This window comes from Salvia splendens, chromosome 4 (assembly GCF_004379255.2).
Source record: "Salvia splendens isolate huo1 chromosome 4, SspV2, whole genome shotgun sequence".
NCBI lineage: Eukaryota > Viridiplantae > Streptophyta > Magnoliopsida > Lamiales > Lamiaceae > Salvia > Salvia splendens.
This window is the reverse complement of record NC_056035.1, coordinates 19,346,923-19,462,530: the sequence shown is the minus strand read 5'-3', so window position 1 is coordinate 19,462,530 and position 115,608 is coordinate 19,346,923. Positions and strand designations below refer to the sequence as shown.

The following is a 115,608-nucleotide window of genomic DNA, read 5'->3' as shown; positions in this document are numbered from 1 at the left end:
TCATCTTCCTCAATAATATGTAGCCGACTACACAACCCTTGCCCGAGAAATTGAAGATTATCCGACGGATTGGCTGTTGATGTTTGTGGTGCTGGTGTGTGATCCTGATAAACACAGATTTTGCATGTTTTTAAGGTCTTGATTTTCTCGTTTAAAATATCAATCATGCATACTATGTTCATTATTGCATATATTTCTACATTTTGGTATTTTGACGTGTTTGTTGAGAGATTACATAAAATAACTTTTAAAAGGAGCAAAAAGACCAATGTGCAGCAGCCTCAGTTTGAGCCGAGTTTTCCGACAGTGTTAGAGTCCAATCAGTGATTAATTTATACCATTCTCTTCGTCTTCGAAAGAGCTTCTCGTGGATACCTTGCACGTCTCAATCGGAGTGTTGTAGAGAAAGTTATGACTATTCTACGAACATTGTGAGTGTAGTGAAAACTGGCAGATATTAGGCAGAAATTCAAGGAAGAAAATAAATTGTTGCCCAAATCTCTCCCATTTCTTATATGGCAAGGAAATTATAAAAAATAAACCTTTATCATGCCTATAAATACCCAACCCTAATCCAATTCTTCTTCATCTCAGAGCCTTCAATCCTTGTCCACCTCCAATCCTTCTCCATCTCTATACCTTCTTCCATCCCTCGATCTCAGAGCCTCCAATCCTTCTCCACCTCCAATCATTCTCCATCTCTACACCTTCTTCCATCCCTCGATCTTGGAGCCTCCAATCCTTCTGATACGCTCAATTTTTGCACTGTTTTAAGGCCACTATTTGGTCCGTTTTGAATGTTAAAGTTGCACTACATGTTCATTATTTGCATATTTTGTCTGTTTTGGTATTTTGACATATTTTGTGAGAAATGTGCATATTTGAGCCTAAAAAGGGAGTCAAAATGCGAAGTTGGAAATTTGGAGTTGTTCTGCATGTCCAGGGGTCCACTGCAACATAGCCGACGACCGCTGGCGCCCAACGACCGCTAAGTCAGTAGCGGCCCGCTCCGAGAAAGTTGTGCATGGAAGAAAGGACACGCCCAACGACCGCTGGAGAATGCGTGGTGACCGCTACAAAGAGTCCAGAGAGTTACGGGATAATTGCCAGTGACTGCTGGCCAAGAGACAGAAGCCTCGGACCAACCCACAGCAACCGCTGGCCAAGGTGCAGCGGCCCCCTGGGAAAAAGCGGCGAGCAGATTTGCCCTACGTTATTCTCTTTGCCAAATATTTGCAGAGCTTAAAAGTTAGAGTACTTCATTGTGCAAGGGGTTGGAGAAGGATTCAAGAGTTCATCAAGGCTATAAGGATTCTACCTTTGAGTTTTATTTGCTTTAGTCCTTATGATTTCATTGTCTTCCCTACAATCTATGTTTTTAGTTTATTTTATCATGTGTAACTAAACTCATAGGATTCTAGGGATGTGTTAGTAACGACTTTGGTTATACAATTCCGTTTTCTATTTAATATCCGTTTTGTTCTTACTTTGTTTCTTCCCTGAGTAATTGGATAATGCTTCACGTTTGAGTGAATATAACTTGCTACATAATTGTGAGAGGAGGTTGGCGAGTTAGATCCACTTAGTAGACACTACAATTAGTTTCCTTTAAAACGACACTGTTAATTGAGAGTGAAGACTTTTCAATGGCCTTAGGAGCTTTTAGGAGTTATGTATTTATGATTGACAACCCTAATGTTTGTAATCAAAGTTTGCATTGCATGAGCATAAGCTAGGTGACTTGTTCTATCAAAGTAAGAACTGTGCTAGGGTGTTGTAGTTGGAATTTGTATAACCATAACTGTAAACGCACATCCCTGGAATTCCATCATCTCTATACTTTTGTCTCCGTGATTATTTGCAATTAGTTCTTTACTTGCTTTCAATTGTTCTTTGTTTTCAAAAATCTTCAAATCTTTCGGTTTTCCAAATAGTAATTGAGTTTTAGTAGAGGATAGTCAGTCTGTGTTTGTTTTCCCCGTGATCGATATTCGGTACTAACATTTAGCTATACTATTCCTACTCTGTATACTTGCAGGTATTTATAGTGCTAACTCTCTATACATCATTCCATCTTATCTTCCACACTTAAATTCCTCTATCTTCCATTGGAGCGGAGCTCTGCAGATCCAGGCAAGAGAAGACTGAAGATTGAAGATTCAACCTTGGGTTTTATCAATTTCTTTTATGTCTCGTACTTTTATTGATTTTACTACTTGTCTATAAGTAGTTAAACATCATTTGTAGATTTTTGGGTGAAAATTATTATGAACGTTTTTTGATTTATTGAATTGAACATTTTCCTAGCTCTTGTGATTGTTTTGCTTGTTCTTGTACTTTTATTGTTATTTTGTCTGACCAACTTTAGAATTATGTCCGTTTAACTAGATTAATCGAGAGATAGCTAGTTTTACGTGGTAAAAGGAACGAGTACAACACATAGGTTTATCTGCACTCGAGAGAGGGGATCCTTTGTGAGGGCTTGAGTCTTTGGAACTCAAGGAGTTAGAATCTAATCTATTGGATGGAGACTTTGATAGTTAGAGTCTAATCTACTGGGTATGTGCACTCGAGAGAGGGCTTATCCTAGAATCGCGACTTTCCTAATAATCCTAGAGACACATAGGTAAAGGTTCTGTGAGATTAATCATCACTAGGTCGTAGTAGTTGGATCCTAAAACTCTACATTCTTTAGTCTGCTTTGTATTATTTTATTTTTATACTTTCTTTTATTTGTTTATATTTTTCTTTTGTTTAATCAATCAAACCCAAAACTCCGTGTCTCTAAATAGTATTCCCTCTGTCCCCAAAGAATATGCACTTTGGGCTCGGTATGGGTTTTAATGCAAAATTAGGAAAGTAAGAGAGAGGTAGAGAGAAAAAGTAATTAAAGTATTGTTAGTAGAGAATGAGCCCCACCTCATTAGAGTGAAAAGAGTTTTCAAAATTGGAAAGTGCATATTCTTGTGGGACGGACTAAAAAGGAAAGAATGCATATTCTTGTGGGACGGAGGGAGTATATGATAGCCGTTGCATCTTATTCCCTGTGTTCGATATCTCGGTAGTGATCTTTAGCTATACTAGATTTACTCTGTAAACTTGCAGGTATTTTTAGTGCTAATAAATAGTGCATCAAGTTTTTGGCGTCGTTGCCGGGGAATATTATTGCTTTAAGATGATATTGTAAAACGGTTGATAATACTAATTTAGAGTGTAATATTTTTTATAGTTTATTTTAATTATTTTTCTTTTGTTTTGCAAGGTTGCTATTTAAGGAGATTACGAATCACAACAATGGATTACTCTACGCTCCGGTACAAGATACAATCATCTACTACAACACTTGATATACTCCGTAGAGCGTGGGTGAGATATAAAGTTCAATGATGATAGCCCTCTTGGCTTTTGTTTTTGTTTTTTTAGTTTCTAGTGTAGTTTTTTTTCCTTCTCCGTAGAGCTGAAGCTAATAATCGCCTTAATTCTTTTTTTTCTTTGTTTTAATCTTTGTTTTTTTATTTTAAATTTGTTTTTATACAAAAAAAATAGTTTTTATTATTATTATTTTTTAAATTGTAAAAAAACCCCCTTCCCCTGTTTGTATTTTATTTTCTCCACATAAGTCACACTCACTCTTCTAATTCACATTACTTAATCAAACTCATATCCAAACTACCAATACATATCAACAACAAAGTCATTAAACGAAAGAATTCAAGTTCAAAGCTCAGAAATTACAAGAACATACCTTGTGTTTGACAGTTGAGCACAATAATGAGTCATTTATATCTTCTACCAGTTGACTCGCACGATAATCACCATACACAAACTTCAAACAAGTCAACATGTGTTTCATCTTTTGCCGAGGATCCAAGATTGCAACAATGTAAATGATCTTGTTCATGTTCGGGTTCAATTCAGTTTCCTCTAGCCAATATTTTCTAAGTTTCTCCTTTATCTTCTTTGCTATGTTTTTTTAAATCATTATCTTCTTAACTCTCTAACCAACAGATGATTGTGAAGAGATCACACATTTCAATAAAAAAGATGTGTGTCGTGACATATTTGCTGCCAAATACTTCAACAGTGAGATCATAGAACTTCTCAAGGTAGCCGCACATCTTCTTCACTTCAATCCAATCTTCTTCTTTGGTCATACCAAGAGGTTGTTTGTTGTGCTTCTCGGCTTCAAATCACGATAAAAATCTGAGTTAACTAACTCAAATCCCTTCATCACTTGTTTATACGATATTGTCGCCTCTAGCATTAAGTATATGGAGTTCCATCTAGTCGGCACATCCAAATATAGAAACTTGGATGTATTCACCTTAAGCGACAATGTGTTATCCTTAAATGAATCAGATCGAGCAGGTAAACCATTTATCCATCTTACAACTTCTCTTAGTCATCTGATAGAAATTCCTCTATCAGTCAATCCTTCATACACGACTAGGTTAATGATGTGTGCAACACATCTCATGTGGAGATATTCTTCACCTGCTGAAATCATATCCTTATCAAGAAGCTTTTACTTCAAATGCCTAATCGCTACATCGTTTGAAGTTGCATTGTCCAAGGTGCAACACATAAGTTTTTGTAACTCCCATATCTCCAAGATCCTTCCCTTTATGACTATAGACTTTAGAGAAGTTGATTAACATCTTGTGCAATTCCTAATCTTTGTCGACGCAATGCACCATAACACAAATAAAGTTTGTGTTATTGATTGACGTCCAACAATCTGTAGTAATTGACACTCTCCCGATTTCTCTAGAGCTGAAAAAGACCATGACATGTTCCTTTTTCTCCACAAACATCTTCACACAGTCTGCACGAATAGTATATCTACTTGGGATCTTGAACCGTGGACAAACTTCTATTATAAATTTCTTGAAATCGTCTCGCTCAACTTACCTGAAAGGAAGTTTGTAAAGGATAATCATCTTGCATAGTGGAATCCTAAAAGCTTCCTGGTTGAATCTCCAATTTGTCAGTGACGCTGACACTTCTTGGTTGAGCATTCTCTTCCCTTGTGTAGCTCAGGGGGGGTCAGGAAATTGTGCAAGAGGGGGCAAAAATGTAAATATATACCTATAAATGAATAAACATAAACTTATGAAGATAATAAAATATACTCTATCCGTCAACGAAAAATAGAGCACATTTGCCTTTTTTGGTTGTCCACGAAAAACAGAACACATTTAAAAAATGAAAGTTTTCAACAACTTTTCTCTTACTTTTTCCCCTTCTCTCTTACTAATAATATGGACCGCACATTTCACTAACACTACTTTTCTCTTACTTTTTTTATTCTCTTTTACTTTACAAATTTTTTTTAATAAAAACGCCATTTGTGGACGGGGTTTAGGTAGACCCCCAACCTTTAAATACGATCAAAATGTAATGTTCCAAAAACATGATCTTAGCCCAAAAGTGACTAAGATCTAAACAAGAACATGAAGATGCAAAGTAGAGGTCCCACAAGTCGGGATCCTCCATTCTATCAAGTGGAAAAAAGATGACTAAATACACTAAGGGGAGAAACCAGAAAGGACCAAAATCAACCACCAGAAGAGCTAGATCAACCCACATCTCTACGTCGGAAACGGAAGTTAGGATATCCCAGCTGGTCCATCCTAACTAGCGCCTTCAGGTACCGAGGCGCAGAGATTGGATCAAAATATGTAAGGGCAGTGGTCTGGACCCCCCTTCCTGTCAGAAAATCAGAAGCCACATTAAACCCCGTGCCATTCACAATGTGTCCTATTTTTCGTGGACGGGGGAAGTATTAAACATGAACAAATGAACTAAACAATTACAATTGTTTCCGACGGGGTCTCATAACTTGAAAACTATTCAAAATCCTTTCAGCATCGATCTTGCAAAATATATCTTTCTGAATACAAGTAACCAAACAATCATTCATCGAAGAGTCTCTCATCTTACTACGAAGATGGCTTTTCACGATGTTCATAACTGAAAATATCTCTCAACTGATGTGGTCGCAACTGGTAGGAACAACGCCAACTTCACAAGCAAATAATCCAACGGATAGACAATATGTTTTCCCGTAGCAACTAACCTTTGAGAAAGATCTCCCATACTTTCAAGATTTGAGAACTCTTCATGTGATCTTATGTCGTAGATGTAAGTCTCGAGTTCTTTGTCAAGCAACCGAAAATCAACTTCAGAGAACTCCAAAGGATGTTGAGCATGTTCAATCAATTTGGATTAGTTGAAAGCAGCAAAGGAACTCTTTGGGTTTAAGGAAGACACGCATAGAAACAAATTTGTATTAGCCTCATTGAAGCCATTGTTGAGTTCTTGAAGTTGCCAATCGATCACACCATTAAAAATGTCAAACCTGAAATAATTCAAGTTTGTCAAAACATCACCTTTCCTTCGAGGTTGACCAGAAGTCTTAGACATGTCTTCATATCTAAGATTTCAATATCATTTTTCTCAGAAAATATAGATACTTCATTGATCAGAGGCTCCCATCCTTCCTCCTGCATATCTTGTAGATGTTGTTTTGCTACTTCAACTAAGGCTATGGCATTCACAATATCTTGATCTTTCCTTTGCAATGCCAAAGATAATTGATTCGTGATTCCCAAAATTGTCTTCATCAAGTGCAAAATGAATGCAAACTCAAAAGTTGGCACAACACCTAATAAAAAAATGATTCACCTCTTTGTCGTGTAGTACCACAATCAATTTCTCATATCTGTTGCGTTTTCCTTTCCGAACCTTTATAACAGTATTCCCCACCTCAACGAAGACTTTTGTGAAAACATCCCATATATCCGACCATGGTGAAACTTTTTGCTTCTTTGCCTCTTTTGCAGTAACTTTTTTCATTTCTTGTATTTCAATGTTTTCAAGCATTTCAAGATCAATGCGGCTTCATGAAGACTGAATTTTTGCACAATTGAATGACTGACTGGCTATCAAAGTAAACAACATGAACAACTTTATGAAAATTGAGTTAAGAGCAAACTCCCTTCAACCAGATAGACTCCTTCATAACCTCTGTAATGGTTATATACTCTGATTTAGTAGTGGATAATGCAACATGTTGCAACCGAGATTTCCAACTGATTTGCATACATTGGACACATAAGTAGATGCTCATCGCTGGATGAAAATGCTTTCTCAGTCGGACCATGGAATTGATCATAGGCATTACCTGAAATCTCTCAAGAAATTGAGAACCTCACGTATCTCCCAACACTTAATAAAATCATACACCAACACATTTCTATATAGCATTTCCGAGGCTCTTCATAACACCAACATGAGTGTGACTGTCCAACATATTCAAACTAGAAGCTAATGATACGTTGAAGATAACCAAGGATGAGCTCCGAGTGTGCAACCTCATGTTACACGTAGTACTCTTTAAGATCTAAAAGCATGATTAGTAGGTAAATTTTATTTTCTATTAAGTCATAATTTTTTAATTTCTATTATGTGATTTCATACTATATATTGGCTATTCATTTTTTAATTTTACAATTAAAATAATGATTAATGCACATTAGTAGATACATGAAAAGGAGAATGATGAGATGACAACGAATTGTGATATGGCGAAAAAACATCCTTTGTGGATACTCTTGACAGCTAATTATGGCGTGGCGAGAGAGCATCTTTCATGGATACTCTTGGAGTCCTACTATTTTTTTTTCTATTTCAAATTTTATACCTGCATTTGCAGACAGATGATGATTCAATTTTCCCAAATAGTTGACGGTGAGTAAATATCTATAGAACCGAAGTGAAAAGTAAAGTAGAGTGACCGAAAAGCAATAACTGCACTGCAAGGAACGCAACTCAATTACAGCCTGATAACATTAATAATTTTAATACTCTATTTTGATTTTCCAAAAAAAAGTAAAAAAAAAAATTCTCACTGCAATATTTCATCTTTCTATCTCACACACTTAATAGGGTTTCTCTCTCTAGTTTCATTTCACACCCACAGAAAACAAACTCCAGATAATAATCCTCTTCTATGCATGCAACTGAATTATCCAGCTCGCGCAGATCCATAATCAGAATTGAGTCTTCTCCCTCTGCTGCTGCAGTTTTCGCTATTGGTGAATCATCAGATTCTGAGGATTTGAGGATAGAGGCGGATTAACGGCAATGAAGCCGGAATCGGGTTCGGATATTTGAGCATCCGAGTGAGTTCATTAAGCCGGAACCAGGAACCGGTTCAGGAGATCCGAACCGACCCGAATCGAACCGTTCTAGTTGTATGGATCACTGCTATGTTCCTAGAGTGAGGCCGAGTGAGGCGAACGGTTTCGCGGTTTATACGAGGAATAAGAGGTTGAAGAGTAGGAGTATGGATAGAGCGGCTAAAATTGAGGGAGATCCTGCAGTGTCAGTTAAAATTGAGGATGGTGCGCGTTTGAAAGATGAATTCGCAGTTAATGGTGGTGATGGATTGAATGTGGTTGAAATTGGGGGTAATTTGGGAGGGTATAGTGAGGGGGAGATGATGGAGATTGAAGTGAAAGAGGAATCTATTCCTTTAGCGGGGAGACGGAGGTTTACGCGCTCTTTACTTGCTGACTCTGAAATGGAGAATGGGGATTTAGGTAATCTGAGGGACGCGGTGATTTTGGAGGCAGATGGATTGGTGAGTGAAGAATTGGCGCTGTTGGGAAATACGAAGACTAGGAAAATGGAGATGAAGATGTCCAAGAAAATACTTATAAAAGGGCGGCCAACAACGGTTAGGGAGCTCTTTGAGACTGGGCTGCTAGAAGGATACCCAGTCTTCTACAATGGCGGAAAGAGGGTATTTAGATCAGTCATAATGTCTTTTCTTAGTATTACTTCTTTTGCTGTGATTATACTATGTGTGCTGTTACTGCTACTATTGCTGCTGTCACGACTAATTATGATATTAGATGGCTCCTTTTCAATTGCTGTTTTTAGTGTTGGTTTAGCTATTTCTTTTTATTGTTTTTTGTTCTGCTATTTTTGTTTCTGGATGTCTATAAACATGTCCTTTTTACTATTTGTAAGCATCATTTCATTCTCCGCATCGCTTATTTATTTAGGAATGTCAAGACACATAAAATTGTCTGTGTTATTTAAGTTCCCTAATCACTCAATGATTGTTGACATTAGGTATGTCAGGATGGAATTCTATATAGCTTTTATGATCTGCTCTAGCAAATTTGATACTCCTGATGCAAGAAAAGAGTGATATGGGTGGTTTGTGCCTGTGGGTGGGAAGGGATCAGAAAGAGAGAGAGAGAGAGAGAGAGAGAGAGAGAGAGATGTAGGGACTAGGAAGAGGATGTCAGCGATCCTTTGTTCAAGTGTCTTCTTTCTGCCCATCACAAAAGAAGGAATCTGACCTCTATTTCCCAAGAGAAGTAATTGATATGTTAAAAGCATCTTCGTTTTTGTTTTTGTTGTTGTTGCTATTATTATTATTATTATTATTATTATTATTATTATTATTATTATTATTATTATTATTATTATTATTTCCTTTTGAAAAATATCAGTATCGTTGTTACATTTTTGTGTAAATCAGTTGAGCAGCAATTTATATTCCTTCTGCATATAAATATCATTTCAAATTTCAGATGTTACGGAACTCTCCAAGGTTTCTTACTTGGATCTTGCATGTGGTTTGTTACTTGAATCAGCTCTCAATTTCAATTTGGGCCGATTGCGTATGCTATGTGCTTCGTTTTCAACTAAAAAATCCTATGGCAGCAATTTTCTGAGGAGTAGATTGCAATGTTGATGATTGGGGATAAGATGGATTGGCTGAGCTAATCATTAGATGCTTGTTACAGCATACTCTGTATCTTCACAAGCAATAGCATGTCATTTAGGATTGTAGTTGTTAAAGGAGCAAAAGGTGACTTGTTTATATCATCTGTTGTGATTAGTGACTTGGGTTAATGACTTGATTTAGCTACAGTCATAATGCCATATCATGCATTTCAAACCACTTTTTTAGTGTATATAAAACGGCAAAGGTCCTTGTGGCTTTGTAGTCTAATTTAGGAATGTTGATATGGTGTTAAAGCCCCTTGAAGATTCCTCTTAGTTTCCCAAAAGTCAACATTTATGTGAAGAAAATACATAAATAACGTTCAGATCAACATATTACATGAGTCAGACATCCTTGACACTGGGTGTAACCAGTCATTATTTGCGTTAACTTGTTTATGGTCATATTGAAGGATTAGGGATAATCTCTCTTCACATTTCCAATATTTCTATTGTTTTGACACTGTTAGAATGCTAGTAAAGATATTAATCTAGCAGCCCATGTGATTGTTTCTTATGAAGTTGAGCACCGTCAATATGTAAAGCTTTCTTCAGGATACTCAACTGATTATAGCATCTTCCCAGGGATTCCCACTACGTGGTACGATAAAAGATGCTGGGATCCTGTGTTCTTGTAGTTTCTGCAAGGGAGCACAGGTGGGTAGTAATCTTGAGGTCCTCTTTTGTAGTCAATGCAGTGAATCCAAAATTTTCACCTTTTGCATACTGTACATATCACCTGAAGCCAGAATGATTCTCTCAATTGTCCAGGTAGTTCCGCCCTGCCAGTTTGAGATACATGCCTGCAAATCATATAGACGTGCATCACAATATATCTGCTTAGAGAATGGGATGAGCCTCCTGGATGTGGTCAAAGAATGCCGAAAATCATCTGTTAAAACTTTAGAAGAAACAATACAAAACTTCATAGGCCCTATTCCCGTGAAGGAATCTGTCATCTGCAGGAATTGTTCTGGTAAGCAATATGGTTTCTTAATTCTTTTATATTATTTTTTCATATTCAAATGTGTACATACATAATGATAGTTGTTATGCTTAATTTCTAGTACCTACTGATTTAATCTCTTCTAAATAACATCTTTAATTTTCTTTTTTACAGGGTCATTTCTTGCGACCTCTGCTGCAAAGGTGGAACTCCTCTGTGATTCTTGCATGGTTATTCTGAATTCAGATTTTGATGCAGAAAGTGTAAAGTCAAGGTGCTATATCCTTACGAGTAATTATTGCTTATACATTTCTCCCTCGAAAATTCAATGTTGACTCTGTGAAATATACTCATCGCTATTCTTAATAAACTGTTGAAAACTCTGGAGTGATTGTTGAGTTTTGCTGGCTCAAAAGTTGCTCATGATCTTGTTATAAAATTTTCCTCTTGATGAACTTTTTTTTGTTCCCGTTCAGGCCTATGGAGCCATTATTAGGCGTATCACTTTCTGAAAATGGTGAAGTACATCCCACTCCCCTAAAAAGAGGTCGTCCAGGAAGAAAAATGACAAAGTCTGCATCTTTTTCACTTCTACTGCTTAAGATTGTCTTTCCCCGTATGACTTTCTGAAAAGATAAGAAATGAAGGATATGACATTTGTCCGCTCATTTGCAGGCATTCAGAGCTCAAGGCCTGTGCAAAATCATCAGGAAAATCCTCATTGCGTGGTGCAACAAAAAAGAAAGGCCAAGTAAAGATGACTAAGATGTGTGGCTCTTAGGCTTTTCTTGTTCTCTCTATCATGGGAAAATTTTGTGCTCATTAATTGTTATGTTCTAGAAAAAGTTTCCTATAAGTATTTCCTTGTGTTGTTTGGCACACTCAGGCTGTCACTATCAGCTTCTTCGTTAAAGTCTCCTGGAAGTGCTATCATGACATATTCCAAATCATTATCTGATCCAACTTCAAACGGCAGTACTTCCTCTCGTGGCTTACTGAGGAACAAGACTACGAGAAAGATACTAAAGAAGTTGGTGCATATAGCTATTAGTTGATGTATTTGATATGAAATTTAGTAAATGGTGTTAATTTAGTTTTTTTTTGGTCTTGCAGGTTGTCAAGTACTGCATCACTGTCCTCAAAAATTGCATCTCCTCCCCTTTCTGGGAACTCAAAAAGTTCCTCAAAGAAGATAACTAAAAAGTCGTACAGTTAGCTTTGATTTTCACTTGTGCACTTTTACTGTTTTCCTTTGCACATGCTAAACAACTTTGATACAATTTACCAGGGATCAGAGGATGCACAAGCTGGTCTTTGAGAATGATGGATTGCTGGATGGAACTGAAGTTGCTTATTATTCTAATGGAAAGGTGGTTCACATAAATGTTAACTTTAACGTCTTATTGTGCTATTTCTGCATTTTAACATTCTGGTGCATTTGTAGAAGTTGCGAGATGGCTATAAAATGGGATCAGGAATAATATGCCGCTGCTGTAGCACTTTGGTATGATATTGATCTAGCTTCTGAAGTACTTAATTGTTTCAGGAGACATTGATTTATCTTTTTCTCAATGAACAGGTTAGCCCATCTCAGTTTGAAGCTCATGCTGGTTGGGCTTCCCGCCGGAAACCGTCAGTCTTACATTTTTCTTTGGATCATCAGTGTATCTTGATCACACTTTTCTGCTTATATAACTCCTCCTGACTAGGTCACATATTTCTGCAGCTATATGTATATCTACACATCTAATGGTGTGTCTCTCCATGAGTTTGCCGTCTCTCTATTAAAAGGGCGCAAGTGTTCTTCAAAAGACAATGATGACTTGTGCATCATCTGCGCAGATGGTGGGAAACTTGTGCTATGTGATGGCTGTCCGAGAGCCTTTCACAAAGGTGGTTATCTGTATAAGCATGTTAAGCTGGACAGTTTTTGCTTTGGTTTATTGTTAAGTACCTCCATACGCTGGCTTGATTTCTAAATACATGTCATCCATCCAAAGTTTTTTCTTTTATTCCTTTTAATACTTATTCTGTTCTGCTCTTACTTTTATGTATATTCCTGTACTTTCTTTTGGTTTTTGTTTTTTTATTTACTTATACTTGTTTCTTGAACTATTTTGGGAATTTTATTTCTCATTCCCTTATGAAATAACATCATCTTAATCTGTTATGTGCTAATGCAGAATGTGCATCTCTTTCGAGCATACCTCGTGGTAAATGGTATTGCACCTATTGCCAAAACATGTTTCTTCGAGAAAAATTTGTTGAGTGGAATGCCAATGCTGTTGCAGCTGGGAGAGTGTCAGGTATTGATCCAATTGAGCAAATAACAAATCGCTGCATTCGAACTGTCAAGAATCCAGAAGCAGCAGAAGTTATAGCATGCATAATCTGCAGGTAGGAGCCATATAAAACACATAGAATGAAGGAACCAAGAAACTAAAATTGCACATATTATATTTGTTGATATTTTGAATTTGTCATTTTCAGAGGCTATGATTTCAGTAAGTCTGGCTTTGGTCCCCGTACAGTTATATTGTGTGATCAGGTAATCTTCATGACTTCTCCTCTAGGTCTTTATGTGGAATTTTATATTCTAAATAAGGCTTTCTTATTTTCCAGTGTGAAAAGGAATATCATGTCGGCTGTTTGAAAAAATACAAGTTGGCTGATTTGAAGGTTAGCACTTCAGGAGAAGGATCCTACTTTGCTGTAAATAGTTTTGCTTGTTTAAAATCCTTATACAACTGTTACAGGAACTTCCAAAAGGAAAGTGGTTCTGCTCTGGGAACTGCAAATGGATATATTCTGCTCTGCAGAATGTACTGAATGCAGGTTCAGAAAGGCTCCCTGATTCCACCTTGGACATTATGAGAGAGAAGTTAACAGATAAGAATTCAGATTTCGACACTGATCTTGACGTGAGATGGAGACTTCTAAGTGGGAAAATTGCATCTCGGGAAACCAGAGTGTTGCTATCGCAGGCTGTAGCTATATTTCATGTAAGAGTTTGCACTTTAAGTTGGTGCTCTTTGCTTTGACGAATATCACAGCTCTGTGAGTAGTTACGTATTTTGTAGGAGTATATATTATCCACCTTCTGAGCTGTCATAATCTATATTTTCTTTATGGTAGTCAAGTTGTTATCCCAACTTATGGAACTATGGCAGATATTGATATATATCCAGAGTTAAGTTGGAATCCAGGTTAATAGATTAGAATTGTTGATGGACTCGTAAAGAAAATCACTCCTGTTAAATGGTATGAGAAATGAATGTTATCATACCACCATAATTTCTTTGAGGAAAAATTTTAATCTCTTGATTAAATGTATGGCTGTTCCTGATCTGTAGTACTTCTTCTCAAGTATTCTTAACTTTCGAGTGTCAAGTTTTGATTTTTGCAGCTGTTTATTTAATTGTGTTTCAGGAATGTTTTGACCCTATAGTTGATTCAGAAACTGGACGTGATTTCATTCCATCTTTGGTTTATGGGTATGCATTGCTTATTTGCCTTCAAGGCATAATTTCGGTCTTGCTTAGAGTTGTTATCAGTATGCTCTTAGCCATTTGCTTCTACCAGCCTTTTTATGCGCCACTTCTTAATTTATCTGTCAGGAGGAATATAAGGGGCCAAGACTTCAGTGGGATATACTGTGCTATTTTGACTGTGAAGTAAGAACTATATCTACACTTTTATATTATCGCAGGAATAGTTAACATATTTTTTATGATCAAAAAATTATTTCTATCTTTCAGCTCAACTGTTGTATCAGCTGGTATCCTTCGGTTTTTTGGAGAAGAATTTGCTGAACTTCCTTTGGCTGCAACACGCATTGGTCATCAGGGAAAAGTAAGTTATATCACTCAAATGTTGGTTTCTATAGTTTATGTCTCCTGTGCCTAACAGACTGACCTGTATACTACACATCCCTCGTTGGAAGTGGATCTATATTTTCTGTCCATATTCAGTATAACATGCGTCATTCCATCTCTTAGTCTATTTTATTTAATCATGGTAGTCTAATCAACTTTTCTTTGAGACACTTGAACTATCGACTCCATGATGCGGTTTAGGAAGATCTTCTGCTGTGTTTTTTGTGTGGAGAACTTGCTATTGTACTTGTACTGATGGAATTAAATGTCTTCGCAGGGATACTTTCAACTACTTTATTCATGCATCGAGAAATTGCTTGCGTTTCTGAATGTTAATAGATTTGTTCTTCCGGCAACAGACGAGGCAAAATCAATTTGGACAGAAAAGTTTGGATTTAACAAGATACCGGAAGAGCAGGTATGCAAGCGGCCGAATACAATTACTGCCAACCTATTTTGACAGGTTATCGTTAGTTGATCCTCCGTATTTTGCAGCTTTTGAATTACAGAAAAATCTGTTGGCAAATGATTGGTTTCAAGGGGACATCCATGTTAGAGAAACCAGTGCCTAAATGTAGACTCATCAATCAAGATGAAGCAGAAGCAGAAGCAGAAGCAGATGCAGATGCAGATGATGTTCCGTTGCAGTGATTAAGGAAGCAGAGCCATTTAAGCCATTTTCCTTAGCGGCTTTATGGGGTGGTGTAAATTGGTATGTTATTTATATTCTTATGGAGTATAGAGAGAATTTAATATGACAATTTTCCTGACTGAAGCGGAAGTTGGTTGTAACGAGTAGATGAGAAGAGAAATGGTTGAATTGTATAAAAAATGTTTACCTGTAGTTTATTAGACTGGAGGGCGATTGATGTCTTATTCTTTATTTTCCCCTTTCCCTGTAAATAAATTGCTATTGGCCGGTGTAACAAGTGATGCTCTGTAATAGAAGAGCAGCAGGGTGTTTATCGTTAGTTAATGTAGTTTTGTCTCTTGTTTAGACATGATAATTAATGTGATTGTATAAAATGTTGTAGCATTTCTTCTCGGGATAATTGGCTCAATTATTAGTCTCTTCATTCCGAATTCATGTGATAGGTTTTGATATTTCATGTTAAAATGTTTCATTCTAACGGAAAAGGTATGCATCTGTTTGCTTACTTCAGTTTCTTTTGATTGGGTATATAATTTACTTGCATTATTATTTGAATGAAAATAATTGCAAGTCATATAATCTAATATTTGTAAATACAAAGAGGTAATGAAAGAGATGCATTAAAATCTAGCCTTAATTTATTCAATAAGCGAAGTGAGTCCTAAACAAGAAGAACCTCCTTGCCATTTTGGCCTTGTCCCTGAGCTCTCCTACGCTTGTTCTCATTTCTGCACCTTCCTCCATCAACACCACCAAGACTCTCTTGATAGCATCCTCTGCCACGAACACCCCAGCCTTCTCCTCCTCCTCTCCCCACATAACACCAACTTTATTTCGCACACACTCCAATTCCAAGTATTTCCACTACCAAATTCTCATTTGTAAACTAATCCCCCACGAATGGCCATGTTGCAAACGGCACCCGCAAGCGTCGAGTTCCATCCACACTGCAGGGTGTGATAGGATCACCATTGGGAACTGTGGGGAACCAAGCATATATATGGGCTACTCCAACTCTATTAGTATGAGGCCTTTTGGGAAGTACCCAAGAGCAAAATCGTGAGAGCTTTTCCCAAAGCGGACAATATCATACTAATGTGGAGTTTGTGTGTGCACCGCCGAACCATAACAATGGTATCAGAGCCATGTTTCAGGGGCGGGGCTTGTGTGGCTCGGGGTTCGGTGGATTGCGCTTGCAAGTTCTCCAATGTCTCTGTGTGAGCTCGACCGGTATCATAACCCTGGTTCAGGGGCGGGCCTGTGTGGCTCGGGGTTCGGTGGATTGCACTTGCAAGTTTTCCGATGACTCTGTGTGAGCTCGACCAAGGTCTGGGGTGACCTGTGACCTGTTTGTGATCTTGGTCTTGGTCTGGTGGTCTTGATTTGAGCGAAGGATTGTGGGAGAGCAAACCATATCTCACATATGAGAGTGAACGAGAATTGTAAACATATATATGGGTACCTCAAGAGCAAAACTGTATGGCTTTGCCTAAAACGAACAATATCATACTAATGTGGAGTTCGGGTGTGCGCTGGCAAACCCTAATAGTAGTTCACTTTAAATAATTTTATTCCCTACACTTCAATTTCTCTTTCTTCCTTTTTCTCTTTGTACTTTTGCATTTATGTCCTGGATATTAAATGGGGCTTTTTGTAATAAATTTGGACAATATATGTATAAGATAATTTCTCATTTCGTAAGTACATGCTACACTTGTGAGTTGCAATTGTAATAAATTTGGACAATATATGTATAAGATAATTTCTCATTTCGTAAGTACATGCTATACTTGTGAGTTGCAATTGTTTCGAAATGATACTCTCCGTTCCCATAAAAATAGTTTTTTTTTCTATTTTTGGATGTCCTACAAAATTAATTCAATTATATTTTTGGCAAGTTTTTTTTATCTTTTTTGTGGTGGAACCTATTCTCCACAAATAATACTTCAGTCGTTTTTTCTTTCTATCTCTCTCATACTTTACTAATTTCGCATTAAATTCGTGTTGTTTCTAAGTCCTATTTTTATAGAACAGAGGGGGTATATATATGGGTGTGTAAAAATATAGAAAAAACGGTATATCGCTCGTATCGTACCAAAAAAATACCGAATTTCATATACCGTAATTTTTTGTATGGTACGATACCGTATCGTAAGATTTCGATATGGTAACGATATGAATTTTCCTATACCGCGGTATACCGTTGTGTATCGAATATACGATATATATCGATATTATCGGTATACCGAAATATATTGAAAATCAATACGTGTTGAATTATCGGTATATACCGTATATACCGAAATATATTTAAAAACAAGCGAAATTATGGAAACTCTTTAAAATCAATACGTATTGAAATTATATTTTTTTGATATACAAGTATTTGAAACGGTACGAGTTACGGAAATATTGATACGATAATAATATTGATATTATCCATACAAAAGTTCGGTATAATATACTACTATATTACAATATTTTCGATACGGTATACCGTATTGATCCGGCCGTATGTTTATATAGTGTCTGCATGATTTTTTTTTCGAGAAACAGACGGCCGAGAACTATTGATGAATATGTTTGGGGTAAATCCCATTGAATATAATATTGCGAATGACAAATGAATGACCAATGATCATATTGTAGATGAATGGGGTGGCACAATTATTAAAGTTAGTCCAAGGACGTTTAGATTTTAGAGATTTCCAATAAATTATTTCATGAACTAATTTCATGGATTTATATATAGAGCTGTGAGGTGGTACTAGGCTACTAGCTCATAAGAATGTCAATACAAAACAATTCATCAATGTCTTATAATGGTCGCTTGGATTTATTAATGATTTGTTTCTTTAGTTTATTTCTTATCCCAACAATCGTACGTTCCTCTTCCCTTATCATTTGCATACATCCCCTTGTTGGCCGCATGATAGTCCTACTTGCCGTTGGTTGCGTCGTATTTGGCCATACATGCATGAGTATATTCGTTGGTCCTTGGGTGAGGGGAAGATCAGCTTCTGGGATGATGTCTGGCTTGGGGCTAGCCCCATCCGGAATCTCTGCGTCCCGGGAAATGATCCTCCTCAATCCCAGGCCGTTGCATCATATTGGCATGAGCATGCATGGGATGAGGATATGCTGCACAGTTTGTCTTTCAGGTTTGGCGTACCTCCAGATGTGATAGACCAGATCAGAGCCACGCCGATCGAGTTGAGGGCGAAGGATGTGAGGTGGTGGAGTCTGACTAGTCATGGCGAGTTCTCCGTGACCTCAGCCTGGGAGAGCATCCGGACTAGATTGCCAAAGAGGGAGGTTTTTGGTCTTATTTGGAATCAAGGGTTGACCCCTACCATCTCGGTGTTCATTTGGAGGTTACTGTTTGGTATGCTGCCGGTGGATGAGAAGTTGCAGAGGAGGGGGATTGAGTTAGCGTCTAGGTGTCAGTGTTGTCGGTCTCCTTCGGTCGAGTCTCTCAATCATGTCTTCTTTTCGAGTCAGTCTGCGATTTCTGCATAGGAGTATTTCGATGCCTGGTTTCCTTCCTCGCACACAGCGATTCACACGAGCACTGATATTGCACTTAGACTAGGTCACTGGCGGAGGTCTTCTTTCCTGAAGGCTCCCGCCATGCATATTAGTTTTCTTGTTCCTTGTTTGATTGCTTAGTTTCTTTGTACGGAGAGGAACGACTGCAAGCATAGCGGTCATCCATTTCGTCATTCACATGTTATTTGGCAGGTCACTCATCACCTGCATGTGCTTATTCTGGCCGGCAGGATCACCCCGACTCATTGGAGGGGATGCTCGCCGTCGGTTGATTTCATGCCTTTCTCCCCCAGACAGCGTATTTTGCGGTCGCTCATGGTCCTATGGCATCCCCCTGATGCACCTTGGGTGAAGCTGAACACTGATGGTGCCTTCTCTACTTCGACACTCGAAGCGGGGGGAGGGGGAGGATTGGTTCGTGGTTCTGATGGAGGCCTTCTGCGCACCTTCTGTGCTCCGGTAGCTGCATCATCGAGCTTTGATGCGGAGCTTCTGGCTCTGATTCGGGGTTTGGAGATGGCTATGGAGCTTTCTACTCACATTTGGATAGAGCTGGACTCAGCGGTTCTGGTTAGTTTGCTGTCATCTGGACATCATGGCTCTGCAGATTTTAGACATCATATGGCTTTGATCTGGAGTATGACAGCCCAACGGTATGTTCAATTCTCACACATCTACAGAGAAGGGAACCGGGCTGCTGACTTTCTGGCAGGTAGGGGGTCCAGACCCCTGCCCTTACATACTTCGATCCAACTCTGCGCCTCGGTACCTGAAGGCGCTAGTTAAGATGGACCAGCTGGGATATCCTAACTTCCGTTTCCGACGTGGAGATGTGGATTGACCTCGCTCTCATGATGGTTAGAATTTTTGTATTTTCGTCTCTTCCTTTTGTTTATTTAGTCCTTCTTTTTCCTCTTGATAGCTGGGGGATCCCGGCCTGTGGGACATCTGGTTTTGCATGTTCATGTTCTTGTTTTTGGATCCTAGTCACTTTTGGGCTAAGATCATGTTTAGGAACATTATATTTGGAGCTTATTCACGGGTAGGGGGTCTGACTAAACCCCCTCCCACAAAGGGCGTTTTTTATTTAAAAAAAATTTCTCATTTGAACTTCAAATAGAATTATTTTATTTTATTTTATTGCAATATCTTTTATTTTATTTTTATAACGCAAATCAAGTAATTCGAATTTTTGAATGTGGAGTAATTATTTTGTGGATAGAGCGTAAATGTTATGTAACACAAATGTAGACCACATCTAGACTTCTTGAGAGATAAGCTTTGATCAGCAGTAGGAAGCTCCCATCCAAATTCTCTTCCTCCGTGATTTTGACATCAAACCAATGAAGACAGTAACAGCAGGTATCTAGCTGCATCAACTTTTCTCTGCATCTGCATCTGCATCTGCATCTCTTTCTAGCTAATGTTGATCCACATCGTTCACAACCGGTGTGTGGTGCATATAGAGTAAATGGACTATTTCTCTTAATAAGCTAGTCTTTTGGGTTGAGTTCTTATGTTTAGTCGGTATCTGATACCACAAATCCCATAGTAATCCTGGAATTTGCTAATGTATGCTCTTACATCATCACACACCCTTCCAAATTAGAACCTTCCAACCCTCCATTATTTATCCCCCCTCTCCCACATTACAAACCACACACTATCTCCATAATGGAACCGCCTCATTTCGTGATGTTCCCCTTCATGGCGCAAGGCCACCTGATCCCCGCCGTCGACATCGCCAAGATGCTCGCAAAGCGCGGCGTCACGGTGTCAATCCTCGTGACCCCGAAGAACGGGTGCAGGGTCAAGAAAGTGGTGGACCGTGCCATTGCCTCCGGGCTGAGCATCCGCGTGGTCCACCTCAGGCTGCCCTGCGCGGAGGCCGGGCTGCCCGATGGCTGCGAGCATTTCGACACGCTCCCGTCCAAGCACCTCGTGATGAACTTCTTCAAGGCCGCCGCCATGCTGCGAGGCCAGGTCGAGGCCTTTCTCGTCCGAGTTAATCCCACTTGCCTGATAGCCGACATGTGCTTCCCCTGGGCCACCAATATGGCCGCGCAGCTCGGAATCCCTCGCCTTGTCTTCCACGGCACCAGCTGCTTCTCCCTCACCTGCGTTAACGTGTTGCAAAACTCTTCGTTTTTAGAAGATATAGCTTCGGATAGAGAGTATTTTGTAGTGCCAGGATTGCCACACCGGATAGAGATCACGAAAATCCAGGCCAGGGGGTCTGTCGAGGATCTCGATCCGGAATGGGTCGAGATCCAGAAGCAGGTGTTCAACTCCGAGGAAGGCGCGGCCGGGACAGTGGCCAACACTTTCCAGGAGCTGGAGAGTGAATACGCCAACGAATACAGAAAACTCAGATCCAAAAAGGTGTGGTGCGTTGGACCGGTTTCGCTCTGCAACGTGGAGGAGTCCGACAAGGCAGAGCGAGGAAACACGGCCGCAATCGAAGGCCACGACTGCTTGAAATGGCTGGACTCCCACGCGCCGGGATCCGTCATCTACACCTGCCTCGGGAGCATATCGCGCGTGGGCGATTCACAGCTCGTGGAGATGGGACTAGGCCTGGAGGCCTCCAACCGCCCGTTCGTGTGGGTGATAAGGAACGCCTCGGGATCGTTCGAGGCGTGGCTGTCGGAGGAGAAATTCGAGGAGCGCGTGAAAGGGAGGGGGCTCTTGATCCGGGGGTGGGCCCCGCAGGTGCTGATACTGTCGCACAGGGCGACTGGGGGGTTTCTGACGCACTGTGGGTGGAACTCGACGCTGGAGGGGGTGAGCGCGGGGGTGGGGATGGTCACGTGGCCCGTGTTTGCGGAGCAGTTCTGCAACGAGAAGTTCATCGTGGGGGTGATCAAGACGGGGGTGAGAGTCGGGGTGGAGGAGCCGGTGCTGCTGGGGATGGACGAGGGCGGCGAGGCACAGGTGAAGAGGGAGGATGTGAGGAGGGCAATTGAGGAGTTGATGGATGGGGGAGTGGAGGGGGCGGAGAGGAAGGAGAGGGCGCGGAGGCTCGGGGAGGCGGCGAAGAGGGCGGTGGAGGAAGGAGGGTCGTCTCAGGTTAGCATGACGGAGCTTATACAGGATATGGTGCGGCTCAAGGCTAGCTATGCTGATAAATCTCCGGATGCTGCTAAAGTAGATGAAATTTCTTCACTGATTTGTACACCAGTCAACTAGAACAAACTCGATCTTCTGATGATGGAAATTGTGTTGCTCATTCAAATTTCTTTTTTCTTTTGGGAATTCCCTTGAGAGAGTAGTTTGTTTTTTTTACGTGTTGCAATAATATCACTGTCGTTTTATCTGCTCCACACAAAAATAACACTGCATGCTTATTGGCCTATGACTATGATGAGTCTCTCAAATAGCTTTTAGTTTCGTTAGGGTTCAAACTATCTCATCTCATTCGATCTTCTATGGAATTTGTTTTGATTATTCCAATTCTTTTTTTCTTTCGAATTTCCTTAACAATGTAATTTGTGTTTTACAAAAGCTATGCAATTTTGGATTTTACATCATGCCATCAACAGCTCTCCTCAAATTTTATCCCTTCCTTTTAATTATTCATAGATTTTACGTTACTTTTTAATCCCTCGGTCCAAAAAATATAATATTATTTGTGGATGACACGAGTTTTAATAAAAATTAGTAAAGTAAGAGAGAGGGTGAGAAAAAATGGAAAAAGTACCAGATCGAAACTTTCTATTTTTAGAAATTAGACTATTTTTTGTGGACATCCCAAAATGACAAAATGAAACTTATTTTTGTGGACGGAAGGAGTATTATATTTCTTAATCAACAAATAACAATCACAATCCACCATACGCTCCCTTTACTATTTATTGGTCTCATTACTTTATTTTTTTAAATTAAAAATGCAATTAAGGCATCGACGAGCCTTTTGGATTTTAAGAGTTGGATAATCCAAAGAAGACACGTCTGAAAGGTTGAGATTAATATAAAACTAATCTCAGTTTTCTTCGCTGGACATTTTTGTACAAGTGAGAATCAATTGGACATTTTTGTACAAGTGAGAATGAATTGCGTGAGAGTTTTTTTGTGTGAAAAAAAGTATGTAATGAATAGAGTCATTACTAGAAAATTGGCTTATTATAACACTCGAAAATGCCACTAGAAATATGTTGTCATGGAAATTTATCTATAATGGCACCTTAAGCAAGTGCTGTGACAGTGTGTCCCTTCCCTTCGCCGTGCGAGTCTCGCTAGGAGGAGACGCCCGCAACAAGTCCCCCTCCAACGGGCACAGCCAATCCCGCTGAGAAAAGACAAGTCCAATTTTTTAACCCGCGTTGTGGATGCCCTAAGCAAATCCAGAGTGGACACGTGTCAATTATTTATTAGGCACTTAAAAGATGAGGCCATATATTTCAAGTCGAGAATCCAATGATTAAAAATCCAAGCAAATAGGAGTAGTAAAAGAAGCAAAGACATGATACTGCCGGTTTCCTTCTCCGATCAATCACTTCTTTAATGAGATAGTATAATCGGTGATCTTCTTCTCTAAGACAACTGCTTCGATTCCTAATGAGTTTCTGAGCAAGATCTGACCTGACAATTAGATCTGCTGGTGATCGGGGGGTTCTTGAGCGTTTCGGAAGTGGTTCTGTTCTGAGTTGGCCACGGTGCGCGGTAGTCGGTGAGATTTGGGGTTGACCGGTCTCTGATGGTTATGTCCGTTCAGTGGTTCTCCTTTGTGACAATTGGTTGAGATTTGGGGGAGGTCCTTGGCCCGGTGCAGTCACTATTGTGACCTGAGCCATATTCCAGAATCTCTTATTTCTATTGTTTTTTTTTTGTCTCAGATCCGTTTGGATCTTTTACTTGTGATACTAACGTGTTTACTTAGTGCGCAGCTGATACACGGTGTTAACTGGTGGTTCAGCTCCGGTGGAGAAACTGAACTGAACATAGCTAGGGTTTCGATTGATTGTATCTTGCTACTTAGCATTCTTGTATCTTTGATTCTTCTTTTGTACTTGGTCTGTTACTCCAGAGACGGACCATCTGTGTGACAAGGTGTAAACAAAAAAAAAGTGCCGGTAATTAGTGAATTTATGATGATCTGATCCTTACCACTATAAAAATAATTCTTGGACTTCACCATTTGCATGTATACACACTCTGAATTTTAAAAATATCACTTGTAGTTTCTAGAGTTTGATGTTTGCACATTTTAGTCATTTTACAATTTTTTCAATATTTTTTAGACTTAAATGTCCCAAACAATAGAAGACATTTGTATATATTTGTTTACACACTCACAGCCTCCTAGTATACTCTAATAAATGTTGTGATTTAGGCTTTAGACGAGTGAAGATAAGGTCGTAATAGGATAAATACTAATTTACTTGAGAGGGAGTGTTAATACTCCACTAACTAGTGTATAAAAAGAAATAACAATGTTCATTTTTTTTCCACTCGCGAAACAAAGCTCTACTTTGTGGTAAAATGTGTGTCGAACTAATTATGGTATGCAAACTTATGGTGCAACTTAATCTAAGTTTGTTGTCATTACGATGCAACTTAAACTAAGTTTTTATTATACTTAACGGATAAGAGAATCAATCTTTTTTTGCTTCCAAAATAAAATAGAATTCATCTTTAATATATTTCGGTTCTTGTGAATAATACTAGATTGATACTTCCTCTGTCCCACAAAATTTATCTCATTTCACTTTTTACCATTTTTTTTTGTAGTGGACCACATATTGCACTAACTCATTTCTACTTACATTTTATTATAAAACTAATTAATATATAAAAGTATGACTCACATTCCACTAACTTTTTCAACTCATTTTTCATTATATTTTTTAAAACTCGTGCCCGATCAAAATGAGACAATCTTTGTGGGACAGAAGGAGTATTAGTTTTCACTCTTCCACAATTATTTAATTAGAGTAGACTGAACAATACCAATAATTCAATTGCTGCAGTTTCAATTTATTTAACTAGTAGTAATAAAAATCAGTTTTATATTTTCTTTCATTGCAATTGAACTATGAGCTATAAATTTATATTTGTGAAGTACATATCTGCAGCTACAAATTTTTGGAAAATAGAATGACTCGAGAATGCACTAATATAAGCGTATCCACAATCCAAGGAGAAGCTATATATTTTCACAGGAACATTTGAAATATACCCCGCTATTATGGTGGAATCACACACACCTATTACATATAAACAAAAATACTTGATACCACAACTCTCTCTTTTTTTTTATCTATTCACAATGTCGATAGCTACCTTACAATCAATTTTGTCATCAACCATAATACTCCTATTTTTTATGGTTGCAGCTGCCCACGAGCACCCTGCCGAGAGCAACCAGCCACAAGCTACACACAAAAACACTCATAGAAATCTTCTTCCCGCGCATCAGGCAGAAGGACCTGGCCCATGGAAGGATGCTCATGCAACCTTCTATGGCCCACCCGAGGGCACCCTAGGTTGGAATTTTTTTTTTTTTTGAGGTGATGCATTAAAAGATGGATGGTATGGTATGTGTAGGAGGAGCATGCGGGTACGAGGATTGTGACAAGAAAACATACGGTCCACACACTACTGCGTTGAGTGAAGCACTGTTCAAGGGTGGGACGACATGCGGAGCTTGCTACGAGATCAAATGTGGCAAAGGGAGCCAATGGTGCAAACCAGGTCAGCCAACGGTGCATGTTACCACCACGGACCTTTGCCCTGGCGGGGGCGAGGGGTGGTGCAATGTGCCTAAGGAGCACTTTGATATGTCCCAACCCGCGTTCCTCAAGATAGCGGAATACAAGGGTGGTATCGTCCCAGTCAAATATCGCAGGTAAGGGAAAGGGTTATGTTAATTATATAACATTATGATTTTGTTGGTATTTTGTGTAAAATGAAGTGTAAGCCCCTATCAAAACAGCAAGACATAGGAAAATTATTATTTCATACAAAATTTAGAATACCATCCCTTACTACAACAATTTTCTGCATCCGATAGCATTGCATTGCATTGAGTTTAATTAATTGTGTTTGGGTTATAGAGTTGCATGCAAGAGAGAAGGCGGCATTCGGTTCAAAATAACGGGGAATCCATATTTCAACATGGTCGGGATAACAAACATGGGTGGCGCGGGTGATATAACAAAGGTAGAGGTGAAAGTGGGAATGCAATGGACGGCATTGAAACACGACTACGGCGACAGGTGGGATACCAATGCAGCCCTTGTTGGAAAGAAGCTAACCTTTAGAATCACGACGAGCAACGGAAAAACTATCATCACAGAGCAAGCTGCCCCACGAAACTGGCATTTTGGCCAGACTTTTCAAGGCAATCGCCTCGTGACATGAACAAAACCTAGCCTAGTTGGAGTACAAAATATGAAAGCTATCTTTGTTGATTTATTATTCTAATGATTATCTTTAGTTTTGTTATTTTATTTAAGGTAAGTTAGGATTTGATTTCCTGTTTCATTTGGTTAGATTTAAGATTTAGTTGAGTATTGATTATTTTATTTGTTTTAGAATTGTATTGAAATGCTAGAACTCTAATATATTCGTCTATATATATTGAGGGGACGATCGAGAGGTACAAGTATCCAAAACAGCAAAATATGACTCTTATTGAGGGACGGAGGGAGTAAAATTTTGTTCTTGCATAAACTCTTGTATTCTACGAATTTCTTTAGTAAATAAACACTTTAATTTGATGCAATTTCAAATGTGGATTGCAGCAGAATTAGGAATTCATTAACAATTGAGCACCTTGAAGAAATTCAATATTAAGATGGTAGAATACAACTTCATTTTCAGTAAGGCTAATAGACACCTAACAAAGCCATAAGATCTTGCATTTATACAGCATGGACCATATCTACCCTCACTGATGGTTTCTTACAAAAATGCTTCAAAGATTAAGGGCAAGTCGTCAAACTGCAATCACAATCGTAGCAGAATACCAAGCCTTCGTCTGTCATATAAACAAAACAACCTTATACCAGAAGATTGTTTGCCATATAACATTACACAGAATGTATTGCAGATATGAAGGTTCAACCCATGTTAGGTGGAGGGGGTTGGTACATCCCATGACCCTGCATTTGCTGCTCCAAGAAACCCTGAGGTGGTGGCATAGGTGGCCTTCCCATTTGTGCACCGGGGGTAAAATTTGACATAGGACCACTGCCAGCAGGAGGAGGAGGTGGGGCAGGCAGATTTCCACCAGGTGGCATAGGTCTTGGTCCATTGGCTAAAGGAAAAGGCATCGAAGTTGGAGGCCTAGGAGGATTGCCAGTTGGAGGTGCTGGAGGCAGTCCTTGTGGAGGAGGAGGAGGTGGTGGCATAGGCCTAGGTGGGGCACCAGGAACTGCAGTCCCATTAGCTGCAGGAGCAGGTTGAGGTTTATTCGCCTCTGGTGGTTTTGTCTTAAAGTACAACTGCAACTGTGCATTCAAGCATCCCACAAAGAAAACGTGAGTAAGGTATAAGATCCTGAAATGTAAAGATAGCAGTGATGTGCGATCATCTTGGAGCGAGCTAGAACTGTAGTATCGCTAGTACCATGATACATAATGTGGAAGGAAGTGGCGCATACCGTGAACATCTTCGAGTCTGGATCCCAGTGGGAGAAGAATTTGGGAGTTGACTTATCAATCTCTATACTTGGAACCTAAAAGATAAAGATCGAGGGATGAGCTTACTGGTCCAAGTAAGTGCAATGCATATATGATGCATTCAGACTGGGAATGGATTATTACCTTGAAAGCTATAATTTCATATGGTTCAGCAGCAAATAACAGGTATTGATATCTTTTATCAAACGGTTGAACTTTCTGCAAATTGCATCGAGAGCAACGTGAGTATATATAGAAGTGCATTGCTAAAAATATGTGGGAAGCAAGAGAATCAGTAAGTAATTGTATTCAATATTTTATGCATAAAGCTAGCTGCAGTGTCGGAAGGTACCTGCTCAAAGGATGACATAAACCGATGCCTTGGCTTTGTATTTTCTTCAATCTCGGGATATTCTATCTGAAATGACCAATTCATCAAAATTCTTAGGAAAGTAAATTACTTAATTTCTGGCTATTAACGTGAAACAGTAAGAAGCTGAAATTGCTTTCAATTATAAAATAATATGGGTTTTTATGGCATCCAATGCCCCATGCTAAGGCCAGAAAAATCAGTAACAGAACTAATTGCATACAAGAATGAGCTCATGGTGATAACTGATAAATCCCAATTAGAAGATCAAGCATTACTATTTCGATTTTCATGATAAAACATACAAGAAGCAAAAACGCCCACCTGGAAAAGCAGTGATCTCTGTTTGGTCTCCCCGTCAAATTGCTTGGTCACGCGATATCCAGGCCGACCAATTTTAACTGACACAACAGGAACATATCTTAACTACATAGTACAATATATGCAGCTACGACGGTTCACTATCTTTGCAACAAATTCTCTAAATTATTTTACATATTCTACAATGAGTGTAAATTATTTTATATCACGGTAACTCATTTTAGTACACTGTTTAATGAAAAAGGTTTCCTTAATATAAAATTGCAAATTAAATGGATTATTGCTTCCATATATTCACAAATTCACGATGCAATTTAACCAGTCAGAAAACAACTTTTTACAAACATTAGATTATGTGATAAGGAAAAAAAAGGAAAAAATAAATAAAAATTTGGCTAGGCGAAATGAGAAACAGCAATTCATCGACAAAGTAAAATGGTAAAAATAAAGCAACTGGATTGATCGATTACCAACTTTCTTCAGATTAACTTTGCGCTTATGGGGTTGCGGTTGAGCTGGAGCTTCTTTTGCTTCACGAGCCGCTCGCTTAGCCAAGTTGGTCTGGTGACGCTTCCCCTGTGTATGCGCTAAGTAATTCCCCTCGTTGTTGTGCAGGGTCAAGCAGAGCTTGCACTCGTAGCTGCAACACTATCACGTCAAAGAAGTCGAAGTAAAGAAGAAAGCGCCTATGCCCCAAATTCTAGGGTTTTACCTTCCAAGGTGATTGCGCATGAAATATGGATCTTTGGCCAAATCAATCGTTTCTAGGGCAAGCCGGCGGAGCCGCTCCCGCCGGTCGATGGCCTCATTCTGGGCGGTGGCGGCCCCACCGCTTCCCGGCTTAGAACCCCACTCCCTGTCCATTGCTGTAAATCTGAGTAGAAATGAGGATGGGAGAAATCAGAAATGAAATTACTTAATTTAATTTTGAATAATGTTATAGAATGGGCCCAATTACTGCTCATTTTATGGGCCTAACAAAGATGCCCAAATAGATCTAGTGGGAGAGTAATACGGCGTCGTTTCGCATTTCGTAAATGTAAATGTGTAAAATCTCTTCAGTAAATGCAAAACCCATTCCAAAACCCTCTTTGAGGCTTCCGTTTTCCCCCTCCGGAATCCACAGCAGTTGGCGAAAGAGATAGAGATGGTGGTGCGATTGAGGCTGTCGAGATTTGGATGTCGGAACAAACCGTTCTATAGATTGATGGCAGCTGATAGCCGATCCCCGAGAGATGGCAAGCATTTGGAAGTCTTGGGATACTATAACCCCCTACCTGGTAACCCTAGAATTCCATAGTTATTGATTACGCAAGGATGCGCAGTACTTGAATTTTATGTTTAATCGATTGGATCTCCGAACTTGAAATACATTTGTTTGTGAATTCGGCAAAGATTATTTGTAATTTTCGTCCTCAGATTCGTTTCACGCGCCATATGATAAGCTGATTTCAGCTGCTGTTCAATTTAGGAAATGTTAATAAATTTTGATTTGCAAATTATGCAGGTCAGGATGGAGGTAAAAGAATGGGAGTTAACTTTGATAGAGTGAAGTAAGTGAGTTTATAGTAGTTAATTTGATATTTTATTGTTATTCATCTCAACTGTCTCATCTACTCTGTCCAAGTGTTATGAAGAACAATTGATATCGTAAGGATGTTGCGTAATGCATTGCGAACTTATTATTGCGGATCTCTTTTGATTTGCGTCATTTGATTTGCATCACTGTATAACTATAGGAGTATCTCAAACTGCCCAAAATATAGTATTTTGACAAAAAATGATGTCAACATTTGAATTTCGGGTAGCTAGTTGAGGAGATGCGAAACTATTGAGTTCCATCCATGTACTCTTAGCTGCTCCACAGCAAGCCAATTGCGTTTAAAAGGGTTTTATTGCATTCTGAAAGGTAGTCTACAAATCTTGCAAAACAATGTTACTTATAACATTTAGTATTGGCATTCACATCATAACATCTTAGGTTTGTTCCAGATGCTGCGGATAAAGCAGTATATATGTTTACTCACGTTCTCGTTTATCCTGATGTCTCCGATCACCATACAGGTATTGGCTTTCAGTTGGTGCACAACCCTCTGATCCTGTTCAGCGCCTTCTCTTTCGAGCAGGCCTGTTGCCTCCCCCACCCATGCTGGCAATGGGACGGAAAGGAGGTCCACGAGAAATGCGCCCAGTTGATCCACTGAGTGGGCGTGTTATGACAGAGGCCAAGAAAGATAGTGTTGTAAAACAGAAAGCTGGTGAGGATGAGAGCGGGAGTGAGAGTTCTTGATATGTCAGGCCTGCGATATAAGTTCGTAGATTGGTGACTTTTTCTCCGAGTCTTTTGTTACATTAATAATGAAAATATTATGACATTAGTGCCACACTGTCTTCTATTTAGTTCTGTCATTTGTGGAATTAGATCATAATCAGCGTTAGCTTATAATAGCTGGTTTTGTGATTGTGACTATCTGTATGCTGTGTATATCTGCTTGTAAAGCAGGAGAGACCAATCTTTCCTGTGTAGTGGAGGATTCTTGAAAGGCCATTTTTGTTCATCATTTTGTTGGGATTTTTATTAATCTTCCTGTTTGGGTCATGATAGGTGTTTAGTGATCATTGAGATCGTCCGATATGCTAATTTTCCGTGATTGTTGTGCTCTTCCGAAGCTATTCTTGTTCAAGATCTACATTGAATTTTATTTAGGCCTATTGAAACAGAAAATGGGGTTGCAGATAGTGACATTGCATATGTTTAGGGTGCTCCCTTTGCTGCCAAGAAAGAGATGTATGCACCATAATTAATTCTACACTTCACTGATGCAACAGCAATTTCTTAGAGACGGCTTCTGGTTCTTTTTTTTTTTTTGAAAAAAACTGGACAATTACCATGTTTTATTTGGGCCCAGATTAGAGTCCACGGAAATATTAATTAGACATATTTGAATTTATTATCTTAGCTTTTAAGATCTCTTTTGTTGTGGACCTTGAGGCAAAAAAAACATTATACAGCCTTCTACATTAGAATTAGAATAATAATAATAATAATAATAATAATAATAATAATAATAATAATAATAATAATAATAATAATAATAATAATAATAATAATAATAATAATAATAATAACAATAATAATAATAATAATACGATTGCAAAATAGAATAGAAACAAATTATTCAACCGATATGGCACGATTTTGATAGACTATCCGAGTTACCAAATTCGACACTGAAAAACCATCGACATTATACTGAAAATAAATTTGGATCAACAATGCATATTTGGATAAAAAAAAGGAAGGTGGTGGAATATGAATTCTTGATCTTCTGCTGTGAATCAATTGACATTTATAATAAAAATACGACGACCAGTAACGATGGGAAATTGTATTATTCAATTATAATAAGAGCATCCGCAATGGCAGACGTCCACGCGAAATTCCCACCGGTGTGCGGGAATTTTGTGGCGGACGTCCGCCATTGCGCGTCCCAGGCACGGATACGGAATTCCGCGAAGGAATTCGCAGTTCCGCGGTGTTACGATCACAAAACTTACAATCACAAAGAACCTGAAGCAGAAATGAGAGGGAAGGAAAGTTGAGGGGTCTAGATGCAAATGAGAGAGAAGGGAAACAGATGGAGTATAAATACAGACTCTCATCTGATAGCAGTGATGAAAAATTGTGTGAATGTGTGCTTGAGCACCTTGGGCAGAGGATCGTGGATCCGAAGCATTTTATCTTAGCTTAGTTTCGTATTTCCTTATCGTTCAATTCCTTACATATGGTTCTTATTTGATCATCTGAATCTATCAAGTCATCTGTATTACATTCTGCAATTGGTGTTATTAGTTGATTAGTTGAGTTCTCTGTTTTTGTGTGTGAATTGTGGTGTTGATCTTGTTGATTTGGCGTTGCGGAGTGTAATTGTGGAGTTGAGCTTGCAATATTCAGCTGGATAGAGCTGAATCGTAACAAATGGTATCTAGAGCCAACGTTCCTCGGAAAATGACGTCGGCGACGCGATTGACGGAGGCGGAGAAGATAGAGTTGGAATGGGAGAGTGTATGGGAGAGGATTAAGGACAGGATGGAGGCATCTTTCTGCAAAATCCAGCGAGAACAAGAGGTGAAATTAGATAAGATACTGAGGTCGCTTCAAGACCTGCGCTCCACGATGGAGGCAAGGGATGCGAGTTCCGGCAGCTGCAAATTACAATTGGAGCTTCCTAAATTCTCCGATAATCTGGATTTTCAGAAATCAATTGATGTTGATCGAGCAATTGCTGATGAGGATCTAATGGAGCAACATAGCAGTGGAAGATATGAAGAAATGGATACAGAGTTGGAGATAGGAGTGGAGGATTGTGCAGGAGTGTCGATGGAAATTGAGGATGTGGAGTTTTTGGAGGTAACGGTGACTCCATTGCAGAAAACAAAGGAAATGGAGATATTCATGCCTCTGCCCAATGGGAAATCAACGAAGGTGAAGAAGGGGAGGGAATTGGAGCAGGATAACCTTGAGGGGACTGAACGTCTATCACATGCTCAACAAAATGCGCCAGTGAATGAGCTGACTGTGGGTTTACCTATCTTAAACTGTTACAGTTTGTCATTGTCGTGGCTGCTCAATTGGTTTCCGAGACCTATGGTGAAGCTGAAGTTCGTGGCCCAACGTGATGATGAGCTCTACGAGGGGTTTGATGATCGTAGTAAGGGTTTTGTTGTGTATGGGGAATGTAGCATCTTCGATGCTAGAGGGCGTTCGAAAATTTGGTGGAAAAATGGGTTTACAGTGGTGGAAAATCAACCTGATCAGATGAGTGGTGCTTTGTGGCATTTACCTGGCCTATTCGACGGAGTGTCGATGAGGTCTTTAGTTGGTAATTTTCTTATGCAAAAATTGTTGGAAGTGTGCAATGGAGGGCAGAAAAGGCAAGTATTGCTAAGGGTGGTTAAGGAACCAGGGAAACTCATTAGTATGTCTCTGAACACACATGGCACTCGGATGGTTCAGCGGTGCTTGCAATGCTTCATTACAAAGGCTAGTAAGTTCATTTTTGTTGCTGCTATAAAGTACTATCTGGATATGGCAATGCATCAGTATGGGTGTTGTGTTGTACAACAGTTTATCACTCGTTCCATAGGAGAATCTCATGAAAACTTGGCTACTACAAATTTGGTTGCTGATAAAGCAGCAAATGGACTACTGCTTGCTCTAGAGGCGTTTGGATTGTTTCATGACCTTCATGTGGCCCGTGGACATTTGGGGAAGCAATTGGATATGGATAAGGCAAAGTTGCAGGGGGTAATGAGATGGCTCGGTGCAGACGAATGTGATGGTGTTTTCAAGATTGCAAACGAAGCTGTGGTTCAAACGTTATGTGGTCTTAGTGAGCCCAAGAAGAAGGAGATGAACATATCGTTGTCTTCAACATCCATGATTCAATTTGTACAGATGCATCTTGCTGCATCTAACCCTTTTGAAAATGTTGAAGACATTGCCAAAAGTTTTGATAATCCGCTTGAAGGCGTTGAAAGAGTTGGGTGGTTTTTAGCATCCTCATATGCGAGCCCAAGAAACTATCGTTCATTAAAGCGATTGTCAGTTCGATTTCCTAGGCCCATGGTGAAGATGAAATCTATGAAGTATGTTGGCAAAGCTAGGCCAAAGAGTTGGAGATGGGTGAATTCTACATTGAGGCTGACATACATATGCTTGCTGATAATAGCATTTGATATAGTGGTGAGAGTGTTAAGGTGGATACAAGGGAGATCAGTGGCTCATTCGTTGGAGGCTCGGGTTCTTTCCTTCCTTGAGGACAAGGAAGCTTTAGGGGGGAGTAATTGTTGCATGATAAAAATGAAGAGAATTGAACGTGGGCTGCAAAGGAGAGTAGTTGCTTAAGCGGAGGAAGAAGAAGGTCAGTAGGCTTATCTCTGTGATTCCTTGAGGACAAGGAATCTTAAGGGGAATGGATTGTTACGATCACAAAACTTACAATCACAAAAAAACTGAAGCAGAAATGAGAGGGAAGGAAAGTTGAGGGGTCTAAATGCAAATGAGAGAGAAGGGAAACAGATGGAGTATAAATACAGACTCTCATCTGATAGCAGTGACGAAAAATTGTGTGAATGTGTGCTTGAGCACCTTGGGCAGAGGATCGTGGATCCGAAGCATTTTATCTTAGCTTAGTTTCGTATTTCCTTATCGTTCAATTCCTTACATATGGTTCTTACTTGATCATCTGAATCTATCAAGTCATCTGTATTGCATTCTGCAATTGGTGTTATTAGTTGATTAGTTGAGTTCTCTGTTTTTGTGTGTGAATTGTGGTGTTGATCTTGTTGATTCGGCGTTGCGGAGTGTAATTGTGGAGTAGAGCTTGCAATATTCAGCTGGATAGAGCTGAATCGCAACACGCGGCATTCCATGGAATTCCGTGCGGACGTCCGCCATTGCGTTGACGCTCGCGGAATTCCCGTTTAATGCATTAAATAAATTTTTTTTTTCGGTTCCTATATATATATCCCGTTGAACTTTATTTCATTCGCACCACTTGTATTAACAAGTTTCTCTCTCTCTAAAAATACATTTCTTGTGAATCAACAATGGAGCACCACGACAGCGATTCACCCGCCTCGAGCGAGTCACCGGCGCCCCATTTTCCCATCGGCGGGAGTACGCCGATGTCCGCTACGATGCCTCAAATGCTGGGGATGATGCCCCAGTCTCAAATGCCACCGGGAATGATGCCCGGGTACTACAACATGTACCCGATGTGGTTGCATTTTCTCCGTATTCGCGTCGAAATTTTAATTCCGTAAATTGTTTACTTCCGAAAATTGTCTAATTTTTTAATTTGTAATTTTTTTTTAATTGTGGGAATTCCGCAGGAAATTTCGCCACTGTACAGTGAGAATTCCTTATGACGTGGCAGGAAGTGTTTTTGGGAATTCCGCACAACTGTGGATGCTCTAAAACCTTAATATGGGCCCTCTAAAAACTTATAAGCAATACGATAGTCCAACCAAAAATAAACAGATGGAGCCCAGTCTATGTCTATAATACCTCCCAACTCTTAAAATATTACCCCCAGCTTTATGGTTTAATTACAAGGTTGCCATTTCTCTGCTGCAAAAACGGGAATCGAATCTAAGCCGCGAGCTAAGAGCATCTCCAATGGCGGACGTCCGGTCGGACGTCCGCGACGGGCGACCGGGACGTCCGCCATTGGAGCGTCGAAGGTCGGATACGGATGTCCCGTGAGGACGTCGGGTGTCCTCGGACGTGTGGGCGACGGGCGGGCGGACGTCCGCCATTGTGGAGTGGGTCGGACGTCCGGTAAATATTTTTTTTTAAAACTCTATATATACGGCTCGTTGAACTTCATTTCATTCGCACCACTTGTGTTAACAAGTTTCTCTCTCTACATCTCTAATTTCAAGTCTATCTAGAATGTCTAGTGACAGTGATAGTGAGAATGAATTGGAGGTCGCTGTGGAAGGTGCGATAGATAGGCTGCTACAGCAGAGGGCGCAGCGGCGGCAGCAGGCTGCGGTACCTCGGCCGATCCATCGTCGAACTACAGTACCCCGTGACCACATTGCTGCACATATTCGGTTGTATGCAGACTACTTCGCTCCTCAACCGCGTTTTGGGGAAGCCTTATTCCGACGACGCTTTAGGATACATCGTCCGCTGTTTCTGCACATCGTGGGTGCTTTAGAGAGAAGATACCTGTATTTTAGGATCAGGGAGGATGCAGCTGGCAAACCCGGACTCACGCCCTTGCAGAAGTGCACTGTCGCAATCAGACAACTGGCGTACGGAGGCGCGGCCGACATGTTCGACGAGTACCTCCACATTGGCGAGTCGACTACCGTCGAGTGTCTGCAGAATTTTTGCGCGGGTGTGAGAGCGATATTCGGTGAGCGGTATCTTCAGAGTCTGAGCCCCGAAGACTGCCAGAGTCTGATAGATATGCATGGGTCGGTGCACGGGTTCCCTGGGATGTTGGGCAGCATAGATTGTATGCATTGGGAGTGGAAGAACTGCCCGCCGCCTGGAAGGGAATATACACTACCGGCTTCAAAGCCAAGCATTCCACGATGATCCTTGAAGCTGTAGCTGACTACCGGCTGTGGATATGACATGCTTATTTCGGAGTCGCCGGGTCGAACAACGACATCAACGTTCTCCAGTCGTCGCCCCTGTTCAATGCTCAGTGCAATGACGTTGGTCCCGCCATCAGTTTCGTCGCCAACGACAACCAGCACAATATGGGATACTATTTGGCGGATGGGATATACCCAAACTGGCCCGTCTTTGTGAAGACAATCAAGCATCCGCTCGGGCAAAAGAAGTCATACTTTGCGAGCCGTCAGGAAGCAGCGCGCAAGGATGTGGAGCGGGCATTTGGTGTGCTCCAGAGTCGATGGGCGGTAGTCAAGGGTCCTGCATGGCAGTGGTATATTCCCAACATCGGCGATGTCATGTACGCATGTATCATAATGCACAACATGATTGTCGAAAATGAAGGTGCGGAACTGACTCAGTGGACCAATGAAGATGATACGGGTGCAGGTCCAAGTCACGGCGTGGCCACCGCGAATGTGAATATGGGGGTACCTCATGGAGATGTCGAGCGGATGCGTGCATTTGCCGACATGCGGCAAGCAGATGCCCATGTTCGACTTCAGAATGATATTATCGATGAGGTTTGGACGCGGAGGGGTTGACGTTGATGTTATTACTTTTTTTTTTGTTTTATTACTATGTAATTTTTTTTTTCAAATCATGTATGTTTTTTTAATGAAGTTGATAATTTTTCCCGTTCGTATTCGTGTTGAAATTTTATTTCCGTAAACGTAAATTGTTTTATTTGTGAATTTGTGATTTTTTTTTTATTGCGGGAAGTCCTAGTGAGAAGGGCGATGGGAAGGGCGGATTGTGCAGGGGATGTCCTAGTGACGTGGCAGTGGGATGGGAAGTCCTAGTAACGTGGCAGGAGGTGTTTTCGGGATGTCCTAGTGGATGTCCGAGTGGGACATCCGCCCACTGGAGATGCTTAAGCTTACACTACTACGATTGATAAAAACCAAAACAAAAATAAAAAAATCATGCCCCCGTACTGTATCGATCACATTGCCATCTTTTTTTAAAGAGAGACAGTTAAGACTAGTGATGGCATATCAGCCTTCCGTCTCCATCTCTCTCTCTCCAACTGATTGCGCATTGTGACTGCTGTGGTTGTTGAGCGGCTATACGGTCGATAGCTACTGTCACAGAGATTTCCTGTTATATTTATCTGCTTTTTCGTCTACTTATTTAGAGAGAGAAAGAAACTTTCTAGAGAGAGAAAGTCAGGTGCTCTGATGGTGAGCTCGGGGCAGGGGCAAAGCAACTACGATCTCTCGTTTAAGATCCTGCTGATCGGAGATTCCACCGTCGGCAAGAGCAGCCTGCTCGTCAGCTTCTGTAAACTTCTGGTGAATAATTGTGTGGGTGTTTTCTTATGTTTTGAACGAAGGAGAAGAGAGAGTTTTGAAAAGGGAATTTTATTGAGAATGAATGAGTTAACTGACTAACAAAAACGCATACAACAGCTACTTAAAACTAATACAAAAACTGACGGTCAAAAGAATCGACGGCTGCGACTTAATCTGATTTATCTCGCTTCATCCGACGGTCACTGAAACATCCCAGCTCAAACTTCACTTAAACTTCATACTTCATTATCATACTCGCAGCTGATTCATCAATCAATCCACAAACTCCACCTTGATGATTCAACTGCGATTTATCTGAATTTCTTCAGCTTCATCAAGTCCATACACAACTCCAGTTTTGCTCTTGGTAAAGGCTTGGTTAACATGTCCGCCGGATTCTCAGTTGTCCCAACCTTGAACACCTTGACCTCCCATTCTTCTATCCTTTCTCTGATGAAATGTAGTCTCACATCAATATGCTTGCTACGTTCATGGTATACCTGATGTTTTGCCAAACACAAAGCACTGTTATTGTCACATCCTATACTCACAGATTCTTGGAGTATACCAAAGTCTCTCAACATCCCTCTAAGCCACGAACTCTCCTTGACAGCAGAGGTTAATGCCAAGAACTCAGCCTCAGTGGTTGATAATGCCACTACCGATTGTAGACTGCTCTTCCAGCTAATGATTGAACCATATAAAGTGAATAGATATCCTGATTGTGATCTTCTAGTATCTAAATTCCCAGCAAAATCAGAATCACTCCATCCCATCAGAGCATCTCCCTCGAATTTATCATCACCACCATACAAAATTCCAAAATCAGAAGCCCCTTTCAAATATCTCATTAGCCATTTCAAGGCTGACCAATGTTCCTTCCCATAATTGGACATGTACCTGCTAGTCACTGAGATTGCTTGTGCTAGATCAGGCCGAGTGCATATCATTGCATACATGATGCTACCAATGACATTTGCATATGGTATCTTCTGCATTTCCCTTACTTCAGCTTCTGTTTTTGGACTCTGATCTGTGGACAATTTATAGTGTTGTCCCATCGGTACAGCCACTCCTCTAATGCTATCCATCTTGAACCTTTTTAGTAATCTGGAAACATAGTCAGTCTGAGAAAGCCATATCTGTTTGGTTTCCCTTTTTCTGACAATGGACATCCCTAGGATCCTTCTAGCTGGTCCTAAGTCTTTCATTTCGAATGCATCACTGAGATCTCTCTTTACTTGCAGCACTTCACTCACATTAACTCCAGCCAACAACATATCATCTACGTACAGTAGCAAGTAAGCCACATCAGCTCCACCTACCTTCTTGATGTATACACATTCATCATATGATGACCTCAGAAAACCTTTCTTGAGCATGTGCTCATTGAATCTCATGTGCCATTGACGACTAGCCTGCTTCAACCCATAGATGCTCTTTTTCAAAAGACACACCTTGCCTTCATCCCCGGCCTTCACAAAACCTCTAGGTTGAGCCATGTAGATAGTCTCTTTGAGTTCACCATGTAGAAATGATGTTTTAACGTCTAACTGCTCTAACTCCCAGTCATTTCTTGCCACTATGGCTAGCAGAATTCGTATAGAAGTGTGTTTGACTACGGGGGAAAACACCTCATCATAATCAATGCCAAATTCTTGTGTAAAACCCCTCGCAACCAACCTAGCCTTGTATCTCAGCTTCTCACCATCTGCACCCTCAATTTTTCTCTTGAATATCCACTTACAACTGACTATCCTCCTTCCATATGGTTTCTCCAACAGCACCCATGTCCCATTCTTCAACAACAAATCAATCTCGTCTATCATGGCTTTCATCCATTTCTCCCAATCCCTACTGTTCACAGCCTCCTCATAGGTATTGGGTTCAGAGTACTCTATTTCTTCTGCAGCCATCAAACAAAGGAATAAGTACTCAGCATCTGAATACTTACTTGATGGCCTGATATTTCTTCTCACTCTGTCTCGAGCCAATCTCCAATTTTCTAATTCTGGTTCTTGAGGCTGTGGAGAATTAGTATCTGCACCATTCTCACTATCTTTCTCAGAAGGTGTAGCTCCTGGATGCTCCACCTCAACTTCTATAATCTCAGGAGCACTCTTCCTCAAAATATTTCTAGACACATCAGTATTAGTTTTCTGTTTGAATGGCATATCAGCCTCCCAGAAGATGACATCTCTGGACACAATGATCTTTCCATTCCCAGGTTCAATGCACCATAGTCTATACCCCTTCACACCTGGCTGATATCCCACCATAATACACCTTATAGCTCTAGCCTCCAGCTTCCCTTGACTGATGTGTGCAAAAGCCATGCAGCCAAAAGTTCTGAGATTGTCATAATTGCATTGTCTTCCATACCATTTGGTATCTGGTATGTCCCCATCCAAGCTTGATGTGGGGCATTTGTTCAATAGTACCACAGCTGTTGTTGCTGCTTCTGCCCAGAAACGCTTCTCCAAACCTGCAGCAATCAACATACATCTAGTTCTCTCCAAGATGGTGCGGTTGGCTCTCTCAGCCACACCATTTTGTTGTGGGTGCATTGGTACTGTCCTGTGTCTCCTGATGCCTTTGAACTTGCAAAATTCATCAAATTGATTTGACAAATACTCTAAACCGTTATCTGTCCTCAAGCAACCCAAGCTAACCCCCTTTTCTACCTCCACCCTTACACACCATTCTTTAAACCTTGAGAAAGCCTCTGATTTCTCTTTTAGGATGAATATCCAGATCTTCCTTGAAAAATCATCAATAATACTCATGTAGTATCTCCCTCCTCCAATAGATTTAACCTGAGAGGGACCCCACAAATCACTATGAGCATAATCAAGTGGTTTTGTGGATGAATGGATGGCCTTCGGATAGCTCAGCCTTTTTGCCTTTCCCAAAATGCATTCTTCACACTTTGTTGTATCATCATCATCATCAGTACCTTCACATTTTACAAATCCTCTTTTGACAAGCTCTCTCACTGTCCCCATGGCTGGATGACCCAATCTAGAGTGCCAAACTTTCAGATCCTGAGCAACTAGAACATGTGACTCCTTTGATAATTTTCTTTCAACAGTGGCAGTCATGTAATATAGGCTTCCCCTTCTTTCTGCTCTCATTAATAGTCTTCCTGACCTACTGACAGTCATGACTCCAGATTCAGAAACAAATTTACAACCTCTTCTCTCAAGAGATCCCAACGAAATCAAGTTTCTTTTTATCTCCGGGATGTATCTGACTGAATTTAGCAATATGCTACCACCATTCTCAACTTTCAGCCTGATATTACCAATCCCTTGTATAGAACATACCTGATCATTTCCTAGAATAACCGAGCCTGATGTTTCTTTCAAATCTTCAAACCAAGACAAGTTGTGACTCATATGGAAGCTACAACCAGAGTCCATAATCCATGAACCCTTCTCCCTTCTGTCTGTCACATTGAGAGCCACTGGAAGTTCACCTTCATCGACCTCCTCGATTGAATTCACAACCTTCCCTCCAGTTTCTTGTTGCTTTCTTTTCCACGCATAACAGTCTTTCTTAAGATGGCCCGGTTTCTTGCACCAATGGCAAGATCCAGTCTCCTTTTGTTCAGGTGTGGAGACTTTGGAGGCATCACTATATTTCTTGTATGGTTTTTTGCCCTTGAACTTCCTCACATTCAGGCTTTCATGGACCGAGCTTCCTGACTTCATTTCCACACCTTGCAGCTCCTTTGATCTCAAGGCAGCCTGCACCTCAAGAAACCCCACAGTCCTTTCCCTACCATACAATATAGCATCACGAAGCTGATCGTAACTTGATGGGAGCGCATTCAATAACAGAATCGCTTTATCCTCATCACCAATTAACACATCTATGTTTTCCAGATCGTCAATTGCCTTGTTAAAATCCTCCAATTGCTCCAACACTCCCTTTCCTTCCAAGAACTTATATGAATACAAACGTTGCTTCATAATCAACCTATTCGCAAGCGACTTTGTAAGATATAAATCCTCAAGTTTAGCCATTATACCTGCGGCCGTTTTCTCTCTGGCAATTTCCCGCAGAACCTTGTCCCCGAGGCAAAGAACAATCGTGCTATAAGCCTTCGCTTCAATCTCCGCACGTTGTTGTATCTCCTTCTCATCAAGATTTTTATCCTCTGCATCCTTTTCTTTCTCGGTTAGAGCCGATACAAGCCCTTGTTGAGTAAGCATTGCTCGCATCTTCATTTTCCAAAGTGTGAAATCGTTCTTGCCGGTAAACTTCTCCGCCTCAAACCTCGACGCCATTTCAATCGCAGATTCGATTCCCTCCACAAGATTCAAGTCGATCCTCTAATCGGAATTCCCACAGAAGGCGCCAATTGTAAACTTCTGGTGAATAATTGTGTGGGTGTTTTCTTGTGTTTTAAACGAAGGAGAAGAGAGAGTTTTGAAAAGGGAATTTTATTGAGAATGAATGAGTTAACTGACTAACAAAAACGCATACAACAGCTACTTAAAACTAATACAAAAACTGACGGTCGAAAGAATCGACGGCTGCGACTTAATCTGATTTATCTCGCTTCATCCGACGGTCACTGAAACATCCCAGCTCAAACTTCACTTAAACTTCATACTTCATTATCATACTCGCAGCTGATTCATCAATCAATCCACAGCTTCATTTCCAACGTAGTCGACGATCTTTCCCCTACCGTAGGTATTTCTCCGCTATGAATTATAAAATTCATCCACTCTAATCATGTTGCGATCACACTTCCAGTTTGTTAGCTGATAGATTTCTGATTTATGCAATATAGAAATGAAAATCGTTCAATTTTTTTAAAAAAAATTGTTATCGAATTTGATCCTAGATTTGTTTTTTTTTTTGTTTTTTTTGTTTTTTTTGTGATACCTGCTTGTTATGGATAGCTAATGTTGGTGCTATTTTGGTAGCTTAGAAGAAACTGTCTCAATTGCTTTTGGCATTCTTGTTCTGGATTGAAACAGGGGGTACTTTGTGGATCCTGAATATTTTTTTAGCATGTTGACTTGTTTGTATCTTGTTTGAGGTATAGAGTCAATTTGGCAAATAAGTAACAAGCAATTCTATTTTGGTCAAATTATATGAACTTTTACTTTATTTAGATCTTAACATTAAGCAATATGATGCAAATGCTGAATTAAGTACTACTGCTTGATGTTCTCGAGGTAGGTGTTTGAAATTCTAAGCCACTAAATAAGTGGATGATTAGCCGCAATCTTATTCCTAACTAAGTGCTAGAACTCATTTCCATCAACTTTATAGCTTATTTAGATTTTTTAAGTCAAGGATTTCCAAATTACTCATATAAGAATTACTTTTTTTTACTGTTACGTATTTCTGTTTTTGTGGTTGTCACCCTTTTGTTGAAATCTAGGTGTGGATTTTAAGATCAAGTTCCTCACAGTTGGTGGGAAGAAACTGAAGCTTACCATTTGGGACACAGGTAATAACTTTTTTTAGCAGTCTTGGCTTTGATTTAATCAATTTAAGAGATGTATGATGACAATGCTTCTATAATTTTGCTTCTCAACAGTGAATTTACTACGTCTTTTGCAGCTGGACAAGAGAGATTTAGGACGTTAACAAGCTCATATTATAGAGGTGCTCATGGAATCGTTCATGGTAAGCCATGAATGAACCGAGAAAGTTTAATGAATTTTACAAGGTTGAGAATCTTATCTTGAGATGTTTTATTGTTGATGCTGGATTTCTGTTTCAAGATTTTAATGTTGGGAAATAATCAGATTGTTATTTTTCTCCAATTGTTATAGTAATTGTTTCTGCTAAATCGTGAAATGCACTTGACTCTTCTTCCGGTTTTTTTGAGACACCCTCTTCATGTTTTACCTAGTTTAATCTCAAGCAAATGCATAAATCTGATTGAGAAAGTTTTCATTCAGCTGTCATTTGAATGAGAGAGATAAATGGCTATAATTTCCACCTTCCTCACTTTAATCTGCGGCTGTTGCATTGTGTTCTTTTGATGGTTTCAATCGGTTGTCATCTCGTTGTAGTTTACGACGTTACAAGGAGAGATACATTTACAAACTTATCTGATGTATGGGCTAAGGAACTGGAGCTCTACTCCACTAATGAGGATTGGTTGTTGGAAATAAAGTTGATAGGGTTAGTCATTTTCCTTTGTAAGCACGATATGTTGTTTTACCACTATGATATATAGCACTTATATTTCATTCATTCTTCTGTTCTCTCAATGAGCACGTTCCTTGTTGGTGTTGCATAATTTGGTACAGATGTTGATCACGCCTCTATCGGGCTATACATAGGTTGTTTATAATTCTATTCCAAGTGGTTTCTTCTGTTGCAACTTGCAAGTCAATGAGCAGGACCGTCATCTGTTTAAACACTTCTCAACGTTTGATTTTCATCTTGCTTATTTTCCGCCCATGTGATTATTTTTTACTTGTAGGAATCTGAACGAGTTGTAAGCAGGGAAGAAGGGATGAGTCTAGCTAAAGAGCTCGGATGTCTGTTCCTGGAATGCAGCGCCAGAACTCGAGAAAACGTCGAGCAATGCTTTGCAGAACTAGCATTGAAGGTAGACTTGTTTTAGCTCCGTCTGTGTTTGGTTTGATGTAGAGAGATAGTGTGCTAAGTGAGGTTTTTCCATTTTCCGCAGATAATGGATGTCCATGTGCCGAGACTGCTGGAAGAAGGATCAACGGTGAAGAGAAATATCTTGAAACAGAAACAAGAACATCAGACACCTCCAAGTGGTGGTTGCTGCTCCTAGAATCACAACGCGATGATGTCAGACAACATTTAGCGTGCATTCTGACCGGCGTGTTTTATGTTCACAAGTGTAAATGAGTAATTTGCTTCTTTACCTCTACTGCTTTTCTGCTTTGGATCCGCCTTGTGTAAGTGCTGCTGTTTACTGTAAAATCTGCTACTTCGTGTGTATTGATCGCTAAGAGCATTCACAATGGTGGCCTATCTCCGGAGCCTATCTCCATTTTTTCATGCCACGTCAGCAGGCCCATCCGAGAGCCTATCTCCCTGCAATGAGAGCCCATCCCAGAGCCTATCTCAGAGTCCATCTCATTTTCACATCATCATTATTTTTATATTTTACTTTTAATTGTTAATCTGAAATAAAATGATATAAAATAGCAAGAAAATTAAATTAAAGACAACTTAATTAAAAAAGAAATTTCATTTAAAAGAAAATATCCTACATTTATAAAAAAATACATAACAAAATAAACTAAAAACATTGATAAAAATATTAAAAATATTGTGACTAGAGAAAAGTAAAATGTAGAGTGAGATAAAATAAAATGGGATTAAATGTGAATAATTGGTGGGGAATGGAGTATATAAAGAATATAAAAATTGAATTAAAAAAAAATCGGTTGAGGCTTGTTATCGGCCCAAGGGCAGAGGCGGTGGGGGTGGAGATGGCCTCCCTCCCTACAATGGTGGCCTGTGAGAGGCGATAAGGGGGCCGATCGCTAGGCCCTTGTGATCGGCATTCAGCCATATTGTGAATGCTCTAAGGTATCAAAATGCAAAACATGGTTGATCGCGATTACGTGAGAGTTAAAGAAATGAGAAAGAAAGGGAAATAAGCAAGTGCTGGGGCATAGCTCAAAATTGTAGAAAATATAACATAATCAAATTAGAGTATTTTATTGAGTTAACGGAAATAGTATTCAAGGAAGCTTGAACTCAAATGAAAAACACACCTTGTTTGCTTACTTCCTCAATTCAACTTTCCGTGCTAGCCTTAAATAGCATGTACAAATCACCCTTTTTGAAGAAAAGAAAAAGCTAAATTAGACTAAGAAAATAATTTAATTTAAGACTCTTTTTGGTCCTAAATATATGAAGATTTTATGATTTTGGTCTAAAACATTATCTTTTGAATTATTCGGTCCCTCACAAATAAAAACAGTTCACATTTAGTCCGAATTGGACGGAAATGGTTAAATTTAACGGTGAACGAATATTAATTGAATTTTGACCGGATTAAGTTAAGAATTAAGTTAATATTAAGTTAAAAATTACACTGCCGGAGCCAGTCCCCTCTCCTCCGCCGCCGCCATACGGTGTCGGATAGTAAGAGCCGGTCACCGGAGGAGATCGGTACCCCACCACTCATCTCTATTTGAATTCTCACAAACAAGAATTAGTAGTAGGAAATGGAGAGAGAGATCCATTTCCACTAAAACAACAGCGAGCTCTTCATCTGCCTCTCCTCTTCCTCCTCCGTGAAACTCTCCAAATCAATCCTCAGCCCCGGCCACCGCCTCCGCCCTAACAAGGCCTCCCCTTTCCTCCTCAAGAAACGCCTCGACAACCCCGAGCCTTCCTCTCCAAAAGTCGCCTGCATCGGCCAAGTCAGAATCAAATCCAAGAAGAAGAAGAAGAAGACGACCAACCGCATCCTCTCCAGCCGAAGGGCCGAGGTCAGTTTCATGAAAATCGGGGCGGCGTAGGGATGGGTGCATTTGCCGGTGTCGATCTGTGACGCGCTGCGGACGTGCTTCGCGGTGGAAGGGAAGAGGAGGGAGATTGAGCTGGTGGTTGACAGCGTATGGCGGCGGAGGAGAGGGGACCGGCTCCAGCGGTGGAGGGGAGAGGACCGGCTCCGGCGGCGGAGGAGGGGGGACTGGCTCCGGCAGTGTAATTTTTAACTTAATATTAACTTAATCCGGTCAAAATTCAATTAATATTCGTTGACCGTTAAATTTAACCATTTCCGTCCAATTCGGACTAAATGTGACCCGTTTTTATTTATGAGGAACCGAATAATTCAAAAGATAATGTTTTGGACCAAGATCATAAAATCTCCATATGTTTAGGACCAAAAAGGGCCTTTAGTCTTAATTTAAAAACAATGTATGCGTCTTATGTGCATGCTCGCTTTATCTTTCAGTCTTTTTTTATAGAAGTTTCTGGATTCTCATGTATCAAAAACTCGTTAAGCTAAAAAAAATAGTTTTTTTTGTTTGACCACAGGTGTACCGAATCCGCCTTTGGCGGAATCCGGCTAATCCTGCTCGATCGGGTTTGCAGATTAAGGCCGAAAGTCTCCCAACGGGTGGCGGGGTTTGAACACGAGACCTCAAGGTCACCACGGTTCCGCGCTGCCAACTGCACTGCGACCCGTTGGTCAATTCGAAAATTATTTAATTAACCGGAAGAAGAAAAATTAACACAATAAACAAAACAGTTACTCTGGCCCAAAGAAGTTTAACAGGAGTAGTATTCATCTACAAGCCCAAACTTAATTCCTCCAATTATTTGCTATGGGCCCTAAAGTTAAATCAAAACTCCAGTCCATTACAATATTCCTTTGACAAAAATGCTTGGCCCCAAAACTTGCAGCATCCAAATTAAAATGAAGGAAAAGGTCATCTCTTTCTCTTATTTTCGTCGTTACTCTATCTCCTTTTTAACTTGTTCCTTAATCAGAGCCAAATTTACAAATCCTATGAGCTCCACCTCTCTCGCCACTTATATTACTCCTTCAATTTTTTTTTAAGAAAGATAACCCCTTTCTTTGGCCGCACAAGATTTTATTTAGTTTTATTTTGTGGGTTAAACGGAGAGAAAAAGTAAAAGAGATCATAAAAAAAAGATAAGGAGTTAATACTTTTAGTAATGAGTCATTTTAGATAGGACAAACTAAAAATAAAATTGAAACATTGGACAGAGTAATTATAATTTTTCTAAATCTAGTGATAAATTTCATAATGTCTTATATTTAAAACTAGGCCCATTAAATTATAAAATATATAATATTAAAATTTTATAATAACCCATGCTTATAGTAAGTTAGCACATTTTATAATGTTTGTCTCTTTTTTTTCAGTATGTGAAAAAAGACTTTAAATAATCACATCTTGCAATATTTTGTCTTATTTTCAATGTGGAAATAGAAGCCTTAATTAATTTAAAAGTAGCTCTAATATGAAAAATATACCTTAATTAATTTTTTTTTGGGTGTACGTCAAAATGATAGTGATCAAATTAAACTACTAATAAATTCATAATACAAAATCCTTAATGAATATCGAAACAAGCAAATGAAGTGGTAATATTTTAGTACACGTAAATAAAATCATTGATGAATATCGAAACTAACAAATGAAGTGCTTATATTTATAATCCATCAGTCTCATACAGTGACGAAGCCAGAATTTTACGGTTGGGGTTCAAATAAAAAATTCAAATAATAAAATGAAACATAAATAATATTACATAATATAAATATAATGTTGTAAACACATAGTTCCATACAATGATATTATAACACTTCTCTTCTACTTTTCATCTTCTGAAACCGCTGCATAATAGCTTCATTAGTTACATTAACAAACACATCCTTCTCAATATAAGGAACTAAGTAATCATTCAATAGCTGGTCTCCCATACGATTCCGTAGAGAAGTCTTAACGAGCGCAATGGCAGGTTAATTAACAAATAAACCAACGCAAAATTCTCATGTTTCCTTGTAGAAACCATATTCTGAGCAAGACCTGCAATTCTCGATACTTTTGAAAATCTTTCATCTGTGCGCATATCAAAAATAAAGTTATCAAGCTGACTTTCAAGCTCATACAAAGTAACTTCAGAAAATTCAGATGGATAATACTTGGCAAGGCGAAGCAGCTTCTCTGAATCAAATGCAGAAAATGAGTCTCTAGGATCAAAACATGTCATACACAGAAGTAAATCTGTGTTGACTTCATTAAAACGGTGATTCAATTCTTGAGCTTGCATATCAATGACTGAACAAAACAACTCAACTCGATAATGGTGGAGATTTTTTATTTTCTCAATTTTACGCCTTCCTCTTCCTCTAACTACACACTCATCTTCCATATCAAGCACATCAATCTCATTTGCTCTACAAAACTTTGTAACTTTAGTAAGCAAAACCTCCCAACCTTTTTCCCTCATTACTTGTAAACGTGTTTTTGCTACTTTGACAAGATTCATAGCATTAACAATGTCTTGATCCTTCTTTTGTAGAACTTGAGAGAGATCATGTGTAATTCCCAAGAGTTTCCTCATAAGATGCAACACAAAGATAACCTCAAAATGATTTAGAATTTCTTGCACATCCAAAGCTTCAGGCCTATGTGCATCCTCATAACCATTCTCCCCAACATACTCAAGAACATCATTAATAGAAAAAAATAAATGCATCAAGTTGATGAGAGTACCATAATGCGAACTCCAACGAGTATCTCCGGGTCGTGTCAATGACTTCTCTTGATTTAATCCTCTTCCGGTATTAATTTCATCACTTGCAATCCCTTCAACAACCTTCGCTCTTTGACTCTCTCGTAGCACATCTCTACGCTTACATGAACTTCCAACAATATTACACAAACGGGTGACAGAATTAAAAAAGACCTAATACTTGTATGTCTTTTAGCAACAGCAACAATTGTGAGTTGAAGCTGATGTGCAAAACAATGAACATAATAAGCACTAGGATTTCTCTTGAGAATCAAACTTTTCAACCCATTGAATTCTCCTCTCATGTTGCTTGCACCATCATATCCTTGACCTCTCAAACTTGATACACTTAAACCATGAGTCGATAACAAAGAATCAAGTGCCTTCTCAAGTGTGGTTGCAACCGTATCACTTACATGCACAATACCAAGAAGTGTAGGTCCATTAACTGACGAAGATGAAGCAGCAACACTAGGAGAAAGTTTCTTAAAATATCGATCCATTTTCAATTTTCAACAAATACCTGCATTCAAAATTTGAAACAAAGTTCATTAACAATTAAATGCATAAATGATGACACATTATACGGTGTCCATTTGTCATTATCTATGAATATATGCTATATTTCATTTGTTTATACAATTATATATATATAGGGTCTTGATCTATGCAAAACATGATTTAAATACAGAAACGCAGAACAATATCATACGTAGGGCACTTTTAGGTCATAGTTAGTTAATTTGTAGGTCATGCTAACAACGCATGACCTAAAATGATCTTAGCATGACATTAAACCAAAATATTATAACATGACCTAAAATTGCTTACGTATGACCTTCCGTATTTTTGGTTAATTATTGACCATTAGATCATCTAATCCTAGGGCCAAGATTTGGGCTGCATTTCTGGATTTAAATGCATTTATATATATATATATATATATATATATATATATATATATATATATATATAGGGTTGCGTTAAAGATAGAACCATTCTTAAGTGTAGAACCTAGAACTCTACATATTTTATTCATTGGATGACGAAAAAATGACGGTCAAGATTAAAAATCATACATATTAGACTATGTTTTCACGACATTCCGGACTCAACATGTGAAAAAACTCACATGTTGATGGAAGAATGAATGTAACGAAGAAGAGTCCATGCATGCTTTATTTTTTCACTTCTCTGCATTCACCCATTAATAATAGTTTTGGTTGTAATGGGAAGTTGTTGTGCAAATCAACACCATTGGATTAAAATGCCAAACGACCTCCGTTTGGCATTTGTTCTACGTTTAAGAATGGTTCTACGTTTAAGAATGGTTCTATCTTGATCACAATCCTATATATATATATATATATGTCATTTTTCGATAGGGACCACAAGTCCACATTCTGTCCATATATTTATATATACATATGCTCTGCTCCAGTGCTCAATACGACCATGAATACAGTAGCCAAATCCAATGAATTGCATAGTAAATTATTTATGGCCATCAAAGCAATTCTATTTCCATTCCACTCCAGAATTCGAGAAAAAAAATATTACATAGATGCTCTGTGCTCATACCCTTTCAATGGTTGCCTCAAGATTCAAGAACATGTTTACAAATTGCAAATATTTATAAGATTGATGCAAATTGCAATGAACAAGATAATTAAACATAAAACACAACATAATAAAATCATTCGCAGACCCTTAATTTTCTATGCTCCATAGCAGTTTTGATTTTACACTTGCCAGAATTTAGGGGGAAAATGACACGGAGACAAGACAAGGCAGCGGCTAGCGGAAACAACGAGGACAGTCGCAGCAACAAGCCTACAGCGACGCGGAGGCAACAACAACGACAATGGATGCTGCGGCGGCGACGAGCTGAAAGCTCCACGGCAGATTCCTAGGTTTAGTAAAAATGAGAGAACGGCTACAACGGTGAATGAAAGAAAATAGAAAATAATCGATATTTTTTATTAATTAAAATTAATAATTATGAAATTACTAAAATACCCCTATAATTTTTCAGAATTGTTGAGGGGCCCCTGGCCCCCCCAGGCCCCATTGTCCCTTCGTCCCTAGTCTCATAAGTATAGGGATATTTGGAATAGTAATTAATCCATAATTGGTAACGTAAAAAAAGAGTAGTTAAACTGGTATTAGTAGATAGTGTGATCCAAATTAATATTAGTGTTTAATGGTGGACTCTAGTAATATAAGTTGTAAATAAATTAATATATATGAGTAATGATTTGGGGACAATTTTCCATATATGGAAATAAGTTATTTTTATGGGACGGACGTAAAAGGAAAGTGTCACTATTTTTATGGAACGAAAGAAGGAAGTAAACACAACCGTGCTTAACATGAATAAATGATCTTTAAATTATTACTCCATAATTTAATTTTATATTTTACTTTTTAGGATAAATTATATTCTATTTTCTTGTAAGTTCGGCATTTCTAATTTTTTCTGACATAATGTATTCAATATGCAATGTCAAAGAATATAAGGAATTTTTGTTTCTATGTCTTAAAAGATTAATGATATGTTTCTAGGCATGTAAAAGATATTTCAATTAACTTTATACTATTTGCGATTAACTTATTTATAACTTACTTGTCATTTAATGTTATTAAAATCCAAGACTTGTATTCTATTTCCTCCGTCCTTAAAATGTTTGAACTATTTCCTTTTTATTCTGTACCTGAAAAATATAAATTTTCTAATTTTGAAACTATTTTATGTCTGGTGAGGTGTGATCCATTCTCCACTAACAATACTTTATTTAGTTTTTATTTATATATCTCTCTTACTTGACCAATTATGCATTAAAACCCGTGTCAAATTAAATATTTTTACTTTCCAGGAACGGAGGGAGTATTACGTAACCGTCCCATAAAATTAGAAATATTTGGGACGACACGAAAATTAATGCATAATTGATAAAGTAAGGTAGATGGGGAGAAAGATAGGTAAAATAATGTTGGTAGATAGTGAGACCCACATTATTATTAGTGGGCCATAGTGATATAAGTTGTAAATAAATTAATGTATATGAGTAATGAATTGAGGGGAAATTTCCATAAATAGAAATTAACTATTTTTATGGGACGGATGAAAAATGAAAATGTCTCTATTTTATGGGCCGGAGGGCGTGCAATAATTCAGTTGGACTACTCTGATTGATTGAACCATGAACTGATAGCTAACATTGTCCGCAACAGAAAGAAAGATGATTCTAGAGTAGGAGAACTGTTACAATTTGTATACTGAAAAGCATATTTTGAGCATGTTACACAGATAGAATTGCTTGTATATAAGTCCAGAGCCTTTGTCCTAGCGTCAATGAACTTAGACATTATTGTAAGAGGTGCCGAGTTCGAGTCCTCTTGACATCAATTGTAATTTCCTCCTTTCTATAGGAGTTTATTTGTAATTTCCTCTTTCTTAATATATGAGTTTCATTAAAAAAAATTGCTTGTATATAATAAACTCTACAATCCACTTTTAACCCAATGCGAGAAGAAGTAATTTTATCGCATTGGTGTTTGCTTATGCATTTATAAGATGTTTCTCAAACATTTAAATGTATAAGAAGCAAACAAGTCTAATTCTTCTACATAGTAGACTGGTCGTGAACGACGTTCACAGAAGGTGATGCAGTCGGTCCTTTGTAGAAGAGAAACTGAATTTCACAACCTAGATAGACTTTGGCTACCTATCGTGAAAGGTTGCAGTGTCAGTCCGCATATTTCCTTACCTTAGGAAATAAACGACACTGATGTGGTATAGCACTGAAGGATCTAACAGTCGAGATAAGTCTTTCTTGCTATTTACTGAAAGACGAGGTCTCGATGATTGTTATTTCTTAATCATTGTTGACATAACATTGAGCATACGATATTGATTGTGCACTACTTTGATTTATCAAATGGTGCGGATTTTTGGCAATCCAAGAATCCTGATATCTTGGGTAATGGTGATCAATATCTAGATCTAGGTGCTAGTAATGTTATTGCAATGAATCGTGTGCTGGGTGAGTCCAGTTTGATAATATCCTCAAAAGGTGTTCAAAAAAGGTTTTATTATTCAGAAACCCGACCGGTTGGAATTTATTCCAGAATAATAAATAATGTTTTTGAACTAGACAACACTTGGAAAAAGATATTAATTAATTAAAGTCAAATAGCGGACTTAAATTAATTAATGAATATTTATATCTTAAACACGGGAAATAATAAATTAAAGAGGTAAAGCCCGGATTACTCGTAATTTGGGATTGGACGGGCAATCAATATTATTATATTATAGTGGATGATAATAATATTCTGTCGGACCTGTATTAAATTGGGACTCAATTTAATTATTAAAAGTCCATCAGATTTGGCCCAAGTCCAACCTCCATGGATCCTTAATCTAGCCCATCATAACTCAGTATAAAAGGAGATTAGAAGGAAGATTTAGAATTAATTAACATATAATTTTTGTTCTCCCCTATGGAGAGAACGGTTTTTTCCAGTTCTCTCTAGATCTGAAATCTTATCTCCTCTCTAATTAAGTCCTTTTGATTCTGACAAGCTTTGCCCACCTGAAGGTTAGATTCTGAGTTCGGGATACAGATTAGAAGTTTCGTGGTTGAGTACGAAGAACATCACGTGGAGAAGGCGCAAGCAATCGTCAATTCTTTGGAGAATCAGATCGGTAATTCTAAATCGCAGAAAATTCATGATTTAGGTTTTAATTCATTTTACATGAATTATTTGCGTTCTAGCATGCAATTCATTGTTTAACATGTGAGTAATTGATCTCATAATCTATCAAATAGATCCATATGTACGATTTATTGGTGAATGCATGACTTTCGTTGTGCAGGGGCACCAAACCCCATCAACAACCATCAAGCATACTAATTCATGGGTCTAATTTCAAATTGACCATGATAAATTTTTGTAATATTATTTTTAAAAATAAAAGTTAATTTATTATAAATAAAAGTCATCAATTTATAAAATAGCTTTGCGGCCACCACTGGACCACAATAGTGCTGTAAAACTACCGCTCAGCCTAACTTTGCGCCGTATGGGGTGAAACGGTGGGCGGCCGCATTGTTTGATGCGTTGCAATGGAGTTCCACCTGGGTCTCCGTTCCACCTGGGTCTCCATAGCGGATGGCCTAACAATACGTAAGAAATTACCGAAGTCTGTCTCATGTCACTCGTACTTTTCTTTTTAGGTCGTAAATTTGAGATTGATTTTTTAGTATAATTAAATTAGTATTTTAAGTCTAATAAAAAATCAGTTAATAAGGGAAAACTGAATTAACTACCATATACTTCCCTTGTCCCACTAAAAATGAAACGTTTTCCTTTTTGAGTTGTCCCATTAAAAATGAAAAGTTTCCTAAAATAGAAATAACTTTATCTCTATTTTTCCCTCTCTTTTCTTTAACTCGCAAAACAACATTACATAAAATCATGTGACGAAAAACAAACGTTTCATATTTATTGGGACATATGGATTATATTAATTAGATACCCTAATTTTCACTTAAGGTAGAAATAGCATAAGTAGTTTGGGATGAGGACAAACAGAAAAATACTAAGTAACGTGGAACGGAAAAGTATAAAAACAAATGAAACTGAACATAAATAACAAGTTTAGCTAAGAAATTGGTTGTTAATGTTATTTAATTAAAGCTGTAGCATTCTGTAAATGGTGCATTGGTTGAGTGGTACTATTATTTAAACTAGTGTGACAATCAATTTGCTTCTGGGGGCAGCTGAGGTATCTGAACTGTTTAAAAATATAAGGAATAAAGCTTATTATGAGATTTATATGATTCCAATGTATTGATTGGGTGTCATGACAATGGTTTTATTTATGTGTGACTGAAAATGAGGACATGGAAGGTCAAAATTGAAGCCTTAAAATTGTGGAGTATGGCATATCCAACTATGAAGCCAATAAATTTCATGATAGACAGCTATACATAGAGGTGGAATATACATATGTTTATTCAACCCAACTAATTGGATAGTCCATCAACAGCGGAGCCACCCTTAATTAAGCAAACACAATGCGTAAAACCCTTGTCAAATTAACTCAAAGGAATGAACCATGTATAGGCTGTCTTTCCACATGTAGTGGAGTATACATAACCACATTTATGTACTCCAATTAAGTTAACTTATAATTCAATTCAATAGCTTAGGGTTCATAAATTTATTAGGTTACAGAGAGAAGCATGTGCATTTTAGCTTTTGGTTGTGGTGAGTGACGAGTGCCTAATAACGGTAGTGTAGTGGGCAAATGATAAACAAATTAAGTACTACTATCTTCTCCTCCTTTCGTCCCATAAAAGATATTTCACCTTCATTTTCAATTTATCTCATTAAAAATGTCATATTTCTATTTTTATAAAAAAATTATCTCACAATAATATACATATTATATTTTCTCTTTCTACGCAAAATAAAATCTCGTGACATCTCACGTGACATCTTTTATGGGACAGAGAGTACCATATTACTGAGGCTGCATATGTTACATTGAATGAGTGTTTGTGGAAGATCCCCATAAAACATGGAATTTGAATAACTACCCATCACGTGGATATAATTCAATTCAATTGAATCCAATCCACATATCCCCTATTATTATTTCCTAATTCCTACCATAGTAAGTAACCTTCGCCCATTTGTCCAAACAAATTAATGTTTCTCCAACTACGTAATTTCAGTAGGCTGTATCGCTTTAGCTGCCAAAATATTCATTCAAAACCTATTCCATCTAATCAATATTTAACCATACTAGCTAAGAGATGGAAATAGATACTTTAGTAATGCTAATTATTGTGAAAACTAGCTTGTTTAAATAATTCAGTAAACTATAGCGTCATTTTTACCTTAATAATTAAATGATATTTATATCCCTACATATTGACTTTTGTGGAGGACTCGGGCAGCTTTAGTGCTATATTAGAGTATCCACAATAGTGGAGCCAAAGGACAAGCCCAAACCACCAAAACTTGGTCAAGGCCAAGAAACGTGGCTACTCCAAAAAAACTTGCCACCACAATAGTGGACAAGCCACAAATAATTTTTTTTTATTTTTTCGCATATTTTAATTTAATTAGAATACAAAATTTTGGACTATAATAATTATAAAAAAATTACATAATTTAATAAAAAAAATTCAAACCAAATCTTCGTTGTATTATAGATAGGGAAAACTATATAACGAAAATTTTATAAAAACACTAAATATTCATTCTTAAACATATATGCATATAAGGTTCAGTTAATCCTTTTTCTCCATGGGCATTTTTAATTTAGGTTAATACAAATATTCTCTCTCTCTCGCAGATCAAGAATGCAAGATTAGAACACTTCATCGTATCATATAGTCGCAGATCATATTATAATTCATAAAAAAAAATTGTTAAAGGAACTGAATATAAAGGTCTTGAGTCACGGTAGATTCGAACCTCATGCGACCTTTGATCTCAGGTATTAATTGTTCTATACTAGACCGCACGCATAGGGGTGTGATCAATTGCTTACTTTCTTAAGTTGTTAACTCTGTTAACTCATCAGCGCAGTGAATATATTAAAAATGTCAACACGACGACATTAAAATGTCAACACATAATTTTGTTGACATTTCAATATACTGTGTTGATATTTTTATATCATCACGTTGACATTTTTAATACACTGCGTTGATGAGTTAGCAATATAATGCACCCCTGCACGCATATATGTCTATAATTAAACATGTATGTCTATAATTAATTCATCCGAATATGAGCAGGCTGCTGTCACTATCCCTAAAACGTTATTGACATATGACTTGTTCCAAATATATACCCCTTTCGGTGATAAATAACATTGCTGACACACAATACAGAAAGACTCTCAAACTATAATAATCCTATTAGTAGCCATATTTTAACAAAAACAATACACATCATAAGAAAATTAAAATATTACTAAATTATAACGATATGGCCAATATCTCTATGACTATAGCCAATTTTAGTTTTAAATTAACAGAACTGACCTAATATACTCCATGTCGTGGTGCAGGCAATCATAATCACTAAAACTAATTTTTAGCCTTGCAATTTAGGTAATCCTGACAACTATTTATGACTTGTAATAATCTTGAGCATTCAACAATTAAGGTAGCAATTTTTTAAGAATCTAGTCGTGATGAACTTATTTTGGCAATTTGTAGAAAAATCAACCACATTCAAGAGCGTATGAATATTGAATACTACTGCGTCCGCACGATATTAAATATCACATTTTCCTTTTTTGTCCGTCCAATAATAAATATTCATTTTACTTATACTGTATTTGATAAGTGAGTCATACATTCCACTCATATTTTATTATAAAATCAATATATAAAAGTAGGCATTCATTCCATTAACTTTTCTACCCACTTACTACATAAATTCAAACTATTTCCTAAAATCCGTACCAGTTAAATATGGAACATTTAAACATGAAACGAGAGAGTAATAAACAGTGTCAACGAATTTCACTACCTTTCATGTGAAATCGGTAGAATCAGTAAGTTTTTTTAAAATAAAATAAAAAAAAGTAACCAAAGAAAGAATGGATACAAGGAATTAAATCTGTAATCTGCCAGTTTAATAATGGCAATCAATTAACGGCGAAGCAGCAAAGACTATGACTTGTTCCTTTGCCGCAAAAGGAAACATAGATTCCGGCTGATCGTCTTCCGGCGCCGGAAGATTGAGGTCTAACGACAACACGTTATTCCTCGCCTTCTTCACTCCCGGAATCGGCTTGTGCCGGCGCATGTGTCCGCCCAGCGCCTGCCCCGAGCCAAATTCCGCGCCGCATATGGCGCACTCATGGACCCTGGGGCTGCCGGACGACACCGGTCTATGTGAAATTATTTGCAGTGAGAGATTTGTGTCTTCGTCACTCAATTGCTTCTTTTCTTCTAGGCTTGTTGGCTTATTCGGCTTCTTGTGACTGGCTCTGTGACCACCCAATGCTTGGAAGGACGAGAAACACTTGCTGCACGTTTTGCACTGGTAAACTTCTGCAGACGCACGTGGTTGTTGTGGTGGCAATATACCTTCGGATAAGAGGATCAAACAGTTGGCCATGTCTTCCTCCTCCTCCTCCTCCTCCTCGTCGTTACGGCTGGAGTGAGAAGGCGAGGCGTCGCTTACAACGGCGTTGGAGGAGGAGGTGCTGGCGATGGTTAAGGTGAGCGGGGAGGCCGAGCGAGGCCGTTTGCTCCTCTTGCCCTTGACCATAGCGACTTCTTGTAGCATGGCTTTTTTTGGTTGGGAATTGGAATGGAAAGGAATTAAGGAAGAGAGGTAGTTAATATAATTGGGTGGTGAAGATATGTAGTTTGTAATTTCTATATATAGAATTTTGGAAGTGGAAAGGTGAAAATGATGTTCTTCTTTTCTTGTAGTCTCAACTTAAGATGGAATTATATAATGGTTGAGGTGGTTTGTGATGGCAATGGAGTGAAAATCGGTTGGCTTTGAAGCAAACGCATTACTTTTTGGGAACGATTCCTTGTGATGAATTAGAGTGCAAGCCTGGCACCACACAATTCACCACCCCCACTTCTTCTTCTTCTTCTTCTTCTATTCTTTTATTTATTTATTTATTTGTCAAATGTGAATGTAGACATTCATAAATGAATACGTATGTGTATATTAAATTTGTCCTTCCAAGTTCCAACCAATTCACTGCTTATAATTAATTTATCACTCTCCTAGCTGTAAGATTCACAAACTCAACTAACGATTGCATTAAAGTCAGATAATTAAGATGCATTTAGATCAGACAATTGAAGATTGGTAGAAATGCAAGATTTGAGTTGATTTGTTGAATTTTGGTTTTGTTGTGAAATTCAAAAGTAAATCACTTCCTTTTCCAATAAATTCAGGAACACTATATACTTCATGATTTAGGTCATTGGGTTAGTATTATTGCCATGTCATTCTAAGTCATAAATATACATTTATACTAACACTGGTATATGGGATAAAATAAATACTAGTACTTACTAGATTTCATTGAAAGCAATCTCAAATATTGTCATTTAGTGATTAAGGTATTATTTGTCAATATCATTAATTAGAAAAAAATAATTGCGCAGTTGCCATGCACTTACTATGTACTCTAACATTAGTGATGAATAATAGTACGTGCTAAGTGGATACAACCACGCCGGCTGCGTAATAAATTATTAATAATTTATTAAAACGCTAATGACTTTAGCCAATGATTAGAGTTGGTAAAGCATGGAATAATAGCACGTTCACTTTGTGGCATGGAGGAATATCAATTATTTCTCTGCTCCAATTACGCCCCAAAGAATTATGTTTGGAAAACTTCTAGGATTGTACAATTTACGTAATAGATGAATTTGTAAAAAATAAGTACTATGTCACACACACACACACACATCCAGACATAGTTGATAGAAATTCATAGCATCTTGAACAGACCATATATAAGGGGGTACTAAAGGGGCTGTGACCAACTATCAATCAAATCAAAATTTATAGGGAATGAATCAAATCAAAATTTATTCTTATAGCATTAAAATTACAGCTAAACTAGAGTTCTTAGATAAGATGATTGATCGTCTAAAATGCACCATGTGAAATATTTATATGATTTATGTAGTATAGTTAAATCAGTGATTAATCTTTTTGTAGATATATAAAAATTGTTGATCTTATAGATTCATTTGAATAATGTCTTCGTGCACTGTAGATAATGCATACGACCCATTGTTATAATGTTGTCAATTTTTAGAATTGTTAATATGGCATGTTACAGTTACTTTCAATGACAATTAACGATCCTTAAAAATCACAAAAAATATTCTAAAAGAACTTAAGTTTTGGGAATAATTATTATTGAAATCATAACGTTTGGTTGACTTTGGAAAATCCCATAACTTTTGAAATTGGAATGTAAAATCACAACTTTTCAATTTTTCTCAATTATTCCACAGTTAGTCAAAAATTGAAATTAATACACCCTCCGTCCATGAAAAATAGAGCACATTTACCAATTTTGGTTGTCTACGAAAAAAAACACATTTAAAAATGGAAAGTTTTCAATAACTTCTCTTTTACTTTGTTCTCCGCTCTCTTACTAATAATACGGACCTCACATTCCACGAACACTACTTTTCTCTTACTTTTTTCCCTTCTCTCTTACTTTACCAATTTCACATTTAAACTAATGTCATTCACAATGTGTCCTATTTTTCGTGGACGGAGGGAGTATGACAAAATCAATATGATGCGAAAACAAAACCACGTTGATTTAGATATATCGACATCTTTTAACAATACCCAAAATATAGCGACGTAGTTTATGTCAAAAATAACATCATTTTCTTTTCATATCATATTTAATGTTGTCACATTCATTTCAATTTTGAACAAATGTGAGGACGGTTGAGAAAAGTTCATAAGTTGTGATTTTATATTCCAGATTCAAAAGTTACGAGATTGACTAAAAATGAATCAAAAAAGTTATGAATTAAATTGCAATTATCCTTAAATTTTATATAAATCTCTTGATTTAAATTATTTTTTTACATACCATATACTATCAAATTAAAAGTAATTTGTATAATGTTCTTAATTGCATTGTTATGATGTCCTAAGCCAATGTACATAATGCACTAAGTTCAATATATAACTCAGAAAAAATGTGTTTTTAAGTGTATTCTTCGAATTTGCGAGCAGTGGTGATCTAATTAAGTAGTTGCAGTGATGTGAACCAAGTGCAATGCATGTAATGCCTAAATACTGTCGTGTATATAATGTTAAAAATATGTGTACTTTCGAATTGTATATGCACATATAATACTCCCTTCGTCCCATAGACATAGGTCACTTATGATTGACAAATGTCTTAATGCGTGATGCAGTTCTAGAATAATGCAAATGAATGCAGAACGTATGGAGAAATAGACTGAACGGATAATTAATCAAAGAAACCCTAGTTTCTGTGAAAAATGAATATAATATTATTAATCAAAATATGTCTTTTTAGCTCAACAATGAAGCCTTTATATAAGCAAAGGCAAATCCTAAACTTATGGAAAAATAAATCGTAAAGGAAAATAAGTAAAAGGAAAATAAGTAAAAAAGAAAAACCTAATTTTGTAGAAGGAAAAACAATCCCTCCTAATATTTTTCATCTACTAATTCTATTAACTAGAAAATAAATAAAACAAAAATAATAACTTGCTTAGCCACCAAGTTTTATATTCTAGAACTGCATCAAAGCGTAAGTGGTAGTATAATAAAATAGAAGGAAAAAAATAGTTGAAATTGTGTAATGGATGGTGGGTCCATAAATGATAAAGTAAAAGATGAAGAAAAAAAGCTAGTATAAATAGATATGGACTATTTATACGATACGAATGAAAAAAGAAATATGTCATCTTTCTATGTAACTAAAGAAGTACTTTATAGTACTTTTTAGTTTAGATCATTTTGTCCTTATTGTCATATTCACATTAAACTAATGACCGCCGAGAACCTTAGATCTCCATCATCCATTTTTTGATCTAATAGTCCTTATTTAGTCTTAATTTTGATATATTTAGTCTTATATTCACGCTTTGTATATATGTAGGGTCGCAGAAAACATGCAACTTACTATAGTATATTATGTGCAGAAAATTTCTGAAATTAGTTTCTTCTATCCATTTTTACTGTGCATATTTCACTCAAAGAAAAAAGTACTGTATTCGTACAAAAACAATGAATTATAGTAGTAGTAGTAGTCTATTGAGCTATCGACATAGATATCTAACAATAAAAAAAAGAGCAAAACAATTCATTTAGATGTATAAAACAGCAAAAATAAGAAGCTCCAAAATTAATTATTCAGGTCGGAGTTTTGGGCGGTGGACTGTATTATTGTAATACTTTGAAATTGATTAAATTGGGAGATATTCTTGGCGTATAACGCGACAATACGTATAGTCTACGAGTATGCGAGAGGGAACGCAGTGCCAGCATGTATATTTCAATCTAGTACGTAAAGCATTTATTTTTATTCTTTCCTTTTTCCCGAAAATAAAAATAAATCAAAATGAAATTTGGTTATACTTGGTATACTTAGAAATTCTGGCATTCTTTAAATTTGTATAGAACCTATATAAGCATGAACTTCTTTTTTACGAGTTATAAAAGTGTGCATATCCATTACATATGGGCCTATGGCAATCTTTAATAGAATCCCATGGATTTTATTCTAAAATCAATCGGCCAGTTATAAAAGTATGCATATCCATTACATATGGGCCTATGGCAATCTTTAATAGAAACCCATAGATTTTATTCTAAAATCAATCGGTAATAGCAGGAAAGATTTATGAGACTTATATAGTAATTTCAGTTGTGAAATTATTATATTTGTATATATAATTTCAATTGCCAACACTCTTTCTCAATTCCCTTCAAGGTCAATCTTGGTGGGGTTGGACTTTTTCTATTCGCTACACCACTGGCCCAATTTTTATTTTTATTTTTTGTATCTTTATTGGACTACTAGCACATTTTTTTCTCCGAACGGTTGGACCACTTGCCCAAATTTTAAGTCCGGATATACTGCTGGGTCAGTCATTTTTCGGTTTTAGCCATGATATGTTACTGGTCAATTAAATTTTGCCCACAGTCGGCGACCCGTTCTGATACCATGATCGAAATCTATGGGTTGCATCCTAAAATCAATTGGTAATAAAAGGAGATGCCCGTAAGACTTACTCCTATATAGTAATTTCAGTTCTATATGAACACTGGGACTGTTATATTTGTATATTTCTGTTTCAATTACAATGTCCGCCCCCTCCGTTTATGATAAGGGGAGAACTCTTATCAAGTGAAAAAAGATAAAGAAAGTCGCAAAGAAACCATGCTCTGTCCACAATCGAAAATTCTAAACGGAAAACTAAATAAAGATGAAAGACAAATATTATGATTTCGTTCATTCCTTAAAGAGAATAACAATAGCCCTATTTATAATAGGGATACTAACTTAATGAGCAAGACAAAAGATATGGAAAAGATATGCAACTAAATAATAATGCAAGTATGAAAGAGATATGGAATATTGAACGTATCAGTTTACCTCCGGCGTCGCCCCGAACACTGAAAAAAATAGCCACGTCTACACTAAATCAAGCTAATACTTTATATTCCGTCTCCTCCGTTTTCTAGTCCTGGATCCGACATTGGCAACATAATCCTAGAAACGCTCGAGACGTCATGTCTGGCTCCGTGGACGTTCCGTGACTCCCTGATCCGGACTCTTGGGCGAGCTTGGATCGCTGGGAGGTGCTGAGGTTAAATCGGGCTGGTCGGTCTGCTCTGTGGCAAGTGGGCTGATTGGGCCAGTTCTGGTCGTGGGCTGTGAAGTATACTTTGCAACTTAGTTAATTTATTTATTGTTTCATTGTGTTGGTAAAAGGACGGCGATTGATATTGCAGTGTATTCTTTACATATAAAACTATGATAAGTAGCTGTAGCTCCTTCTGAAAATAAAATTATTCAGTCATTTAATTTAATTTTCAACTCTGGCAATAAAATATACACACATTATAATGGATATAAATATTTAAAACCTCCACAAGTCCGTATCAAATTCCGGATCTTCAAACGGCCCAGTTTGGTATGGATCTCTCTGTGTGTGTTTGTTTTAATGAAGTAGTTGAGAGTCTATGTATTAAGGCAAGTTTATCCGATAAAATATGGATAAGTTAGATACTCCTTTATTGATATTTTATTCCAAATAAATGTTTTTAATTCTAAATTTGATTCTTCTTCCAAACAGTAACTTGTAAGCATTCTTAGAAAATTATGTTTGTGGTTTTCTAATTTCTTTCTTAAGCGTAAAATTAAACAGAGTAGAAACAAATTTGGCGCCCTTTAAATAGTAAGTTATTGATAGAATTCGGTTTCATTTCACCTTGACTGGAGTAGTATTTACTAAGTGATGTTAAAACTTAGAATGCTTGTGTAGCATATTTTATATCCAATCTGATATTGATAAACTCAATATAATTTGTTACACACAATATCATGAGTAGTATTTTATATCCAATCTGATTTTGATTGTCCCGTTGATATTTTTTAACTTCAGTTAAAGAATGTCACAAAAAGGATGCATTTATGTATTTCTTCAGTTCCTAGTTAATAGAATCACTTCTTTTCAACATGGAGATTAAAAATAGTTTGTTAAGTAGACAGTGCACAAAGGAAGAGAAATGAAGAAGGAATAAAATAATAGATATAATTATTTTTGCTAAAAATACAAATAATTTAATTATCAACTTTTCAAAATAGAAAAATGAGTTAGAGAGCAGTAGATTATGTATTTGGATGGAATTCATGTCATATACATAGTGAATAAGACCTACGGATGGAAACCCATCGTTTATTAGGCCCAATGGGTCGTTTTGGCCCAAAAAGAAACTCAATTAAGCTACGGAAACATCGTTATCTGAAATGACAATTGAGTCGTGTGTTGGAAAATTCTAGAGTTGATAGATAATAGACATGAGAAGAATAGTTATACATTACTGAATACCTATGGGAAAAAAAACATAATATTAATAGCAAGTCTCCCCTCATGTGGTCCAACTCCATTTCACAAAAAGTTGCACTTATTGCATTGATTCAAAGGGTAAGAGTGATTAAAACTTTTAGGCCATCCACGGATTCCCAATACCGTCTCATCCATTCACTATTCATAGCCCCACTGCACTTTTTAACCAATCTCTTAACTAAGAGACAACACCTGTATCCATCCATCTCTTAACCATCTCATCCATTAACTGTTCATTCAATTTCATTTTTTATTTGTATTTCTAACAAATTGAATTAATATTTCATTAAAATATTAAATTAATATTAATAATTCATAAAATCATTAAAATTCACAAAAATTACAACATCCGAAAATACGAAAAATACATAATTGAAATCCTAATATTACAATTTATTGAAATCCGCATAATCATGGAAAGTGATTCGGTGATCGTCTAACGGTTGCCAAATTTTACTCAAATGTGCTCCATTAGATCCTCCTGGAGTTGGGCGTGGCCATAGAATTACGTGTCCTTTCCCGAACAGATATTCGCTCTTGCAAAGAAGGATGCACTCCACTGCGAGGCGGACTACTTGCGGAAGAGCTTCCCGCAGTTTCTAGATCGAACCAATTACGTGTCCTTCGTCGGCGACAATCATGTTGTGCAAGATTATGCACATATACATGATGCCGACCATATTCTCCATAAACCACGTACGGGCCGGGGATTTGATAATGTTGAATCGAGCTTGTAGAACCCCGAACGCTCTCTCCACATCCTTGCCAGCAGCCTCTTGCTTCTACGCAAAAAGAGCATGTTTTTCATTTATCGGCCTGTTGAACGTCTTCACGAAGGTTGGCCACTTCGGATAGATGTTGTCGGCAAGATAGTACCCCATTTTAAACTGACGGTTGTTAGCGGTGAAGTTGATGGCCGGCGCTTTACCATTCAAAACTTCGGTACAGAGGTCGGATTGGTTGAGCACGTTGATGTCGTTGTTCGATCCTGGGACCCCGAAAAATGCATGCCAACTCCATAGCCAGTAGTCGGCAACGACCTCGAGTATAACGGTGGGGTAGGTGCCTTTGTGGCCGTTCGTGTATGATCCCCTCCACGCCACAGGGAAATTCTTCCATTGTCAATGCATGCAATCGACTCTGCCAAGCATCCCGCGGAATCCGTGCGCTTGTTCGTGAAGTTAGAGCAGAAACTGACAATCTGCGGTGCTTGGCTTCTTCAGGAATTCGTCGGTGAAGGCTGCTCGGACGCCTTTGCAGAAGTTCATCGAACACAGTCTCCCAGTGCTATCCCCATTGTGCAAGTACTCGTCGAACAAGTCCGTCGTTTGTCCAGTAGCAAGCTGACGGATTGTTGCAGTACATTTCTACAGCGTCGTGAGATTGGGACGGCCAGTAGCGTCGAACCCTTCTTGGAAGTACTCTTCCATGGCACCAATGTATTTGCGATATGAAAAAATAACTCCCGCCGCATGCGGAAACGACGACGTAAGTAGGTATCACACAAAAGTAATCTCGTACTAACCTTGCGGCGGCTTCCTCCCGGTCACGATGGATGTATTTCTGGGGTCGCTTTTGACGCGCAGCGGCGGCCTCCTCCTCCCTACGTCACTCTTCTTCTAGCGATTCTTCCATTATTCGATGCATTTGCTCAAATGGATCCATGAATGGATTAAATTTGGGAGAAGAATTGGAGAGGAAAGAGAGATGATATGATAGTGATGAGAAGAAAAAAAGATGAGGGATAGTGTGTTTGTGTGTAAAATGAAAGAGTAGGAGTATTTATAGAAAAAAAAAAATTACCGTTGGAATTTAAAAAAAAATTTGGGAAAAAACAATTTTTTTTTAAATATTTATTACGTCAGCAATGACGACGACCACTAGCGGGGCTGCGAGTGGGCGTCACGCCCCGTGTTAGAGCTCGCCACGTGGCGCTGGCGCGTGGAGAGAAGGCCCGCCGATCCTCTCTCCCCCACGAGATAAGCGACGGGACCGAAGACCTACAGCGGCATCCCATTGCTGTCTCATCTCACCGAGACGAGACCGAGACAGCAACGAGATGCCGCTGCGGGTGCCTTTACAAACTACATTTCCCACTGTAAACCTTATATTTTTCTAACCAAAATAGAATCGTTTAATTAATTTTGTTTTTTGGTGACGTATGCTGTGACGAAACCTTGTGCTAAATGTCATTAATTTAATTAGAGTGAACTACATCAAAAGACCTAACCTTTCGGATTGTGACACCACAAGTCCCTAACAAAAAAAAATATCGTCAGAGTACCCTAACATTAAACAAAATCACGAATCATGTTTTTTTAGCCACTTTTCGGACGAAAATGCACAAATGACTTGAAGGGAATTTTTGTCAATCCCTAAATTCGTTGACATATGAATTCTATCACATTTCTGTCATCAACTTATTATGTAATTTCCTAATAAGTTCTGGTACTTCATAAGTGATTAAAGTTTTGTCAATATTTGTACACAAAAAAACTTCTTATATTCCTCTATTTCTAGTTAGTGGTAACAATATACTAGTAATATCATGTAGGAAATTCATTGAGAAACAACCAAAAATATGGAAAAGTGAAGTTATTTATTTATGAAATAAAATCTGAATCAATAATACATAGAAAAAAAATATTTCACATTTAATTAAATGATACAGTAATTATTTTCTTGAAAACACTGACATTTAAAATATTATTTAATTATATATCATCGAACTAATTTGTTAATCGAACTAATTTGTTAATCTAAGCCTAACTTTAAGACGAATTTATATTAATTGATATTTTATTAAGAATTTTAGTTTAGCTCTAACTGAAATTTTTTAACATCATATGAATATTCAGTCTTTATATATAAATTTGCATAGTTTCTTGTCATTCATGATAAAATTGAAACATGAGTAATATTTTGAAAATATTCTAACATGTGACATTAGCTATTTAATCCTTGGAGATTTTTTTATTAATAATAGTATCTGAAATTAAGACAATGCAAATTTATAAATTAATACTGCAAAATTAGGATACTTTCATAATAAATAAAATCGATCGATAAATCAAGGTAAAAAACAAATGAAAATTAGGGAAAATAGAAACATCAAAAAATACCAGAAAATGAGTTTATAAGGAAGAAAGGGTCTCATTTTATTATTTTCATATTAATTAATGCAGATAATGATAAATATGTATTTTATAAAAAAATTAGAAAGTATGAATAATGACGAAATTTTAATTACGTATTAAATACCAGAACTTATTAGAAAATTACGTAAGAAGTTGCTGACAAAAATGTGGCAGAAATCACATCTCAACAGTATAATGGAGCGACAAAAATGCCCTTTTAGGGCCTGAGTGTATTTTGGTCCGAAAAAACATGATTCGTGATTATATTTAATGTTAGGGTCCTCTGGTGATATTTTTCTTTGTTAGGGTCCTGCAGTGTCACAACTTGAAAAGTTAGAGACTTTTGAGACAGTTCACTCATTTAATTAAAGAGTGAACTACATAAAAAGTCCCTGACGTTTCCATTTCTTTCACTCTAGACCCCTAACAAAAAAAAATATCCCCACAAGTGCCTAACCTTCAACCTAATCACGAATGAGATATTTGTAGCCATTTTTCGGACCAAAAGGCCGTTTTGCCTTGAAGGGCATTTCAGACAATTCCATTCCCTGTCGCAGTCCTGCTCCGCTCTGATGATGCACTTTGCAGACAATAGGCTGCACATTGGTCAACTCAATTTTGATGTCCACAAACTACCGTGTTCCTTTGTCTATAGTTAAGAGTGCGAAATAATTTCTCATCTTCCTTCTCTCACTTCACTTCCTTCTCGCAAAAATGGTTCAACAATCAATTCATTCGTCGTTTGAACTATACCGTTTAATCTGTTGTAAGATCCCAATTTATGTACTATCTTCTGCCGTACTGAAATTCGTCTGTGGCTTGGGGATTTTTATTGGGTCGTAATTGCAGCGGAATTTGGGTGTATTCAAAGTAGGGTTTATGGTTGTTTGGCTGGGTCGAGGTTTGTTTTTGGGATTTTATTTGTCCGTGAGATGGCGATGTTTGTTGTAGTCCGATCAATTTTGGTTTATTTTGTTGCTGAATGTGGGTGGATTTTGTAGCTGAAGCTGGCTGTTTTGAATTTAGGGGTTATGTGTGGTCGGCTGTGGGGTGCAATTTTATTTGTGAAATTAATTTCATAAATAATGACATATAAATTAACTTTAATATGTTTGGGTTTGAATTTCCAATTCAGGTCGCTCTTGCAATGTCTTCTTCAAGTACGCAATCGTTCGGTTCAAGTTTCAATTGGGATTGGCCTCGTCCACCGGTTGTTCTCTGTAGTCACGATGTCGCGGTCGAGCTGGTGACGTCTAGGACGTCGGCTAATCCAGGTCGACGTTACTATCGGTGTCCATTCTGGAAGGAAGATGATTGCAGATTCTTCCGTTGGTTTGATGCTGGTCTATCGCCAAGCCAAGACACTTACTTTCAACAAATCAAGCTCGAACGAGACAGGTTTGAAGAACAACTCCGATCCAATAGTATTGTGCATGGTGATCTTGAAGCCAAATTTCGCATGAAAAGTGATGAATGTAAAGATCTGAAGGGAAAATTGACCATGAAGACTAAGGAGTGTGCAGGTCTTACTTCAGAACTTTTTAGAACCAAAAAAATGTCCCGAATGCTGAAAATTGTAATCTTATTTTTATGCGGGTATTCAATCACGATCCCCTCGACGGCCACAATGTTGAGGCTGAGTCCTGGTCCGACGAAGAGTGTTATTGTCCTACAAATATCACAAAAAATTGTGATTGTTAACTGGATTTTATGGAAATTAAAAGTGCAACAAGGGTGTTGAAAACTACCTGGCTTGACCGTGTAGACCGACGAGTGCTTGGACGTGATTCAGTGGGATTGGTCTACAACAAACAACCCCGGTCAAATTGAGTTTCAATGCTTATCAAAACGAAAGGTGATGGTGCCTCATAACCTCCTGGCTTGACCGCGTAGCCCGACGAGTGTTGGGCCTTGGAACGGTGGGTGGCTCACTTGGATTACTGGGCTGTGAACTTGAACTCTGTCCAACTTCGGTTCGGGCATCTACACGAGGATCATTAGTGCATGTTCTTCTGTTATGCCCATCTTGTCCGCACCGACGACACCTGAGTACAAAGGTTCGGCGCAAAGACTCAGAACCATTTGCATGCTGACGAACCTGTAGATCTTCACGCCTCAGTTTTTTTGGCCGTCCACGTTGGCGCTTTGTCCTAGGAGGTGCCAGTTCAAATCCAACTTCTGAGTTCTTCGGCCAATTATCCATCCCGTTGATTGGGTAGAGGACATTCTCGTACAATAGCGTCATGGTGGACCGCAAATAATAGCAGGAGACATAGTCTGCTACATCCTTACCATTCTTGTTGATTGTAGCGATGGCGTGGGTGCATGGGATTCTATTCAGCTGCCACAGTCTGCAAGAACAAGTAAATTTCCGCATGTTCACTACGTACTGACCTGACGGTCCAGAGACTTGGTAAGAATCTTCTCCGTTCCATGTGGGTCTCCATGAAGAAGCCCTCGCCAAATACTTATCAACAATCTCTTTGATAACAGGCGGCATGGCATGAGCGTACGTCTTGATCCACTGGCCTCTAATCTGTATCTTCTCCATTTGACTTGTCCTGATCTCCTCCAACATGGTGACAATGGCCAACTCACGAGCAATTGCTATCTTCGAATTAAAGGTCTCGCATATATTATTGAGGATAACATCACAACAAACATGCGGAGAGAAATAAGCCTTCACCCATTTTTCCTTGGGAGCTACGCCGAGTAGGTATTGATGTGCTTGTGGATATATAATCCACAGTGCATTCATCCGCTCAACATACTCTTCCTGGGTTGTACTCGACGCAAGCTCCCACAACATCTCCTTAAAATTCTCTCCGATGAAACGCTTCTTGAAGTTGTTGTATATGTGCTGCACACAGAAGCGATGCTCGTTCTGTGGAAAATCCTCAAGGATTACCTTTGCAAGACCCTATTAAATTCACCACAAATTGTTACATGTACACAACCACTGACACAGAATACAACAATATTATAATCACACTCAGAATACAACAATATTTAAAAAATCACAAGTGAAGTATTTTTAAAAAAAGCACAAACAACGTATACACCTTTTAATGAAATCACATTACACATATCTTTTGCTGGTCAGACATGAAGACAAATCTGGGGGCATTTTCACGTATGAGGAGGTCCTCTGCCAGATAGCCTAGAAACCATTTCCACTGTTCGTAGCTTTCGGCCTCAGTCACCGCCCATGCAATAGGCCACCAACCATTATTTGGATCAATTCCCATGGCCGTCACAAGTTGGCCTCTGTACATACCACGCAAGAAACATGCATCCAAGAAGATAATCGGACGACAAAAACGCATCCAACCCTTTTTCAAGGGCCCGAGACAAGTGTAAAACCTCAAGAATCTCGGGCTCACAACTTCAGGATCCCTGAAGTTGTCGTTATGTATGTGCACACTAGAGTCAGCGTGCGTCCGTTCCAGTTCAGCTTTGTAATCGAAAAGTCTCCGATACTGGAGTCCTGCCTTGCCAAAAATACCTTCCAATGCACTGTCTCTTGCTCGGTACGCCTTCATTCTACCAACTTGGAGTCCGAACTCCTCATCCACACACTGCCTTATGGCTGCCAATGGGATATGGGGATTCGCTTTTATCTTCTCCATGTATCGCTCAGCTAGCCATTTTGACGTCAGCCATCTCTGATCCAACACTTGAGAGCATGTGTGTGCATGGTCTCTCTGCATATTCAGAACAACAAAATCGGTATCGTTGTGGGATTCGACCCGTCTTGCATATACATACCATTCACAAGACTTTCCTCTACAAATAGCACGAAGTCTTTTGCCATCATACTTCTTCACATGTACCGGGCGTCTCGTCATTATTGCTTACTGTCGAATAACCTTGAAAAAAAATTCTCTATCCTTAAAAAAATCACAAGGCTTCCAATTTGGTTAATCATTTGTCAGCTTGAATGGGGGTGTACTTGATACCCTTTCTACTTAAACCTTCCAAATCCTCTAGGTCCTCGAGATCTTGCAGCTCATCGACCTTCTCTTGCTCGAACAGAGGGTTTGAGTCTGCCGAGTTCCTTTTCTCAACAACAGGGGAGTACTTTCGCCTTTTCTTGGACCCGCCGCTGCCTTGGCCAGACCCTTCTGCTTCGCCCGATGGCTCCTCAATCCCGTCTTGTCCCGCCACCTCCTCCGGCCGTTGTTCCCGACGTAACGACTCGTAATACGAGGTAAACATTTGTTCATCACGACACATTTTGGCCAACGAGATAAAGTGGCCGACATCATTATCATCATCTTCGTCGTTACTGCCCTCGTTATGAAGATGACATCCATCGGGAACATAATCGGCTGACGGACAAAAAACTCCTTCATCAGCCTGTTGGGGTACATCTCCTACCACTGGTACGGGTTCTGCACACGCTGCTTCAGCTGGAGCTGGCTCTTGCACTTGGGTGTCAGCTTCGGGCATGAACAATTCATGAGTAATGTCCTCAATGATCGGAAAGAAATCATTGTCTACCCGTATGTCCGGCTGTGGTTGACTACCATCATCCAATACCGGTCGGTACACATCTGCTTCTACAAATGCTCCTGGCCCGACCGAAGATGGTTGGTGAACTACAGATTCAGACTCAGTCGCCTGTTCAGTGACATCGACAATCGGATTGGAATGGTCAACAGATGAAGCTGTAGCTACATCCTGCAAAATGCAGTACCACAAATGCAGGACTAAATTACAAACAAGACCTAAATCACAAATTAGGTACTAAATCAATATGTAAATCACACCAATTCATTACCTCTGCTACTTGTGCATGGGAATCGACAATCGGATTGGAATGGTCAACAGATGAAGCTGTAGCTACATCCTACAAAATGCAGTACCACAAATGCAGGACTAAATTACAAACAAGAACTAAATCACAAATAAGGTACAAAATCAATATGCAAATCACACAAGTCATTACCTCTTGTACGTGTGCATGGGAGTCTCCACCTCCAGCTTCTGCTTCTCCAACATAGTCAACTACACATATTTTTTCTGCTACAAATTCCGCGTCATGTATTGATACTTCTCCAAAGTCAGAGACCGGAGCTTCAGGGGACACGACTTCAAATGATTTCGCCAAATTTTGCCTGGCTACCTCCTCAGCCCTCTTCCTCTGAGCACAATCATCTTCTAAACTTTTCGTAAGATATTCCTCGAACTCAACATCCCTATCATACCAGCCAATCATTAAAGGCTCATGTCGTTGCCCTTCAAACTGAGACCGTTGCTTTCTCTTCGGTCTAGGCTTTTGCCTTGGCACATTCGGTGTGGCTTCTTCAATCTCTTCAATAATGACTCCTGGGGGTTTAGACGCCTTGAAACTAAGAAGCTCTTGCGCTTCTTCCTTCATTTTTTTCAGTATGGCTTGAGCCCGGGTTATCTCCACAACGTAGATGTGAACTAACTTTGTCGTTGTAGACGCTACTTTGAGGAAATCCTTCAGATGTGTTTCCTCAACAATGGGAAACAACGGGCCTCCGATTAAAACCCCTGCGCAGTCATGACTGTACTTTGGTCACAGTAGTAGAACTCACATATCATCTTCCTATCATACTTCAACCTTAATACCATGCTCGATAGGTCTATAAGCTGGAATTTGTCTATGTTACAAAAATCGAAGTATGTCAAATGCCCACCAACATACTTTTTTGCATCATTCGTAGAGAAGAATGAACCTCCATGATGGAAAGCAACTGAAAACTTTCCAGGTGCATCCCCTATGAAGGAAGACAATAAACGCACATATAAAACTCAAACCAAACAGTAAACCAAAATTCACAACAAAATCAATTTATGGAGCCTCAATCACAAAATCAATATCCGGCTGATCAAATATATATTCACAAAAAACCAATTTCGTACACCCTAAATCACAAACCGAGGATTAAAGGTTAACTTACTATATTCATCCTCTGGGACGAAAAAATCGAGGGCAGGATCTCGGATATCCCAGGTTTCTTCTTCCACATCAATGACCACAGGTGCATGTCTCGGTGGTGGTCGGTGTGGTGGCGATCGCAGGGGTATTGGTTCCCTTTTACGACGAGAGTTTCGTGATGTGAAAGCACCTGAGGACCCAGCTCGCTTCCTTTTAGGAGCCATTCATGCAATGGAGAGCAGGGAGAATGGCGAAATGAAAACAATGGTTTGCAGTTTTAAGGCGGTAAACTCCCCTTTTTGTTATAACTTTAGGCGGGAGTCAAAATAAGCCGAAAATAATGCTGAATAGAGCCAAAAACTTTATGCAATTTTTGAAACTTGTTTTGTTAAATCACGTAGGAAGTCTTCAACACATGTTGCAATTGTATGGGTAGTCCACTGAACAGCCGCTGACGCCCCTGACGGCTGACGTGCGCCGTCACATCACGCCATGTCGTCGCAGACATCATTGCAGAGCCGCCACTGCAGATTAATTGCGCTTTGACTGAAATGCCCTTTTAGGGCTGAAGGGTATTTTCGTCTAAAAAAACCCCATTCGTGATTAGGTTGAAGGTTAGGCACTTGTGAGGATATTTTTTTTTGTTAGGGGTCTAGAGTGAAATAAATGGAAACGTTATGGACTTTTAGTTCACTCTTAATTAAATCAATTCGGTGTAGCTATAGCTAGCCCAAGCAGTGAGGGTAATTAAAAGAAAATTTGTTGAAATAATCAATAATATACTTGTTGAATAAAAAAGAAAATTGCATGATTTGCTAACAAAAGTTAGCGAAATTATTAGAACAATAGGATTAATGAAAAATAAGATTATATTCAAATACAAAAATTTGAACAAAGCAAACAATCAAGTCATTTGAAGTTTATGTGATATATTTGTTATCTTTCAGGATGTGGATACTGATAGAAACAATTATGAAAGATAGTGCTACTTAAAATTGTAATGTACTTTTTTTAAATTATTTTTAAGTAAATGGTATTTAAAAATAATGTACAACAATATTTTTTAAGTTAATGGTATTTAAAAATAATTATAAATAATGAATAATATACCAACAATATTTAAATTAATGGCCAAACTTTATTATTTATGTTTAATATAGGTTTGTGCATATAATATCGTGTATTCTACATAAATAACGAAGTGTGGCAATTAATTTAAATTTTGTTAACATATTAATTTAAATTTTGTTAGCATATTACTATAATAATTATTTTTAATGTTTTTTTACTTTTTTTTGCAGCAAGAGCAAATTTAACAAATTTTAAAATAAAAAATAGCTTAAAATGCAGGCATATATTACTCTCATTAGATTCAATATGTAGTTGAAATTATTTAACAAAGGTTCAAAATATTTTGAATTTTTTTTCATAATTTAAAGTAATAATTGAATGTAGATTTACCTCCATTAGTTTTCATGTATAGTTATAATATAACTTTTTTTAGAGTATTGCTAGTCAAATAATTATTTGTTGGCCACATATACCAACTCATTATGTCAAATGGTATGTCTAGACTAAGAAATTTTTTTTCCAAGGTAATTGAGTTGTATTTTTTTTTCGGACAGTTCCAAGGTAGTTGGGTGTTTTTTTGGCAAAAACCTTATTCTCCATCATACTTTTACACTCACTTTCTCTCGTACTTTATTGTTTCTCAACTCTAACATTTAATCATTAATTTCTTATTTCTCGTGTCCAAAAGAAATGTTTCAACCAACTTACGTATTTAGTACACATTTTGACTCAGGCATTAGTTTTAAAAAATTGTCGAGTTTGTGTAAGAAAGTAGGTGTAAATTTTCTGGGAAGATGAACCTTATTTTTAGTATTATATTTACAATAATATTTAAGTATAATAGAAATTTATTGGAATGTGAAGTCCCCTCAGCTGGGGTTTGATGTCCCTTGCATAGCGGAAGACTTGCATAAAAAATAAATCAGACATAGAATTTAGAGGCGAGAATATGGATATTGGGTGTTGGATATTAGGATCTATCTGACAGATTATGAGAATAATCAATTCACATGTTAAACACATAATTGCATGCTAGAACACAAATAATTCATGCTCATAGAATATAAATCATAAAATGTGAACTCTATGGTTTAGAGTATGGATGTCAATATAGACCGCAACCCGTGGGCTGATTCGAATAGCCAGCCAAATTTATAGGGTTAGGGCTAGAAATTTCTAGGCCGATAAAATTAAAACCCGATTAGCCCGCACCCGATTAACCCGCGACCCGTTAGGGCCAGACCCGAAAACCCAATGGGCTGGCCCAAAAACCCGATAAAATTTCTATTATTCTCTTTTTTACTCCTAATTCGACACTTCATTGATTAATTTTATAATATAGATAACTAAAAAATAACTTTCAATTTTATATTAAATATACAAATTATATATTGAATTTTTATTAATATAATAAATGATAAATAAATGAAAAACTTCAAATTCACTTAAAAATATTTAAATTTCTAAAACATGCATTAAAATTTCACGAAATATCTCAAATATTAGTATTTGATCATGTTATGATTGAGTTTGACCATATATCTCAAATTTATTATAATTAAATATTTTACATTTTATGAATATAACTAATTTTCATCATTATTTATTGGATTGATCGCATGTTAATCTTATCGGTAGTAACCCGATTAACCCGCTGGGCTAGCCCGAAACTCGAGCTTTTAGGGTTAGGGTGAACTTTTACAACTAGAAGGAATTCATAACCTGGTTAGCCCGCGCCCGATTGACCCGCAGCCCGAGTAGGACCGGCCTGAGATCCAATGGGCCGGTCCGATTGACATCTCTAGTTTAGAGTTATCGATTTGATTCTCCAAAGAATCGTTGATTGCTTGCGTCTTCTCTACGTGATGGTCTTCAATACTAGACCACAAGTCTTCTGAATGGTTCTCGAACTATATTTCGATATTAGGGTGGACTGATCTTACAAAAATATATAGGACTTAAATAAAGAAGAGACAAAAATCCAATAGAGAGTGGGAACTTATAATCGCGTCGCCTAAGAGAGAGAGGGGCGATTTCTTTAGTTATGTTCACATTTTCTCTGATTTATTCTCCTATTTATTAAGTTACATATTGAGCTCAGTCAGGAATCTATGGATGTTTGGATGCAGCCACACCTATTTGGCTTTTAACTAATTAAATTGAACCACAATTTAATTCAAGCACAAATAGATTATTATTATCAGTCACTACAGTAATAATATTGGTTTACCTATCCAAATCCGAAATTATAAGTAATCGACGTTTCCTCGTTAAATTAATTATATCTCACGCTTGAGATGTAAATGTTCGTTAATTAATTAATGTTGGCTATGAACTTAATTAATTAATATCTTATTTACTCCAAGAGTGGAATCAACAAGAAATGTTTGTTTATTATTCATGGAATAAATTCCAACGGGCCAAGAATAATAAGGCTATCCACATCCGTGTCTCAATACCGTCTCGTCCCTTCACTATTCATGGGCCCCACTGCACTTTTTACCCCATCTCTTAACTAAGAGACAACACCTGCATCCCTCCATCTCTTAACCATCTCATCCCTTAACTATTCATTCGATTTCATTTTTTATTTTTATTTCCAACAAATTCAATTAATAAAAACACACTTCATTAAATAAAAGAAAATTATAATTTAAAATCCTAAAAAACAAAAAAAACACATAATTAACATCTAAAAAATGGTGGAAAAAATGTAGTGTTTGTAAGAATGTAGTGTTTGTGTGTGAAAAAAATGGTGGGGGAATTGGGCTATTTATAGATGAATGAGGGAAAAAAAGAGAAAAATTATCTGAAAAGGTAAAAAAAGGGGCAAAAGAAACTGTCAATTTTATTTTTATTTTTTTTTTTCAATTTTTTTTAAAAAAATAATAATTAAAAACGCTCAAAAAATCGACGCCCACTCGCAGGCCGACGAGTGGGCGTCACGCACAACTCGTTGCTCGCCACGTGGCTAACGTGCGTGGCGAGACAGCCCGCATCCCACCCCTCCCCTCCGAGCTACGGGACGAGACAGAAAACCCGCATAGGCGTCTCGATGCCGTCTCTTCTCTCCGGGACGAGATAGAGCCCGCATCGAAAAGCCGATGCGGATGCCCTAAAATTTTATTTCAAGCTTCTCTAGAGAACATTATCAAACCAGACTCACCGGGGGCACGATTCAACATAGTAGTCATCCTAGCACCGCTAGATATTAATTATCACTACACAAAATATCAAGATTCTTGGGTTGCGAAAAACCCGTACCGTTTGATAAATCAAAGTAATGCATAAACAATAACGTAGGCTTAAAGCTAAAATATATTGATTAAGAAATGGTAGTTTATCAAGACCTCGTTTTTCTATAAATAGCATAAAGACTTGTCATGCTGTTAGATCCGTTTAGTGCTATACCACACCAATGTCATCTTATTTAGTATTGTTACATTTAAACATCATCTTATAAATGCACAAGCAAAATACTGTAATAATATTATTTCTTCTCGAAACGATTTAAAAGTGAGTTGTAGAGTTTATTGTATTCCTGCGAACTGGTCGAAACATGGTTTTCAATATACCAATCCTAACACCCTTATCAAAAGTAGAAAAAATTAGACGAGTCTTTGACTTGCAAATATATCAAAATGAGTCAATATGCTAGGGACCAAAAGGTCACAAACAATATGTTCGATTTTACAAGTTTTGTTTTCTGGATACATCGTTACCGGAGTGTCGTGAGGGATATTCTCCACTGAAAACGCGTTTTCTAAGGAGGTTGGAGATGGTGAAATGGGAAACACATGAATAATTTGGAATGGAATCAAATCAGTTACTTTTTTTACTTTTTTTAATGATGACTCTGAAACCTAACAATAACATCAAGGAATATAACATATGATAGTGGAACCCAGAGCATGGATAGAGAATCACATGATTTACATTGCTCAATCCATGATGAGATAGAGTGATACATATAAAGGGTTTTTAAAGGGTTCAGAAAAGAAGCTTTTGCAAAGGTTGCTGATATATAAAGAGAATAATCATGGCTAGATATGCTTATATTTTTAGATGGCTTAATATACATTGGAGAGCATATGCTGGCGAGATTGACATCATTGTATGTGATTGGATATTTTTATCTCTATCATAACGATTTTGCAATGTCGAATTAATTTCTAGTACCGAATTATCGAACCCGTCAGTGTTAGTTTATTTTAGGTCATTTTTAATTTGTTTTAGTTTATTTTATAAAGTTTGGATTTGAAAAACGCGATTGACAGTTTGATATTTTTTGTTCATCTCAAATGGTAAATGTAATCAACAAAAGTAGATCAAATTATTAATTCATTTTGATATAAAAAAAAATACTAATAGCATGTTATCTATATAAACTGATCAATACTAAACACACTGATAGCGATGGATAATCATGATTATCCCTCAAGAAAAATAAAAAGATGATTTATAATGATGAGTCATACATAATCCCAAAATACTAGGTCGTATTTTATCTGACTAAGATTGCTAGCTGAAAGTTCACACAATCACACTCAACACTACTACCATTAAATCCCCTCAATGTGTAGAACATCCAATAATCATGACATGCTTAAAATTGATTTATTTTATTATGACCGGCAATTTTTACCTTTTTATCCAATCATTTATTAAAATCAATACGAGACACTAATAGTAATAATATTTGGATACTTCATATGAATGTCTTTACTTTTGAGTTACAGGATGAGAAGTCATTTGAAAATGAGTTGAAATAACAGAGTGGATGAGAATTGAAAATACTATTCCGACAAATTGAGTTGCAAAATCTTATCAACAAACAAAGTCTGGTATTTTTAAGTATTGCCGACATTGTGTTGAGTTGCAATGACTAAAGCATTTTTGTTTGGAATTTAAGGAAAAACGAAATATGGAGTCAACAAAGTCTGCCAAAATGGGGATAAAAAGGGAGAAGCCCATGACTTGTTTGTAATTGAAGATATTGATGGATTAAGATCACAGAGCATTTCCAACCCCAACTCTTCTACAGCGACACTTTCCCTACTTTCTTATCCTCTTCCTAATTCCTATTCCTATCTATGCCCTGCCCTGATTCTTCCATATTTCGATTTTCATGATTCCAAATTTTTTACTCTTTTTTATTTTACACGAATTTTATACTATCAATCTGCACAAAACAATTTGAATTAGTTCGAGGAAGGTACGGAAGCTAGTGCTGTCAAGTGGGGCCCGTCCTTGTCAGCAGATCTCAAGAATTTATCCATTTAATTGTTCACGTACGCTCTTCCGTCACTTCAAACAATCCTCTTCCTTTGTAAAAATCTTTTTCTTTCCACGAAATATCAACTTTCTTTTTCCAAAAAACAAAATTATTTGTCCAGTGTATCTTAACAGTGGACACTTATTAGCTGTGAGTACTGATAAAAAATTAGTTCTGTGGGTACATGATTTACGAATTTGATATTTAAAGAGTTAAAATACAGAGAGTAAAATATGCAAGTAGTGAAAAGCATAGCGTATATGGTAAAATAAAGAAAGATAGATACTTTTACTTTAAAAAATGACTTATTTATTGTGAGACAACCAAAAAAGGAAGTAACTCTCTTATAGTGGGACGAAGAAAGTGAATAGCTTATAGTGAGACCAAGGGAGTATATCGCTTATAGTGAGACCAAGGGAGTATCATATTATTCTCTCACTTTAATATTGATAAAAAAATGTATCTTCCATGTGTATATATATAGGACAAGCATGTTGTAAATTATTATCTCGATTCATTATTATTATGTCCTGAGAAATGACAATGCATATATATACATTCACTTTTACTTTTAGAAAACCCCAAACTTGTAACTAAAGAAACTGTAACATAGATTAATTTGACCCCTTTTATTCATCATGCCTAATTAATTGATACTAAAATATGACAGGCATTTTCTTTTAGAGTGAACTACATAAACTATCCCTGACGTTTTCATTTATTTCACTCCAGACCCCTGACTAAAAAAATATCACTACAACTCTCTGGCCTTTACCATAATCACATATCGTATAATTGTAGCCATTTTCCGGACCAAAAGACCCTTATGCCTTGCAGGGCATTTAAGACATTTTACCCTCTCTTCGCAGCCCTACTCTGCCAGATACTGCACTTTTGCAGACATTAGATCTGCACCTTTGTCAACTCAAATTTGATGGGTCATATTTCTATTACTAAAATTTTAAAATGGATAGTTAATTGTGTACGAATTTATATACAATAGGTTCATAGCCTGCTGATTAAAAACACTATCTTCTTTTTTTGAATCATTCGGGTTTCAATCATATCATCCTCATTCAAATTTGTATATTCTTTTTAATGGTATATTTAAATTATATATTATCTTTTTATATTAAATTTTTATTTTTTAAATAATGTAGTTATCTTTATTAAAACTATGTATTTATCTTTATTAAAAATATTTTTAAAAAAAAATTCCTTTAAAAAATTCTCTCTTTATATTATGATGAATTTAAATTAATTATACACAAAAATTATGTGAATAACAATAACGAATTAAAAAAACACAGGTTGAATTAATTGTAATTAATTAGTGATAGCGTAGGTGTTGGAGAACTGATGACTAAGATAAACCATTGTGGATGTCCTAATTAACACAATAAATTAAATGTGGTGAAACTTAACCAATAATTTCTGGTGCAGTTAATAAAATTGAACTTGAAGGGTGCAATTTTTTTTATTAACCGACTGTAGCACAAGAGTTTAGTAATTGAGGTCGCCTGTGCAGAATGTGGCTCCAAATTTGGAGAAGTCAAGGGGCCCAGTTGATGGGACCGGTATCTCGATAGTGGTAGTATTTTGATCACCAGAATAATTTTGGTAGTTGAGTATCATTTGGGTCTTCTTGAGATGACCTAATTTTGCCCTTGAATGTGTAAAATTGGAGAGAAATAGAAGTAAAGAAAATGCAATCTCGATGGATGCCATGCAAGAAAATTTTGGTTGTTTTGTATTTATGTTTTCAACATATTGCGTATGCAGAGAATAATATCCAAACACAACATAAATATATGGATTTGATGGTTACAACATATATACATATATATTACAGGAAAGCGACTGCAAGCAAATCCTAGTAAAATATATATAGGGAAATTTGAAAGGGGATATATGAACATGATAAAATGCTTTTTAGTTAGGACACTAAATGAGTCGAGCTACATAATAATTATTTATATCTCGATTAAAGAATATAATTATTTGGCGAAACATGTAGATGAGCTAAGCTTGAAATTAACAATTATATCAATACTTACATTCTTATTGCAATTATTTTAAAATAAAATTCAAATGTAAAAATGAATTTTACAAAATAGAGTATAAAATTGTAAATAAATATAATTAAAATTTATGTTAAGACTAGAGGAGAATTATAATACTCCGTATAAGATTTGTAGTTGTTAAGATTAGAGGAGAATTATAATTATAATGGGTTGTGAAATTTTTGAAATGTATTTGTTAAATCACAAATGGAGTCTGGTATACGTGGCACGTCTGCTGACGCACAGCATCATGACTGACGGTTGACGCACAGCCGTCAAATCGCGTCAGATCGCAGGCCGCCACTGCAGCATGCACGCCGCCACTGCAGAAGTCCGTGTGATATGCCCATAATGCCCTTTTAGGGCTGAAGGGCCTTTTAGTCCGAAAAAATATGATATGTGATTATGTTAAAGGCTAGAGACTTGTAGCGATATTTTTTTTTGTCAGGAGTCTGGAGTGAAACAAATAGAAACGTCAAAGATGGTTTATGTAGTTCACTCTTTCTTTTATTACTATAGACGACATGCACAAATTAAGAGCCCATCCATGGGGATGCACATGTAACTTTGTTGGTTTGTCCAATGATCACGTGGGGTACTAAAGACATACTACTACACTAACGATTTTATCTCAACAATGTCAAGTATCTACTTCCCACAAATTCTAAATATCTCAAATTATAGCAACACCTTTATCTCTTTTACTTTTATTCCTATCTCTTGCTCCTTCTGGCCTACTCAAGATGTTCACCTTGTCTTTTTAGTCTGTTCACTTAAGATGTGCACTTTCTATATTTGGAAACAAAATCATCTATCCTCTCTCCTCGTTAAAACACCGAACTACTTCATGCCACTCACGATTGTGGACATCTTGAGTGGGACATGGGTAGTACTTGATTCTCTCTTTTCTACTTTGGTCTTTCTTTGACTCTCTTACTTTTTCCTCTCTCATACTTTATTCTCTCCATATAATTCAATAAATATTATTTCTTAAAACCATGTATCCAAAAGAAACTTCTTACTTGTAGTCGAACGGAGGGAGTACATACAGACATCATAATGAAGACATTTCCATTTCCATTTCCATTTCCATTTCCAAACTGAATACTCATAATGAACACATTCTTGCCCATTGAAGAAAGCACACTGAAAATTCCCATTCAATGAAAAACAAACCCCATTTCTTCCCTGAAAAAAGAATCAGAAAAAAGAGTTCACAAAAATTCACCAAATCTTGCATTTTCACAAAAACAAATGAAGCGAAACATACGCAAGGGAACGTGTACAGATTGGATTTGAGATTAGAAAAGATCAAAAGAGCAGTCACAAGAAATATGATGTTATTGTGTGAGGAGGTAAGGACCACAATCCGGTCCTAAAATCTAATCCAAACACACGCGCCCGCATACGCGCCATTTTCCCCCTCCATTCCCAACTATATTAACGTCCCCATTTTGCTCTTCTCCACCACCACTCACTCCCACTGCTAATTTTATTAACTAAGATTGATTTTTCATTGAAGAAGAAATGGACTGTGCTTTTGAACTCCACATATTTTCTAACGAATGCATGATTAAGCAGGAATTTGGGTATGCTTAACTCTGTTTCCGCTGCCCTGTTTTGTTAATTTCGATTTACAAAATAATTAATCCCGTTTTTCAGATGCCGTCATTACAAGAGGATGTGCAAGATCGTAGCGCCCTGTTGCAACGAGACATTCGATTGCAGGCACTGCCACAATGATGCCAAGGTTTTACTAATTTCTTTTATTGGCATATGATTTTATTTTGTCACCAGATTTATGTTTTGATGCTAATGATCTTCTGGCAGAACTCTATAGAAATTGATCCACTCGACCGCCATGATATCCCGCGCCATGAAATTATGAGGGTTGGCTTTGTTTACATTCGTCCTTGATTATTACTTTGCCGAACCACATTCTCAGTTACTCTGTGGTGTGTCTTTTTAGGTCATTTGCTCGGTGTGTGACACGGAACAAGATGTAAGTTCAAATAGGAAGATTGCGTTTTCGTGTACGAGTCATCGACTTAATTTATGATGCTATTCGATGTTTGTAGGTCGAGCAGAATTGCATTAGTTGTGGTGTTTGTATGGGGAAGTACTATTGCTCGATATGCAAATTCTTCGATGATGATGTGAGCTTCTTTGCATCTAACTATTTGGAGTAGTTGTTATCCGATTATTATGTCTCTCATCGACGTATTCTTACTCCTTGTCAGATTTCAAAGAATCAATATCACTGCGAAAAATGCGGAATATGCAGGTTATTTTTCTCTTTTCCTTAATGTGGATTGCAGAATTAGATGCTATGAACAGATTGAATGTGATATGTCTTCATCTGTCCTATGATAACAAACCATTTTTATTCTTGTCCCTTTCGTCATGGCATAGCAATGGCCAGCATGTTACCCCGGACATTGCTGTGCCCCACATTATCCTACACTCGATGCAATTGATTCTCTCGTAGCTTCTTTTCACTAAAGTCATCTCCTTCGAATCTAACTTTCTTCTCTTTTTCTTGTTCCAGAACCGGTGGCAAAGACAACTTTTTCCACTGCGATAAATGCGGTAAGTCGAGTTCCCACCGGTCATGAAAAATCTACTGCTGATTGCCATATTGAGCAAAATATATTCCGTTGCAGAATGCTGCTATTCGAATGTCTTGAAGGATTCACATATATGCATAGAGAGAGCAATGCATCACAATTGTCCAATTTGCTTCGAGGTAATTTAATTTAAACCTCTAAACATTTTAATACAGTGAAAGATTTGGTGTCAATTGGTGGCTATAGCTGATCAACATATCCGAATATACGCAGTATCTTTTTGACACGCCAAGAGACACTACCGTGTTGCCATGCGGTCATACCATACACCTCGACTGCGTTAAGGAGATGGAGCGCCATTTCCAGTAAGTATGAATCTCCCTATATCTCACTCCACTTGTGTCCTCTACATGCCTGATAAATTTGGAGATGCAGGTATTCTTGCCCGGTATGCTCAAAGTCGTATTGTGATATGACGTACGTCTGGGAGAAGCTCGATCAGGAGGTTGCCTCAACGCCTATGCCTCAAGTGTACCAGAACAAAATGGTGAGGAAACTGCTAAAACAGATTAGGCTTTGGTTTGTTTAATTGATAGTTACTAACTGGAAAAGGCCTACCTATGTGGCTTTGTTTTAGGTTTGGATTCTCTGCAACGACTGTGGGGAAACATGCGAGGTGAACTACCATATACTCGCGCACAAATGCACCAACTGCAACTCGTACAACACGAGGCAGACGAGAGGGCGTTCCCATACATCATGCGCCTCGCAACTTGTTTAGATGTAAACTAAAAATAAAATAGAGGAAGAAGTATTCTTGGAGTAGGAATAAGGCTGTGGGCTGAAGCCAAAAGATAGTGTTGTTCATTTATTCTTACTTCACTACTTAGGAAACATTTGTAAATCAATCTTCAGCTTAGCCTCTCCTCTGTCCATATTAATCTACTCAGCACCGTTTAATCATTAACAATTTTAGCAGGGATGTTAACTCATATCTGTATATGAATGTTTGAATACAAGAATGAACTCAACTACCATGATGCAACAAGTTCTCAGCTCATCAGAAAACTGCAAACTCATTAGTACCATTTTTATAGTATATATCAAGATATGAAAGAATACAAAAACTTTAAACATTGATCAATTTGTAGCTCCTGGTTCTATAATTATTCAAATGGAAAAAAAGGATTCTTCGGATTTTGAAGCTCTAAGACGCTATAATTATTTATCGCACATTTGCACCCAAAAATAATGAAATCTTAAATAAACTTTAGTGCGCACAAGCGCCACACACACATACTCCTTTCGTCCCTAATAATTTGTCATCATTTGACTCGACACGGGTTTTAAGAAATGTAATTTTGAAATAGTTAGAGGCACGTGAGTCATACTTTTATATATTAGTTTTATACTTCTAATAAAATGTGAAGTGAGAATGAGTTAGTTAAACATGAGGTCCACTATCAGAAATGGTAAAAGTGAAATATGATAAATTTTTAGAGAAAGTGAAAATGAAAATAAGTGATAAATTTTTAAGGATGGAAGGAATATATACGAAGAAATTGTAGAATTGTATAATTGTGTGTTATATTATTGACTATGAATTGATACATCATATATAGGCCTAGGGAGAACTATACAAGGTAAGATTTCCTCAATCAAATCTCCCTAATTGTCGTCTAAATATCCCGTCTAATATTCTCCTGATTTAACGTATTCTTCTTCATTCTTTGCGAGATATTCTCCAATCTCCAACACTCCCCCTCAAGTTAAGTGACGGGATCCCCAAAACTTAACTTGCCCAAAACCTCGTGAAAGTTCTTTGCAGGCACGGCCTTGGTCAAGATGTCTGCGAGTTGATCTTCGGACTTCACATATGGAATTTCTACAATCTTCTCTTCAAGGTTCTCCTTTATAAAATGTCGATCAATCTCGACATGCTTCGTTCTATCATGTTGCACTGGGTTCTCAGAAATGCTAATTGCTGCCTTGTTGTCACAGAGTAGTTTGCAGGCCTTTTTTGAGTCGAGGTTTAGCTCTTTCATTACTCTTCTGAGCCACAGGATTTCAGTAAGTCCACTCTTGATGCCTCTAAATTCAGCTTCTGCGCTTGACAAGGCCACTACCTTCTGCTTTTTGCTCCTCCAAGTGACCAAGTTGCCGCCCACGAATGTGAAGTACCCTCCTGTAGATCGCCTATCAACTGGGTTCCCTGCCCAGTCTGCATCAGTGTACCCGTGAATATCTAGGTGTCCATTCTTCCGAAATAGTATTCCATGTCCGATTGTTCCCTTCAGGTAGCGCACAATTCTGAGTGCTGCCTCCCAATGCTCCCCCTGTGGGTTGTGCATAAACTGACTAAGCACCCCGACTGCATATGCAATATCTGGCCGAGTGTGGGATAGGTAGATGAGCTTCCCTACCAGCCTTTGGTATCTGCCTCGATCGGTTGACGCTGCTCCTTTGATTATCTGAAGGCCATGGTTCTGTACTATTGGAGTATCTGCTGGTTTACACTCTAGCATTCCCATTTCGGTTTCGGTCAAAAGATCGAGAACGTATTTCCGTTGACTGATGAAGATTCCTTTCCCCGACCTGAGCACTTCGATTCCAAGGAAATACTTGAGGTCTCCTAGGTTCTTCATCTCAAATTCTGCAGCTAAATGCCCTTTGAGGTCCTTCAATTCTTCTGCATCATCCCCTGTAATAATCATATCGTCTACATAAATTATCAGGCATGTGATCTTCTCTCCTCTCCGCTTGATGAATAGTGTGTGGTCGGAGTTACTCTGCTGATAGCCATATCGTTTCATAACTTCTGTGAATCTCCCAAACCATGCTCTCGGGGATTGCTTCAACCCATATAGAGTTTTCTTCAACTTGCACACCTTGCCTTGTCCAAATTCTTCTATGAAGCCCGGTGGGGCTTGCATGTAGATCGGATCCTTTAATTCTCCATGGAGGAATGCATTGGTGACGTCATACTGATGAAGTGGCCAGTCCCTGTTTGCTGCAATGGATAGCAGCACTCTTATAGTGTTCATCTTTGCGACCGGGGAGAAGGTCTCTGAGTAATCTACTCCCTGAGTCTGAGTATACCCCTTTGCGACTAATCGAGCTTTGTATCGCTCAATGCTTCCATCGGGTCTCCGCTTGATCGTGAAAACCCATCTACAGCCAACTGTATGCTTCCCATCGGGCAATGGACTGACTTCCCAAGTACCGTTCCGTTTTAGTGCCTTCATCTCGACGAGCATTGCCTCCCTCTAGTGTTTGACTCTGAAGGCTTCTTCAAAGGTTCTCGGAATCTCCTCTTCGTAGAGCGCTGTATGAAACGCTCTTGCCATTTTTGACATGTTTGCTTCTGCAAAGTTAGCCACCGAGTATCTGCTTCTCCTCCCTATTTGTTCAGGGGAGTATCTCTTGGGTGGAATTCCTCTCGTACTCCTTGGAGGAAGCACGTACTGCCCTGTATCCTGGTCAATTGTAGTATCTTCTTCGTCTTCTTCTGTACTCGGTGAGTCAGGAACAATAGGTGAAATATCATGACTCGGACTAGATATTACCTCGGATTCCGTTTCGGTTGGATCAGAGGAACGCGGCGGAAGCGTTGTAGGGATCGTTTCTGCAGACAGGATCGGCTCATGAACAGTGCCAGCTTGCTCTGTTGGATCCGAATCAAAGTTACTTGGCATATACCACCGAAGGGAGTCATCTTCTTGGGTCTCCCCCTGTCTCACACTCTCCCCCTGAGTCCCAAGGTGGTAGAAAAATTCGGTTTCAAGAAAGTTACAGTTCATGGTGGTTATTACCCGTTTGGTCTTGGGGTCGTAACATCGATAGCCCTTCTGGTTAATCCCATACCCCATAAAGATGCACTTAATTGCACACGGGGAGAACTTATTTCTTTCATGCTTGGGAACATGTACATAAACGGAGCATCCAAAGGTTTTAGGTGGTAGAGATAAGGTTGATGGAATTTTGGTTAAGGTGGAAAGGTGATCTAAGGGTGTTTTCCGGTTTAGCGTTTTAGTGGGAAGGTGATTTAGAAGGTAAACGGAGGTGGCTACGGCTTCTGGCCAAAAAGATGGGGGTACCTTTGAATCAAATAGGAGGGCTCTGGTCATTTCGAGAATGATTCGATTTTTTTCGTTCTGCTACCCCATTTTGTTCTGGTGTGTGGGAACAGGAAGTTTGATGTATCAACCCATTTTCACCAAAAAATTTTGTCATGGAACTATTTAAAAATTCCCCCCCATTATCGGATCGTAGGATTTTGACGGACGTTTGAAATTGAGTTTGGATCATTTTATAAAAAAGCAAAAATTTGTCGTATACTTCAGATTTATGCTTCATGAAATAAACCCAAGTAGCTCTACTGCAATCATCCACAAATATCACAAAGTATTTAAAAACAGAACTAGTCCCTACAGGCGCTGGGCCCCACACATCAGAATGAATCAAGGAAAAAACCGTGTCAACACGAGTATCATTTGGTTTAAAAGAGTTTCGGTGGCTCTTGGCCAAAACACATGCTTCGCAAGAGAAATTTCTAGGAACAAAAAGTTTAGGAAATAAAGATTTTAAATAACCCGGAGAGGTATGGCCCATCCGTCGGTGCCAGAGCCAAGTATCTTGATTAGTGGATCCTTGAGCAAGCATCGCCGCACCATCTTGTCGAGCAATCTCATCCACAAAATAGAGCCCGCGACGCTCAGTGCCACGTCCAATAATCTTCCCCGTCCGGATATCCTGTAACATACAGAAGTTTGGGTGCATCAGCAACGTACAATTTAAATCCTTAGTCACATGACTAATTGACATTAACTTCTGTGACAATTTAGGAACATAAAGGCAGTTGGGAATATGAACATTCGGAAAAATTTCTATAGTCCCCGCCCCTTCGACTGGTGTCATTCCTCCGTTTGCATTTTTTATATGAGACTTAGGAGTCTTATGAATCTCCAAAAAATCACGTCTGTCATATGACATAGTGTCGGTGGCCCCGCAATCAAAAATCCATCCCGTGTCATCAACAATATCACAATTTTGGGCCTCAAATGCACATGATAGGTTTTCTAAGCATGCAAATGAATTCTTGCATAAAATGGGGTCTGTTCCGCAAATATTAGTAAGCTGGGGGTGGCTTTTAGTATAACTTTCGGGATGGGGTCGTTTTTCATAATATTTGATAGATGGGGGTTTAATAGCAAATAGAGTTTTATTAGGGTTAGGGTCCTCAATCCCTAACCCTTTACCTCCAATCTCGGCGCCGCCATCCCATCTGAGAGAGGCGATCATCGCCTCTGCCGTCTTCCCCCCACCACCGCTGTTCTCGCCGTGCCCGCCACCACCGGTTGGGAGGCCGCCGGTCTCCGGCCTCTTTTCCTGGAATCCCGTCGCTTCTTGGCTTCCTTCTGTCGGGTTTCTTCGCCCGCTGTTGGTTCCGATGGCAATTTTGGCTTTTCCGGCCTTCTCTTCTTCCCACCACTCTGGATACCCCACCAATTGGAAGCACGTTTCTTTTGTGTGTTTGTGCATTCCGCAGTGCGAGCACCAGAGGCGGGATTTGTCCGGTTTGTTGCTTCCCCGGCGGTTGGCGGTCGAGCGTTGCATCGTTGGCGGTTGTCCTCTGTTTTGCGGCTGTGGTTGCCGATATTCCCGAGCTCCAAATCCGAATCCGACCCCGATGATGTCTCGCTTCCGACGGTGATGGAGGTCGAATCGGATGCCGGTGGCATGATCTTGAGTCGAGCCGCCTCCCGTTTCACCCACCCATATGCAACGTCGGCTGAGGGGTAGGGATCCTCCTTGAGGATCTCGCGTCGGACCCAATCGTACTTCTCGTTCAATCCGGTGAGAAATTTAAATAGCCTTAATTCGGATTTGATTTCTCGGTATTGCGCTACTCCTTTGTCGCAGCAATTCACAGTCTTTTGAGGGCATCGATCGATGTCGATCCATGCCCCGTGCAGCCTGCTCCAGTAGGCTTCTAATGTTGAATCTCCTTGCATAATCTTGCTTGCCTTGTCTCGCAGATCATATATGAGATATGAGTCCGCTGAACTTGCGAAAGTGACGGCGAGGGTATCCCACAGTGCCTTCGCCGTTTGATGATGTGCGAAGTCGGCAATGAGGTTGGTTTCCATATTGTCGATTATCCAGGAGAAGACTATTAGGTCTATCTCCTCCCAATCGGAATATCCCTTCTCCGTCGGTAGTGGCGGAGGTGGTGTTCCTGATATGTGGCGGTAGACTCCTCGGCCGCCTATGGACACTTTCATCAATCGTGCCCATAATGGATAGTTCAAGCCATTCAACTTGAAGGCTACGGTAACACTTTTACTTGACCTGATCTTCTCGGCCACAGGTTCGATTTCTGGTTTCTCGTCTGCCATTTCTTTGGCTTGATTGGTCTTCTCGCCGTTTCGGTCGAGAGAGGTATGTTATTGGGCTACGATGAAATTTTTCTGAGCCTAACCTGCTCGGATGCCATGTAGAATTGTATAATTGTGTGTTATATTATTGACAATGAATTGATACATCATATATAGGCCTAGGGAGAACTATACAAGGTAAGATTTCCTCAATCAAATCTCCCTAATTGTCGTCTAAATATCCCGTCTAATATTCTCCTGATTTAACGTAATCTTCTTCATTCTTTACGAGATATTCTCCAATCTCCAACAGAAATCCCTACCCAAAAAAAATCTACATCCGCCGCCACTGATAGTACTGAAAACCAGCATGCCTACGTGACTCAACTTCATTATCATTTTATATTTCGTTTCTTTTATATTCTTAATTTGCCCACCCACTTTTTCTCTAATTTTTATATCTATCTCTTGGATCTTTAGAAAAGTACTGGATCAAATCTCGCACTTTTCTTTTAAAAACGACTATCTTTAATTAATCTCAAATTTGCAAGAGTGCCTTTCATCAATTGGCAGAGCTTTTAGGTTCTATATATTAACGTTAGCATCGAATCATATGGTTCGACACACGCTCTCCTCTCCACTTTCCTACTTTCATCATGATCAATCTCATTTTTACTCGTGACTAAACACTCTCACTCTCAACTTTCAATACTCCGTCCCCTAATAATAAGAGTCATATTTTACCATTTACGTTCGTCCAATAATAAAAGTCATATTTCACTTTTACTATAAATAGTAAGTAGGTCTCATATTCTATCAACTTGTACTACTCATATTTTAGTATAAAACTAATATATGTATATAAATAGAACTCATATTTCACTAACTTATTGAATCCACTTTTCTTTATATTTCTTCAAACTCGTGCTAAAATCAAATAGAGCTCTCCTATTGTGGGACAGAGAGTAGACGACAAAGACTAAATTAGGTGGCTGTCTATGTTGCAGTGGCTAAGTGGTTTGTGCGGTAAAGATTTTCCCATGATTTGGGATTATAAGGATATTGTAGTTTGATCATGGTAATAATATTTATCATCACAAAGTAATTAATTAGTCGCCCATTCAATCTAAACACATAGTCCGAATTCAATAATAAATTAATTTATTGAATGAGTGATAATTAGGTTCCATCATGTTATAATTGCTATTGCTATTGCTATTGCTATATATATAAGGGAATTGGAATTAGTAGTAGCAAAAAGAAAAGAAAGCATAGTTAGTGATGGGCATGAAAACGATGGTCCTGCTTGTGTTGGTGTGGGGGCATGGTGTGCCTTGCCAATGCCACCAATAGGAAAATGATGGACACGAAAAGGGAGAGGGAGAGGGAGAGGGAGAGCTATACAGACACAGTGGCTGTCTCCGGCGTGGCTGCTGCCCCTGATGAAGAGGAGATGAAAAACCAAAACCACCACACCATCCCCTGGGACGACAGGTTTTCTTAATCTATATCTTTTTCAGAAATTATGTTTATCGTTGTACTTTGTTGTTTTGTAAAAAAGTTGTTAAATATGAGTGCTTAATTTTAGATGCTACTGTTTATTACTCCCTCCGTTTTTTTTAAAATAACAACTATTTTCATTTTAGGTTGTTCCTTAAAAATAGAAACTCTAGAATTTTTCCATTTTAGGATATGGACCGCACAATCTATTAACTCTATTTTCACTACTTTTTCTCTTCATTTATCTTACTTTACTCATTTTTCTTTTTTTCTCTCTTACTTTACCAATTTTACTTACTTACTTTATTAATTATGCATTACCCGGGTCGTTTCAAATGTTTCTATTTTTTTAATACGTAGGAGTATAATTTGTATGTGCATATATGATTTCAACCATAAAGAATCCTCTTTGCAGTCAAGTATGTGATATAATTTTGCAGGGTGATTCTCCGAGTTTAAAGTTTGGGAAAAGGTTGTGACTCTTTTAGAAAGAGATCATTCGTATATTCCTCTCCCTATATTGTAAGTATCAGACCAGCTAATAACTCAAGAACTCTTTAAACAAACTATGAAGTGATCAACCCTCAGTTTTACACATCGATTACCTAACATGAATAGCACAACTTGTAAGCCTAAACACTTTGAGCTGACTTGTAAAAAATGGGCAGCCACTTGATGCTTAGGGAGTAGAGTATAAAGGAGAAAAAATGGGTTAAGGAGGAATAAGCTGGACGAAGTCCAGGAAAAGGTGGTATAAGCTGGACGAAGTCCAGGAAAAAAAGAGGTATAAGCTGGACGAATTCCAGGAAAAGGTGGTATAAGCTAGACGAAGTCCAGGAGAAAAAAAGGGGAGGTGTAAGCTGGACGAAGTCCAGGGGGAAAATAAAAGAAGAGAAAAAGGAGCTTAATTATCTAAGGGCAGGAAGTAAAAATTACCTAACCTAGGAAATATTTGCCTTACCCAGAAAAGAGGGGAGATAATAAAAAGGGGAAACTCTCATAACCCAACGCATCAGTGGTGTAACTTTAACCTTGGAGCGTTTTTGGTCCTAACATCCCTGGTGAGGAATGAGTGATCGAGCGAACCTAACCGCTAGGGAATCCATAGGTTTCTTGACAAACTGACGAACCGTTGGGGTTGACGAAGGAAGAAGGAGGATTTGGAGACTGTAGACGATCGGAGAAGACTTAAGCTTATGGGGACAGTCACCTAAAAGTTGAAGCTAGTGCATGATTATGTGTTGTGTTTTGTGTTCTTTGTGTGTTATTTTCTTTTCTGTGTCTGTTAGTTTTCTAGGTCTAGGTTTGTGTTTTTGTTAAATCTTGTTTGTAGGATCGTTCTTGGGAACCGTGCATTGAAATTCGCCTTATTTCATTTTCTTGTCTATCATACTTGAGGACAAGCATGGTTTAAGTGTGAGCAGTTTGATAAGGCTAATTTCATGCATAGGTCTAGGGCTTTAATTTGTGAAATTTCTGGGTCTAACACGCGTTTTAAGCCAGGTGTGTGAAGATTTTCGCCAGGTCCAGCAAAGAAGGGAGACAGTTGCGTGGACCTAGGAAGAAGGCGAAAGAGTGGACATTATGCGGAAAATTGCTCGACGGAGGAAGCCTCGGAGTTCAAGGGTAGAATAGAGATTTCTACGAAGACTCTAGAAGGTTATGTCCGCGTCTATAAAAGAGAGAAGCATGCACGCTGGAGGGATCTTCTCGGTTGGAGACCTCGCCAACAGCTTGTAGCTTAGTTCACTTTTCTTCACACACTTGGGTTCTTTCGTGGGAAATTCAGGGCATACTTGGGGTTCAATTCTAGCTTACACACTTTTCGATCTGGTGGCAACACCGTCCTACTTGAGTGCGAAGAAACAATTTATTTTCTGTTTACGTTTCTGCTGAATTCGCCGAGCTTCGCTGTTCGAGGCTCGGTCCTCTTTGATTTCTGGATATTCTCTGTGTTTATGCAAGTTTCGTTTTAGTTTATGCCGACTGTGTTGATCATTATGTGTCGATTATGAATACTTGAATTCTGAGTTGGATTGTTGGAGTTGGTTGTTTTCTAGATTATCGCAGGTTTGTGGTTGGATCTGGGAGAATGGAGTCTGTTTGTGGATGAATCGGGTTCTTAACTTGTTTATGTTGTAGGGTTGTTTGTGATTGTTGGGATCTGGCGTGGCAGCAGCCGCTTGTTTCCAGAGTCTCTAAACACTACTCACGAATCCATCTTCGTGGGATCGACCCCACTTCCCTATACTAATTTAATAGTAATTTGGGTTGAGGGATTAATTTTTGAAGGAGAGTCGAGCGTGTCCAACGACAACAACACTCTGTGTTCCTTGGGTTCCTAGACCTAGTGATCCAGTTGATTTAAGAAGCGCGGTGTCTTGACCGAGCACTTGTATTAGTGTTCCCTGTAAGCACACGAAACACACACGATCCGATTCAGCTCACATCTCTCACTTCAAATGGCGCCGTTGCCGGGGATGGATGGCGTGCTTAGTGTTAGTGTTCAGAGTCTGTGGTGTAAATAGTTTTGATTTGTTTTCTTACTCTTTTGTTTGTAGTTTATGAGCAGAGGCTCAGGATCTACCTACTGGAGCAACTCGTCTGGGAGGAAGTACGGCCAGTTTACTCGACAGGTTAAGGATACAGCCTCTACTGTGACCACCAGATCAGGGTTCACCACAGGAGATCCGTTCCCGAGTGAATCAACTAGCGACGAATCTTGGACGTCGTCAGGACGCGAAGATCCAGAATCCCCACCCGAATCAGAAACGGAGTCAGAAACAGGGGAAGCAGAGGAAATAGTCATGGCGCAGGTAGTAGATCCAGATCCAGAGATTGGTTCTCTCACTGCCCATTTAGATGGAGAACCAGCTCAAGCTATAGTGATGAATCCACGCCAGAGGACTATTGAGATCAAGACAAACGTGCTCGGCATCTTGCCGACGTTCTCTGGGCGTAGAAATGAGTGTCCGTATGAGTTCTTAAATGAATTCAGCAAGTTGTGTGGTATTCAGAAGAGGCCGAATGATGCAACAGAGGAGGATTATCGCCTACGTGCGATTCCGTTTACCTTGAAAGGGGAAGCTAACATGTGGTTATTAAGGTTACCCCCGGATTCTATTCGCACATGGAGGGATTTCAAATTGGAATTCTTAGATTATTTCTTCCCATCCAACAAGACGAATGCACTGAAGAAAGAAATATTAGAGTGTAAGCAGGATTACGACGAATCCTTGAGTCAGTATTGGTCGAGATTTAAGGGGTTGTTGGATGCATGCCCAAACCACCGAATGATAGAGGCAGAGACTTACTCTCTGTTTTACGAAGGGGCGACTCCTGAGTCAAAGGATTTAATGAATTCCTCGAGTGGGGGGAATTTCACAAGAAATAGGGGAACTGAAGCAAGGGAAATTCTGGGAAAATTGATCGACGCTAAGAAGGCGTACGATAACCCTAGGAATGCTGTGAGAAGAGGGTCGGTGCATGCAGTAATAGAGCAAGAAGATGATAAAGTGGAGGCAAGGATTGATAGGCTCGAGAAGGCTCTTTTGAACGCGATTGAGAAAACGAATCCACTGACTTCACAAGGGAAGGAGAAATCTCCGGGTCCAGGAGATAGTCAAATTCAGCAATATTACGGGACCCAGGAAGGAGATTATCAGGCCCAGGTCAATGCAATGGGTAGTTGGAATCCCGATGGGAGCTGGAATCCAGGAAGACAGAGAGATGCACCTTGGCGGAATCATCCGAATTTCAGGTGGACTAACAATGAGCAGAATCAGCCAGCACCACAACAAAGTCAGCAGTTTGCACCTCAGCCCGAAAGGCAAGGTAACTGGTCAGGAAGGAATCAAGAGGGGTAGGGCAGCTGGATCAATCGGAACCAAGGAGACCACTCAAGCTGGGGGAACAGAAATCAGAATAATCAAGGGAACTCTTATGTGCCACCGCACCAAAGGAATTTTCAGAATAATTACCAGGGCCAAGGAAATCAATACAGCAACTCTTCAGGCGGTCAAGGTAACGCTCGTCAGAATCAAACGAGTGGACCGATGCTGGGTATAGGGCCAGGGCCCAGTCAACCACAAAAGTCACCAAAGAGTATCGATGATATGGTGCACGACCTCGTCAGTTCTCAGCAACATATGCAAAGCAACCTGCAATCGAACAATGACGTAGTGCATAAGCTTCAAGATGCTCAACAGGAGTAAAAGGCAGCCATGGATATGCTGGCTAAACAATTGTCCCAGATAGCCACTGCTTTGATTGATATAAGAGGAAACGAGGGAAAGATTCCCGCCTCAGTAAGGCCACCAGATAGGGCGAATATAAGTCAGGTTACCTTGAGATCCGGGAAGGCATATGATGGGCCAGTGGTGAGAACGAACGAAGCGATAAGCCCCAAGGAAGGTAAGGAAGAAGATACTATTCCTAGGTCTGGGGACTTGGAAGGATAAAGTTCTTTGGTCAAGGATGACCTTAAGATAGGAGATTTGGAGAAACCCTTGCCTAAGTCAACTGAGCCATTCTTCCTCGATCTAGAGCCAGTATTTGAGAACAAGGTAGAAAGGGAGGAGACTGGAGAATTCTCAGCTGACAGTTCTACAGGAGCAGGAAAACGATTGAAGCCTTTCCCGAGCCGGGGGGGAAGCCAAGAAGAAGAAAGAAGAGCCGGTGGATTTCATGGACATTTTTGGGAAACTAGACATTAATCTACCATTCTTGCAGGCCTTGAAATTGCCGGTGTTTAGCAAGTTCATCAAGGAATTTATAGCTGGAAAGTCTAGACCCAGTGGGAAAATTTTAATAGGCGAGAATGTCTCGGCAGTGATTCAAAAGCGGAGGATGCCTTCAAAATGCAATGATCCAGGTATGTTTACCTTACCCATCTCTATTGGTGATGTGAAAATCGAGCATGCTATGTGTGACTTAGGTGCGTCAATAAATGTGTTACCGCTATCTGTATCCAAGAGGTTAGTAGGGGTAGGCATGGTGGACACGAAAGTTGTGATCCAATTGGCAGACAGGTCATGCATTTGTCCTGAAGGTGTGCTTGAGAATGTGATAGTAAAGGTACATGATTTCTTGTACCCAGCTGATTTCCATGTGATAAGAATGAGTGATAATGAGTCTGCAGAGTCTGGCGGAGTACTTCTAGGGAGACCTTTTCTACGGACTGCTAAAACTATCATTGATGTTTTTGACGGTACTATTTGCCTTGATTACAATGGGGAGAAATATACATTCAGCATAGATGAGGCAATGAAAAGACCTCTTGACGTTGAAAATTTGTACGCTATAGATGTTATTAACCTCTTGGTCCAGGAATATCTTGAGACAGAGTTAATGCAGGAACAGATAGAGAATTCTGAGATGGGTCATGCCATTGATAGAGAAGTAGCCAGTTGGTGTCAAACAATGAACACAAATGAGTTATCAGATGAGGAACTAGCGGAAGCAATTCTGGAATTCTGTACAAGTCCGCAGCTAGTTAGGTCAAGGAAGACACCTTATGTGGCGAGCATGAACAGTTCTGCTGAGTCTAAGAAAGGAATGACAACAGAAAAAAATCCCTTGCCCCAGGAACAAGATATCCCCAAGAAAGAATTGAAAACACTTCCACCGGGGCTCAAGTATGCTTATCTGGAGGAGAACGAAAACTTCCCGGTGATTATTAACAGCAGCTTGACCGAGGGACAAGAAGAGGAACTGCTGAATGTAATTAGGAGAAACAAGAAGGCCATTGGGTGGACGCTCTCTGACTTGGTTGGAATCAGTCCAGATATGTGTATGCATCACATTCGTTTAGAAGAAAGAGCAAAGGCATGTAGGGACCCGCAACGCAAGTTGAATCCGAACATGAGGGAAGAAGTGCTGATGGAAGTATTGAAGCTGCTATCCCTAGGAATCATATATTCCATACTAGACAGTGAATGGGTTAGTCCTGTACATATGGTACCAAAGAAGTCAGGAATACAGGTAGTTAAGAACGATAAAAATGAGTTGGTCCCCACTCGACTCGTTACTGGGTGGAGGATGTGTATTGACTACCGGAAGCTGAACGAGGCTACTAAGAAGGATCATTTCCCGCTACCTTTCATTGATCAGATGTTGGAGAGGCTGGAAGGTAAGCAATATTTCTGTTTCCTGGACGGATATAGTGGATATTTTCAAATCTATGTGGATCCCGAGGATCAAGAGAAGACAACTTTCACGTGTCCCTTTGGAACGTACGCTTATAGGAGGATGCCGTTTGGTCTCTGCAATACGCCAGGGACTTTCCTGCGGTGTATGATGAGCATTTTCTCGGATCTCCTAGAGGATTGCATCGAGATTTTTATGGACGACTTCACTGTGTACGGGAATTCATTTGACTCGTGTTTGGCGAGTTTGGATATAGTACTGAGGAGGTGCCAGGAAAAGCATTTGGTTTTGAATTTCGAGAAATGCCACTTTATGGTCCCTGAAGGAATTGTCCTAGGGCATGTGGTATCGGAAAGAGGGATACAGGTAGATCAAGCAAAAATCGATGTCATCTCGAAACTGCCTTACCCGACGAATCAGAAAGAGGTAAGAGGATTCCTAGGGCATGCAGGATTTTATAGGAGGTTTATAAAGGATTTCGCAAAGATTGCTCAACCACTCACTCACTTATTGCATAACGATGTGGAGTTTGAGTTCGATGAGGAGTGCAAAAGGGCTTTTCAGTTGTTGAAAGATAGACTAGTATCTGCTCCCATTATTAGAGCGCCCAACTGGAATCTACCCTTTGAAATTATGTGTGACGCAAGCGACTATGCCGTGGGAGCAGTGCTAGGTCAAAGAATTGATGGAAAAAGCTATGTGATCTTTTATGCGTCCAAAACACTGAATCAAGCTCAGAAGAATTATGACACCACCGAAAAAGAAATGCTGGCGGTGGTATACTCATTTGAGAAGTTTCGCCCGTATTTGCTGGGGTCGAAGGTGATCGTTTTCACGGACCATGCAGCTATTAAGTACTTGCTGGCAAAGAAGGAGTCTAAACCAAGATTAATCCGTTGGGTATTACTCTTACAAGAATTCGATTGGGAAGTTAAGGATAAGAAAGGAACTGAGAACAAGGTGGTTGACCACCTAAGTCGTATCTTTCAAGGAGAGACCGAGGAAGCAATTCCAGATGCATTCCCCGAGGAACATTTGTATTATCTGGAAGAACTCCCTAGACCCATCAATTGGGAAAAACTCATGGCATTAATAGGTCCAGGGGATGCCGAGAAAGGGAAATGTCAGACAAACTCTGAGCCATGGTTCGCTGACCTGGCAAATTACTTAGTCACTGGAGAGGTACCCAGTTCCCAAGAAATCTCCCGGGCCCAGAAGATGAAATTGAAGAGTGAGGCCAAGTACTATTTCTGGGATGACCCGTATTTGTGGCGAATGGGAGCCGACCAAGTTATTCGGAGGTGTATCCCAGAGTGGGAACAGAGGGATGTGCTGAACCATTGCCATGCCCTAGCGTGTGGAGGTCACTTTGGATCTAGGAAGACCGCAAGGAAGGTGTTGGATAGTGGGTTTTACTGGCCCACGTTGAATAAGGATGCTTTTGAATTCTGTTAGAACTGTGTAAGGTGTCAACAGACCGGGGGAATCTCCAGGAGGGACGAAATGCCACAAGTTCCAATAATTGTATGTGAGATCTTCGATGTCTGGGGGATGGACTTCATGGGTCCATTTCCGTCTTCATACGGAAACACCTACATACTTGTGGCAGTAGATTATGTTTCAAAGTGGATAGAGGCAAAAGCAACAACATCGTGTGAAGCTAAAGAGGTAGCGAAGTTCCTTAGAGCTAACATTTTCAACAGGTACGGAGTACCCAGAGCTATAATATCTGACAATGGGACGCATTTCCGCAACCGGACTATTGAAGCTCTAATGAGAAAGTACGGAGTTCACCATCGCCTCTCCATACCATATCATCCTCAGTCCAACGGCCAAGCGGAAATATCAAATAGAGAAATCAAAGCAGTCCTGGAAAAAACGGTGAATCCGTCGAGGAAAGACTGGAGCAAGAGAATTGATGATGCATTAAGGGCATATCGAACAGCATATAAAACGCCCATTGGAATGTCTCCTTACAGGTTAGTATTTGGCAAGATGTGTCACCTACCGGTGGAAATTAAGCACAGGGCGTACTGGGCGGTCAAGGAGATTAATATGAGTCCTCGAGCTTGTGAGGGAGAGAGGAAACTGCAACTTCTAGAGTTAGAAGAATTGCGACTTGAATCTTACGAGTCAGCAATGTGGTACAAGGAAAAGACCAAATTATGGCATGATAAAAATCTCCGGACCAAGGAACTGTAAGTTGGGCAGAAGGTTCTCCTGTTCCAGTCCCGACTCAAGTTAATGCCCGGCAAGTTAAAGTCCAAATGGATTGGGCCATACACTGTTGTGAGTCTGCGTGCAAATGGAGCAGTAGAAATCCAGGGAAGTTCTTCAAACTCTACTCCTTTCCTTGTCAATGGTCATCGTCTGAAGGTGTTTAGGGATGCCTCGGAGATGTGTGTAGTGGACGAAGTGCCGCTACACGCGCTTCTTGATATCCGCAAACGGGTCTAGGAAGGAAGTGTTCTTAAAGATTTCCTGGGTCGAGTGACTGAAAAGTTTTTATACCTTGACCCGGGGAGTCTTGAGAACACCCGTAAGAAATTTTGTAAATATTTAATCGCTTTTCGTAAATCTAGAAAAACCCAAACAAAACAAAAAAAAAATGATCTTCCAAAAATATTTTCGAAATACCAGACTCTTTGGGAATGTTTTTGATACTGTCATACCCTAAAACCGAGGAGTCTGGCGTTTCAAGTTTTTGCTTAATGTTTTTTTTCCCTAAGTACGGTTTTGCAGAAGGAATTTGCTAGGGCGAGGAGTTGAGAAGTAAAGTTTTGGAGGGAGTTGGCACCAGTTCGAATTTCAAAGGACACCTTTATGGGAAGGCGTGCAGTCGCTAGCGTCATGCTTGCAACCGCCTGCAAACCGTCCTCTCCCATACCTATCGGTTAATAACCGTGTTCTCTTTTCATTTTCCCTTATTCACTCTCTCTCTCTACTTCCAGAATTCCCCAAACTTCTCTCTAGGTTTTCTTTCTCTAACCCTAATCAAAGAAATTTCTGCCCTAGTTTTTGTCAAGATTTTCTACAGATTTCTTCATGGATAACAAGCCGACTACCGGAAACACTTCAGGATCCGCCGATTCAAGTGCGGCGGCATTTATGGCGGATATACTACAAAAATTTGGGGGACCAGATTTGCCATGTTCGCGGCGGTAATGGGGAAATCTGCACCAGCCGTTTCTACATCTGCCGTATCACAACCGGGAACTTTAGGAGTTTCAACACCCAAACCGGTGGCTGCCACAGAACCCATCACCGATGTACCAGAAGAAGCCGTCACTGCTCAAGAACCAACCACCGCAGAATCTCGCGAAGAAGAAGCAGATCTAACCGCGGGGTTGGAGTTGTTGGCCGTAAGTAAGCCTAGGTTAGGTTCTGTCACTGAGGAGGAAAATCCTTTATCTGCCGCCGTGGATTTTGTTGAGAGAGACACCCTGTCTGAATCTGTGGGGGTGGGTCTTTCTACTGTTACTAATAGTCATTGACAGGGGGAAACCCTTGTTGTGAATGAGTTTAAAGAGGAGGAAACCCCTGTTTTGGAGGAGTTGGTTGAGGGGGAAACCTCAGAGTTGGTTGAGGGGGAAACCCCGGAAGTGGTTGAGGGCACCGAAGCCCAATTTATTACGAGAAGTCCGGGTGGGGTAGAGACCCCTGTTTACATCGAGGGGGCAACCCCATTGATTGGGAAGGAAGAAGCCCAAAGGGCACAGGAACCCGTCGACGACGGGATGACTCTAATGGTGGATCTGACTGATGTCCCTGATGGGACCGATTCACCGGTAAACGCAAGGGAAGCAAGGAGGCGGGCTCGTCAGAGTCTGCTTGATGAGATAGACGAAACCGTCCAGCAGACGGAGGAGGACATGCTGGGTCGAGGGGCCGCAGCACCTGAGCAGGCAGATTCTCCCAGACCTGACGCAAAGGAGAGCGAGGAGGAGGAGCGCCGACGCGCGTTCGAGAGGAAGAGGAAGGGGAAGCAGATCGCTCCTTCCTCGACCAAGAAAGCGAGAGAGAAGTCCGCCGACCATTCTCCCTCTCCACCTGCTAAAATATCGTCCGATGCCGAGTCGGAAGGCCCTAATGAGTCCAGTGACTCCGAGGAAGATCAAGGAGTGGAGCTCAATTTTGAGCCGAAAGAAATCTGGATAACTAAGGAACTGCTGAATGCGATGGGGAAGTTTGATGACCCAAAACGTACAGCGGTATATGCAGAGAAGAGTACCGTGGGGAAACATGCCAAATCGGGAAAGAAGTACGATTCAACAGAGCTCAAGGGGATCTCAAGCAATGACGTGTTTCGGGGGTATATAGAGGCAATCGGCTTTGACTGGTTGCTAAAGCGTAGCACCCTTGAGGTTCCGATAGACGTGGCACGAGAATTTTTCTCGACTTTCCAGTTTAAATCCACCACCGACTTGGATGCCGATTCCATTAACTTCAGGCTCTTCAATGAAGAGCATATGATGAGCATCAGGGAGTGGACTCTACGGTTGGGTCTGCTAACGCGTACGGAAGATGACGAAGGTTTATGGAATGAGAGAATGGTTGGTCCACCAAAACTCACGCCAGGTTTCAAAGCGCAGAGCGCATGGGAGTTCTTGACTCATCCGAGGGTGGGTCAATTTAAAACTAGTTGTTCGAAGGCTCACCACATCGAAGACAGGGTTCTGAGGTTCACCCAAACCTTCATTAGCTACAACCTGATGGGCACAGCCAACACCGCCTTGACAACCGCCGACCTATACTTTACCTGGTGCATGGCCACGGGTGTACGTGTTCATTTGGGCTACTGGTTAGCTCAAGCCTGCCACCAAGTAACTGCCAATCCCTCCCGGCATCTATACACATGCCACCTTCTGGGAGCTTATCTGCAGCGCAATGTGATTATGAAGATCCACAAAGCTTGCCGGGAGGTGAATATGTGTCTACCTCCCGAGGTTTTCAATATGGAGTACTTCTTCAACAAGGGGCTGCTAATCATGCACAAGAGGGATGTCTGTTTTTACGAGGTTGGTAAATCGGAGGCCCAGATCAAACAGGAACAAGAGGTGGCGGGTGTGAAGGATGTTGCTGATGCAGGTGAAGCCAGGAAGCCAGTGGTGGAGGTGGATGCGATGAGAAAGGAAGTCAGTTGGATGAGATCCGAGATTCAAAAAGTTATGGAAGGGATTGTGGCTCTGCGGGGTAAAGGAAAAGACAGTGGTGAAGCTGAGAGAGTAAGGAAGGAAGTTGCCGGAGTACGAACGGGAATGGTAGAACTGAGATCGGAGGTTCGGACGGTTAGGGAGGAAATGGTGGCCCTCAAGGGGCGCGTTTCTGATCTGGTGGCAATGTCGACCCGATGCACTGAGAAGATGACGGAGGGTGTCACGTTAATGATGGCAATGATGAAGTGGTTGCGCGAGAAATTCCCGGACGCACCAATATTACTTCCTGGACCTAGTGGCGGACCCAGGGCGCCAAGTCCAGGAGATCTATCTATCCGGAAGCAGCCACAAGTCACCAAGCCTCTAATCACTTCTTCCTCTACTAGACCCATGACCTTGAAGAAGGCCGTACCCGGACAGACTGACGAGAGGAAGGAGAAGCCGGAATCACCGGCAAGAAAGAAAGCGAAAGTGACCCAACAGGCTGTGCCGCCCAAGTCTGGCTCCCGAGGGGGCCAGACCCCGAATTAATTGCCCCCAACCCAAGTACCTTTTACTTTTCGTCTTTTATTGCTTTCTGTTTCTGCATTTTGTTTGTTTTAATGTTTTGTGCCAGCATGCTTGCTCTGTACATATGTGTTGCTACTTTCCACACTTAGCCCAATTTCTGGTCTAAGTGTGAGAAGGGGTTGAGCTGTTTTGCATGTTTGGTTTTGGTTGTTGTGCTTTCTCCCACTTAGCCCGGTGTACGGTCTAAGTGTGAGAAGTTTGTTTGTTTTGGCACGTTTTTTATTTGTTTGGTTTTCTGTTTTGCATGTTCGTACTTCCCTATTTACCCCCCTTCACTAGGATGGCTTGGGGACAAGCTTAAGTGAAGTGGGAGGGGGAGGGAATATGTGCAGTCTGTGACTGTAAGTCTTATAGTTTTCTTTTTAGGTCTTGTCTGTGTGTTACGTATTGCATGAGCTAGTGAATACAATAAGGCAGAAATATTCCCTTAGTGAGAGCGATTGAAGATAGGATACACGTCAAGTTTGATGCCCTCTTCCTTAATAAACTAAAAGCGGTTTGGATGAAGTGAGGACGATAGAGGATACCTTAGATAACCTAGCTGTGCAGCCTTACTATAAAGTGAGTTATAAGCCTAAACACTTTGAGCTAACTTGTAAAAAATGGGCAGCCACTTGATGCTTAGGGAGTAGAGTATAAAGGAGAAAAAATGGGTTAAGGAGGAATAAGCTGGATGAAGTCCAGGAAAAGGTGGTATAAGCTGGACGAAGTCCAGGAAAAAAGGAGGTATAAGCTGGACGAAGTCCAGGAAAAGGTGGTATAAGCTGGACGAAGTCCAGGAGAAAAGAAAAGGGGAGGTGTAAGCTGGACGAAGTCCAGGGGGAAAATAAAAGAAGAGAAAAAGGAGCTTAATTATCTAAGGGCAGGAAGTAAAAATTACCTGACCTAGGAAATATTTGCCTTACCTAGAAAAGAGGGGAGATAATAAAAAGGGGAAACTCTCATAACCCAACGCATCAGTGGTGTAACTTACCTTGGAGCGTTTTTGGTCCTAACATCCCTGGTGAGGAATGAGTGATCGAGCAAACCTAACCGCTAGGGAATCCATAGGTTTCTTGACAAACTGACGAACCGTTGGGGTTGACGAAGGAAGAAGGAGGATTTGGAGACTGTAGACGATCGGAGAAGACTTAAGCTTGTGGGGACAGTCGCCTAAAAGTTGAAGCTAGTGCATGATTATGTGTTGTGTTTTGTGTTCTTTGTGTGTTATTTTCTTTTCTGAGTCTGTTAGTTTTCTAGGTCTAGGTTTGTGTTTTTGTTAAATCTTGTTTGTAGGATCGTTCTTGGGAACCGTGCATTGAAATTCGCCTTATTTCATTTTCTTGTCTTTCATACTTGAGGACAAGCATGGTTTAAGTGTGAGCAGTTTGATAAGGCTAATTTCATGCATAGGTCTAGGGCTTTAATTTGTGAAATTTCTGGGTCTAACACGCGTTTTAAGCCAGGTGTGTGAAGATTTTCACCAGGTCCAGCAAAGAAGGGAGACAGTTGCGTGGACCTAGGAAGAAGGCGAAAGAGTGGACATTATGCGGAAAATTGCTCGACGGAGGAAGCCTCTGAGTTGAAGGGTAGAATAGAGATTTCTACGAAGACTCTAGAAGGTTATGTCAGCGTCTATAAAAGAGAGAAGCATGCACGCTGGAGGGATCTTCTCGGTTGGAGACCTCGCCAACAGCTTGTAGCTTAGTTCACTTTTCTTCACACACTTGGGTTCTTTCGTGGGAAATTCAGGGCATACTTGGGTTTCAATTCTAGCTTACACACTTTTCGATCTGGTGGCAACACCGTCCTACTTGAGGGCGAAGAAACAATTTATTTTCTGTTTACGTTTCTGCTGAATTCGCCGAGCTTCGCTGTTCGAGGCTCGGTCCTCTTTGATTTCTGGATATTCTCTGTGTTTATGCAAGTTTCGCTTTAGTTTATGTCGACTGTGTTGATCTTTGTGTGTCGATTATGATTACTTGAATTCTGAGTTGGATTGTTAGAGTTGGTTGTTTTCTAGATTATCGCAGGTTTGTGGTTGGATCTGGGAGAATGGAGTCTGTTTGTGGATGAATCGGGTTCTTAACTTGTTTATGTTGTAGGGTTGTTTGTGATTGTTGGGATCTGGCGTTGATTTGAGTAGATCTGTGAGAATCGGAGCTATGGAGTTGATTGTGCTGGGTGTTGAGTTCGGATGTCTTGGATCCGGAGTGGATTAAGCATTCGACGTGAATCTGAGTCGTGTTGGTTTAATTTTATGCCTAGCTTACGTGTTTTCGTTTCATTTCGTTCAGTTTATGTAGATCTGATGTACTTCCGATTTGTAGCGAGTTTCCGGCGTCCCGATTTCTATATTCTGTTCGAATCTAGGAGTATGCTCTGTTTTCTTCATTTACGTTTCTGAGTTGGATAGGAAATTGCATGAGTTTGTTAGTTGCAGCTTTTACTGTGCTTACCTTATTTGAATGGCCTGGTCCCCACTTTTTAATTCTTCCTTCCTAGTCATATTTAGTTAACCATTTACACGGTCTAGCGAGCTATTGTTACTTTCGGTGTTGAAGTCTGATTTTACAAGTATTCTGTTTCTTAGGTCTAACATTTAAATTCCGTGCCTAGGTCTAGTGGTAGTTGTTATAAACCTCAACCCTTTGCGTGGCAGCAGCCGCTTGTTTCCAGAGTCTCTAAACACTACTCACGAATCCATCTTCGTGGGATCGACCCCACTTCCCTATACTAATTTAATAGTAATTTGGGTTGAGGGATTAATTTTTGAAGGAGAGTCGAGCGTGTCCAACGACAACAACACTCTGTGTTCCTTGGGTTCCTGGACCTAGTGATCCAGTGGATTTAAGAAGCTCGATGTCTTGACCGAGCACTTATATTAGTGTTCCCTGTAAGCACACGAAACACACACGATCCGATTCAGCTCACATCTCTCACTTCAGTCGGGGATCGGTGGTGCACACCCGAACTCCATATTAGTATGATATTGTCCGTTTTGAACCAAGTCCTCACGGTTTTGCTCTTGGGTACTCCCCAAAAGACCTCATACTAATGGAGTTGTTCATTCTCCGATGTGTGATATAGTTTGCTCTCCCACAGTATAGCACCATATATATTACAGGTCGTGAGATATGATCCACCGCGCTCCTTAAATGAGCGACAGTGTGAGCGACATGACCACGTCACCAATTGAAGCATGCACCGGAGAAATTGAAAAAACTAAGTAAATGAATGCATAGAGAAACAGAAACCAATTGGAAGATTTATCCAGACATATTCATGACAAAAGTCAAACAACTAATGGAAGAAAATATGATAAAACTAAACTAACTACACCCTTAATCGAAGGAATCACAATTGGAAGCTTCGATTACACTCCGTGGAATGATTGGGGAATCCTTCCTTGATTTCTTTAATCTCTTAGTCTATTTTCTCTCTAGTAGTATGTGTGTACGGTGAGGAATTCCCTTAAAACCGTGTCGAATGATGTACTATATATCATGCCATAGGTCTCCAAATACGAGTAGGATATGAAAATCTCGAAAATAAGACAAATTTTGACTTTTCCGCATGTTTGACCAGCCCAAGTAGGTCTATGGATGACCCTAAGGCCATCCGCAGCGCTGCCTCTTATTCGTCTCTTAACCGTCTCATCTCTTCACTATCCATGGGCCCCACTGTACTTGTCATCCCACCTCTTAACTAAGAGACAACATCTGCAACCCTCAATCTCTTAACCGTCTTTTAACCATCTCATCCCTTAACTATTCATTTAATTTCATTTTTATTTTTATTTCCAACAAATTCAATTAATAAAAACACACTTCATAAAATAAAATAAAATAACAACTTAAAATTAAAAAAAAAATAAAAAACCACATTAATAAAATCTAAAAAAAATAAAAAAATAGTTGTCTAATGGCGATCATGTGCGTCTACTGGTTGCCAAATTTTACCCAAATGTGCTCCATTAGATCCTCCTGGAGTTGGACGTGGGCGGTAGAATCACGTGTCCTTACCCGAATAGACAACTGATCTTGCATAGACGGATGCACTCCACAGCGAGGCGGACTACTTGCGGTAGAGCTTCCCGGGGTTTCAAGGCCGAACCAATTTCCCGTCTCAGGTCCTTCGTCGGCGACAATCATGTTGTGCAAGATTATGCACATATACATGATGTCGACCATATTCTCCATAAACAACGTACGTGCTGGGGATTTGATAATGTTGAATCTAGCTTGTAGAACCCCGAACGCTCTCTCCACATCCTTGCGAGCAACCTCTTGCTTCTGCGCAAAAAGAGCCTGTTTTTCGTTTAATCGGCCTGTTGAATGTCTTCACGAAGGTTGGCCACTTCGGATAGATGTCGTCGGCAAGATAGTACCCCATTTTAAACTGGCGGTTGTTAGCGGTGAAGTTGATGGCCGGCGCTTTACCATTCAAAATGTCGGTAAAGAGGTCGGATTGGTTGAGCTCATTGATGTCGTTGTTCGATCCGGGGACCCCGAAAAATGCATGCCAAATCCATAGCCGGTAGTCGGCAACGACCTCAGTATAACGGTGGGGTGGGTGCCTTTGTAGCCGCTCGTGTATGATCCCCTCCACGCCACAGGGAAATTCTTCCATTATAAATGCATGCAATCGACTCTGCCAAGCATCCCGGGGAATCCGTACGCTTGTTCGTGAAGTTAGAGCAGAAACTGACAATCTGCGGTGCTTGGCTTCTTCAGGAATTCATCGGTGAAGACTGCCCGGACGCCTTTGCAGAAGTTCATCAAACACATTCTCCCAGTGCTTTCCCCAATGTGCAGGTATTCGTCGAACAAATCCGCCGTTTGTCCAGTAGCAAGCTGACGGATTGCTGCCGTACATTTCTGGAACGTCGTGTGACTGGGATGGCCAACGGCGTCGAACCCTTCTTGGAAGAACTCTTCCCGGGCTGCCAATGTATTTGCGATATGCAGAAATAACCGTTTTCGCATGCGGAAATGGCGACGGAAGTAGGTCTCTCCTCACACCGGGTTCTCACAGAAGTATTCGTGTACTAACCTTGCGGCGGTTTCCTCCCGGTTACGATGGATATAAGTCCGGGATCGACGTTGAGGCACCGCGGCTTCCTTTTCCTCCCTACGTCGATCTTCTTCTAGCGATTCTTCCATTATTCGATGCATTTGCTCAAACGGATCCATGAATGGATTAAATTTGGGAGAAGAATAATGTTTTGAGATGAAAATTAGAGAGGAAAGAGAGATGATTTGAGAAGAATAGATGTGTGTTTGTGTATATAATTGAGAATGAAAGAGGAGTATTTATAGAATAAAAAAGAAAAAATATTAAAATTTCAACGGTAATAAAACGGTAATATTACCGTTTTTTCATTTTTTTATTTTATTTTTATTTTTTATTAAAATCAATTTTTTTAAAAACTGATTTATTGCGTCAGCGTGACGTCGCCCACTCGCAGGCAGGCGAGTGGGCCTCACGCCTAGCGCCAGCGCTCGCCACGTGGCACTGGCGCGTGGCGAGCTATCGCTCGAGCCGTCCCTTCGGGACGAGACGCTCGGCGAGACGAGATCGGGACGGAAGGCTGCAATGTCGTCTCTTATCCGTCTCGTCTCTCCGAGACGAGACCGAGACGGTTAAGAGATGCGTTGCGGATGCTCTAACTGGCAGGGTAGAGGTTCTGGAGGGGGACAACATTTTCATTTGGCCCGAGTAAGTTTTGGCTTGAGTCACCCATCCCACGTAGGATCTCTAGACAAGGCGCGGTCTTCGTAAATCAAGCATAACTTTCTCTACAAAACTCCGACTGAGGCTTGCAAAAGTCCTACGTAAAGCTATTTCGAAAACGAAGAGATTGGTATCCTTTAGAGGCTAATTAGGAGTCGGCATATTATCCCTTTTTTCCTTCAAAACTTAACAAACTTATCAAAACAACCAATTGGTGTATAGTTGACTCAAATGCAGAGTTCAAGCTATGAAAATCTACAATTAATACGTCAATATACTAATCAAAAACTAAAAATCACGAGTTTATCAATACACAATTGAGATTTTGTAGAATTCTTATAAAATAATCTCTTTGTCCCATGAAAGATGACCACTTTCATTGGGTGGCACGAAATTTTAAAGCAGTGCTATTTTTAATAAGTGATACAAGTATTTCTGTTTTTAATAATGAGTATTCTTAATTAGGACATTCCATAAAAGTGACATTGTATAAATCTTCCGTAGAATTCTATGAGTCTTCTATGGCGCATTGTAGTGCAGTAAGCGTAAAGTACTAGCCTTGCTGCCTTGATGACTCCCATATTCCCGGATCAGAACCAAGCGTAAAGTACTATGGGTAGGGGTATTTATATAAATAATTTTTTTTTGAATTAAAAAATAAAAAATAAATTAAAACGCGTTGGATCGTCCGCGTCGTCCACAGTGGGAGGACGATGCCCTATCCTCCGCGGACAATGCATCGGGCATCGTCCGCGCACCTACAGTGGGCGGATGATGGCGCGCTCGAGGCATCGGACGACCTATCGTCCGCCCCATTGCGGATTCTCTAAATGATCATAATATGGCTAGCCATAAAACATGAAATATTAATAAAACAATTCTACACTCAATGCTAATTTACTTGAAATTAGTTCGTCTCAAAAGTATCAATTTTGTGAGACCAATCTACCCTTACGGATATATGTAGTACAATGAAGAGACTATTTCATTAAATGTTTTGAATCCTCTTGGAAATATAAAACTTTAAATACTTAACACCTTAATTCTTTCCTTTATGTTGATTTCTTTTCAGTTTTTCTTTTTACTTTAATTTATTGCTTTATACTATTGTTAGTATTTAGTTATATGTAAGATTACTTTTAAAATTAGAATATTCATGGTGATAAAATTCGATAATTGGTAATTGTGGATTTAGATTCTCTTATAAATGAAATAATTTAAAGTAGATATTGTATTTAAAGTTAATATTTAAATAACTCATAAATTAAATTATAGGTGTAAATTTTGTATTGTAGAATTTTTTTTTATAAAATTAATTCAAATTTTTTAAGGAAATAAGACTGTAAATATCAAAAGTATTTATTTATATATTAAAATATTATTATTAAATATCTTTAGAATAGACTTAATTTTTTAATGGTTCATAAAAAAATTGTGATACGGATTATTGTGTAGTCCATAACAAAAAACAATTCGGTTGAAATCTTCAATAATCAGTTGAAATCATTAACTGAAATATGATCAATTGAAATTCATAATTGTTCAAAATAAAACCACAAGTCAATAGAAAGTCTCAGTTACTCAGTTATTTTCAATTTGAATCCTCAACTGAAGATCATTTGAGATACTAAGTAGAAATCAACCAAAAATTCAATAGCCCATAACATAAGCATGCAATTACGCCTTATGTATTTTTTTTTCTAGTACGCACTCTTGGTCTATGTCAAACAAATTTTAAGACATTTGGAGATCAAATCCTTAGGTTCAAAACTCATAACAGTAATTGTTTATTGAAAAATTAAATTTTTTAATAAAAAGTAAATTGTCATTATTTATTGTTAAGTAAATTGAGTTTGTTTATAACAATAAATAATGACAATTTTTAAGTACAGAATTAATAAAAAGTACTCCATCCGTCTGCGAAAAGGAGTCACGTTTTTCTATTTTAGTCCGTCTGCGAATAGGAGTCCCGGTTCACTTTTACCATAAATGGTAATAGAGTCTCACATTCTACCAACTCATTTCACTCACATTTCATTTAAAACTAATATATATATAAGGAATGAGACACCTAGTGGCAGACGGTGGGAGTATTGGTTATTGGATATTTTGATTCCTACATTAATCGGTCAGTTATCAACCGACAAGTTAGTGTAGGAGAAACTAAATATAATTTGGTTTTGATTTCGATTAAAGGGTTGACAAAAATCTATAACCGCGGAATCAACGAAATGCAGACATCATTACAATATAATAATAATATAATAAAAATATTTACAAGCATCACTATACACAAAACATTGAGACATATTACATTTTATAATTCAATTATTTATGAAAATATAATGATCATTATAATAATCTGCAAACTTAAGCTATGCCATTTACAAATACTAATAATAGAATTGTTGGATTATTCAACTTATTTGGGGTCTCGATTGATATTGATTCAAATGAGAATTTTCAAAGTTAATTTTAATTGTTCTTGAATTTAATACTCCTAGAAAATTTTGATTTATATCTAATTCATTTAAATAAATAGTACAAAATTTAATATTGAAATATTAATATAATACTCCATTATACTACTCCTCCCTCCTACAGATAATGTCTACATTTTCTTTTTAATTTGTCTCACTCATTTCTATTTTTGGAAATAAATCTCCTTCTCCTCATTAAAATATTTAATCATATATTTTTTTTCTATTTACTCCACCGAACAACTATTTCTATAATCTCGCGCTATTAAAAAATGTAGCCATCTTGATTTAGACTAGGAAGTACAATTTTTATAACTAATTAGTTATACACGTAACACCTATATAAATTAATATAGAATATTAATAATTGAAATAGTATATTAATAAATGAATATATATATATATAGAGGTGTGATCAAATACAAACTCTCTATAATACAAATTATACAAACTGATGTCAACGGAGTGTACAAATTATGTCAACGGGGCTGATGTCAACGGAGTGTACAAATTATGTCAACGGGGGTTGATGTCAACAGGGTGTACAAATTATGTCAACGGGGGTGTACAAATTCTGATTGTTCGATGTCAACGGAATGTGCAGATTTGTATGAAATGTTGACATTAGAAAAATCTCTTATATTAACCGTTGATTAATTGTATTGAGTGAGTAGAATTAAAGTTTGTATAGTTTGTATTATAGAGGGTTTGTAGTTCATCACACCCCATATATATATATATATATATATATATATATATATATATATATATATATATATATAGAGAGAGAGAGAGAGAGTTGTGATCATATGATAACCCCTAATTTGTGTGATAACCCTATAACCAAATCTGGACCACACATATTTTCTAATCTTGTGGCTGAGATTCAAACTTAGATTTACTTCATAATAAAGGCGCAGAGGGTAAATATGTCATTTCCCTCATTTAATTTCTGAATTTCGCTCCATTCTTTCATTCTCACTCAGTTCGATTCTCTCCTCTTTCTCAGCGATTCTGTTTCCATATTCCTCTTCTCATCAATTTTGTTCCCAGATTTGAATCCGATTTGGTTCATTATTCCATAATCTCCATATTTTGTTTCCATATTTCTCGCATAATTGTGAATTGTGACCGGTGAGATGTTTTCAATTTTGCGTTCTTATTTTCATTGATTACCTGTTCAATTGTTGTCAGAATTTGCTTCGATGGAGTCTGTAGCAAATAATGAAGGTAACAATCATCATCTATTATTTAGCTTATTGATTGTGTTCATATTTTAATTTATTGATTGTTTTGTTTCATGTATTGAATTTGATTTTAGATTAATATTAGTTGTCAATTGGTTTATGTTTCTGATATATTGAACTTCTTAATTAATTATATTATGTAGTGTTAAGATGATACTTTTGGCTTATAAATGTTAGGTGTACTGTATAAAATGATAGTTTGCCGGATAGAATGATACTCTGAGTTGATAAAATGATACTTTTATCGGATAGAATGATACTCTGAGTTGATAAAATGATAGTTTTGCCGGATAGAATGATACTTTGAGTTGATAAAATGATAGTTTTGCTGGATAGAATGATACTCTGAGTTGATAAAATGATAGTTTTATTGATTTGTAGATATGTACATTCCTGCATACAATGATACTCTGAGTTAATAAAATGATAGTTTTTTCGGATAGAATGATACTCTGAGTTGATAAAATGATAGTTTTGCCGGATAGAATGATACTCTGAGTTGATAAAATGATACTTTTGGTCTATAAAATGATAGTTTTGCCACATAGAATGATACTCTAAGTTGATAAAATGATACTTTTACTGATTTGTAGGTATGTACATTCCAGTTTGTGATGATGCTTTGAAGCCAATGATTGGTAGTTAAGATGATACTTTTGGCTTATAAATGTTAGGTTTACTGCATAAAATGATAGTTTTGCTTCATAGAATGATACTCTAAGTTGATAAAATGATACTTTTGCCGATAGAATGATACTCTGAGTTGATAAAATGATAGTTTTACCGGATAGAATGATACTCTGAGTTGATAAAATGATAGTTTTGCCGGATAGAATGATACTCTGAGTTGATAAAATGATACTTTTGGCTTATAAATGTTAGGTTTACTGCATAAATAAAATGATAGTTTTGTCCGATAGAATGATACTCTGAGTTGATAAAATGATAGTTTTGCCGGATAGAATGATAATCTGAGTTGATAAAATGATACTTTTGGCTTATAAATGTTAGATTTACTGCATAAATAAAATGATAGTTTTGCCCGATAGAATGATACTCTGAGTTGATAAAATGATAGTTTTACTAATTTGTAGGTATGTACATTCCTGTTTGTGATGATGCTTTGAAGCCAATGATTGGTATGAAATTCAATACATTAGTAGAAGCATCTGATTTCTATGAACATTATGCTCGTTCAGTTGGTTTTGGCATTCGTAAACTGGGCAACAAATCAGTTCATGGTATTATTAAGTGGCAGTATTTGGCTTGCAGCAGACAAGGATCTAAGAATTTTATACCTGGTGATGCATCCAAATCAACTGAAGTGTCTGTTAAGAAGCGTAGCTGTCGGTCATTTAGGTGTGAATGTCTTGCCAAGCTCAACTTGAGATATTTTTTCAGATGGCATGAGCAAAGGGTATGAGGTTTATCAGTTTGTTGAGTATCATAATCACTTAATGGTTGCGGATGAGAGTAGGCATTTTATGACGGCCAATCGCAGTCTGGATCCTATCCATCGGAGGTTTATGGAGGATTTTGGCAGGTGTAATATTGGTCCCACACTCACATTCAAACTTCTGAAGGAGATAATGGGTGGACCTGAAAATGTTGGATGTGATATTATTGATATTAGAAATGGTTATCGCGATATTATGTCCAATATTGATGGTTCAGATGCTCAAATGATTTTTGATTATATGTGTTCTCAAAAGGAATCATCTGATGCCTTCTATTATGAAATTGAGATAGGATCTCATGGAAAGTTAACTAAACTCTTCTGGGCTGATGCTATTTCAAGACGAAATTATCATATGTTTGGAGATGTAATTTCATTTGACTCAACATAC

The 115,608-nt window shown here is 38.8% G+C and overlaps 9 protein-coding genes and 1 pseudogene across 9 annotated transcripts; 6 read left to right on the top strand and 4 right to left on the bottom strand.

Annotated features, from left to right (window-relative positions):
- The first annotated feature begins 7,922 nt into the window (after window positions 1–7,922).
- LOC121799031 (increased DNA methylation 1-like) lies at window positions 7,923–15,699 on the top strand. Its single transcript, XM_042198349.1, has 21 exons — window positions 7,923–8,809; window positions 10,393–10,464; window positions 10,579–10,783; window positions 10,928–11,027; window positions 11,230–11,325; window positions 11,429–11,521; window positions 11,640–11,783; window positions 11,867–11,956; window positions 12,042–12,123; window positions 12,198–12,257; window positions 12,333–12,385; window positions 12,480–12,646; window positions 12,937–13,150; window positions 13,244–13,301; window positions 13,376–13,432; window positions 13,510–13,755; window positions 14,183–14,247; window positions 14,371–14,427; window positions 14,512–14,605; window positions 14,906–15,046; window positions 15,124–15,699. The coding sequence occupies exons 1-21, from the start codon at window positions 8,261–8,263 to the stop codon at window positions 15,277–15,279; spliced, it is 2,799 nt and encodes a 932-aa protein (XP_042054283.1). The 5' UTR covers window positions 7,923–8,260; the 3' UTR covers window positions 15,280–15,699.
- Window positions 15,700–19,144: 3,445 nt separating this feature from the next.
- On the top strand, window positions 19,145–22,145 carry LOC121800793 (UDP-glycosyltransferase 73C4-like). Its single transcript, XM_042200294.1, has 2 exons — window positions 19,145–19,399; window positions 20,354–22,145. Exons 1-2 carry the CDS (start codon window positions 19,145–19,147, stop codon window positions 22,016–22,018), a joined length of 1,920 nt encoding a protein of 639 aa, XP_042056228.1. The 3' UTR covers window positions 22,019–22,145.
- A 3,208-nt stretch (window positions 22,146–25,353) lies between these two features.
- On the top strand, window positions 25,354–26,191 carry LOC121800792 (expansin-A14-like). The gene is made up of 2 exons (XM_042200293.1): window positions 25,354–25,676; window positions 25,885–26,191. The coding sequence occupies exons 1-2, from the start codon at window positions 25,354–25,356 to the stop codon at window positions 26,189–26,191; spliced, it is 630 nt and encodes a 209-aa protein (XP_042056227.1).
- Window positions 26,192–26,568: 377 nt separating this feature from the next.
- On the bottom strand, window positions 26,569–29,042 carry LOC121801564 (splicing factor 3A subunit 2-like). The gene is made up of 7 exons (XM_042201083.1): window positions 28,857–29,042; window positions 28,615–28,784; window positions 28,148–28,224; window positions 27,806–27,871; window positions 27,598–27,672; window positions 27,435–27,509; window positions 26,569–27,282 (listed from the first exon to the last, which is right to left on the bottom strand). The coding sequence occupies exons 1-7, from the start codon at window positions 29,006–29,008 to the stop codon at window positions 26,893–26,895; spliced, it is 1,005 nt and encodes a 334-aa protein (XP_042057017.1). The 5' UTR covers window positions 29,009–29,042; the 3' UTR covers window positions 26,569–26,892.
- A 153-nt stretch (window positions 29,043–29,195) lies between these two features.
- On the top strand, window positions 29,196–30,726 carry LOC121798593 (30S ribosomal protein S16-2, chloroplastic/mitochondrial-like). Its single transcript, XM_042197668.1, has 3 exons — window positions 29,196–29,424; window positions 29,652–29,697; window positions 30,209–30,726. The coding sequence occupies exons 1-3, from the start codon at window positions 29,292–29,294 to the stop codon at window positions 30,432–30,434; spliced, it is 405 nt and encodes a 134-aa protein (XP_042053602.1). The 5' UTR covers window positions 29,196–29,291; the 3' UTR covers window positions 30,435–30,726.
- Window positions 30,727–37,522: 6,796 nt separating this feature from the next.
- LOC121800209 lies at window positions 37,523–44,420 on the top strand (annotated as a pseudogene).
- A 1,495-nt stretch (window positions 44,421–45,915) lies between these two features.
- LOC121800791 (zinc finger MYM-type protein 1-like) lies at window positions 45,916–49,386 on the bottom strand. Its single transcript, XM_042200292.1, has 3 exons — window positions 49,058–49,386; window positions 48,125–49,013; window positions 45,916–46,326 (listed from the first exon to the last, which is right to left on the bottom strand). The coding sequence occupies exons 1-3, from the start codon at window positions 49,384–49,386 to the stop codon at window positions 45,916–45,918; spliced, it is 1,629 nt and encodes a 542-aa protein (XP_042056226.1).
- Window positions 49,387–57,456: 8,070 nt separating this feature from the next.
- On the bottom strand, window positions 57,457–58,316 carry LOC121799991 (zinc finger protein ZAT5-like). Its single transcript, XM_042199533.1, has one exon. It carries the CDS (start codon window positions 58,211–58,213, stop codon window positions 57,554–57,556), a length of 660 nt encoding a protein of 219 aa, XP_042055467.1. The 5' UTR covers window positions 58,214–58,316; the 3' UTR covers window positions 57,457–57,553.
- Window positions 58,317–68,146: 9,830 nt separating this feature from the next.
- Window positions 68,147–71,530, bottom strand: LOC121800790. The gene is made up of 5 exons (XM_042200291.1): window positions 71,046–71,530; window positions 70,766–70,949; window positions 69,781–70,602; window positions 69,052–69,165; window positions 68,147–68,278 (listed from the first exon to the last, which is right to left on the bottom strand). Exons 1-5 carry the CDS (start codon window positions 71,528–71,530, stop codon window positions 68,147–68,149), a joined length of 1,737 nt encoding a protein of 578 aa, XP_042056225.1.
- Window positions 71,531–83,410: 11,880 nt separating this feature from the next.
- Window positions 83,411–85,536, top strand: LOC121801596 (E3 ubiquitin-protein ligase RZFP34-like). Its single transcript, XM_042201119.1, has 11 exons — window positions 83,411–83,591; window positions 83,665–83,752; window positions 83,833–83,892; window positions 83,972–84,004; window positions 84,081–84,158; window positions 84,243–84,286; window positions 84,551–84,591; window positions 84,666–84,748; window positions 84,843–84,934; window positions 85,005–85,116; window positions 85,207–85,536. Exons 1-11 carry the CDS (start codon window positions 83,530–83,532, stop codon window positions 85,348–85,350), a joined length of 837 nt encoding a protein of 278 aa, XP_042057053.1. The 5' UTR covers window positions 83,411–83,529; the 3' UTR covers window positions 85,351–85,536.
- The last annotated feature ends 30,072 nt before the right edge of the window (window positions 85,537–115,608 follow it).

Coding starts and splice junctions, on each gene's coding strand:
- LOC121799031 (XM_042198349.1), top strand. CDS start 8,261: ATGGATCACTGCTATGTTCCTAGAGTGAGGCCGAGTGAGGCGAACGGT. Junction 13,756..14,182: donor AGGCTGTAGCTATATTTCAT/GTAAGAGTTTGC, acceptor ATTGTGTTTCAG/GAATGTTTTGACCCTATAGT. Junction 14,428..14,511: donor TGTGCTATTTTGACTGTGAA/GTAAGAACTATA, acceptor TCTATCTTTCAG/CTCAACTGTTGTATCAGCTG.
- LOC121800793 (XM_042200294.1), top strand. CDS start 19,145: ATGGTCCTATGGCATCCCCCTGATGCACCTTGGGTGAAGCTGAACACT. Junction 19,400..20,353: donor AGCTGGACTCAGCGGTTCTG/GTTAGTTTGCTG, acceptor TCTTATGTTTAG/TCGGTATCTGATACCACAAA.
- LOC121800792 (XM_042200293.1), top strand. CDS start 25,354: ATGGATGGTATGGTATGTGTAGGAGGAGCATGCGGGTACGAGGATTGT. Junction 25,677..25,884: donor GTCCCAGTCAAATATCGCAG/GTAAGGGAAAGG, acceptor TTTGGGTTATAG/AGTTGCATGCAAGAGAGAAG.
- LOC121801564 (XM_042201083.1), bottom strand. CDS start 29,008: ATGGACAGGGAGTGGGGTTCTAAGCCGGGAAGCGGTGGGGCCGCCACC. Junction 28,785..28,856: donor ATGCGCAATCACCTTGGAAG/GTAAAACCCTAG, acceptor ATAGTGTTGCAG/CTACGAGTGCAAGCTCTGCT. Junction 27,872..28,147: donor AGAGATCACTGCTTTTCCAG/GTGGGCGTTTTT, acceptor TGGTCATTTCAG/ATAGAATATCCCGAGATTGA.
- LOC121798593 (XM_042197668.1), top strand. CDS start 29,292: ATGGTGGTGCGATTGAGGCTGTCGAGATTTGGATGTCGGAACAAACCG. Junction 29,425..29,651: donor ATACTATAACCCCCTACCTG/GTAACCCTAGAA, acceptor CAAATTATGCAG/GTCAGGATGGAGGTAAAAGA. Junction 29,698..30,208: donor GTTAACTTTGATAGAGTGAA/GTAAGTGAGTTT, acceptor ATCACCATACAG/GTATTGGCTTTCAGTTGGTG.
- LOC121800791 (XM_042200292.1), bottom strand. CDS start 49,386: ATGGATCGATATTTTAAGAAACTTTCTCCTAGTGTTGCTGCTTCATCT. Junction 49,014..49,057: donor AAAAGACATACAAGTATTAG/GTCTTTTTTAAT, acceptor TATTGTTGGAAG/TTCATGTAAGCGTAGAGATG. Junction 46,327..48,124: donor AACATGAGAATTTTGCGTTG/GTTTATTTGTTA, acceptor GTTAATATTAAG/TTAAAAATTACACTGCCGGA.
- LOC121799991 (XM_042199533.1), bottom strand. CDS start 58,213: ATGCTACAAGAAGTCGCTATGGTCAAGGGCAAGAGGAGCAAACGGCCT.
- LOC121800790 (XM_042200291.1), bottom strand. CDS start 71,530: ATGACGAGACGCCCGGTACATGTGAAGAAGTATGATGGCAAAAGACTT. Junction 70,950..71,045: donor GTGAGCCCGAGATTCTTGAG/GTTTTACACTTG, acceptor TGGTATGTACAG/AGGCCAACTTGTGACGGCCA. Junction 69,166..69,780: donor TGAGGCGTGAAGATCTACAG/GTTCGTCAGCAT, acceptor TTTTCCCTTCAG/ATCTTTACATTCATCACTTT.
- LOC121801596 (XM_042201119.1), top strand. CDS start 83,530: ATGGACTGTGCTTTTGAACTCCACATATTTTCTAACGAATGCATGATT. Junction 83,753..83,832: donor ACTGCCACAATGATGCCAAG/GTTTTACTAATT, acceptor ATCTTCTGGCAG/AACTCTATAGAAATTGATCC. Junction 84,935..85,004: donor GAGATGGAGCGCCATTTCCA/GTAAGTATGAAT, acceptor TTGGAGATGCAG/GTATTCTTGCCCGGTATGCT.